General features: G+C 40.9%; 1 protein-coding gene and 2 pseudogenes across 1 annotated transcript; 1 reads left to right on the top strand and 2 right to left on the bottom strand.

Annotated features, from left to right (window-relative positions):
• Positions 1-46,377: 46,377 nt before the first annotated feature.
• LOC130095951 (olfactory receptor 6N1-like) lies at positions 46,378-47,683 on the bottom strand (annotated as a pseudogene).
• A 47,012-nt stretch (positions 47,684-94,695) lies between these two features.
• LOC130095954 (olfactory receptor 51I2-like) lies at positions 94,696-95,625 on the top strand. The gene has a single exon (XM_056262562.1). The coding sequence runs from the start codon at positions 94,696-94,698 to the stop codon at positions 95,611-95,613; it is 918 nt and encodes a 305-aa protein (XP_056118537.1). The 3' UTR covers positions 95,614-95,625.
• A 14,096-nt stretch (positions 95,626-109,721) lies between these two features.
• LOC130095956 (olfactory receptor 142-like) lies at positions 109,722-141,041 on the bottom strand (annotated as a pseudogene).
• Between the last annotated feature and the right edge of the window lie 3,138 nt (positions 141,042-144,179).

The raw sequence follows: 144,179 nt of genomic DNA, 5'->3' as shown, positions 1-144,179 counted from the left end.
CTCCACAACCCTCCTCGGAGGGGGCGAGCGTCCCTCGGGAAATCGCTCGCCGAGTCTCTCTACGCCCTGTGTAGGCAGGGTTAGTAGAACAGACCCCTGAGGGCATCGGGAAAGACAGGGCACCGTGTTCTTGTGCGGTGAACTCAAGTCTCTCCCGATGGGGACCACCCTCAGACTCCTGACGTTCAGCCCGTCAGGACTTTTTCGACGCGGCCTTCCTGGCGACAATGACTGTCCTCAGATCAGTCCTGCCCCGAGACGGCCGCGCCAGAGAGCGCCCCGCCTCGTCCCTCCAGTTTCCCTGCGGGGGGGCACGAGACGCGACACTCCGCTTCTGCTGTGCTCTTTTTGAAGAGGAAGAACTCGACGGCTGGGACTGCCCTTTTCGCTCAGCAGCCCCAGTGACACGTATTTTGAGAGGGATAAATTTAGAAAAAGCAGCCGCCTGTTTTTTCTCTTCCTGGAACCTCTCCGTGACCGAGTGAAGAGCGTCACCGAAGAGGCCCGCAGGCGAAACAGGAGCATTTAAAAGGAGAGACTTATCTTTTTCCTTCATCGATGTCTGACTCAACCATAAGTGCCTTTCTGTGGCCACCATGGCTGCCATAGATCGACCAATAGATTTAGCGGACTCTCTGGTGGCACGCAGAGTGAGATCCGCAGTCTGCCTAAGTTCGCTAATCATATCAGCCGAAATTTCACCCCCCTCAGAAACATCTTTGAGCAGGTCGGCCTGATAAGCCTGCATAATAGCCATCGTATGCAAACACGCAGCCGCCTGCCCAGCCGCCGAGTAAGCCTTCCCCACCAGCACAGAGGTATTCTTTAGTGGTCTAGATGGAAGAGCCGGCGCTTTAAGTGAAACCGAAGAAGCAGGAGAGAGATAGCTCGCGAGCGTCTCCTCCGCCTTCGGCATCGTCACATAACCAGCAGATTTAGCACCAAAAATGTTACCATAAGCATTTGACTGATTCGTGTAAATTCTGCTAGAAACCGGTCTAACCCAGGTCTTTGAAACCTCAGCATGAAGGTCTGGGAAGAAAGGTAAGCACCGGCGAGAAGGTTGAGGTCGTGCAGACAGAAATCTATCATCTAGTTTGCTTTTAATTTTAGAATCCTGTCTATCAGCTGGCCACTCGATACTGAGCCTTTCAACAGCCCGAGATAACACATCCATCAAACCTTCTTCATTTGCAGTATAATGTGTCACACTAGTTCCCTCTGATGCAAAACTTTCGACATCCAGATCCTCAGAACTGGATAATCTTAATTCCACATCATCATATGCCTCCACCTGGGCAGAAGTAACCGCCGCAGCGCGTGCTTCCAAAGCCGGGTGAGAGGCACCGGATCCCGCCGGAGAAAGCTGAGATAGGGCGGGGCCCGTCTCAACATCGCCGGTGAGATCCATCTGCGAACCCCAAGTCAAGCGCCGCCACTCTGCCTCAACAGAAGCGGGACCCGAGCCTTGGGGAGCTCGCAGCAAACCACTCTCCTCAAAGAGCGATCGCCGCGAGCGCAGAGTTCTAAGAGGAAAGCGTTCGCAATGCTGACAGTCGACTCCCTCAAGAGCCGACTGGGCATGCTGAACACCCAAACAAGCCACACATAACTCGTGTGAATCCCCACCCGTGATGTATCGAGTACAGGGGGGAACACACTTCCTATACTGCTCGCTCATATTGTTTTTTATATATATATATATATATATATATATATATATATATATATAGTGATAAACTCCTGACAGAACAGACAAACACAATCGACAGATTCAGACACACGCACAGAGCTGCTGAAGTGACAAAAGCTGGCGTGTTGTGTGCTCAGGGGATATTTATAGCTTCCTGGTCTATGACGTCACTCGCCGTACGCTCATTCTCTCCATTGACTGATTTCATTCATGCTTCAGACGCGTCACGCTGGGGGCGTTCCCACTGCGATTACACGCAGCGGTAGTCCCTGAAGGGGAACTAACTTTTCTGCATCAGAAACAGATAGCATGTTACGTAGCTTAGCAATGTTTCTAAGGTGGGAAAAGACTGTTCTTTTAACATATGAACTATGATTTTCGAAAGACAAGTTGCGGTCTAGTATAACACCCAGGTCTTTTACTGTAGTGGATAAAGTAACAGGACATCCTTCTAAATTAAAGTTGTATTGTAAGGTTTTGTGGGTAGTTTTTTGGACCAATAAGTAATACCTCCGTTTTATCTGAATTTAATAGCAGGAAATTACATGTCATCCAGCATTTTATATCTTTAAGACACTCTGTCAATTTAGATGAGTTAGTGTATTCATCTGGTAGTGATGAAATATATAATTGAGTGTCATCAGCATAACAGTGGAAAATAATTCCATGTTTTCTTATAATATTACCAAGTGGCAGCATATATATTGAGAATAGCAGAGGGCCTAACACCGATCCTTGCGGCACTCCATAGTCTACTGACGTTATCTTCGATTTTTCCCCATTTAAACAGACAGAATGGTAACGGTCTGATAAGTACGATCTGAACCAGCTTAATGCCTGTCCCTGAACACCAGTGTAGTTTTGTAGTCGATCCAAGAGTATTTTATGATCTATAGTGTCGAACGCAGCACTAAGATCGAGTAGAACTAGTATTGAGATACAGCCTTGGTCAGAAGCTAGAAGTAAATCATTTGTAATTTTAACTAGCGCAGTTTCTGTGCTATGATACGGTCTGAATCCTGACTGAAATTTTTCATAGATATCATTTTCTTGCAAGAAAGAGCACAATTGAGTGGACACAACTTTTTCTAGTATTTTAGACATAAATGGAAGGTTTGAAATGGGTCTGTAATTTGCTAGGTTATTTGGATCTAATTGCGGTTTCTTAATGAGAGGTTTTATTACTGCCAGCTTGAATATTATTGGAACATGACCTAAAAATAAAGACGAGTTAATAATATTGAGAAGAGGCTCTTCCACTACAGGTAACACTTCTTTCAGTAGTTTAGTGGGTATTGGATCTAATAAACATGTTGTTGGTTTAGATGCAATGATAAGTTTATTTAGCTCTTCCTGTCCTATAGTTGTAAAGAGGTGTAGTTGTTCTTGAGGGGCGATAATTGAGGCTGAATCATAAGACACCATAAGATTGTACATTTACAATTGTGTTTCGGATGCTTTCTATTTTCTCAGTGAAGAAATTCATAAAATCATTACTACTACACTGTAACGGAATATTTTGCTCTGGTGATGTCTGTTTATTTGTTAGTCTAGCCATGGTGTTAAATAAAAACCTTGGATTATTTTGGTTATTTTCTATTAGTTTGCGGAGATGCTCAGCCCTGGCTGCTATTAGAGCCTTTTTATAACGTGACATACTGTCTTTCCACGCGATTCTAAAGACCTCTAAATTAGTTTGTTTCCATTTACGCTCTTAAGTTACGAGTTTCTCTCTTGATAACATGCGTTGCACTGTTCTACCATGGTGCTTTAGTTTTCTCTCTAACCTTTTTTAATCTAATTGGTGCAACAAATTCTAATGTACTAGAGAAAATGGTGCTCAAACTGGTAGTCATTTCCTCAAGTTCATCTGTTTGTTTGGGTTCACTGAGCAGCTGAGATAGATTCTCAAATAGCTTACCTGATCTATCTATAGTGGCTGGAAGGATTGTTCTGCCTGGTCAATAACGTGGCGCAACATGACAAATTTCAGCAGTACGTAGTATGCATGTTACCATGTAATGATCAGTGACATCATCACTTTGCGGTATAATATCTATATCGGTTGGATTGGTTCCATATGATATAATTAAATCTAGTGTATGATTTAGACGATGAGTGGGACCACTGACGTATTGCTTGACCCCAAAGGAGTTTAATAAATCTATAAATGCAGCCCCTAATGCATCATTTGTGTTATCTACGTGTATATTAAAATCTCCAACAATTATTGCTTTATCGACATTGACCAATAGATCTGTGTCAGGTTGAGTGCAGGTAGCTGAAGACGAGGATGCAGGAACTTCAAAGTAGTTGATTTATTTACAAAATTAACTTCAGGAACATACAAGAACAAAATAAACTCCAGGACTTCAGGGTAAACACAACCATACATTGACGAAGACCAACAAACACTGAGGGAAAACACAGGGCTTAAAAGAACTGGGACTAATGGGATAATTAACTGAACACAGGTGAAGAAACTGAACACAAACGAGGAGCGGGAAAAACTAACAGGACTGAACCAAAATCAAAGACAGGGGGAAAACAAGATCACAGAACATAACTAAACACATAGAAAACGTGACAGAACCTCCCCCTCCCCGAAGGCGCGTGCTCGCGCCGTATAACATCCAAAGGGGTGGGAGGGTGGGCGCCCTGGAGGCTGACGAGGGCATGGTGATGCAGGGACGGGAAGCCTCCAGGGCGGAGCTGGTAGCTTGGGGAACCGGGGTGGAACCGGCTGTGGACGTGGCCATGGCGGAGCAGGCTGTGGAGGTGGCCAGGGCGGAGCAGGCTGTGGGCGTGGCCAGGGCGGTGCAGGCTGTGGGCGTGGCCAGGGCGGTGCAGGCTGTGGGCGTGGCCAGGGCGGTGCAGGCTGTGGGCGTGGCCAGGGCGGTGCAGGCTGTGGGCGTGGCCAGGGTGGAGCTGTCGGACCCTCGGGCGTCCAGGGCGGAGCTGTCGGACCCTCGGGCGTCCAGGGTGGAGCTGTCGGACACTCGGGCGTCCAGGGCGGAGCTGTCGGACCCTCGGGCAGCCATGGCGGTGAGGACCCTTCGGGTGGGCGCCCCCCAAAAATTTTAATGGGGAAATTGACAGGAAAGGGGGGATCCGGCAGCAACGAGGGTCTTGGGCTGGGCAGGACCAGCGGTGAAGGAAACTCTGGGCTGGACAAGACCAGTGGCTAAGAAGGCTTTGAACTGGGCGGAACCAGCGGCGAAGTGGGCTTCGAGCTGGGCGGGACCAGCGGCGAAGGATCAGCGGGCTCTGGCGCAGGATCAGCAGGCTCTGGCGCAGGATCAGCGGGCTCTGGCGCAGGATCAGCGGGCTCTGGCGCAGGATCAGCGGGCTCTGGCGCAGGATCAGCGGGCTCTGGCGCAGGATCAGCGGGCTCTGGCGCAGGATCAGCGGGCTCTGGCGCAGGACTGGACGGGACTAGCACATCATGGGACTCGGAACTGGACTCATGGGCCATCGTTGATGTGTGTGTTGCCCACACACACAGAATAGCCGTAGACACTACTATCAGCGCTGTGTCTTCTTGGGTTGGTTCCCGTGCGGTGTGCTCAGTCTCTGGCAGGCTGGTGACGGGCTCAGGCTCTGGCGAGAAGGCGATGGGCTCTGATTCTGGACTTGGAACGGGCTGGAGTGGGAGATCTTCCACCATGTATCTGGATCCACATGCCCACAGTGTGTGATCCACGAACTCCAGAAATGACAAGTCAAGATCTTTTGTCAGAATCAGCTGGGCAAGCGGGTCCTTTAATCCACCCCAGAAACTTTGTGTTAATTCTTCTTCCTCCAACGACATGTCATCATACAGCTCCAGGTAAAGCCCTGCATACTCCTCAAGAGAGCGCTCGTTTTGAAAGAGGATAGGTGTGTTAATGGGGTTCACCTTTTTCTTCTTTCCTCTTCTTCCCTTGTTCATCTTTGGGTTCTCTTTTTTTTTTTTGTAAGGGTTGGTCGTTCTGTCAGGTTGAGTGCAGGTAGCTGAAGACGAGGATGCAGGAACTTCAAAGTAGTTGATTTATTTACAAAATTAACTTCAGGAACATACAAGAACAAAATAAACTCCAGGACTTCAGGGTAAACACAACCATACATTGACGACGACCAACAAACACTGAGGGAAAACACAGGGCTTAAAATAACTGGGACTAATGGGATAATTAACTGAACACAGGTGAAGAAACTGAACACAAACGAGGAGCGGGAAAAACTAACAGGACTGAACCAAAATCAAAGACAGGGTGAAAACAAGATCACAGAACATAACTAAACACATAGAAAACGTGACAATCTGAGAGAAAGTCTGCAAACTCTTTTAGGAAATCAGCATAGGGCCATGGAGGTCTATATACAGTAGCCAATAGAGATGCGCGGTTGGCGGTCACAGCCACGGACTCCGCGGATAAACCGCGGATCGGGCGGATGACGTGACGAAAAAAAATATTTTAATTAAATTCGGGCGGGTGGCGGGCGGTTGAACCAATCAAATGAAAAATATATGCATACATTGATAAAAATATTGTTATCTGACTATACCTACAACCAAAAAAAAATTCTGGTAAAGGATTCCACCAAGTGGCCCAGACGTTGATTGACATTGGAGCTAAGTTCGGTGCTGTTGACGCTGGACGAGCCTGTTCTGAAGACTCCCGTTAATTTTGAATGCACGGGAAGAGAGTGGAGAGCGCGTCTTTTTAAGGCACAGTGCAATTCATTTTATACCATCAACAGGCCTAACAATCATATAATAAACTATAGAGCCTCGATATTAAAGAAACGCCGAAGTCAGTGCTTGTTTGTTGGTGCGCCATCAGCTATGCCTACAAAAGACAGATGAAATCTAATATTAATAATTGATCCATGTCGGTATACACAGCCTAATATTTTATAATGAAAAATAGGCTACACAATCAAGATAGACTATTTGCTTTTTATTTATTAAATCCAGGAAATTGGTTAATGAAACATGGATTAAAATTAAGAAACAATTAATACAAAACGAAATTCGCTTTAAAGAAAGGCTTTGTGCTTCTGTTTGAGGTCTCTGAAAGCGGCACTAAAAGACTTTCAAACTTTCACAGAGAGGTCGCGTCCGTAATGGAGAACTGTCACGTAACATTGTTGGCACCCCATAATAGCAGCATGTTGAAATTATGTGCCAAAATGCGTTTTCTATTAGGCTACAATGAAAATATTGTACAGTAGCCTATCAGATAAGGTCAGGTTTGCCGAAATGTGTTTAATTTAGGCTATTTATTTATTTGTGTCCCTGCGCGCCGATCGGAGACACTGCTGATATTCTGAGAGCTTTCTAGTCTCGCAGCTGTCATCAGCAGCGCCTTGTATCGCCCAATCAGCGGATGGCGGGCGGGTGCGGTTTTGAAAATTGGTCAAAAACGTTGGTGCGGATGGATGGCGGACGGATGATAAGTTTTGTGATGCGGTTGGAGATGAAATGATAGCCCATCCGCGCATCTCTAGTAGCCAAGGCTAGAGATAATAGGGATTTCTTTCTTACATCTAAGAGCGTAACATTTAGCACAAGTACTTCAAACGAATTAAACCTGTGACCTGTTTTCCGAGTAACATTTAGAATATCTCTATAGATTGTTGCAACACCGCCGCCACGACCGATCAGACGGGGCTCATGCTTATAACAGTATCCTGGTGGAGTAGACTCATTTAGACCGAAATAATCATTTGGTTTAAGACAGGTTTCAGTAAGACAAAGTACATCGAAACTATTATCTGTGACCATTTCATTTACAATAACCACCTTAGGTGTGAGCGATCTACTGTTTAGAAGACCTAGCTTTAGAAATTGTTTTTGTTCACTGATATTGAGATTTTCTGGTTTAATTACAATTAGATTTTTCCTAGATCCTACAGTAGATTTATTGTTTGATAAAATTAACAAACATAGTAATTATTCACAACCATACATTATAACATGCACATGACATAAAGATATATAAAATTAAACCTTTTCAATTATTACCCTGGGTTACACACTGTTATAACATTCACTCTTCGGTACAAAATCTCAATCTGTCTTGTTTTGGAAAAAAGATGCAAGGAGAACTCCACGTGCTGACTTGGCTTAGCAAAATTATTCTGCATCAAGTATTCCACTTCTGTTTTCATTGCTTCTCTCTTATCTGCAGAACAGCGATATGTGTGCTGTTTAATGGGTGAAGTAGTGCCCACATCAAAGTCATGCTGAAGGACTGAAGTACATATAGGGACATCATTAAAGGAACAGGCCGACTTTTTTGGGACTTTAGCTTATTCACCGTATCCCCCAGAGTTAGATAAGTCCATACATACCTTTTTCATCTCCATGCGTGCTGTAACTCTGTCTGACGCACCCACCGCTAGCCTAGCTTAGCACAAAGACTGGATGTAAATGGCTCCAGCTAGCATACTAATCCCAATAAGTGACAAAATAACGCAAACATTTTCCTATTTACATGTTGTGATTTGTATAGTCACAGAGTGTACAAATAACAAGGTCATATGAGACACAGCCATCTTTTAACCGTTTAAATATTGAGAACTATATTCTCAGAAGGCGAAGCACTGCTACTTGGGCGGAGTGATTACTGCAGCACCTGAGACGCACCGTGGCGAGGAGGCTGGAGCAGAGAGTTCGCTCAGAGTAATTGAGTCAGCAATTAATAGATAGTAAAAGCATAGTTTACAATCATGGGTGTTCGCTGTATTGTAAAGAGCTGCGACAATAAACAGGGGAGCCCAGGTAATACCATGATGTTTCATAGAATTCCAACCAAAAACGCAACGATTAATAAATATCACAGAACACGAATAAAAAATTATTATTACAGGAATCGATATATTTTAAATGCAATTTATTACAGCTGAACCAAATGTATTCAACAGCATATAATACAGTAATGTTAGATAATTGCATTAAAATAGGCTAGAATAAGGGGAAAGTAATAGCACAATTTGCACAAGGCAAATGGTTTTTGCACAATGAACCCACAGACAGTATACCCGTACTGGACAAGGTCACTGTTTCTCAAAAAAAAAAAAAAATTCCGATTCATTAGCAAGGTGAAGGCTACAGTCCTGAGTTTACCTCTTGCTCCACTCATTTGTTACTGGGGCGATAGAGCGTGTTTGTGACAAAACAATACTAACATTAGGGCCTGCTCACATGGAAGCGACGCGGTCGCGGTGCGACGCGCTAGTTTTTTCCAAGAGCCGCATCGAGATAAAAACATCTCAACTTTTCAGGGATACGTGGAGACCGGGAACAACTGCAATAGTAGTGACCACCCTATTCATATAATAGTGTCACTAACGTTACATTAGATCTGGCTAATGGCACTGTTACAGTAACGTTAGGCTAGTCATCTAAAAACATAACGGAACACTTACCGCAGCTGCAGGTGATCCACTTTGTCCTGTCTGTGCTATCGATGGGATAGGGCCGTATCCTTCAGCACACGTTTCATGGTCCGTGTGTGGCAAATTCCATTTTTTCAAAATAGTCGTCCTCAGTGAAAGAAATGTACTGAGCAAACACGATGGTCCTTGATGATCTCTTCAGGTGCGTTTGGATCTTATCGTTATATCCAGAGCAAGTAACTTAGCAATTGATTCATCAGGTCAGCGTTTTTGGTTGGAATTCTATGAAACATCATGGTATTACCTGGTCTCCCCTGTTTATTGTCGCAGCTCTTTACAATACAGTGAACACCCATGATTGTAAACTATGCTTTTACTATCTAGTAATTGCTGACTCTATTACTCCAACTCTGAGCGAACTCTCTGCTCCTCACCACGGTGCGTCTCGCAGGTGCTGCGGTAATCACTCCACCCAAGTAGCAGTGCTTCGCCTTCTGAGAATATAGTTCTCAATATTTAAACGGTTAAAAGATGGCTGTGTCTCATATGACCTTGTTATTTGTACACTCTGTGACTATACAAATCACAACATGTAAATAGGAAAATGTTTGCGTTATTTTGTCACTTATTGGGATTAGTATGCTAGCTGGAGCCATTTACGTCCAGTCTTTGTGCTAAGCTAGGCTAGCGGTGGGTGCGTCAAACAGAGTTACAGCATGCACGGAGATGAAAAAGGTATGTATGGACTTATCTAACTCTGGGGGATACGGTGAATAAGCTAAAGTCTGAAAAAGTCGGTGTGTTCCTTTAAACAGAGCAGGGTAACTGTTAATCAGTTTAATGATATCCTGCTTTTGATCAGCCTCCAAATTAGACAACTGATCCTGTAAAGAGTTAATAAACACAGAGTTATTTAAACAACCTCCTGTGAACATCTCTCTATGGACTTCAAAACCATCATTGTTAGTCGACTTCAACCAAGTGTAAACGTGTTTCTGATTGGAATGTTATCCGATCAGTGTGTCCAGGTTCGGAGGTAGTCGAGGACAAATTGTGATCGGATCTCAGTGTAATGTAAACGCAAATCGTGTCTGCTTTCACAAGTGGACGTCACACAAAACCCTGCGGATTTTTTATTTATTTTTTTCGCGGGAATGCGAGATCCAATCTGTTGTCCAGATACAGAAGCCACTTGAAGTGGACAGGTGTAAACCCACCGTGTCCTGATTGGCTCATGATCCAATCTGCTTGAGTACAAAACTCCCAGCATGCAGTGCAACATGAATAAATTATGCAGCTGAATTGTCCTGTTATTTTTTTTTTATTCTAAATATTTGTTTTTATTGTTTGCTGTTGTTTTTGTTGTGACATTTAGTAGCTTTTCAGTGATGTTCTGAATTGATCTGGTCATCTTAATATTTTTGATTGTCACATTGTTGAGATTCATGTGCTGATTGTTGATTTCTGTGTGTGTCATCGTATATTAACTTTTCGTGCTCATGTTTGTAAAAATCTTCTAACTGATTATTATAATGTTGCTGGATCTCATGCTGCAGTAACACAGGGTTGGTGAAGTGAATGTATTAATGGTACCACACAATTGTTAGATTCAAAAGACACAAGTGAATCGGTCTATTTCATGATGATTATAAAACCATCAACCGGTAACCATTCAGTAACCATCATTCACTTTAGCTTTCTTTTCTACTGCAAATGTGTTTGACAACCATACTGTCACAGCATCCAAAAAGACTTAAGATATAATAAGAGTTAAGAGACCAACTAATGGAAACACTAATCACTGTTATGGTGACAATGAAACAGAGTTAAACCTGTTAATTCTCAATAAAAACTTTTGTAGACGTCTGACAGAAATAAAGTCAGTCTGGTTGGTAATAAGTGAAGCTGGTAATGCTGTTTGTGGAGTTGTTTAATCCTCTGCTGAGATCATGAGAGATTTAATGTCTTCTTTTATCTTCAGTTGATTTCATCTAAGACTGTGGCTGGAAGTCAGTTGTAGTTCTTGTGTTTCTGATTGTCTCTTTTTCTGTTCTCTTCTTTTCTTCAGTGATTCTGCTTGTTAACAGGCTTGTTAAGGCTGAAATTACTCCATATTTAATATACACAGATTTTGTGGATCAGATGAGGTCCAGTTCTGGTTTATTACTTTGCTCTTGGCTGACATGTGGCATTGCTATGGCCTGCTTATGGCCCAGATCTGGTAAACAGAAGTGAGCCACCCAAGGGCCGTCATTCCACGCTGCATGTGGGCCAGATCATCTTTCCACATGTGTCAGATGAGGGCCAGATCTGGGTCATCAAAATGTTGCTATCTGGGAACAGATGTATGTATTGCTCATGCTCGCTTGCTTATATGCTTAATTATACACTCAATACACAACTGTTAAACATCGAACATTTTGAATGTTTATGTTTGTTTCATGGATAAATGCAGACCATTATAGGCAGGCAGTACATTTTAATCTTGGGATGCACTTAGGATATCACTTTAACTGTTCAATCTCCAGCACTATATCTACCCTTACCTAAGCTTTTACTACTCTGCCACAAAAAAACAAAAACAAAAAAAAACAACCAAACTCATCAATGCCAAAGATATGGAGAATGGACATACACTCTGATCTCAAGGTTTCGTTGTTATTGTAAAATAAATTGAATTACACAATTTACATTTAGGACCAAAAGTTCTCAATTATCCCTTTTAGTATGTGAATTTAGCTTACCCTCTCAATCATCACATAGTAAATTATTGGTTTATGGACTGTAGTTTTTTTGGTCAGACAATCATAAAATGTAAACTGAGCCTATTGAAAAAGAAAAAAACGTTCTTTTGAAATGCTAATGAAACATTCTTTAAAAAGTACATTTTCAAATAAATTTCAAATCATTATAACAGTCATTTTCAAATGCATTATCATCAGTGTATGATGGTTAAATTACATCAAAGTAAATTAAATCTTGAACATTTGAAATTCACACTCAAGGGTAACTGCATCATTTATTTTCAAATAATAATAAAAAAAACTTTATGGCAAATTATTGTAATATGGCTGAAAAGAAAAACCTATAGCTATCACAATTTGTATGTTGTCCAATTCAATAAAACAATTTCCATAGTGTTAGAAATGTCTAGGATAATAAAATCTTTGTTTGTGACCAAGTAATATTCAATCAGATATTCCCACTTCTTTTTTGAAAAGCAGTCTCATGACTTCCTTCCGTAGTCTTGTCAGATTTAGTCCATAAATGAGGGGATTTAAAATAGGTGGTATGAGGAAGAATTCAAGGGCCATGAAATTACGCAAATCTTGTGGCAAACTCTTTGAACCATAACGAGTGTACAGTACATCAAACAGGGATGCACCAGTCACAGTGAGCAATGCAAGAAGATGTGGTACACATGTACCACACATGTGGAAAACAAATGAATTTTACTATTTCAAAGTGTGCTCGATTTTTTTTTTTGGATGTGGGTATAGTCAAATAACAATATTTAACAATGTAAACATATATTTTTCATTTGATTGGTTCAACCGCCTGCCACCCGCCCGAATTTAATTAAAATATTTTTTTTCGTCACGTCATCCACCCGATCCTCCGCGGCTGTAACCACCAACCACGCATCTCTAGTGGGAAAGCATTATTGGCATTGCCCGCCGGATTTTGGATTGCATGCTGCTTGAGCAGAGGAGGTCTCACCTTACACATGAAGTTCTGACTACACTCATGGCTGAGGTTGCTGCAGTCATGAATGATAGACCGCTCATCCCAGTGTCATCAGATCCAAAATCGCTTCTCATCCTCACCCCAGCAATGCTCCTGACTATTAAGATTGGATCTGCACCTCCTCCTCCGTCAGGAAGCTTTCAGGAATCGCATCTCGTGAGAGAGGAGTGGAAGTGGGTTCAGGGCCTAGCAGACATGTTTTGGAACAGGTCGAAACATGAATACCTCAAAACATTGCAGCTTCGGCACAAGTGGCAAGGAAAAAGACAAGCAGGCCAAGAGAAATCAATGGCCTATGGGCATCATCACAAAAACCCTTCTAGGAGAAGATGGATTGGTTCGGAAGGTTCAAGTCGAAGTCGTCAAGGATGGAACCAGAAAGACTTTTTCTCGGCCCATTACAGAAGTGGTTCTGCTTCTCTCTCCAAAGACTGATTCGGTTAATTAATGTGGGCTCTTTAAAGATCCCAAGCGGGGAGTGTCATGCCGCTTGAAATGCGTTTCTACTTTGTTTCAGTAGTTCAGTGTTGTTTGTTTGTATTTGTAAACATAGTAACGCGGTACCCGTGCATGTAGGGAAACAGGAAGTAAAATTGCCATGCGGTAATCAGCTACAGGAATGTGTGAGCTCTATCATCATCAGTTTCTGAATTGATTGCTTTTCCTTCTCCCTTTTTGCTACGGCAACGTCTGTGAGTATTTATCATTGTTTAACATTAGGTTATTGCTTATTTTAATTTTGTGAGATTATTGAGAAAGCCAAGTTAGCTTTGTTTATTGCTGCTGATTGTTTTTTACTAGCTCGATTGTGTTTATCATATAGGCTACACTGCTATGTTAGTTAAGCTGTGCTATTAACACTGTTACTGTGTATGTGGGTTTGATTAATAATATTTACATCTCATTGTACTGTATTGCAGTTTCACAAAATTCCCAGTAAATTCATGGAAGTGAATCAGCTGTGTCCTGGAGTTTCTTGGGAGATTTTAAGCTGAATGGAACATAGTCCATGACATTATGCATATGTGACCCGTCACGGAAACCAGGGACACAAGTCGGCAGCACAACTTGCGAGCAAAATGAGAAAGAAGCGTTTTTTTCCAAAATTGGTGATTTCCGCTTTTTTGCAGAATCTGTTAGTTGAGATCATGAAGAAGCCTCTACATGTTTGAGATAACAGTATTGGTATATTTAAAAGCGTACATTTTGAGGTTGAAATCGGCTTGTTTTTCGGAGATTCTAGCATGCAGTAGGGGCGTGTCATTGTCTGTGTGTATTTCCATACTGAATAGCCGCCGGCGCTTTTGCCCCCGCCCCCCAACAGCGTGGCTACTTAATATGCAGCGCTCTGGCCGGCTCTATCTGATATCAAAATTCAATGAAGATGGACGCCGCAAAGATTGTCGCAGACGAGCTGAAGCGTGGCAGTTACACCGAAAATGTTTTCGCCGCACTTTGTGGGCTCGGGAAACTGAACCGGAGGTATGGGCGCGGCGCGCGCGCCCTCGGTGCTTGAATACGGCGGCTCGGCTCGCTGACAGCGGTGGCTAACTGTTTCATATGTGATGTCCCGATTGCTTTGAATGGGGAACGTTTTGTGAACAGGGAACAGACTTAATGGACTGGCAACAATCTCCATAGAACATGAACTGGCACAGAGAATCGAAATAGAGGATGCAGTTAAGACCTTTGCTGCGATGAAGGCCTGCCGTGCGCGTTTCTGAAACGTAAGTTAAGCTTCATTTGCTCTCTAGTCGTTATTTAAGATGCTGAACCTGCTGATGATATAATGTGCTTGCGGACATTTCATTTGTGTGTGTATACGCACATAAGAAAGTGGTGTAAAGAGATTTGCAACAGTAATCTGAGGAGGAAATATGATTATTTGGGAAAATTCCTGTCATGACTGCTTAAAGAAAAATGCCAGCAGGCATTTACCTCCTGCATAAACTTTAATATTGTTGACATTTTGGGCACACGCGCGTTGCGCACTATTTGCGTTATATGTAGGCCTATGGCTTATTGGTCTTTGTGTGTTGTTGCTGGTTTTGCGTTATATGTATATGGCATATTGGTCTTTGTGTGTTGTTGCTGGTAAACGTTGCAAATAGAGGGGCAGCACAATTGTTTTTCGCCTAGAGCGGCAGAAGTGCATTCGCCGGTCCTGGGGGTGAGTTTGCATTAAGCATTAAAGTTTGTCGTTTTGTTTTAATTCTAAGAACACGTACATGTTATCTCATGTTTAGTCTGTTTAGACCTTCCCATACCTACCTATTGTTATTAGCTAGCTCAGGAAAGAAAAAAAAGCTGTAAAGCACAGGGGGAGCTTTACAGGGGGTATGGCTTATCTAAATGAGATGTAAATGAGCCCTATTGTCACTCCCAGCAGGAGAGAGAGGTGAGAATGCACAATCTTTTGAGGCCGTTTTCTCCCATTTTACCTTTTTTGAGTTCCTACCTTCAAATGGCCACAACTTCTCCAAATATTATCAGATTTCCACGTGTTACACATCGTTGGAAAGCTTGGAGACTACACTTTCAGAATCTATGAATAACTCAAAATGCCGAAGAACCGACTTGTGTCCCTAGTTTCCGTGATCGGTCACATATTTGAAAACGTATTGGATGCACTTTATTTTGCAATATGTGCACTTACGTGTACTTACAGCGTCCTTACCTGAGAAAGTACTGGGTAATACTACATAGGTTATGGCTATAGTTTAGGGGTAGGTTGAGGGCTGTAATTACAATAATAAGTATATACACAGTAAAATCCCCAGAGTTAAGTGATTAATTAACTGAGGATTGAGCATTAGTGACAAACACCTGCTGTCAACAAGCAGAATCACTGAATGAAAGAGAAAGAACAGAAAAAAGACAAACACAATAATTACAACTGACTTCCAGTCACAGCCTTAGATGAAATCAACCGAAGATAAATAAATAAAAACATTAAATCTGTCAAGATCTCAGCAGAGGACGATTAAACAACTCCGCAAACAACATTACCAGCTTCACTTATTACTAACCAGATTTACTTTATTTCTGTCAGATGTCTACAGAAGCTCTTATTGAGAATTAACAGAGGTAATCTCCTAAAATCCACTGTCATCTACACAGTCTTCTTGGGATTAAACTCCAGGTGATTTTGACTGCACCATTGGACAAGCTGCTCCTGTCTGTAGGCAGACTCATCCCCATCCCGGATCAAACCAATGATAGTTGTGTGAGTGTCATCAGCAAACTTCAAGAGTTTCACAGACGGGTGCTTTGAGGTGCAATCATTGGTATAGAGGGAAAAGAGCAGTGGGGAGAGGACACACCCCTGAGGAGCGCCGGTGCTGATGGACCGGGGTTTGGATGAAATGCTCCCCCATCTGACATACTGCTGCCTATCACCTAAAGAAACTGGTGATCCACTGGCAGGTGGAGGCAGGCACTGAGAACTGGGTGAGCTTCTGATGTAAGAGTTCAGGTATGATGGTGTTGAGCTCTGAGGAGAAGTCAACAAACAGGATCCTAGCATACGTCCCTGGGGAGTCGAGGTGGTGCAGTATGTATTGCAGTCCGATGTTAACAGCATCATCTGCAGACCTGTTTGTCCTGTAGGCAAACTGCAGGGGGTCCAGCTGGGGGCCTGTAATGTCCTTCAGATGGCACAACACCAGTCTCTCAAAAGATTTCATGACCCCGAAGGTCAAGGCGACAGGCCTGCAGTCATTTAGTCCTGTGATGGAGGGCTTTTTGGGGATTGGAATGATGGTTTAAAACAGGAGGGTACTTCACACAACTCCAGAGACCGGTTGAAAATCAGCGTGAATATCGACGCCAGCTGGTCCGCACAGGCACGCAGGCAGGATGGGGAAACACTGTCAGGGCCGGGGGCCTTTTTGGGCTTTTGCTTCTGGAACAGCCGGCACACATCATTCTCACAGATTATCAACACAGGTGGGGGAAGGGGGTAGATTGTTGAGGAAAAACCTTTTGTGCGTGAGGGGTGTGATAATAGGTGCCTTTCAAACCTACAGTAAAAGTCGTTCAGGTCATTAGCCAGTCTGAGATTTTCTGCAGGGTGAGGGGATGGGCTCTTGTAATCTGTGATCTGTTTCAGTCCCTTCCAAACTGATGCAGGGTCGTTGGCTGAGAGGCTATTTTTTAGTCTCTCACTGTAGCTAGTCTTGGCTACCTTGATCTCCTTCGTTAGATTGTTCCTGGCCTGCCTATATAGATCCTGGTCCCCACTACTGTAGGCTTCCTCTTTTGCCTGGCGCAACTTCCTAAGATTAGAATTGAACCAAGGTTTGCTGTTTTTATATGTGCAAAATGTCTTGGTTTTTACACAGATGTCCTCACAAAAGCTAATATAAGATGTTACAGTATCGGTGAGGTCGTTGAGGTCTGTAGCTGCAGCTTCAAAGACACTCCAGTCGGTGCAATCAAAGCAAGCCTGCAACTCCAGCTTTGATTCTCTTGTCCATTTTTTAACAGACCTTGCTACAGGTTAAGAGGTTTTAAGTTTTTGCCTGTAAGTTGGGATGAGATGAAGCAGACAATGATCGGATAGTCCTAGATCTGCCCAGGAGACCGCGTGATAGGCATCCTTTAAGACTGTATAACAGTGGTCCAGAGTGTTTTTGTCCCTGGTGGGAATCTTGTTATGTTGTCTGTATTTAGGGAGTTCTTTATTGAGTTTAGCACTGTTAAAATCACCGACAATAATCAAGAGAGAGTCTGGGTGCTGTTTCTCTGCGTCTGTTATCTGATCGGCAAGCTGTTGTATTGTGTCAGCTACGCAGGCTTGTGGTGGTATGTAAACACCGACTAAAACAAATGAAGAGAACTCACGCGGAGAATAGAAAGACTTGCAGTATATGATGAGAGTTTCTAGGTGGGGACTGCATGTCTTTTTCAACACAGTAACATCAGTACACCAACCTTTGTTTAGATAGAAGCCGATTCCTCCGCCTTTTGTTTTCCCCGAAAATAGTGTTGCGGTCCGCCCGGATGAGTTGAAAACCAGGTAGCTGAAGCGCGCTGTCCGTAATGCGTTCACACAACCATGTTTCAGTAAAACACAGGGCAGCGGACCTGTAAAAATCACGGGTGGTTTGGTTGAGAAGGAGAAGCTCATCCATCTTGTTAGTCAAAGACCGAACGTTTGCCAGGTGAAAGGCTGAAAGCGAGGTGTGAAGTCCCCGCTTTCTTAATCTCACTAGCGCTCCTGCTCGTTTCCCCCGTCTGCGTCTCCGGCAGATTCCATGGAGAGCCGCTGCACCTCCGATCAGTATTTCAGCAAAGTACTCTGGGTTAGTGAAAACCGGAGAAAAAGTTCCTATAGAGTATTGCCTGATGTTGAATAGTTCCTCTCTGGTAAAAGTTACTGGTGAGAAACCGCTGAAAACATAGTAGATGCACAAAAACAAACAAAGTAACAGAGTGCGAAGTACCGAGGCTGCCTTCCACAGCGCCATTTTGGACGCATCCTAATGTGGATGAGTCCTAATGTGAAGATAATGCTGAAATGGAAGCTTTAGCGTTAAGTTCTGCCAGGAAGACTCAATTGCTACGTCACTTATTACCTTCTCATCTATCTAATCGTGTCTAATACTTGCGGTATAAAAGACCAGTACTTACACATGGTTTGAGTTCGCAGATGCTGACGCTTTCATTCACCTCCATCCTCCCCACCACCACCAGGATGGTCCCTTCCCCTCCATCCTCCCCACCACCACCATGATGGTCCCTTCCTATACCTCACAGGGGGTCGGCTGCGTCTGCCTTCGTCTTCAGGCAGGAAATGCAGAGTCCGGACCCTCGGATTGCGAGCTATAGACGGGGCCTACTCCAAAGAACTTTATTGCTGGCTGGGCTATCAATAAATGTATTTATTGTTATAGTATTTATTCTCCCGAGTCTTTCTGGTAGAACTAGAAGTCCCCCAAGGACCCCCAAGCTTGTGCCAGGCTGCGGCCTTGTCTTTCTATTCACCAAAGATCATCTGACTCACACTGGTTCTCTCTCATCAAGACCACATCAGCAAAGATCAACTGAAGCCTCAACAAATTGCATCAGGACAGTTAAATTCAAATGGGCGAGACATGCAAGTATCAAACTTAGTCTCATTATTTGATAAATTAAGGGGCGGTTTCCCGGACAGGGTTTAAATTAAGCCTGGAGTAGGCCTTAATCTAGAATAGTTAATAGTGTCTTAAAAATGGCTTTCTGTAACACAGATTAAGTACAGATTAGTTACACTTGGACTATGGAGTTCTGAACTAAAATAAATCAGATTAAATTAAAACCAACTGTGCTAATCTGAATTAGCATGACAGAGGTTGCCTATAAAACATGGAATGAACCAAGAAAAGCTTAAAATTGCATGGAACTGAGAAGCAAATCCAAGGAAAACAATGGCATCAGAAAAAGACTGCAATCAAAAAACATTTACTAACAAGAGAAAATTATTTGTAAGCAAGCTAAATAATCTGCACATACCAGCTATAGAATAAAAGAAAAGAAATGCCGGGAAATCTGTTTGTATATATATTTATATATATACAGGGGTTAAAATGGGCCGGAACTGTGTTCCGGCACCTCAGATAAATGAATAAATAAATAAATAGATTAATTAATCTCAACGAATCTTGCTGGCCCGAGATGGGCCAACCGACCAACCTCCCTTCCTCCCCGCTGAGCCCGAGCGATTACAAATGCGTGAAATGCACTCACGGTGGCTGAGCGCGTTAAAGTTATTTTTATGGTGTGTTCACACCGAACGCGAATAGAGCGTCAAATACGCGTTTAGTTAGACGCTTGAACATTCGCTCGAGTTAAAATTTTTTAACTTGCGCGGAAGACATTCGCGGCAAACGCGCGCCCAATTCGCGTCATTCGCAACACCCGGTGCGAATGATGCGTCTATTTGCATCTTTGCATTGACTTTGTAGGTAATCTACTCGCGCAAATAATTAAATTCGCATTCAGTGTGAACACACCATAAGGGAACGTCTGCCAATTCCACCAACTGCGTTAAACGTAGCCGATAATTTGTATTATTTAAAATTACCTTTCAAATTCCAAAGCTTGTAGAAGGTTCCTATTGGCAATACTGACCTGTTAGCTGAGTAAATTAACTTGTTTAAGACAATGATTCATAAAACATATAAATATCAAGCCTATGTTTACTTTCTTCACTGAAACGAAAATGAAAAGACTATCAGTCAAAGTTCAGCTTTAGGAGGGGAAGAAATAGGCCAAGATAAGGAGACTGAGAAAAAGAAAGATGTAGATGAGGAGAGAGAAGGTATTGACAAAATAATCTAATGCTCACTCACTGACATGGTTTTAAAGCTATTTATTAACCATTTTTTGGGCCTTCAAACGTCTTAAATTGCACATATATGTAGGTCAGAGAAATCAAAATTTTCTCGGAGAAGCATGCCCCCGAACCCCCCTAAATACCTCACATTTTAATGCACATGTCTGTGGGTGGGGCTGTGGATGATAATTATACCAAAAAGTATTGCTATACCATGATACTCAATATGTTGTCCCACGGTGAGACATTTTCCCCTGTTGCACCTACACAAAATTTGAGGGTTCCCCCACCTGACAAATCCCACTTTAACCACTGTATATATACATATAAAATCAACGATGTGCAACTAGAATCAATTGTGTTCTTTAACAATGAATGGTTTTCATTTAAAATGAATTATGCAAACAACTCTATAATTAATGCTTCTTGTTTATTCCTGAGATTTACATAACAAACTTAATATAACCTTTTTTTTACACATGTGGTGTTCAGCGGTGGCAGTCTAGAAGCAATACTTTCAACTTGAGTACTACCATGGTGGTTGCTTTATTAGTTATACAACTAGAATTCCTGGTAGCAGGTCCTCGGTCCAAGCACAGGCTCAACACTTCACCACAATGGTAACCCCCCAAAATACTAACATAACATAAACGTTTAAATACCAACATAATCATAGAACATTAAACATTAACAAGTCTCTCCGTTTTCTCATCTTACTAAAATAATTGCATAAATGTACTTTATTTCAAAATTTACATTTCAGCCCTGTGCAAAGCATGATAGGAAGTGAATGTCCTGTATGACAGGGTTACTAGATTGAAACATATTTCAAAATGAAAACATCAAGTCAAAGAGTGACAATTTCAAGTGAGTTTAACATGAACTAATCACATTTGAACAAGAAACCTGATACAATGGTGTTAAAACAAAATGAAATGTTTAAATTATATATTAATGTACTGTATGTGTGTGTATGTTTGTCCAAGTAATGCAGGTGTCTTCTTTGAAACACAAAGTTAATCTGAAGTTAAACCTGCCTCCTGGTAGGTTTAATTTAAGACTCAATTTAGTCCTGGAGTAACTGTAGTCTTCCTCCAGGAATTCAGCTTATTAAACTCTGGACTAAACTAAATCTAGGACTATTTAAAGCGAAATACAGAGAAAGCAGATTTCTGTTAATCTGGTTTAAAGGGCCATTTTAATCTAGGACTAGGCTTAATCTCTGTCCGGGAAACCGCCCCTAAGTATCCTTACCCCTTTTAAAGGGCCCCTATTATAGATTTTTGAAAATGACCTTTCATGTAGTGTGTAACATAGCTCTAATTGAATTAAAACATCCTGCAAAGTTTTAAATCTGAAAGTGCACCGTATAGTAAGTTATTGTCTTTCAAAAGAAAGAGTTGACTCTGAGTCAATTAAATGAATCGTTTTTCAAATGAGTCATAAGCCGTTTCGTTGAGATGTCAAGACGAAACATTAGTATATTGCCCGCCCACCCACATATTGCACGCGCAGACACCAGGGAAAACTTGAACCTCAAACCGGTAGCTGATTCCTGTGGATACTGGACAGCATCATGTCGAGAAGACGCCACTGTGCTCCATAATGTGAAGGTAAAAACTGTTAAAAACTTTTTTTTCACTGCCCAAAGACGAGCATGTGAAGAATCAGAGGTTAAAATGAATCTTTATCATGATATCACAGCAGTATAATCCTAAACTTTTGCTACCTTTTATTTTACTGACGACTGCATCTCAAATCTCGGAGTTCAATGTAGGATTCGCAAACCGCTTTCTCTTGAAAGATGGTGTTCAAAAAACGTCTCGGTTACGGATGTAACCCTCGTTCCCTGAGTAGGGAACGGAGACGTTCCGTCGGAGGACGACGAATGGGGTTTCGCTTAGGAAGCCTATCGACTTCGAGTACTACAAAACGAGCCAATGACAAAGAATGCCATGGGTCTGCGAAATTTGCGTGGCGCAACTCCGCCCCACCTCGTGAGTATAAAAGGAGGAAGCCCGGCAGAATGCAGACATGTTTCTTCGCTGAGGAGCCCAGACTGAGCTCAGACGATCCCCGCGGTACAGCGGAAAGTGGCAAGAAGACAGAACGTCTGCGTTCCCTACACAGGGAAAGAGGGTTACATTCGTAACCGAGACATTCCCTTTCGTTGTCACTCCGAGTTCCGTCGGAGGATGACGAATGGGGATACTAGTCTAATCACGCCACCTTCTCAGCTGTCTTCCAGTGCCCTGCGTAAATCTGAGATCCCTGTCGTGAGGCTGGCACGGACGAAGGACTCCAATTTAGCACAGTAATACCGAGGTACACTGGGGAGCATATCCCAAGATTTTAGGGGAATATGCAATTACTGCCAACCCAGAGGGTTGGGGACTTAGAGAATACACATATCAAGTCAAGTCAAATATATTTATATAGCGCCTTTCACAATACAGATTGTATCAAAGCTGCTTCACAGTATCAATCAAAACAACTTAACAGTGTTTGTTTATTACTGGAAAAGACATCCAAGTTTGGTAGAGCTGATCAGTGGTATGATGGGTCATTTAATTTGAATATCCCCAACTGAGCAAGCCAAAACATATGACCCAAGGGATGCATATGGGCAATCACTGGGGTGTCCAGCCGCAGGTGGAATATTTCAACCCCAGGGGTGGCAAGGTGGCTTGCCAAGGGAAAGACACATGCTCAGAGAGGCTTACAGTGGAAATACACATGTGGGGGTCGCTCAGAGGAGGGACCATGCACACGGGAGGCACCTAGCCGACGCGCAGGCAAAGACACTGGCGCCAGCGTTAGGAGTGCTGGAGGAACTCAGGGCTTTCGGGAAGCTCACCTGAGGAATATCGCACGTATCCAGTCCGTGGAGTGGAATGGCGAGCAAGCGAAGACACCTGAGCGGGTCCGGTACTAGCTGGTTGAAGCGAGTACATGAGAGGACACTGGCTCCACTCGGAGATTGTAGAATCTGGCGAATGTGTTGGGCGTCGCCCAGCCTGCAGCTCTGCAGATGTCTGTTAGCGAGGTGCCATGCGCTAGAGCCCAAGAGGATGCCACACTCCGGGTGGAGTGGGCGGTCACACCAAGGGGGCACGGTCGACTTTGCTGCTGGTATGCCAAAGCAATGGTGTCCACTATCCAGTGAGACAACCTTTGCTTGGAGGAGCCTTTCCCTTCAGCTTCCCACCATAACAGACAAGAGCTGGTCTGAGGTCCTGAAATACTGCGTTCTGTCTACATAGATGCGGAGAGCACGTACTGGACAGAGGAGTGCCAAGGCTGGGTCTGCCTCCTCCGGGGGCAGCGCTTGCAGGTTCAGCACCTGGTCCCGGAAGGGAGAGGTAGGAACCTTGGGCACATATCCAGGTCTCAGGATCACGTGAGAGTAAGCCGGCCCGAATTCCAGGCATGCTTCGTCAACGGAGAATGCGTGCAGGTCCCCTACCCTCTTGATGGAGGCCAATGCAGTCAGAAGCGCTGTCTTCATAGACAGGAAGTTAAGCTCGACTGACTGCAAAGGCTCAAAGGGAGCACTCCGCAGGGCAGATAGAACCACTGCGAGGTCCCAAGAGGGTACGAGAGGAGGGCGAGGAGGATTCAGTCTCCTCGCTCCTCTCAGGAACCTGACGATCAGGTCGTGCTTCCCCACCGACTTACCTTCTATAAGATCATGCTGTGCGGCAATAGCGGCGACATAGACCTTGATGGTGGAGGGAGACAGCCTTCGCTCCAACCCATCTTGAAGGAAGGAAAGCACGACGCTGATCGAACATCTCCGGGGGTCTACTCGGTGAGAAGAGCACCAGTTGACGAAGAGGTTCCACTTCAACGCGTAGACGTGTCTCGTGGACGACGCTCTAGCGGAAGTGATGGTAACCACCACCGCTGGTGGTAGGGTACTCAAACCGGCCTCGTCCCGTCCAGGAGCCACACGTGGAGGGTCCAGAGATCGGGACAAGGGTATGAAGGTAAAAGAGTAGCAATACTCGAGAGCACGTAGATGTGAATTTGAGAACTTGTACAATAATATTCGTACTTGTATGTGAACATTTACACTCACAGCTCCATTGTGAAAACCTGTCAAATAAAAATCTGAAGTTGAATGTTGAGATTTGCACTCGCAGACAATAGTCACAAACCTGTATTCTGAATTTGAAGCTGCAGACAAGTAGTCACAAATGTGTAAAATATATTTGCACTTCTAACATTCAAATTCGCAATACAACCTCAAATTGGCACTTGGAACTTCTCAAATCTGTCACTGCAAGTTCAAATTTCGTGCCTTGACTTTTGCTACTCTTTTCGCGATATATGAGGTGCAAAACTGATTTGTGCACTTGCAACTCAGTGGCGGCGAGAGAGAGAGGGGGTCGGGAGCGGGGGTGTTCAAAGGAGCCGTTTTATTGGTTGGCGCCCAGCCAATGAAATAGGACTTCTATTGTACGCGATGATGTCACGAAACCCGCCTCCTCGTGGATGTTCTGAAACGCTAACATGGCTAACATTAGACTGATTTAAAAGACATCAATTATATTATCAAACTTAGTAAACACCATACTAACAATGTATACTGCAGAAAAACAGATGAGCACAGAATATGACGAAAGAAAGCAAATTTGTGTTCAGTGCAAATAAACCAGCTGCCTGTGTTTTATTAATAATGTATAACAAATTGTGTGGCTTTTTTTTATAACTGTTGGTCCATTAAGCCTCATTAAGCATTTTCTTGGTTTTCTATGAGAGGAAAATGCTTAACTACAATTAAACGAGTTGTGTTCATATTCTGCTCAATTGCTTTTCTGTATGCTTTATTTATGGTGTTTCCTGAGTTTGGTCTTTTAAACCACTTTCTTAATTTAACGTGTTGCGTTCATATTCTGTGCTCATCTGCTTTTCTGTAGTATACATTAATAGTATGGTGTTTACTAAGTTTGATAATATCATTAATTTCTTTTAAATCAGTCTAATAATGCATTAAGCCATGTTAGCGTTTCAGAACATCCACGAGGAGGCGGATTTCGTGACATCATCGCGTGAAATAGATGTCCTATTTCATTAGCTAGGCGCCAACCAATAAAACGGCTTCCCCCCGCTCCCGCCCGCCTCTCTTTCTCTCGCCGCCACTGAGTTACAAGTGCACAAATCAGTTTTGCACCTCATATATCGCGAAAAGAGTAGCAAAAGTCAAGGCGCAAAATTTAAACTCGCAGTGACAGATTTGAGAAGTTGCAAGTGCCACTTTGAGGTTGTACTGCAAATTTGAATGTTAGAAGAAGTGCAAATTTGTATTACAAGTTTGTGTTTGTCATTGTATCTTTGTGAATGGCGTTTTACACATTTGTGACCACTTGTCTGCAGCTTCAAATTCAGAATACAGGTTTGTGACTATTGTCTGCGAGTGCAAATCTCAGCGTTCAAGTTCAGATTTTTATTTTACAGGTTTTCACATTGGAGCTGTGAGTGTAAATGTTCGCGTACACGTACGAATATTTATTGTACAAGTTCTCAAATTCACATCTACGTGCTCTCGAGTATTGCTACTCTTTTACCTTCATACGAGGGTGCCACAGGGTGCCCCGTCCCGGAGAAAGTAGGTCCTTCCTCAGAGGTATGGGCCAAGGAGGTGCTGTCGCGAGGAGAATGAGTTCGGAGAACCAGGTTCGGGTGGACCAATACGGCGCGACCAGCAAGACCTGCTCCTCGTCCTCCCTGACCTTGCGCAAACGCATATTTGTGGCCCCGCGGCCAGCTGTGCGCCAGTGCATCCGTGCCGAGTGTGCCCTCGGTCAGGGAATAATACAGGGCGCAATGGGTCGAGTCGTGAGAGGCAAACAGATCTATCTGTGCGTCCCCGAACTGGTCCCAAATCAGCTGAACCGACTGGGGATGGAGTCGCCATTCTCCAGGGAGGGGCTGAAACCGTGAGAGCTCGTCTCCACAGGAGACATGAAAGTAGGTGTCCTTCAGGTAGATCGCTGCAAACCAATCCCGGGGCCTCACACATTCGAAAATGCGTTTGGCAGTGAGCATCTTGAACGGCATCCTGTGAAGGGAGCGGTTCAGCACGCGCAGGTCCAGGATTGGCCGTAACCCACCGGTTTTCTTCGGGACAATGAAGTACGGGCTAAAGAAGCCGGACCTCATTTCGGCTGGAGGGACAGTCTCGATCGCACCCTTCGCCAGCAGGGTAGCAACCTCCGCTCTCATGATAGGGGCATTGCCACCGACCATAGTGGAGCAGACTCCCCTGAAGCGGGGAGGAGACCACGCGAACTGAATCGCGTAGCTGAGCCTGATCATTCGTGCGACCCAGCGGGACAGGTTGGAAAGCTCTAGCCAGGCTCCCAAGAACTGTACCAGCAGGGTCACGCGAACCACAGACTTCCCGTCGGTGGGGCAGCGAGGCGGTATGACTGGCCCGGACGTGGACGGCATAGCGGCCCGGTGTGGGGGCACAGTCATAGACCGCGTCCTGACAGAGGAGACCAGGGAAGGACGAACGTTCCACGGGGGTCTGCTCTGCCAGGGGTCTGGCGACAGAGGAGGATGAGAGCAGCACGGTCCGGGGACGGCGCGCACTGTCATCCGGGAACTTTGTGTGCTCAGAGACGGGAGAGTCAGTTCTTTCTAAAATAAGGATTCTTCCCCGGCCCTCCACCAGGGAAAGGAGTAGCCCTGCTACCAGCTCCTGGAAAGAACTGAGTCCCATCTCTGAGCAGCCCATCTCAAGAGTGCCGCTTAACCCGGCGTATAGCGGGGGGTGGGGCTGGAGAGGGCTCTGGCGTCCCCCTGCGGCTTCCAGAGCCAGCCCGGGTGAACGGGCGGGGTGGGAGCCGCAGGAGAGCGCCTTCGGCGGTGGGCAGACCGAGGGATCTGCTCGGACGGCGGGGCCATCGAGGCAGAATAAGCCTCAGTCTGCTCGTAGGCGGTTGAGAACTCTTCGGCAAAGCCCTCAACCGCACCGCCGAAGAGGCCGACCTGGGATATGGGGGTGTCAAGCAGATGGGTCCGCCCAACATCCTGCACATCAGACAGGTACAGCCACAGAATGGTGGACATCACCTGACCCAGGGAGCGTACGGCCATTTTCGTCGCTCGGAGAGCAAGGTCAGTGGCGGCGCGCAGCTCATTGAAGAGCCCTGGGTCAGTCCCGCCCTCGTGCATGTCCATGAGCATCTGGGTCTGGTAGACCAGCAGAATGGCCATGGCATGCAGTGAGGCGGCTGCCTGTCCCGTAGCGCTATAGGAATTCGCCTCACAAGTGTAGACGAAAAACTACAGGCTTCGGACGGGTGCTTAGGATCGCGCCGAGAGGAAGCACTCGGAGGACACAGTAGCATCGCAACAGAGCGTTCAACCGGGGGGACCCCAGTGTACCCATGGGCAGCGGCCCCGTCGAGGGAAGGAAGGGCGGAGGAGATCAACGAGGGATCGCTGGAAGACATGGGGGTCTTCGAGGATTTCGAGATCTCCTGATGCACATCCGGGAAGAAAGGTATTGGAATAGACACCGACAGGAGTCAGCGGCCACACCCAAAACCAATCGCCCAGCAGCGAGCGCTCGGACAGGCTGAAAGGTTCCACTCTAGTCCGATGCTCGCAGCGGCCCGGGAAAGCATGGCCGTCATCTCAGGATCTGACTCGACAAATGCCATATGCACACCCGAAAGTGGCAACACTGTCGAATCTTCACTTCCTGAAGATTCTAGCCCGCCCTGTGATGCTGCGATGGACAACAGATCCGATTCTGGAGCGTCAAGGGAAACCCGCGGGGCATCCGAAAACAGACCCGGGGAATCCCCTGAACACTCGCGGGTTGCATCACTGAAGAGGGGGGCGTGGTCCACAAACAAACAGTCAGCGGATTTGTTCCACACTCACACCCTCAGGTCACCCTGGCCACCAGCCGAAGTAGCACCTCACGTGGAGAGTGTTAGATCGGGGTGTGGATGAGGGGACTCTCTAACGAGATCATTGAGTCAACATCTAATAACGTCCCTCAAACTGAGTAGTGTATCACTGAGAAACGTCCTGCTCAAGTCGTCCTTGCAATGTAGGTTCAGGTTGAATAACCAGCTCTTCCAGTGTTTCATCATTGGACTCGCGCTCGCATTGATATGGTAAAATCGACGTCATTGTTCGTTAGTCTGTTTAGTTTACGGTGTAGGAAGCCTCAAGACAAGCAGAGCTGACGCTGTTATGGCAATGGGCATTTTTGTTTTCGACGCGCTGTACACGGTAGACCAATCACAACAGACTGAGCTGTCTGGCCAATCAGAACAGAGTAGCTCGCGGAAAGGAGGGATTTAGAGGGATTGATTCATTTGACGAGTCGTTTGAGAATCATTGAAAATGTGATGATGTGCAAATGTATATTATGAGGAAATTAAACTGTTTGTTTACCTTTAATGCATGTAAACATGTTGTAGGAGACTCCACAACAACATTAGGAAACTTTAAAATAGCATAATAGGGGCCCTTTAACCCTCTGAGGTCGCCTATCGCGCCGGCGCGACAAGCTCACTTTTTTTCTTATCAGTGCTAAAGAGACTCAAAATACTCTGTTGATTTTGATCTTTCATATAAGTGTTGTACATCATTAGATCCTGTTAAATGTCTATTTTTTTGTGGATACTCACAATAAAAACAAAGTGTTGTGCTTTTCGCCAATAAAGAAAAAAAAACATGATGCGAGTTCTGCGTTCTTTCTGTCAGTGAAGTCCACTCTGAAACGCGTCCGAAAATAAACTGTAATTCAGCGAATACTCAGTCACAAAAGAAATACAGGCACACAGGCATGAAGCTTGAATTCTCTTCTTTTAAATGAAGTATTTTTTATAAAAAACAAATATTCTCAGTGTGTAATCTGTACGAAAAGAGAGAGATGTCAGTCATTTTCTTTTCAGCTCATTATAGCTCATTGAGTTTAAATGTGACCACGCCCACTGAGAGCGCGCGCTATTCAAACGCAAATAATCTGAGGCAAGCCATGCAGTGTCAACGCCCACAACAGCTGGATAAAACACATCAAGTTTAATAAGAATCATTTTTACGTCGTCTAGCTAAGCTGTGAGGAATAATACTATCTAATAATCCTGGAAAAACTTACCTCAGAAGTGCTGGTAGTTTCATTTCGAGGAGCAACGAATCAAGCTTATGTAATAGTAAGTTAGGCTATTTATTCTTAAGTGCTTTGTTCTAATCGCGATATGGAATAGTGTCTGTAAACCGCAAAAGACTGTTTAAATATGAATCGAGTGTCAGTGTGTGAATGAATGAATGAATGAACGGCATAGGCTCGCGCTGTTGTTTACTACAGCTATACAGCGCGTGCCGTTCATTCACACTCGATCAAGCTTTGACCAAACTATATTGCTATAGCCTACTGAGATGAGTAAAAATATACTGATATATGTTGAAATAAAATGTCTTTGTATAAGAAACAAACTGCAAATTAACATTTATATGCTAATATGTCATACACACGTTACAGAATAAATATGAATGTTCAGACAAGATTTCGTTGATTAGTTTTTGGATAGATTATAAAGTTTTTACTGTAAAAAAAAGACATCAAATGTCACATCAAATAAGCTTTTGTTCGCCAATTTCTGCTCATATGTTAAATATATAGTAGCCTATGGGATGTTTTGTAGGTATATTGAATTATCAACTAAGATGTTATTATAGTGCTTGTTCCAATATTCAAACTAATGAATCCTAACCTTTGAAATATGTATGATAAAATATATACTTTTTACAAAGAAAGATTACACTTGAAATATTAGTAAAATTGCAATGGTTGTAGTAATTGTAACTTTTTTATTAGTGACAATTTTGGGGAGAGGATACATATTCCAAAACTTTCTGAAAATACGGTACGAGAATTAACTACACAATTACTATACATGTTTACCTTGGATATTATACAATTTGCATGCATACAAAATTTGTGGAAAAAGACACATTTTTTCAAGACGGTTCCAACTCTAACTTTGAACCAATTCTATAGAGAATATATATATATATATATATATATATATATGTAATATTTTTTTTTTTTTTTTACATTATTTTATACCCGGTGACACACCTCTGTGAAAGGCTCATTATCATTGTCTTCTCAGGTTTGAATCAGGGCATTATTCATGATCCTCACAATCATTCAGGTTCAGTTTAGTTTTTTCAATAACCATGCAACAATATTCTCTTAAAAATACAAACATGTCCATACATGTTGCTCACATATTATGGTATCCATATTTGTGCTAAATAGAGTGTACTTACACCTTTGCCATTAGCAACTGAAAAAAGCACAAATGTCAGTGCATGTCAAAACATCTCAAGGACCCCAAAAACACCTTAGACCCCAGAGGGTTAAAGAAGGGTGTGTTGGAACTAAACTGATGGTTTGCTCAAGGCTGTTGATCTACTGAATTTCCTGTATTCTGCTTCAGCTCTCTTTCCCTTGGTAAAACCTATTATGGCATTTAAAATGTTCCTAATAATGTTTTGAGAGTCCCCAACAACAGTTTTACATGCATGCAATGACAAAAAAACTATTTTGTTGTCTTATAATATGCATTTATTTTTACCGGATTTGCTCACCGACTCCCAAATGATTCGTTCAACGACTCATTTTTCCAAACCCCTCCTTTGCGTGACGCTAATCTGCGGTGATTGGTCAGATGACCCAATCAGTTATTGCTAACGTTAGCCCAACGCATAAACATATTGATAAAGCACTGCAGTACAAGGTATTGCTCTATTATTATTATGACAACTCCAATAACAACGACATACATTTCACATATAAAAAAAAAAATTGACATTGGAGACCTAGAAGCTGCGCTGAGCGTAACTTACACAACACACACAAATACTTGAGCATGCTACAAAACACATAAAAGCAACAATTATTAATAAAACTTACAGGTTGTGATTCAGAGGAGGAAGCTGATCCAAATAAAATTGGTACTGGACCTTCCTTCAGTATCAACCGGCTCCCGAATCCACACTTGAAAGCATTTATGTTTGTAAAGCAATTGTCATTAAAACGATGCAAACACAGCACAAGGTTCGGCCTATACTTGTGTGGTATAGTTGTAAATATAAACTCTAGCCACTGAATCTTCACATGCTTGTCCCCGGGCAGTGAAAAAAAAGGTCGCTTTTGATTCGCACTTCAGAACACAGCGTCTTGTTGTCGATGTTTTCAAGTTTACCCTGGTGTCTGTGCGCGCAATGAGTGGTCGCGGCCAATTTGATAATTTTTCGCCTTGACGTCACAACGAAAAAGAAAATGACTCATTGGAAAAACGATTCATTAAATTGACTCAGAGTCGACTCATACTTTTGAGAGACAATAACTTTTTTTTACGGTGAACTTTCATATATAAAACTTTGCAGGATGTTTTTGTTCACTTAGATCTATGTTACACACTACATGAAAGGTAATTTTCAAAATTCCATAATAGGTGCCCTTTAAATGTTTAGTCTAGTTAATAAAATCGTGTTCAACTCTACGCACATGTAAAGTTGTCCATGTCTCAAATTCATACTGGAGTCCCTAATCATAGGTTTTGACTACTTGCTCTTAGTAGTACTGTAAAGTAAGAAAGACATTTCCCATGCCCCGGAAATGTACATTTCTACCATAAAGACTCAGAAGGATTCTCGAATAAAATAGAATTTAATTTGTGAAAGGAGTTTACAGACAAAAAATAAAAGTAGATGCTCGACAAGCTCCGTCTCAGAGTTCTTTGGCGTAGGCCCCGGCGTCCTCCGTCCGGGTCTGAAGGTTAGCTTGTAGGTCCTGCCTGATGTTAGAGGCAGGGGCGAAGCCTACTCCCCGACGAGTGGACGGGAGCCATTCTGGTGGTGGTGGGGAGGATGGGGGAAACTTTGCTCACGACACCTGCGGGCAACAACATGGGATGGTAAGATCAGTCTTTTATATTCGATGTCAAGCTGTGATTGGTAGCGTGGAATTATAAATTAATGACGTGGCAGTGAAGTCTTTCTGGTAGAACTTCAGCTTACGCTTTCATTTCTATTAATCAATTAATAATCAATATTTAGGGTTCACAGGATGAACTGTGTAATTGGTTGTAATGTTAATGTAGCTACATCAAGTTAATCCTATTAACAGATTCAAATATTCATAATCAATTATTACAAGTTATGATTGATTATTAATATTTCATAGAGCTAATTTGCTACAGGTTATTTCTGAGATTTGACTGAAATTCGCTTTTGTTATTGCTGGAGAATCCGAAGCTCGTGTAATGGATCGGCCATCTTCTGAACGGAGGCGGGGGAGCAGCAGCTCACTTGCAGTTAAAGGGACACACACAAAAACAGCACGATTTGGTCACACCCAAAAAGGGGCAACTTTGACAAGCTATAATAAATTATCTGGAGGGTATTTTGAGCTGAAATTTCACAGACACATTCTGGGGACACCATAATACATCTTGTGAAAAGGGTCATAATATGTCACCTTTAAGAAAAGCAATTATTCAGTGACCCTATAGAGAGAAATTTGTGTGACAGCGTGAAAGGTTAAATGAAAATGTCCAGAGTTAAGATATTTATTCTTTTACAAGAGATATATGAGTTTAGAGAGGTGTAGAATTACTCAGGCAATCTTAAAATGAGAAAATAGAATGGAATGTATTGATAAGCGAGAATTTTTGTATTAAAGGAGAACTCCGGCGCAAAAGGAACCTTTGGTCTAATAAAACATTGGTACCTAGTCAACCGTTCTCTGAGATTTGTTTTCATGATAATCGAATGTAAAGAGTTTTATCTCTAAAAACTGTTTAGCGTATAACGCTAGTAATGGGGGCATTTAATAAGTAAAAAGAAATCGCTAGTTTATACCACTAACAAGGCTCAACATAGCCCCACACTAACACAGTAACATAATTAGGGTCCCTACATGCAAAACGAAGCATTGAGAACTTTATAAGTGTACAGACCGTTTAATAAGAAGATAAAGATAAAGACAGTCCACTTCGAGTATACAGAAAGAAGCCATCTTTGGAAAACAGTCTCGACTAGTCGAACCACGAACGCCATTCATACAGTTCAGAAGTTTACTGAACTTCATACAGTTCAGCTCACTTAGTACGTCGTTCGTGGTTTGATTAGTCGAGACTGTTTTCCAAAGATGGCTCCTGTCTGTATACACGAAGTGGACTGTCTTTATCTTTATCTTCTTATTAAACGGTCTGTACAAAGTTCTCAATGCTTCGTTTTGCATGTAGGGACCCTCATTATGTTACTGTGTTCGTGTGGGGCTATTTTGAGCCTTGTTAGTGGTATAAACTAGCGATTTCTTTTTACTTATTAAATGCCCCCATTACTAGCGTTATACACTAAACAGTTTTTTGAGATAAAACTCTTTACATTCGATTATCATGAAAACAAATCTCAGAGAACGGTTGACTAGGTACCAATGTTTTATTAGACCAAAGGTTCATTTTGCGCCGGAGTTCTCCTTTAATTTCAACCTGATCTTATGAGAAAACAAAAACATATTTTCCAATTTGTATACAAATTCCTAGTTATACATAGGAAAATAGACAATTGGTAATAACAAAGCAAGCATGAAGCTACCCCTTTTTTTTTTTATGTAATCAGGGGATACTGGTTGGGCTTTACTGTTTGTAAAAACACTATGTCTATGTAACCAATGGTGTGTGTGTGTGTGTGTGTGTGTGTGTCTTGCCCCAGATTTCCACGAACTGCGGAACGGCTGCAGATCCGCTCCGGAACGGCAGCTGAGCCAATAGGTTTCCATTAAAGTCAATGTGTGTATTTTCACGATCCGCAGCCCTCCGGAGCAGATACGCAGAGCTTCTATTTTTGCCGGATACCGGAGAGCTCCGCAGCAATTCAGCACAGGGCAGATTGTTATATTGTACGATCATACATGAATTTGCGAGATCTCTTGGGTCCTCGTGACTTCAGCAGTCAGTCATGGCCGCAGCCGTTCCGCAACGAATCTGGACCTGGTGAGTATTGAAGGACGGCGGAGCCCGGAGCCGACACGCAGCCGTTCCGCAGTTGGTGAAAATACAGGGTTAGCCTTGTGATGTACTGGCCATATGTCCAAGGTGTTTCCCGGCCTACGGCCTGAGACACTGTGATAGGGTTAGCTAATAATTCAGATGTAATATGCAACGTCAGAAATATTCACAAACAATAGTCTAATAATCTCAGTTAATTTTAAATGATGTTGAAAGAATTCTGTTGAAAGGTTTTAAAAATTTCAAGAAGAGACATTTTGAAAGGAGGGGTATGATGGTTCTTGCTTAGCTCATGGCTAACAACTGAAATCATCATGCAATGGACCAAATTATGTAATTCATATGGGTCCCCATGTGCACTGTAAAAAATTATTCAGTGGCTTAGTAAATATCACAGTAATAATTAACTTTATTAACTTAGTAAAATCTCTGAATATCATTTACTTGATAGTTTGAGTTGAACATACCAAAATAATTGACTAAAAATCCAAGAGTTAATTTTGTCTGAACTTTAGTTATATTAAAGTTTTTTTCACTAAAATATTTTAGTATTTTACTAACCAATTATTTATTTAAAATACACTTAATATATTTGTGAAATTTCAATCAAAATATTTGAGAATGGATAATTAAACTGGTCTGTTTCAAGAATATGACTTAATTCAAATCAATATTATTCATATTTAACACACACATACGAAATTGAGTAAGTTTACTGAATTTAGGCCATGTTTACACGGAAACGATCTGAAGAGAAAACGCAAAAGTGGCGTTTCGTTTTCACTTTTTATTCTGCGTTTAGACGAGCGTTATGGGGGGGAAATCTGCGTGCATATGGAGACGCAAAAGTGTTAGAAATGCGATGTAGTGTGCACTCCAGGCGGCTAGGTGGCAATGTGAAGCACTGCCACACAACAACAACAAGTCCGTGCGCCTGCGTACAACCTTCCTTCTACTTCTCTCCCTAGTAGCGCGAAATTGAAAAGACTCTTGGACGTTTATCAGAGCTGCTAGGGCAACTTGAAGGTCCGACGTATGGAAATAATCCGACATATTGGTTGTTATTTTCCTGTACTGGCGCATGCCTGTGACGTAAATGCGTACGCGACGAGAGCCACCATGAGCAGATTTGCGTATTTACCCGTTTAGACGGAAACGCGACGGTGGAGCGTTTTTAAGATTTTCACTTTGGAGGGTGGTTTCACTTTTTTGCGTTTTTAAGCCCAAAAAACGCCGTCGCCGTGTAAACGAAAGGCACATCCAATAAAATATTATTACGGTTTCACCCGGAATCGTTTTCGTGTAAACAGGGCCTAAAGGGGTGGTTGATTATGATTTAACTTTTATTACTTTAGTTAGTGTGTAATGTTGCTGTTTGAGCATATAGATTGCTTTTGATATATTGCTTTTTAAGGACTACAACAAACGGCTAGTAGGGACTACACAACATTTCTTGACTGTGAAATGAATACATTCATACATGCTTTCTTCAAGTGCAAGGTGTCATTCTTATTTTACCAGAAAACAAATGGCTTTCATTATATTACAATTATTGATCGTAATGGAAATAAACTGATTTTTATTTTTAAAACCTGATACTTTAAACTTGATAAATAAACTTTAATACCCATATACAAGTGTTTTTGTAATACTGAGGGTTTTCACTGGAGTAGGGGGGGGGTGTAGAGACGAGTGAGATTTGTTGACGGGGGGGGGGGGGGGGGGGGGTTGTAGAGACGAGTGAGATTTGTTGACGGGGGGGGGGGGTGGTAGAGACGAGTGAGATTTGTTGACGCGGGGGGGGGGGGGCGGTCTCGCTCGCGCAAGGTCTCTCGCTCGCTTTACGCGGTTTGGAGCACAATCTCTGTCTCGCATGCACGCTCGCTCTAGATAACGGGAGATTTTTAACGAATTTGCGGTATAACTAGTCGATCACGAGTGGCTCAACAGGTAGATATATAGATAAACTCATCTTCCAGGCATTTGACCGCCCGGGTTGACACTTCAGCGTGAGAAATCGGGAGTGTGGCGTGTGAGCGTGTGAAACCAATCAAATGCGGGTGTCTCACGGCCAATGCGTGAGAGTTGGCAGCTATGCAGCCAACCCTCCCAAGTCTCATTAAAAAATATACAAAATAACAAATACAGCGAACGTTAAATCAAATTCATTCCAAATCGGTTTAATTAAAATGTCTCTCTGGTCTTCCTTTGATGCGATTGGCCACGCGAGCAGTTCTGCCTGGCAACAAGAGAACTAATGCACTGATTGGTGGATTACAAAATTGCTGATTTTCGCATCGTCTGTTGACTGTTGCTGAAACCAGTGTTGCCAAGTCCGCTTATTATAAGCGACTTTGGGCTTGCTTTTCTGTAAAGTCGCTTACAAATATTGGTAGTCGCGGGTCGCGGTTTTTTTTGGGCTTGTTTCTAAAGTGTAGTTGCTTATTTGGGCTTGTTGCCAGCTCGTTGTCAAGCAGATATTTTCTATATGTTATTTAAACGTACGAGTTTGTCTTGCCTGTTCCCTCTGTCCCTCCCCTTTCCCCATACACACAGGAGACAGTAGAGTTTTTTCCCACCCACATCCTGCTTCTAATTGGCTCTGACCCAGATGGCAACGAGTACTAGCCAATCAGAGGCAGAGCAGGGCTATCGTTTTTTTTTCTGTTTAGGAAAACGTCAGTGAGTGACGTTTAAATGAAAATACCTGCGAGTCGCGACCGTCGCGACTGATGGTGACTGGACTGTAGGAGAGTTTTTATATATTAATTATATTTTAGATATTATAAATATAGATATTATAGTTTAATATTTGTTTAACCCTTTAACTGTCACTCCCCCTTTTTTCGCATAGATGGACATGAAAATCACTATCCAAACTTAAATGGTTGTAATTCAAGAATGCTTTGGAATATAGACCTATGGTTGGTCTTATTGTAAAGAAGACATTTGCCATATTATTGTTGAAGTGAAGTATTATGAAATTATGAAAGTGAAACAGAAAAAAACTTATACAAGTTTGAGTTTATGAAAATGAACAATGTAAAAATATAATTATTTATATTTTCTATAAAATATATATATATTACAAAATATATTTTACTCTAAAACTGCAAGAAAATGTAAGCCAAAAATCTAAAGAAGTTGTGTTCCAAATTTTAGGTTGATATCTCAAAAAATTTGCTTTTTAGTGAGATTTTATTTGGGCGCAGTACCAACATTTTTCACTAGATGGACAGCCAAGCTTCATTACTGAAGAAAAATAAACTGTACTGTGCACAGTTTTACACAACTGCTCTGTTTACAATCTGTCCACATGGATGTAAATTGACAATCTGTACCCACAGTTTAAAACTATCCGTCCCCACGGATTGTAAAACCGTGTACACAGTTTAAATTTATTTTTCTCTTCCCGGAACCTAGGGGGGCTCCGTAGAAAAAGCTCTTTTACTGTCTATGAGAAAAAGTCGCTTGTTTTGGGCTTGTTTTCACGGGCCTGGTTGCTTATTTGTCTCGCGAGATCTGGCAACACTGGCTGAAACCACCTGTGCTAATTTCGAGACGGAAGTTTTTCTTTGTGTAAGTTACCATTCTCGGTAAGTACAATTATTAAGATATAAAGTTATTTTGTGTGACTTTTTAAAACTGAAATATGTTTATTTGAATCCTTGCACGGTTCTATAATAAAAGAGAACGCAGCCATAACGTTAATTACAATATTTCCTGGTCAAACTTTTCCAACATAACGTTAGCCACTAATTAACGTTATTTTATTGATGGTTTTGTGATGATATGATAACTGCGATATCAAACGATTCTTTATTTTATTAGTAATAGTACTAATTAGTAAAATATAAACTTAATCATTGTGTAATCGTGTATTTCTCGCCAAAAGAACATGGCAGCTAACGTTAGTAATGTTTTTTTTTTTTCTGGTCAAACTTTGACAACCTCGACAGTAATTAACGATATTTTCTTCATGATTTTATGATGGTATATTTATTGAAATGTCAACAGCTTATTTCTTATTTTTACCTGTGAGATGCATACATATTTGATCATCTTTTTTTTTCTGTGCAAGAAAGAACATGGCAGCTACTGCTTAGACCATGTGGGTTATTTTTCCCGGGCAAACTTTGTCAGTTTCACCAGTAATTGACTATATTTTCATGATAGATTTCTGATTGATTGAGAAATCTACTTATTATTTCCTAATTATTTAAAGCATGTCTATAAGTGCATGCTGATGTGATTATGTGACCTGCCCTTGTCTCCCCCAGATCTGCTTGGAGTTCAACAGAATTACTGGCAAAAACCTAAAGCAGGGATTCTATGAGAACCTTGATAGATATAGTCCACGGTTCATGGACCTTTTTAAAGCCAAAAGGGGGACTCCTGGTCGGTACTTGGCTAACTTTTTAAATCAAATAAAGGTTAGTAATTTTGTCTTATTTAGGATAACTTAAAGGATAACTTTTATTCACCCTCAAGTTGTTCCAGACCTGTATACATACATTTCTGTTAACGCTGAACACAAAGGAAGATATTTTGAAGATTTTTTGTAATTGAACAATTTTGGCTACAATTGATGTTCTTAGTATTTCTTTTTAGCATGTAGAAGTCAACGGTGGCCCAAAACTGCTTGGTTACAAACATTCTTCCTTTGTATTCAGGTGAGCAAATAAATTGATACAGGTTTGGAATAACTTGAGGGTGACTAAATGATGACAGAAATTTCATTTTGGGGGAACTATCCCTTTAAAAGCATTTAATTTTGTCAGCATTTAATCGTATAGCCTATTCTCATAAAAGTGCTTCAAATATATTGATTAGTTGTTCTGGCAGTAATGGAATTTCGTGTTTTCCTCTAAAGTCAGCCCAGCCAACGGAGGTCCGAACCCTTGTGATTCGAGGACTACCTATCATGTTTGGAGATGATGACGACTCTTTCTTCAAGTCATGTTGAAAAGTAAGTTCATCTGTTCTTAACCTGTTTACATTTATAAGAACCACCTGTGCTCTCATTAGTCTAAGCATTTGTCAAGCATTTGATAATCATGTTGATTTTAAAGCAATAGTTTACCCAAAAATGGAAATTTGCAGGAAATATTCTCACCTTCAAACTATTCAAGGTAAAGATGAGTTTGTTTCTTCGTCTGAAAAGATTTGGAGAACTTTAGCATTACATCACTTGCTCACAAATTGATCCTCTTTAGCGAACAGGTGCTCAAACTCGTTCAAACAGCTGATAAAAACATCACAATAATCCACACGTTCGCTCTTTGGACTCTTACTTACAACACCCGTTCGCTACAGAGGATCAATTTGTGAGCAAGTGATGTGATGCTACAGTTCTCCAACTCTTTTCAGATGAAATAATAAAAAAACTCCTCCTATATATTGAATGGCCTGAGAGTGAGTGCATTTTAATGTTTGGGTGAACTATTCCTTAAAAATACAAATGTGGCCAAGTCTTCAAATTAATTAATTGTCATTTATACTGCATACTTATAAATAAAAAAAGTATTGTCTTTGCTGGAAACATGTACATTTTCATAAAGTCAAATGCATACTTGTCCATATAAATTGGGATTAGGGTTAGTGCTTTGTGTTTTTAATGAATCTAGTGCACGTTCTGATAAACGTGCATTGATAAACATTTGATTCCTGATCGCAATACTCTATTTATGCCTGTTTTTTCACTAGGTGTCTGATCATCGCAACTCCATCCTTGATGTGCCAGTGGGCATCTTATTTGAGGACACTGAACTCCAGCCCCCCAATTCCTTGCATTTAACTTCTATGATTGGTTAACTTCTATGATTGGAATAATACTTGAAGGTCAAGTGGTGATGGAAAAAATGCAGGACCTCCCACAGGCTATGTGTCTCCTCTTCGGTCTGATCTACGCTCTAGAACTGAATTACCCAAAATCACTTGCCAACATGTTTGATTTCATCCATCCAACGTTTGATTTCATCCAAATTTTTAAATTTAAAAAGAATGTATACATTACGTTTACATGTTCAGTACATTAACACAATGTGAGACTTAAGTGTAATGTTTAAGTGATCAGAGTTGTACAATTGATGTAGTGCACTACTTAATGTTGGACATTGTTGCCACCTTTAGAGTTATGTACATGGTGTGACTCATTTCCATTTCACATTTTGGTCAATAAAGACTCAAAGGATCAATATGTTGTTCATTGTTTTATTAAAGTGCAGTGTGCACAAAGCAAAAATAATAACTTTTAAATTTGGAATTAAATTCTAATTTCAGTTAAATTTTCATGTTGAGTTTACTTAAATATACAAGTACACTTGAAATTAACACTAAGGCTGTATTCACACCTGCCTTGTTTGGATCGATTGAATCGAACTCTAGTTCGTTTCCCCCCTTGGTGCGGACCTTTTGGGCAGGTGTGAATACAGCAATCGAACTCGGGTGCGGACCAAACAACCGAACCGAGACCCAGCTGAAGAGGTGGTCTCGGTACGGTTCCAAACGAACTCTGGTATGGTTCGTTTACGGTGTGAACATGAACCGACCCAATTGCAAGAAAGCACTGCGCCTTTTAAGCCCCTTTCACACAGCGCTTTGAACCCGGCAAATTGCCAGAGTGCCTTCTGTGTGAACACAAACACGACCCGGGACTGATGCCGGGATCGATGCCGGGTTGGGGACCTAATAACATTGCCGTGTTCAGACCTGGAACGCGCGCTGTGTGAACAAAAGCCGTAACCAATGCCGTGTCGTAATGATGACGCTGAAGTGAAGTGAAAGCAGGCTAGTGAAACGGTACGTAATGCGCTAGTTTATGATCGAATCAGAGAAAAAAATGCACAAGCGTGGTTTCTCCAGAGAGAAATCGCAGCTCATAAGCAAACTATACACGTTGCTGAGACATTACATGTCACATCGATGTCACGTGTCTTTCCGGAACATACACGGGTTGTGTATGTAACGCGCTCTCTGATTCCGGCAAATCACTGGCAGTGTGAATGAAGCAAAATCAAACGAACCCGGGTCAAATCCCGGGTCGCTTTATCCGTGTATTTTCCGGAATCTCTGTTTTAGTTAAAACGCTTCCGTAGTCGGAGATTTTGGCATAATGGTTTGTGTTATTGTTGTTCAAGTGCGAAAGAGAATTCCATTCCGGCGCGCTGTCTGGCCACACGATACTGTTGCGCGTCTTTCTGCGCGTCGTGTGTGTATCATTGGAATGGAATGAATGAATGAGTGTGTGCATTCAGGACATTCAAATACAGAGCGTTCTCTTCAGTTTAATCGCGCATAGATGCAAAAAAAGCTTTTGCAGCTCATAATGTAACGATAGTTACAATACAAGGATGATGCTGCGTTAAACTGGACAAACTTAATCGCAAGCGTTAACATTGACAGCACTTGATAGCAGTATATACAATAAGAATCTCATTATTTGAATGTGTGAACATAGCCCCTCTCTATGAATGAAAACATTTTATACCTTATCCGTCTTCTGTGCAGTTTCTTCATATTGCGTTTGTACAGAATAACACAAAATTAGTATAATAACAAATATTGCAGTACGAAATATCTCCATGCTGAGCCTTTTTTGCACTTCCTGATTTCCCTACTTGAGAATCCTTGTCCAATGAATGTACGACCTTAGCACACGTGTGGTTTTGTTTACAAATTTTGGTTCACTTGCAAAAAGAGCAGTGTGAAAGCGAACCGTACCAAAAAAAAAAAAATTATTTGGTCCGGACCAAAGCAAGTGAACTATTGGACTTTCCTGGTGTGAATACACCCCATGTTAAATTAACTTTATTGTTTAAGTACATTAAATAATCGTCAAGTTTGGTGAACTAAACAATTTAAGTCAAGTCTACATAAGCACCAGGTTAAGTTAACTTAAATAAGCACGTTTTGGGAAACCCCATTACTCAATTAAATTGAGGGAACGAGTTTACTCAAATCAATTGAGTACAATCAACTTATTAGGGTTTTCAGTGAACAACTTACCTTGAGGTAGGATGATATAAGTGTTGATTTCTAATGAAAGCTACCATGGATCGGATGCTATCACACATTTTCCAACACTAGAGATGTGTACTTCATGAAAATCAAAAAGAAATTTAATCCCTCAAAATGGTACCGGTAGCCCAAATTTGGGGTCCCGTCTCATGGCCTAAATGTTTAATTTTTACTTCTAAAATGTTTGTTATATGAGTTTAAATGTAGGCAATATTGTATACATGTTAAAACAGTATAAAATATGCTGTATTGCTGTACTCATCGTCAATAAAGGCCAATGTCATGTATAACCAGGGGTTAAAGTGGGCTAGATTCATTAATATCAATAATAACGCAATGGTAGGCTAATGTAAAAAAAAAAAAATGTCGCATGCACCGTCAAATTGCTGCCAGCCTATAGTTCCTTCTGAAGTAGTCCTTCCGCGTCAAATCAAAACGTAATATCACCCCCTGGTCCCGCCTTCACAAACACGCTTGCCGACGTTATGTTCGGTTCTCCTGTCTGATTAGAGGACATCTAAGCCGGTTCACGCATGCAGACAAATTCCTTCCTCTCCTCCCGCTGAACGACAGCGATTACAAATGCATGAAATGGATTCACGGTGGTTGAGCGCAGTAAAGTTAGTTTTAGGTTCAATATTCGCCGGACATTTGTTTTCCCTTGCCACTGTTCTAAGGATCGGCAGTCTTACAAAGATATAAATTTTAACATCATTTAACCATTGTATATCGACATGAAATATTAATTCAAAATCACCTCTGTGCGATAATGCTGCATATTTGTACCTGAAAATGCTTTGACGCGTTTCCACAGCGTTTCTAAATAAGGTGCAACAGTGACACTCTTGTCCCAAAAAGTATTGCTATACCTCGATACTCAATATATTGTCTTACGGTGAGTCATTTTTTCCCTGTTGCACCTACACAAAGTTTAAGGGTTCCCACACCTGCCAAATCTCACTATAACCACTGTGTACTGTATACCGTTGGTTGCAATGTTCCCTCTAATTTTTTTTCTTGCTGAGCAAAATTTTTTTCTATTGGGCGGACATTTTTCGCCACCTGAGCAAAAATATTCTTTACCTGACCTGTACAGCATACGTAGAAACACAATGGTTTCAACATTCAGTTGTAACTTTTAACTTGAATGTGCCATTTCTATTTTATTTGACCCTTGATGTAACTTATTGGTATTAAATCATATTTTCGAAAAACAAGCTTCTTAACAAATTAAGAAGTCACTAAATGAAGCACATTTTAGGTTACCTGATTTTTTTTTTTACAGTGCTGTTAACTGTACAGTCTTTTACCAAGAAATCCTATGAAAAATAATTTACAAAATCTTCTACAGGACAGTTCAATTCTTTACAAAAATAGAATATAGTATGGAAGAAAAGTAAGCTGTTACACTGAGATGGTTTGGGAAATCCATAACGTGTTTTTGTACAGTCAATTAATTGTGTACAGGAAGCATTAAACCATCAAAGTTAAATTATTGTTTATTGCTTATGAATTTCCAATATTTTCTTTAGCAGGGGGTTTCAAACTTTTTAATGGCAATGAGCCCTAAACAATACCCTTGTGAGATTCTTTATTTAGGCTTATAATATAATAAAATATAGGTCTAATATAACCTAAACAATACCCTTGTGAGATTCTTTATTTAGGCTTATAATATAATAAAATATAGGCCTAATATAATATAATATTTTAAAAAAAACGAATTGAAGTATTTGAAGTGATATATAATATAGTTTATAACATGAAAACAAACTGAAGCATTTAAATAGATCTAATAGCTAAATATTTTCAAGAAAAGGGAATGTGAACTCTTTTATAATCTAACCATCCCTGAAACTCCCCCACACACAAAAACATCTATTTAAACTAATGATGTATTTTGAATTTGCATGCAGGTGGGTGTGTAATTGTTACCGTTCTGTGTCCATCAACCGTTATTTCCACCACTTTAATCAAACCACTCTTCGTTAAAACATTATGATGTGATTTTATTTCAAATGTCTATGCGTTTCTCGTTTTATTGAGCTATTTGGTCCGCACACACGACTCACTGCCAATCACACGCGCTCACATCGTTCTCTTCATTCACCAGTTTTCACTCTACAGCGGTTGACCAGAGCACTGAAATTATTTCTCACTTAAACTACAATCAAATGGATTTCCCCACACATTTCGCGTCAGTCCTCTGCGTGGCATTTTATTCTTTTCTGCGCGGCCGCCGCTTCAGAAGTGCGCGGCCGCGCACGCGCGCAGCTTAGAGGGAACATTGGTTGGTTGTATGGAATATTTTTACAAAGGTTTAGACGAAATAAAAAAGTTAATATTACTCATAAATTAAAACAGTTAATATTACTCCTTAACATTGTTTTTTAAATGTTTTCCTCCAATTAATTCTACTCAATTTTATTTATTAATGTACCAAATGCAGTTACTCAGATCAACTTTTTTTTTTACTTACATTTACTCCGTTCATACAGTGTATGCAATTACTGCTTTAAAATTGAATCAATATTTTTAAGTGTAAAAATGTTTCACCAAAAAAAATGAGTAAATCATAGTAAAAGTTTTTAGAGTGTGGCCTAATTTGAGTTTAATAAACATGGTTATTAAAGGTCATTATGTATATTTCCACTCTCATATTGCCTCAGTCCTTATACCCAGAAGGCCTCTCTGTCCAGAGCTGCTCTCAGTGGGATAACAGAACAGATAATTATCATGTAATGATAACACTTTAATTAAACCCCACTGACCATGCAATTACACTTACGTCCCTTCGGGCTGATCATAGCTTTTAGTGACCTCTAAATTTGCAAATTTCCAATGTCAAATAGCGTTCAGTGGTATAGTAGCCAATACAAATCTTTTTAGTTCACCGCCAAATGATGTAACTCAAAACATGTAATTAACAACTCGTTTTCACTCCTAATATGGTCCCTCGACCATAGGACAGCATCTTGACCACCACATCTCCCAGTGGGCTGAGATGAATGGGCCTTCGGGTTTAATTAGAGATTACAACAACAATTAAATCCCTTTGGTCAAAAGGTCAAAATACCTGTCCAAGTGAGGCTTATGACTGATGTTTTAGATGAAGAATATTGCGTCATTATAATGGATGATGACACAGAGATAATGTATACTTTTCAGATTTTCTTTTTAAGTTGTTTTCTCTGACAACAATTAAATATATTTATAGATTAAAATTAAATAAGATAAAAACTATGCCTTCCAAACAATACCACCCAGGGACCAGGAAGGGGGTTAAATTTAAATTTGATTCGGACCAAGCAATATGTTTATATATTTATATTTCAATATATTAATATTGCATTTTTATGTCCAAAACACACACATAGCACATGTAAATATTTGTTAACACTTTTTTAAATGTGTCCTAACTGTAATTATACAATTAAGTACAGAGTCACAAAATGTACTTACTACATGTTTTTTTGGAATTAGTGTTTGGTTTAGGGTTAGTTGCATAAAATAAAGCATATGTTATTGGTAGAATAAATACATGTAACATGTTACAAATCCATTGTAAAATAGTGTTACCAAATATTTCAGTTAAATACGTGTTTCAGTGGGGTGTAAATTTACAGGATTGAAATTACAGTGAATGTCAGTCAAGTGCTAGTTTCAGAAGTCCCTGGGAAAGAAATAAGGTGTGAAAGGGCATTGTTCTGAAGTCAGGGGGTAATATGTGTAGATAGAATAAAGAGAAAAGTTGATGGCCATAACGAACATTGACAGACATCAGAGTTTTAAATGGTTTTACATGTTCCCTTGTCCATTTTAACTCCTCTTAAGAAAGATAAAAATGTTGTCTTTAATGAATATGGGACTCTACCTGTCATGGACACAGTTAAGACTTAATTCAAGCACAATCAGTGTCACAAGCAGTCAGTGCCACAAGCACAATTAGTGTATGACAGTTAAATTAAATCAAAGGAACATACAAATCTTGAACATTTGTAATTCACACTCAAGAGTAAGCCTGCATCATTTAATGTTTTCATACAAACACACACACACACACACACACATATATATATATATATATATATATATATATATATATATATATATATATATATATATATATATAGTGTAATATGGCTGAAAAGAAAAACCTAGCTATCACAATTTTTATGTTGTCCATTTCAATAAAACAATTTCCATAGTGTTAGAATGTCTAGGATAATAAAATCTTTGTTTGTGACCAAGTAATATTCAATCAGATATTTCCACTTCTTTTTTGAAAAGCAGTCGCATGACTTCCTTCCGTAGTCTTGTCAGATTTAGTCCATAAATGAGGGGGTTTAAAATGGGTGGTATGATTAAGAATTCCAGGGCCATGAAATTACGCAAATCTTGTGGCAAACTCTTTGAACCATAACGAGTGTACAGTACATCAAACAGCAAAGCAACAGTCACATTGAGCAATGCAAGAAGATGTGGTACACATGTTTGAATGAATTTGTGCCTGCCCTCTATTGACTTTCTGCATTTTTTAACCAAGTAAATGTATGAGCAAAATATCAATATTGCATGTCCAAAATATATAAAAATGATTACATACCCAATCACATTATTTACTGTTGTAGAAAAACAGGAAAGTTTAACAACTGACCAATTTTCACAATATAGCTTTTCAATAGTAGAGCCACATAATGTTAGTCTTGATGTTAATACAATTGCAACACACATGGAAAAAAATGGAGAAAACCAGCAGAAAAGGATACATTCAAGAACCCTCTGATTGGTCATTACTGAATGATACTCCAGTGGTCTACATATTGCCACATATCTGTCATATGCCATCACTGTTAATGTTGAAATGTCACACAGAACAGATGAATAAATGACAAATATCTGAATCAAACATCCAACATAAGAAATCACATGATACTTGGATAATAAATCATACATGAATTTAGGGTAGAATCCAGCCGTGCCAAAAAGTCCATTTACACACAGATTACAAATAAAGACATACATCGGCTCATGAAGCTTCTTGCGAGATTACAGTGTAAATTATGGTTACATTACACAACACAATTAATGGATAATACAATGCAGTCAATGAAAAAAACACAAATCTTTTCCCCATCATTTCATTTAGTCCAGAGAGTGTAAACACTAAGACAATGGATTCATTCTCTAGTGGAGGCTGCATCTGGAATGATATACAGAGTTTTATGACAGTGATATCATTATGCACATCATAATAAAAAATTAGTTGATTAAAAGTTAAAACTTATATAATCATTCGGATAGTCAGCTCTTTAGTCCTGTGATATAAACGGAAATATTCAATACTCTAAAGGTAGCATATGTTGGTTCTTTAAAGACGCAAGCAAAGAAATGAATAAAATCTTACCACAATCTCTTTTTGTTAGTTTGACAGTGTTGTGAAAGGTTGATCTGGTGATATGTATATATATGGAGACTATTCTCATGCTAATTGTCTTGTTTGTGAACACTAGCAAGACTTTTTAAAAGCTCTCTTGAGAATGTTTTTTTTTTTAAATATGTCAGTCTATACTAAACATGTCATTAAAGTAATATGCAAATGAGCACTTCATTATATAAAATTGTATCACATTGTATTTTTAATTATTGTAAATAAATCTTAAAACCCTGGGCCCGGTTCCCCAAAAAGGTTCTTATCGCTAAGTAGTTCTTAACCTATTCCTTAACCTCTCTCTTAACTTTATGGCACGATTCCCGACACGTTCGTACGCTAAGTATATCTTCTGTAAGTCACACTTTCGTAAGGTTGGTCTGGACCAGGGGTTTTCAAATTGGGTGAATGTGAGCCTCCCCTTACAGTAGGTAAGGACAGCCGAGCCCCCCCTTCCCCAAAATCCTGTCCGCCTGCCCTCACCCCCACACGCCTCTGCAGTAAATGCCATCTTTTGTGCGTTCCAGGCAATGAAGAGTTTCAATAAAAACAGATAAAATGTAAATATTTTTTAATATTGTATTTGAAGACATTTTATTTCCACAACTTTTTTTAAAGTGCATTCATAAACGATTCTTTGCAACAGCAAATCATTTCCAACTTCATGCAGGCCTAATTGAGGCTACTTTTAAAATCACTGAACGTCAGTAGGCCTAACCACAAGTCAACAAAACATGCTTAACGTGTAATCGGCGCCAAAGCTGATTAGAGAGAAACTGCACAGACGGACTTATATTCAATGGATTTATTTTCAAGTATTATGGCTGTATGTTAATGGCATCTTTTTATGAATGAAGGTCCAGTATCACTGATATTAATATAGCTGTGATGTCTCCATGAAAATTATTTTTGCTCCGTACATTAAAGGGTAAGTTCGGTATTTTATTATATGCGTTTTATGAATGATGGTAGCATTGTAGAGGTTGGGGGAGCTACCAAATAAACCTAAAATTCTCGGGACAGCAGCATGTGTCCAAACTTTAATCTTAACCGTTCGATTTCTTTAGAAACGATCTTAAAACAGGGCTTTAATTGTAAAATACCGAACTTACCCTTTAAAGGGGTCATATAATGCCATTTTTGTACAAGCTAATATGATTCTTTAGGGTCTAAATTAAAAGTTTGTAATATACTTTAATTAAAAATTCTCATTAGGATTGTAAGAAAACACTTATTTTAACTGGTCAAAAACAGCTCTGTTTTCAGCACGCCGTTTCAGTGCATATGACTTTAAATGATAATGAGCTTTGCTCACTCCGCCTCTCTGTTCTGTGCTACACCGTTTATAACACAATAACACAATAACCATAACGCGTTGTTCAGTATAAACGTGGGATTATGAATTATATTGAGAACGTCATACATAGAAAACATGCCGTAATGTACCCTAAGTGTAAACCTTAGACGCATTCATTGTGAAGCGTGCAGCTAGTGATTTGCAAAGATTAATATATTAATATAAAGTTTAATAAAACGTTACATTCACTTCCGTTCTTCTGGAGATTCAGCAGGAACACGAATATCTGGTACCGATCCTTTTTTCATGAGCAGCTTCTTAGCAAATCCAGCTTTATACTGATCCTCCTTTATAAAGCAGTCTGGTGTGTGAAATGATTCGCGCAAACATGAGAGCATTGACGTTGCTCGTGGGGAATATTCCCTTCGAAAACAAACTCAGCCACTGCGTCTTCAGCGGTTCGGATTTAGGAACATTAAAATGACTGCTGTGTTCATTATTACACCCAAGAACAGAACACCACAATCGCTTAGACGCCATTCTGCTCATAGACAGTGCTCCAGCATATAAACAATGACCGCGCCGGTCCGCGCCGCGCAGACTATGATTGACAGCTCCCTCATGAGCGAGGGCGGGTCTGTGTTGAAACGCTCCTGTCAATCAACAATCGTGGGAGGGGCGTGCGAGCTTGTGATGTCACAGGCTCGAACGGCTCGATTTGAGGCAGGGGAAAACATATAAGGAGATTAAAACAAAACCACTGGATGGATTTTTATCATTATATGATGGTTGTGTACAGACACTGCCTGAACAGAATTTTCTCTGTTCTCTTTGTTCTTTCGTTAACTTTACTGACAGAGAGAATTAGTGGCTACTGTCACTTTAAGACCTGCTGACAGGATCTCACGCATCTCATTGTCTCACTACTCTTTACTTTCATTTAAGATTGTATTTAACTCATTTAAGACTGTTCTTGTGAAGATACTCGACAAAACGGACATTTTGGCATGGCCTAAATGTCTGTGTTATTTTTTGTTCAAGCGCGAAAGATAACTTGATACTGGCGCGTGTCTTTCTGTGCGTCGTGTGTGTGTGTGTGTGTGAAGCACAAAATATACTCCAGTTTGGACGCGTACATGGACAGCCGCGGACAGCACGGGCGCGCACCATAGACATAATTATTATGTCTATGGCGCGCACTACTTGTATATTTACTGTCTGCTGAGGTCCGCTCGGTGAACGCGTACCACGCATGCACAGTAGATCGGCTTGGACAACATATTATTGTCCATTTATCGAACTTGCTCGAACGAACCATGCCTCTTCTCTTATATAGTAATTATATATTACTATGGACCAATTTACTATGCTCGGACACACTTGGTCTCTCTTACGCAGTGTCAACTCTATATAATTATAAAATTTCCATTTATTTGCCTCAAAACGGTCTCTCAGATATTTATTTCTTTCCAAACGACACAAACGGGATTTTGAAAAGTGTAGGGGGACATGTCCCCCTGTCCGCATAGGAAATTACGCCCGTGGGTAGGACATCATCCCCAGGATTCATGAACTTGCGCTCCAATTTTTTTTTTTTTTTTTACTCGCGCTCCATGCTTTCACCGACGACGCTGACGTATGGATCTCAATCATACTGTGTTGCCTGGACCCGCTCTGCTTCTGATAGGCTTGTAACGTGTTAGAGCTGCGTTCCTCTCATATGATTGGTAGGTGAAATTAATTGACTCGAAAATATTAAATATTAATATTAAATATCCCCCCCAAAAATCTTTTTTTTCCTCACAGCCGATATTAATAGAGCTCAAGAGCTGCATACAGTTAATTTTTCTTCGCGTGTCGCGCCTCCCCTGTCGCTCTTTGGCGCCCCCCTGGGGAGGCGCGCCTCACCTATTGAAAACCGCTGGTCTGGACCATTCGTAAACTCTCTCTTAGCGTTGTTTGAGCTCAAGACGCTAGTCGCCGCCACTGTGCAGCAGTCTTTAGAAATCAGCACAGCGCAGTACAAGTCAAACTGTGGTATGTTGACAATGTTGTGGCTCAACAATGATTTTATGTTATGGACATTTTAAGACTACACAGCAAAATCCACAGTGTTAAATTAACACTCCTGGTGTACATAAAGGTCCAACTACAGGGTGTTAAAAATTAACACTGAAGCAGTGTTGAAGTTAATGAGATACTTCAGTGATTAATTAAGTAATGATTTGCCATTAGTGGTGATACCTGATATTCATAAGAAGAATCATTGAAGGAAAGAGAAAAAGCAAGAACAGAAAAAAAGAGAAACACAAGTACTACTCACTTCAAACCATTACACATTATTGCACTTATAGATGGAAATGTTTTATGGATTTTTTTCGTTTCAAGTCACCATTATGATGGTCAGCGTTTGCTTTAGGTGAGCTCTTGACCCTTTTATTTTGTATTGTTAGGTTTTCTCTGTCTATTCAAACATTGTGTTTATTAAGCACATTTGTTACTGCAAGAGAAAACCTGCTCACAATATGTCATGTGATGACATTATCATCATGTAGTGACCTGATTCGTGTTCAGAGTCTAAATATTTGACTATATGCATGATGTCTAAATTTAACATTGGTGATTATAGCCCTGAGATTCAACAGATTGAGATCCAACAGCAATATGAACATTTTTGAAAATACTTGATGTGTGTGTGTGATTAAAAACCTCTAAACTCTAATGAATATGAATAAAACATTTATATAATCAGGTTATAATGCTGGTTCAATGTATCAGGCCACTAGAGGATTGTAGGATTTGATTTGATCTAAACATTACCATCATGACCTGGGCTTCATTTCCCAAAAGCATCTTAAACCTAACTTGATCGTAAAACAATTGCAACAAATGGTCTGTACAATTAACTTAGGTTTACGATGCTTTTGGAAAAAGCAGCAAATGTGTTTTATGAACACAGAGTTGGAGTGGCCAGAAAAAAATAATAATAGTGAAAAGTTATAGGGTTAAGAATAAGAATAAAGGGTCAAGAGCCCAACTAAAGCAAACACTGATCACCATAATGGTGACATGCAATGAAACATTCCATAAAACATCACCATCTAAACTTCTGTAAATCTAAATAAGACTGTGTGTAGATGTATGACAGAAATAAAGTCAAACTGGTAATAATAAGTGCAATAATGTGTAATGGCTCAGAGTTGTTGTGTTTCTCTTTTTTTCTGTTCTTGTTTCTCTTTCCTTTAATGATTCTTCTTATTAACATTAGGTGTCACCACTAATGGCCAATCATCACTTAATTATCTCATTAACCTGTTAACCTTCACCAGTGCGTGGGCGCTCTGAAGCGTTTTTTTTTTAAATAGTTCAAAGTTACTATCATATTTAATGTTATTAACTTGACAAACTATACATCATTAAAACGATATAAGACTCAAGTTTCAGTATTTGACCACTATTGTATTCTGAGAAACTTATAGTGACAGTTATTTCTTAATTTGTGTCAGGAGTTATGAAATTAAAAAATGAGTCGTTACCTTTAATGTGAATTATGAGCGTCAGCCGGTCTCATTCAGAAAAAAACTCCCGTGCGATCGTCATGACAGCGATTCACAAAACAACGTCCCTCAGGGCTTTTAGCTCAAACATATGTAGATTTGGAGAAATATTGATAGATTCTCATAGGTTTACATCAGACTTCTATAGACAGGAATAATATTTATTGAATTTATACCCAAATGCGTCGATGTAATCATTTTGAGCGCTGTATACTCTGATGTACTGTGTTATCAGTTCATACTGAAAGTCTGGGGCGCTGTTTGCACAGTAAAGTCCATATATGGATCACATGAAGAAGAGCCATAATCATGTGACATTCAGGAAGTCCTGACACAACAAAGCTATCCGAGATCGCTGTAAAGTGCAGATAAAGATGTTTTGAAGACAATAAACATGATTGCAATGATATTTGATTTACCTGTGTTCTTCGAGTCATGTCAGGTATTTTCATAATAATAGATTATATGTATAATGTAATGCTAATCGAGATAGACTTTCAAATTGTGCAGAATACAATAAAATAATATATTTTCTATCTGATTTTTTTATCTGAAGCCAAATCAGATTACAGAAAGTTATTTAAAACACTCGACTTGCGCTATAAAGTAAGTTTGGAGCACAAACATAGTTTTATTCTCATAAATTGTCGTGTATTGATGGTGTGCTAAGCTAACATGCTAGCTAGTACTGAGCACCTGCTACCTAACTTCGGTGTAATTTTTATGATTTTTTTCTAAATAAGAATGCTTACTGAAATGTTTCGTTTTTCAAAAAGGGCATTTGATACAGTTTCACTGTGAAGTGAGAACTTTTATAAAATAAATGAGGGATTGAAACAGTGTGAATTGCTAGTCGTTAGTGATTATAATGCAGACAAAAGAAAAGCATATTTAGAGCAATAAACAGGCTGGAGATGTGTGAATATGTGCAGGGGAGACTGAGACTCAGGGCCGGACTGGGACCAAAATTCGGCCCTGGCATTTGTGGTTTTCACCGGCCCAACTAATTGATGACCCAGAATCTTAACATTTTTCCCACTGAGACACACCATACAAGGCAGCAATTTAGGCGCGTTTCCATTACAGATTTGCGCAAAACTTTTGCGATTTTTTCTAAATGTCGATAAAAAACTATTGCGAAATGACGGCGTTTCCATTAACTGATGTTATGCGATACAACGTCCTTTTTTTTCTCGCGCGATAAGTCATTTAAACATCATGGCAACGGGTCTATCAGCCACCACCACACTAGACATTATTATTATTATTAATGGAATGAGACGTGGTGTGTTATCCAAGCATTAATGGCAGGGAAAGACGCATACTGCTAAGGAGTTTCTGGGTGTTTCTCTCTCATTTCTGCCCCGAGGTCTTGATTGTGGCATTTCTTTGAGGTTTAGAGTATTCCTGAAGCCTAATTATTGTTTATTTTATGAATTTAATAAAGAACTCTGTCCAAACGGTCAGTGTACATTTGTGTCCATTCGTTTTTCCCTTTTTAACCCGTATTGCAAAACGAAAAATGAACGGTGATTTTTTTATTTAAAATGCAAAGTTAACCAGCAATTTTTTTTTTTTTTTGAACTGTACACAAATGCTGTGCAAAAATAATAATATATCGACTAAATTTCAGATGTTTCTTTGACTTTTTGCCCCTTTATTAAACATTTAAAATATTCACAACTTAATACGAAAAAAATGTAGATTTTAATGGTTTTCTAAGGGCAAATTAGAACCTGGAAATTATATTTTTCCCGCAGTGCTGAATGAGAAGAGCCATATTTATGTCTCTGGAACCACAAGGTGATTTAGGTGAGTTATAGGCTAATGATAATAAATCTGTCTGAAAAATAACGAGGCATTTTAATTGTTTATTAATGTCAGGGTTGCTGCAGGTAGCTGAGGACGAGGAACCAGGATTTCTATGCAATAGTTTATTTACAAACTCAAATTACAAAAAAAACAACAAGAACGCAGGAAAATGCCAGGAACTCAGTGAAAACACAACCATAGATTGACGACGATCGACCAACACTCAGGGAAAACACAGGGCTTAAATACACATGGAATAATAGAATAATTAACAGAACACAGGTGATAAAACTGAACACAAACGAGGAGCGGGAAAACTTAACAGGACTAAACCAAAAACCACAAAGACAGGGGGAAACAAGATCTCAAAAACATAACTAAACACATTGAAAATATGACAATCGTGACAGTACCCCCCCCTCTCCGAAGGCGCGACCTCGCGCCGTACAACATCCAAAGGGGTGGGAGGGTGGGCGCCCTGGAGGCTGACGAGGGCATGGTGAAGCAGGGACGGGAAGCCTCCAGGGCGGAGCTGGTAGCTTGGGGAACCGGGGTGGAACCGGCTGTGGACGTGGCCATGGCGGAGCTGGATGTGGGCGTGGCCAGGGCGGAGCTGTCGGACCCTTGGGCGTCCAGGGCGGAGCTGTCGGACCCTCGGGCGTCCAGGGCGGAGCTGTGGGACCCTCGGGCGTCCAGGGCGGAGCTGTCGGACCCTCGGGCGTCCAGGGCGGAGCTGTGGGACCCTCGGGCGTCCAGGGCGGAGCTGTGGGACCCTCGGGCGTCCAGGGCGGAGCTGTGGGACCCTCGGGCGTCCAGGGCGGTGCAGGCTCTTCAGGTGACCACGGCGGTGAAGACCCTTCAGGTGGCCACGGCGGTGAAGACCCTTCCGGTGGCCATGGTGGTGAGGACCCTTCGGGCGGCCATGGTGGTGAGGACCCATCAGGTGGCCACGGCGGTGTTATTTTTCCGGACCTCCGTGGATCTTTGGCCGGCCACGGCGAAGGCGTATAGCCCCCCCCCAAAATTTTCTTGGGGAGAAGGACAGGTTCAGGAACGGAAACAGACTTGACATCCACGGGCGCTGGGTCAACGGGCTCTGGGTCTGGGTCAACGGGCTCTGGCGCTGGGTCAACGGGCTCTGGCGCTGGATCAGCGGGCTCTGGCTCTGGATCAGCGGGCTCTGGATCAGCGGGCTCTGGCTCTGGATCAGCGGGCTCTGGCTCTGGATCAGCGGGCTCTGGCTCTGGATCAGCGGGCTCTGGCTCTGGATCAGCGCCCACTAAAACAGAAACGGTTACAAAGACAGACAAGAGCACAGACACAAACATGGACTCAGGAACATCAGACATGGACGGGACCGGTTGGACGGGCTCAGGCTCTGGCGGGCAGGCGACGGGCTCAGGCTCTGGTGGGCAGGCGACGGGCTCGGATTGGCTGGACGGAGCCAGCGGTGCAGGCTTGGCTGGGCTGGACGGAACCAGCGGTGCGGGCTTGACTGGGCTGGACGGAACCAGCGGTGCGGGCTTGACTGGGCTGGATGGAACCAGCGGTGCGGGCTTGACTGGGCTGGACGGAACCAGCGGTGAGGGCTTGGCTGGGCTGGACGGAAACAGTGGCGAAGGCCCAGACCCAGCGGGCGTAACGTGAACCCCAGCCTCGGCAGCCCTCCTCCCGGCCGACCGCACCGACATCAGCGGGGGATCAGTCACACTGGACATCATCCGGAGAAGTCCAGGGACCGATCTGGTGGCAAGGCTGATGCGGAGTGCAGGCTCTGGCAGACAGGCGATAGGCTCGGCAGGCGTGCAGGGAAGCTCAGGCTCTTGCTCGACAGGGCAGGACAGGAGTTCGGGCTGGACGTGGAGATCGGGCTGGACGTGGAGATCGGGCTGGATGTCTCCCACGGTGAGTGAGGAACCACACACCCACAGCGAACGGTCAATGAATTTGACAAAAGGGAGGTGGAGATCTCCCACCAGCAGTATCTGGGCGAGAGTATCGTCCATCCCACTCCAGAACTCATGCGTGAGAGATTCCTCATTCCAATTCGGGTCCTGGAAAAGATGGAGATAAATCTCTGCGTACTCTTCTAGAGACCGGCCGTCTTGTGGAACACAGAGTTCGTAGTTCATTATGTTGATTTTAAGGGGTCGATCGTTCTGTCAGGGTTGCTGCAGGTAGCTGAGGACGAGGAACCAGGATTTCTATGCAATAGTTTATTTACAAACTCAAATTACAAAAAAAACAACAAGAACGCAGGAAAATGCCAGGAACTCAGTGAAAACACAACCATAGATTGACGACGATCGACCAACACTCAGGGAAAACACAGGGCTTAAATACACATGGAATAATAGAATAATTAACAGAACACAGGTGATAAAACTGAACACAAACGAGGAGCGGGAAAACTTAACAGGACTAAACCAAAAACCACAAAGACAGGGGGAAACAAGATCTCAAAAACATAACTAAACACATTGAAAATATGACAATCGTGACAATTAATAAACTATTGTTTTCTAAATCAGTGTCGGCTAAAAACATATCTCCATCTCCGCTGAGGCGCGCCGCGCGAATGCACCTTTAGAGAGAAATACACCTTTCATAAGGATTACATCATCAGAATGTATTAGCTTTCGATTCGAATTTGTTCGTTTTAAAGTGGACACTTCAAGCTTTAGCCTACATAGGCTATACTTTGTTTCAGTTCTCGCACTCCAGTTCAAGGAGATCATGAAAGCGCGCATGATTGTTTTATTTTATTTTACAAAAGCACAACGTTTTCTTGTTATTGTGAGTTTACACAAATAAAATCATAGTGGCGAATAATGTATTATTATTTTCTGTATGACCAGAAATTATAGAGTAGGCCTATTTTAAGTTGTTTCTACTGTTGATCGGAAAAAGCAAGTGTTCGCGGCCGCGCCTCCGTGCCATGCGCGCTCAGCAAACACTTGGATATGCGTCAAAATCTTGTGTTTATTTGTGATAATCTTAGCCCTGTATTATTATTGTCTAACCATTATGAATGACATTTGACGAATTGCTTTGTTCCTTTTTTTGGATAAAAGCGTCTCCTAAATATGTAGCCTAATAACTGTTATAATAATGATGATATTTATTAGCCTATTATTTGCGTATATCACGGACCCCAAACACACCGCGTCTTCAGGTGACTGTAAATGCGCAAAAACTGTTTCCATTGCAGTTTTGCGAAATATTCCTTTTTCGAATTGCCTGAAAAACCTCCTCATGCGAGCGTAAAAAATTTTTTGCGATAAAGGTGCAGCAACGTGGTCAGCTCGGCCCAAAACAATAGAAAATCACACCGGCCCTTCTGGCATGTGCCAGAATTGCCAGATGGCCAATCCGGGCCTGCTGAGACTGAATGGGGCTCGTTTTTGCATCACAAAACAATAGAGGCAATAGACTGAATAGATGCTTATAAGATGACAATAAACACCAGTCTAATCAAAATAAAGTCATATGACATGATCTTGAAAAACATTGAACTAAATACAGAGTTTTAGACTTATCATCTTCAGATTTTAAATATAACATGGTTAGACATGTGGCTTTAGCTGCAGTGCATTTCTAGATTGCTACAATGCCAACTTCAATTTTATTTTCATGAAGATGTTTCATAAAAATAAATGTATAATAACTTTACAAAACTTTGAAGCTATTTATAACTATTTTTTTTTCATTATGACAATAATTAATTCTACATTTACAATAAACTTCCAGGTGTCAGCTTTCAAATGAGATCTTACTTGTGCTTTTAGTACAAAGGGTTCATGAACTGTTCATATCTGTTTCAGTTTGGGAATGCCATATCTGGGGATTTTTCAAAAATGGGCTTGAAGCTTAACAGGTTAACTGCACTTAGTTGCACCTATATGTACACCAGGAGTGTTAATTTTAACACTGGGGATTTTGCTGTGTAACATGATAACTACATTGACTGCATTTAGCCGACATGTGGTGTTATCTAGCATAAGGCATTTCACTAACTATTCGTGTATCTAAAACAAAGCGGAGGTCTCTCCACAATTCAAACTCTACTGATGTTGATCCATGTTTTCGTCCTGAGTCGATCCGATTGACGTTTGGCCTGACGAGCTTCAGCAGATAAAACTTTTTTTTTTTTTTTGGAGTTTGTGTTGGAGTCTGTGTTGTGCTGGAGGTAGGTCATTTTGGGGTGTTATCAGACTCCATGTAGTTAGCTGCAGTGCCGTCGCATAGACTGTATATAAAAAGGAGAGAGGCTCGGGAGCGCGCATGCACGTCACATCCGATGGATTTCGCAGAAAATCCGACCCGGAGACTTCACATAGAAATAGGAATACTGGCCTTCAAAGGTAATAGCAAAACCCGACAAGTGGATCATTGTAATGTGTGATTACAACCCCTTTACACACAGGCAATAAAAATAGGATTAATTTTAGAATAAAAGTTACATATAGCTAGACTTGTAGTCAAGACCGCCTAAACCGAGACCAAGACACTACCAAGACCAGAGGGTATCGAGACCAAGACAAGACCAAGACCAAGACAGACCAAGTCGAGACCAAGACCGAGACCAAGTCGAGACCAAGACCGAGACCAAAAAACAGACTAGTGTTGTTGAAGCTATTCAATAACTTGTAAGATTTTGTTTTGCATTGCCTGCCTATCTCTGCCGATTTCGAAGTCTCCAAATGAATCCATTCTGCAACTTTTAAATACATAATTATATTTTTAAAAACGAAATTATTAGCTTAAGTGCAGGATCCGAAAGTTGGTTGTTTTGTCGCTATGGTTACACACACACACACACACACACCGTTGGCGGTGCACTCAAAGTCATCTGTCAGTTGGGCAGTTACCCAAAATCTCCTGAATGAAGTTAAAACCCATCATGTCACTGATATGTGTTTTACTAAATATTAATACATCAAAAACTGTACATGATATGTGTTTTTTAAATCAAGTGATCAAAGTGCTCGTTGCCGCTGCGATCAGTGGCACGGATACGGTGTTTCTCGTCTGGCTCGCGCACACACCGCACTGTCTTCACTCGGACCTCGGACGCGCGCTTCAATCCGTTGCGAATATTGTAGTATTGAATTGCTAAATCCCCCGACCACTATGTCAGTCTGAGACAGCGAGACCTAGACAAGACCGAGAGGTCCGAGACCAAGACAAGACCAAGACCAAAGACCGTCAAGGCCGTGACAAGACCGAGACCACGTAAAAGTGGTCTCGAGACCTCGAGACATACATCACTACTAGGGGTGGAACGGTACATGTATTCGTATTGAACCGAAACGGTACGGGCGTCACGGTTCGGTGCACGAATTTGCACGGAGAATACACGGTACAAATAAAAAAAAACTCTTAAATAGCAATACATTTCGCTTTATTCGCTTTTGGTGTGACTGTGAACGCAGCAATGAACAGGCTGCGATCAAGATTGCAATGCTGGAGTGTGTGTGTGTGTGTGTGTGTGTGTGTGTGTGTGCGCGCGAGAGAGAGAGAGAGAGAGAGAGAGAGGCGCGATTAACAGTGTTTGTGTGTGTGTGTGCGCGCGAGAGAGAGAGAGAGGCGCGATTAACTGTGTGTGTGTGAGTGTGTGTGTGTGTGTGTGAGAGAGGCACGGGCGATCGAACAGTGGAAACATAAAAACATACTCCGTCATTTTTTTCATACAGGACATCATTAAAACTGCTAATTGTTTACTTATATTTGTGTACACTCGCAATAAAACACAACATTGTGCTTTTGTCACACTCTAAACTCTTGTCAAACTGTAACCTACAACTGTTAACAAAAGTTTTTAATGGTAGTATTATTTTATACGGAAGTCAATTATTTATAATTCAGATGAAAATAAAGTTAGGGTTAATTAAAATGAAGGAAAACAAATATATTGATCTGAAATAGCTAATTAATTTTAAATTCATTCAGGTACAATTACCAAACATATCTCAAGGTCTTTTCGTCTTTTTAATAATTTAATTAATAAACTAATTATATAAAACTACTGTCAGTGCACTACAAATAAACTGGTTCTATGCCTTTATTAATAAAAATACAAGGCTTAAGACATTTATAAAAAAGCCTTCTGCATTTTTGTTTTGCTATTCCATTGTACCGAAATCGTACCGAACCGTGACGTCTGAACCGAGGTATGAACCGAACCGTGACTTCTGTGTACCGTTCCACCCCTAATCACTACATATAGCACCTTTAACAGTATTTTACTGGAAAATTACATGAAATGTCCCGTGAGAGCTATTACAGTTTTTCACTGTACATAGTAAGGGTACATACTGTTAAGCAAATGTAACACGTTGTATCACTCTATTGTAAAGTTATAAATAAACTGATCAGGTTGAATGGGCACAGTATAGTTAACGTCTAAGTTCGGAAAGGAGGATTGAGACAGCAATTTCAACACAACTTGAGAAATTAAAGAAAATGTACTGTATTGGTACCAGTTTGTGAACACACAGTTAACAAAACAAAACAAAAATACAATCAGGCCTGTTGAGTATAACAAATAAAATAAATGGTTCCCCAAACACAGTTTAGAAAGTCTTTTCCTTGTGTTGTTATTTGTTGTTTTCCTTTAAAGTCTGATCCTTCCAGGAAAAGAATATTGAAATAGAAAAAAAATAGAAGCAGAAGTGGTCACGTGACAGGAAAAAGAAAACAAAAAGAATTTACTACCGGATAGTTTTAAACTCAGTTTCACTCAAAGTATCCAAAGTCTATGGTGTGTTGTATTCTCTTATCTGTTTGATGACAGATTAAGGATACTGAGCTTGCTCCAGTGAAGGATGCATTGTCCATCAACTAGGCACTGTTGGCTCGCCGTTCGCTCGTCCACGGTCAACTCAAGAAGTACACATCAACTGGAAACAAGGAGGAAGAAAAATAAAAACACGGAGTTCTTCGAAATAAAAGTATGAAAAGATGTTTCTTCCCCCGGATTTCAGTGGAAAAGAACTTAAACTTTTTTTCCTTCACACTCTATTTCTTTCTTTTTAAAATATTTACACTCTGAATCGTCTTATTCTTTCTCCGCTCTCTCTCGCGTTTTTGTAATATGACTTTTTTTCCAATTATTTCACTCGTCACGGAAAAACGCCACAACAAATTAGCCTACAGTTTCATGGTGACACAGAGACATCAACAATCGGTGTATGAATCTCAACAATGGTGACAATCAAAAGTGCCATGCTGCAATGCATGCTGGGTACCAGCATAGTACAAAACTCCCAGCATGCACTACAGCATGAATAAATTATGCAGCTGAATTGTCCTATTATTTTTTTTATTTAACCCTAAATATTTGCTTTTTTTTGCTGTTGTGTTTGTAGTGACATTTAGTAGCTTTTTTTGTGATGTTGAGAGTTTATCCGATTATCTGAATATTTTGTTGACTGAGATTGATACACTAATTTTTTATATCTGTGTGTGACCGTCAAAATAAAGCTCTGCTGTGGCGTCAAAATAAAAGTCACAATAACAAGTGCAGTTTCAGAGTTTTATTGGCAGTGCGAATGCAACCAGGAAAATGTTCTTAAGGGAATGTTCTTATCAGTTGTCTGGGAAACACCCTGGTGGCTAGTTTCTAGAACCAAGTTCCAAGAACTACCCGGTGAAAGCACCTATTAAGACCGGCAGGGGGTGCTCACTCTGTGGTCTGTGTGGGTCCTAATGCCACAGTAAAGTGACAGGGACACTATACTGTAACAAGCACTATCCTTCGGATGAGGCGTTAAACTAAAGTCCTGACTCTCTGTGGTCATTAAAAATCCCATGGCACTTCTCGTAAAGAGTAGAAGTGTAACCCCGGTGTCCTGGCCACATTTCTTTCATTGGCCCATATCCATCATGGCCTCCTAATAATCCCCATCAACTGATTTGGCTCGATCACTCTCTCTCCTCTCCACCTATAGCTGGTGTGTGGTGAGTGCCGTTGTACTATGGCTGCTGTCGCATACGCATGGCATGTACACATGCACACTAGTGGTGGTTAAGGAGAAACCCCTAACATGATTGTATAGCACTTTAGGTGTACAGTAGTACATAGGAAATGTGCCATATAAATACTTAGTGTCACGGTTGGTAAATCCTACGTTTTCTTCTTGTCTCGTGTTTCTGTTGTTATATGTCAGCGCGCTGATTAGATGGGCGTTCCGCTCGTCAGCGTTCATCATCTATCAGCTCATTATCCCTTCACCAGCTGCAGCTTGTCAGATCATGTGTATTTATACTCACCACTTTCTCATCTTCCCTGTCAGATCGTTGTATGTGGTTTCCCCGGTGTGTCTGTGTTCCTGTCGTGTTCCAGTCTCTTGCCTTCCTTGTTCCGGTTCTCGTTCTGTGGATTTTCTGGACATTATCGCACATTGGACACCTTTCACCGCACCTCTGCTTCACCTTCCATCTGACCATCGGAGTTCCTGCGCCACCTACCTGTTTGCCTGTGTTGGACTCTCACACTGTTACTACCTTTAAATAAAAGAGTTAAACTTCACTTGCTTCCGTCAGTCTGTCGTGACATAACGATCTGACCATCAAACATGGAAGCAGCAGGAGACCCTTCCTCATCACTAGAGGCGTTTCTGAGGAACAGCAGTCAAAGAATGGACATCCAGGAAAAGAATATCAATGATACGGCTCGTGCTGTTCAGGCTTTAGTGGCGCAGGTGTCCGGGCTCACCCAACAGATTCAACAGCTTCGCGTGCCCGCTGCGCCACCCGCACCGCCAATTCCCCCACCACCACCAGCGGACCCATCCCCGTCAGAGCCTCGTCTACCAGTCCCTGAGCCATATGCAGGTGAACCCAATTACTGTCGTGCATTCTTAACCAGATGTGATATGCACTTTTCTCTCCAACCTAGAACCTTTCAGGAGGAGCAGACCAAGGTCGCATTTGTTCTGACGCTTCTGACGGGGAAAGCGGCGCTATGGGGAACGGCGGTGTGGGCTAACCAAGACGACTGCTGTTCCTCGTTCCAGCGGCTCTCCGAAGAGATGCGGCGGGTTTTCGACCGGGCCGCGACGGGGAGAGAAGCTGCCAGGGTGCTGGCCGAACTACGACAAGGAGAAAAATCCGTATCAGAATTCTCGATCGAATTTCGCACCCTGGCAGCTGAGAGCCAATGGAACGAGGAGGCGCAGTGGGACATGTTCCTGCATGGGCTGGCTGACCGCTTCCAAAGAGAGATTTACGCCATGGACCTGCCTACCGGACTTAATGATCTGATCGCGCTGGCACTAAGAGTGGACAATCGTCTATCACGAGGCACCAGACGTTTTCAACCGGACCGTCCCTCTGGAGGTGCCGAGGGAATGCGTTCGGGAGGCGGGGGCGCGGTCAGCCCCGTCTACGATCACGAGCCCATGCAGGTGGGTCGAGCCCGGCTTTCCCGGGAGGAGAAGGAGAGGCGGAGGTCCCTGGGCCTTTGCCTTTACTGCGGTGGAGCTGGACATTTCGCGTACAATTGTCCGTTAAAAGGCCCAGCCCGACAGTAAGTATGAGGCTACTGTCGGGTGGGATCTCTGCCGAGAAGCCCTCATCTACATCTACCTTCCTCCCGGTAAGACTCCGATGGTCAACTCACCTCCACGACTGTCGGGCACTACTGGACTCAGGGGCAGAAGGTAATTTCATGGATCACTCATTTGCACTCAGATATCAAATTCCCCTCAAACCCCTTTCACACCAAATCGACGTCCACGCCCTCAATGGACAAAGACTCCCCACGATTTCACTGATCACCGAAGACCTCACACTCATCACATCCGGCAATCATTCTGAGACTATTTCCTTTTACATTCTGGACACTCCACTAGCACCCATCGTTCTTGGTCACCCATGGCTCATCCGTCACAATCCCAAAATAGACTGGCAGATCAAATCGGTGGCATCATGGAGCAGTTTTTGTCATAAGTCTTGTCTTGTGTCTGCCTGTCCGTCTGTTCCTGTTCATGTGTTACAGGAGGAGACAGTGGATTTATCAAACGTGCCCACGGAGTATCGGGATCTGAAGGAGGTGTTCAGTAAGTCTCGGGCTGATTCTCTTCCTCCGCATCGTCCCTATGACTGCTATAGACTTACTGCCAGGTACGTCTCCGCCTAAGGGCAAGTTATATTCACTCTCTGTCCCAGAGAGAGAGGTCATGGAGAAATACATTTCTGATTCTCTAGCAACGGGATTCATCCGGCCTTCCTCTTCTCCAGCGGGGGCGGGGTTCTTTTTTGTGGGGAAGAAAGATGGATCGTTGCGACCTTGTATTGATTACCGGGGGTTGAACAACATCACGGTAAAGAATACTTATCCTTTGCCGTTGATGTCTTCAGCTTTCGAGAGGTTGCAAGGAGCATCTATCTTCACAAAACTGGATTTAAGGAATGCTTATCATTTGGTCCGCATCAGGGAGGGGGATGAATGGAAGACCGCTTTTAACACCCCTAGGGGGCACTTTGAATATTTGGTTATGCCGTTCGGCCTTTCCAACTCCCCAGCGGTCTTCCAAGCACTTGTCAATGACGTGTTGCGAGACATGATCGACCAGTTCATATATGTCTACCTGGATGACATATTGATTTTTTCTTCGTCTCTCCAGGAACACGTGCAACACGTTCGACAAGTGCTTCAGAGGTTGCTAGAGAATGGGCTTTTTGTCAAGGCGGAGAAATGCGTTTTTCATGCACAGTCTGTTCCTTTTCTAGGTCACATCATCTCGGTTGAGGGAATGCGCATGGATCCTGACAAGGTTAAGGCTGTGGTGAATTGGCCAAGTCCAGATTCCCGTAAGGCCCTACTAAGGTTTCTGGGGTTCGCCAATTTTTACCGGCGTTTTATTCGCAATTTCAGCCGACTAGCCGCGCCTCTGACCGCCTTGACCTCCCCCAGAACGACGTTCAGGTGGTCAGACGCAGCAGAAGCTGTGTTTGCTAAACTCAAGGGTTGCTTCGTTTCAGCCCCCATCCTGATAACCCCTGATCCATCACGTCAGTTCGTGGTGGAGGTCGATGCGTCAGAGGTGGGGGTAGGTGCAGTGTTATCCCAGCGCTCTCCTTCAGACGACAAGATGCACCCTTGCGCGTTTTTTTCGCATCGTTTATCCCCTGCCGAAAGCAATTATGACATTGGCAACAGAGAGTTGTTGGCGGTCAAGTTAGCTTTGGAGGAGTGGCGCCACTGGTTAGAAGGGTCAGGGGTACCTTTTATCGTCTGGACCGACCACAAGAATCTGGAATACATTCGTACTGCTAAAAGACTTAATTCCAGGCAGGCTCGGTGGGCTCTTTTTTTCGGACGTTTTGACTTTACTCTCTCGTACCGCCCGGGTTCCAAAAACATCAAACCCGATTCTTTATCGCGCATTTTTGACCGTTCCGATCGCCCGTCTACTCCCGAGTGCATTTTACCAGAGAATCTATTCATCTCTACACTCACATGGGAGGTCGAATCGAAGGTCAAGAAGGCCTTAGAAGGGGTAACGCCTCCGACTCGTTGCCCACCGAACCGTTTGTTTGTGCCGGAGAATTTACGGTCCAGCGTCATTCAGTGGGGTCATTGTTCCAATGTGGCTTGTCATCCAGGAGTCAATCGTACTATGTTTTTGGTTAAGCAACGATTCTGGTGGCCTCTCATGGCTCGTGACGTTCGCAGTTTTGTATTGGCTTGCTCAGTTTGTGCCACGGGTAAGACTTCCAATCAACCTCCAGATGGGTTACCCCAACCACTGCCGGTGCCTTCGAGACCCTGGTCCCATATCGCACTAGATTTTATCACCGCCCTCCCACCCTCCCAGGGTCACACGGTAGTTTTGACCGTGGTGGACCGGTTCTCGAAGGCGGCCCATTTCATTCCCTTGCCCAAATTACCTTCAGCCAAGGAGACAGCGTTGGTTGTCATTGACCACGTCTTTCGGCTTCATGGCCTCCCGACAGACGTGGTTTCTGACAGAGGACCCCAATTTGTGTCCAAATTTTGGCGAGAGTTTTGTAGACTTCTGGGGGCGACTGTCAGTCTGTCCTCTGGGTTCCATCCCCAGAGCAATGGTCAAACTGAGCGAGCCAACCAAGATTTGGAGAGAACGTTGTGATGTTTAGTGTCCAAGAATCCTTCCTCCTGGAGTCAGCAATTGTCTATGGTGGAGTACGCCCACAACACGTTGCCAGTGTCATCCACGGGCCTATCACCATTTGAGTGTAGCGTAGGTTACCAGCCACCAATTTTTCCTAGTCTGGAATCCGAAGTTGCGGTCCCCTCCGCCCATGCCTTCGTCCAGAGGTGTCACCGCACTTGGACTAGAGCCCGCGAGACTCTACTCCAAGTGGGGGCACGCACCAAGGCCAAAGCCGATCGCCACCGGCGGAGGCCTCCCGTATACGTCGTCGGTTCCAAAGTGTGGCTTTCTACCAAGGACATTCCTCTCCGCTCCGTTTCGAATAAGCTCGCACCAAAATTCATTGGCCCGTTCTCTGTCACTAAAATCATTAGTCCAGTGACAGTCCGTCTCAACCTTCCTCCAGTGTACAGGAGGATTCATCCCGTATTTCATGTTTCCAAAATTAAGCCCGTATTTTTTGCTCGCATTAATCCGCCAGTCCCAGTTCCCCCCCCGCCGCGTCTCGTAGACGGGGAACCTACTTATTCAGTCAATCGTGTTCTGGACTCGAGACGGAGGGGACGCGGATTCCAGTACTTGGTGGACTGGGAAGGTTACGGTCCGTAGGAGAGAAGTTGGGTACCGGCTAGAGACATCCTGGATCACTCCCTTATCGATGATTACAATCGGCAGGTAAGGGAGTCTGTCCTCCTGGCGTTCCTAGGGAAGGGGGTACTGTGGTACTGTTGGTAAATCCTACGTTTTCTTCTTGTCTCGTGTTTCTGTTGTTATATGTCAGCGCGCTGATTAGATGGGCGTTCCGCTCGTCAGCGTTCATCATCTATCAGCTCATTATCCCTTCACCAGCTGCAGCTTGTCAGATCATGTGTATTTATACTCACCACTTTCTCATCTTCCCTGTCAGATCGTTGTATGTGGTTTCCCCGGTGTGTCTGTGTTCCTTTCGCGTTCCAGTCTCTTGCCTTCCTTGTTCCGGTTCTCGTTCTGTGGATTTTCTGGACATTATCGCACATTGGACACCTTTCACCGCACCTCTGCTTCACCTTCCATCTGACCATCGGAGTTCCTGCGCCACCTACCTGTTTGCCTGTGTTGGACTCTCACACTGTTACTACCTTTAAATAAAAGAGTTAAACTGCACTTGCTTCCGTCAGTCTGTCGTGACACTTAGTTTAAAGGAGTGTGAAGGTATAATATTAAGTAAGTGGACAAAGTTGAGTGCAAAATGACCCTTTTTAATAGAATAGTTTTAGTGAATGTAATACCTCCATGATACATTCATTTATAATCACTCAAGTGAAAACAATATAAAGATAGTTCAGGTACATTGATATTCATTGGAATTTCTAAGGGTGCTATTAACTGTGGCACATGTTTTGGAGAAAAAGATTCCTGTAATTTTAATTTAGCAATTTAACATGTGATATTGGATGTTAGATCAATTAAGATTAAGGTTTAAATTAAAGGTTACATTTATTAGAGATAGATTCAGGCTAAAGAGCACACAACATTGATAGGCCATAGTTTATCAGCAAATGATGTAACAAAGAAAAACATGTTATTAACAGGTCATTACTTTTTCAACTCTCAATATTGTCCCTTGGCCATCACAGGAAAACACCCACCACATATTCCAGAGGGCCAAGATAAATTGACCTTCAGGTTTAATTAGACATTGCAACACTTTAATTAAGTCCCTTTGGTCAAAAGGCCAGTCCCAGCGAGGCTTATGACTGATGTTGTAAATAAAGAAGATTGCATCATTTCAATGGAAGGTCAAACATGACACAGGGATGACAATGACAACAGTGGTGACAACAGTGCACATGACAACAGTGGCGGAAAATGAAGAAAATTAATTTCTATTTGAAGAATGTACAAACCAAGGAGACTTAAAAAGTTAAAATTAAACGTTTATTTTGAATCATGTAAATATGCAGATGTTGGTGTGTCGTATTATCTTTTACATTTACATTTGGCAGACGATTTTATCCAAAGCAACTTATATTGCATTTCAAAGTACACATTTACATTCTTATCAGTGCTTGCTTTCCCTGGGAATCAAACCCATGATATTGGCGTTGCAAGTGCCAATGCTCTTCTGTTTGAGCTACAGGAAAGCCTATGGGCCCTATCTTGCACCCGGCGCAAATGACTTTGTACACTGACGCATGTATCATTCCTATTTTGCAGCCGCGCAAAGCGGGCTTTTCCCTCCACAGACGCACATCGGTAAACTAGGAAATGAACTTGCGCTGCAAAAAGGAGGCGTGTTTCGGCGCAAACATTCCCTAGTGCTATTTTGCAGTTCCAGAAAACAATTCCGCCACTGACCAGAAAAAACCTAGTCTAAAGTCAGTGGCTTGTTGCGCGTTGTTCATAATGCTATTTTAAGCGTGCATGCTTGGCCATAATGTAACGGGTGCACAACGCGCATACACTTTTATTCTCTCATCAACACAGATGCAGCAGTTTTTGGTAACACTTTAGAATAATGGTCCGTAGTTAACAAGTAGCTATGCAGGAAGTAATAGGTAGTACTGCATTAACACCGAACTTAATACTATTAACTAATATGGAAGCAATATTAACTAAGCAGTAAGTAATAGGTAATTTAGTACAAAGGTAGTTCCTTGGTAGGTATTTGATTATTACTAAAGAAATATATCCTCATTGAGAACTACTTGTGAACTAAGAAAGAATAACCAATTCATTACTAATCACAAAAGTAACATGTCTAAAAAGTGAACAATTGTGTTTTATTTTTACTCTTAACATGGTCATAACATTTCAGAAGCTTGTGCCTCAAATGGGTTCTTTGTGGAAACCAGTTTATGGATATTATATTCCCTCAAATACATTAGCTACAGGTTGAGATTGTGACTACTACTCTTACCAAAGGATGGACGAATGTTCTCTGTTAAATTCAAACTTAAACATAGAATAATACTAATAATGATAATTTGTATAAAATTTTAAATAATTAGGAAGTGATGCTGACATGATTGGATTAGTTCACTATTATGAGCTCTTTTGAGTGTCAGTTCAATGCCTCAGACTCCAACGACCTACCTTTGTTACAGTAGCCGCCTGAGGAGGACTTCTCTTTAGGATATAAACATTGATGTTCTCTTGTCAAAAACAATTTGCATCCTTAATGAAGAAATTGGCTGCATTTATGTTGCGATAATCACAAAACCACATCTTCCAGATTACAATGTTTGTTTGAATAATACTAGTGCCTCACAGAAATGTATGCCTGTACAGTATGTGTCAAATATAAAATTAAATAACTTGTATTACTTGTGAAAAACATGCTAACTCCTCACTAATTACTCAAGCGTTACCTTGTCATCCCACAGGAACTACTAGTGATGTGGCCCATTATTTTAAAGTGTAAAACATGTTAACTCCTCACTAATTACTCAAGCGTTACCTTGTCATCCCACAGGAACTACTAGTGATGTGGCCCATTATTTTAAAGTGTAAAACATGTTAACTCCTCACTAATTACTCAAGCGTTACCTTGTCATCCCACAGGAACTACTAGTGATGTGGCCCATTATTTTAAAGTGTAAAACATGTTAACTCCTCACTAATTACTCAAGCATTACCTTGTCATCCCACAGGAACTACTAGTGATGTGGCCCATTATTTTAAAGTGAAAAACACTTAATAAAACTTCACTATTATGCTACTAGTGAATCACTTGTAGTTCCTGCGTGATGACAAGTTAACGCTTGAGTAATTAGTGAGGAGTTAACATGTTTCTCACTTTATAATGGGCCACATTACTAGTCAACGTGATCTCATGAGAAAAAGTCTGGTTCTAACCTACGTACATTTATTTATGTTTTATACCATAGACTGTAAAAAAAGATGGACGACGCCCATTCGCTCTTTTCCATTGGAGAGAACTGAAGCCGCCAGTGTCCCGATATGGCGCTGACATCTTGGGACTTGAGTCTGCGCAGTAGCGTTTTCGGGACCAGTCATGCGCAGTCGTGAGCTAGAAGTAAAGCCGCGAAATCAAGGCCCCGCCCTCACTCTCGCTGAATCAATCGCAAGCACACGCCCTGCACTTTTCTTAAGTGGCCTTGTCTGCTCCGTTCCTCTCCAATGATGTCTGCTGATTGCAGTACCTCGTTAAAATAAGGTAAATACAACTACTAAACACATAGTCAACATTATGAGAAAAAGTCCGTTAGTACTTCAGTGACTACTTCGCACAGAGAAGCTGTCAATCACAGCTCTCAATCATGATGTCACAACACCGTTCTTATAGCATCAAATAACTAACTAAAACTAACTTATTTTAAAAACAAACACTTGAAATTACATCAACGTGATAGAAACTACAGTAAATGACAGAAACTATCTTTAGAAAAAAGATATGTGAAGTGTAATTTAATTATTTAGTTGGTCTCACGTCCCGTTGAATAACATGGGGAGGCGGGGCTTATGACCTATACTAGGACCGGTCACCAGGGGGCGATCGAGACGTTTTGGCTTCACTTTTGAGGACTTGTGCGGCACGCTTGTTTTATACACACAGAAACATATAATACTGATGTATTTACAGCACTAAAACGTATAACATTTACGTATTGACAGCACAAACACGTTATTTACGTATGAACAACTTTACCGACGTACAAATTTGTACGTATTGCTATTTAACTTATGCATATTAAAATCGTGGCATTAATATTTTGACTCTATCTATTGCATTCAATTGTCTTATCAATTAAATGTTCAGTCGCATTTATTAATACAGTTTAACGTTACTCATAAATAATAACATTTCGCTCTGTTCGTGACTTCTGCTGCAAACTCGTTTCGGAGGATTAGCCTATAAGCCTATGTAAACAAGAATACACTTTAAACCTTAAAAATACCTTCTTTAATCATTTAACCATTTTGTAATACTTGGTTTATTTACCGTGAGACACAAAAGGCGTTTTCTCCTATAGATCCATAATACACTAAAACACAACATAAATTAAAAAAAGACATCAATTTTATTAGCTTGATGTAATCTAAATCTTTATAATCCATACGTTGTTAGCAAGAAACAAATCCAAATTCAGCCCTTTATCCAGTGATCTTCATCTCCATTTCTCAGCAGAGACCGTAAACGTCAAATCTCGCGCTGGTGGTGAATTCAAATTAAAAAATTGCACCCGAAGCGCTACGACATGTTTTACGGCAGTGATATCAGACGCTCATTGGCTTTAGCATGCATCGTCACAGATTACAACATGCCGTGTTTAAGTTGGTGCACTACATTTGAATAGAGGGTATGCGCATGACGTCACCGTCAGCCGGAGTGAATGCGGTCACGCCCACAAGTGGCAAAAAGACTGAGCGGCAGCATTTGTTTTCAGCGTGAATGCCGTGAAAATCACACAAAACACATCTAAAACGGGAAAGAGCTTTGCGATTGACTGTACAACTAGATTTGACCAGAAATCTGAGGTACTGTATATTTTTACAGACTGCAAAAAGCTACAGAACAGACTATATTCTGCATAATTGGATTTTTTTAAATAAACACTGACAAAAAACTATACAAGTTTTAGGGCTGGACGATATGATGATATACAGTATAACATTAATGTAAGTGATCACTCGGATTTAGACCTATCTATATTGTATTTATATAAAACGTTTACAGGCAAATTGTCTTCATTTATTTCCCCGGCGTCGAAATCAGGCACATATAAATGTCAGGAAACACGATTCCTGCTGCATGTCAATATCCATGGATCACTGGATCTTTGATAAGTTGTAAGGAACACTATATCGAGTCCAACTTTTAGTTTAAACTGATAATAGTTTGTTTTACTCGCGTTAACGCAGTTTCCCCTATTAACTCCAGTCACGCAGCAGCTCTTCTGCCACTCAGTCCCGCTGAGGGGGGCGTGTTCCGGCGGGGAAGTGACGTTAATGCATTCCCTCTATTGGAGAAGCGTGCGCGCCTTCACAGAGCGAACAGTGAACCGAAACTGGATTAACATTTTCATGGATTAATAACTTAAATTCTGCTCTGTAACGTTGCTTCATACAAAACTATACTGCCAGAGAGGACTGCGACACATCGTCATGTGAACGACTTTTGGTACGGTTTTGACACTTTCTCAATAAATACATTTTTGTGATAGCTACGTGTCTGTCTGTTGTTTTTCTTTATAATTATAGCTTACGTAGTTTTAAGAAATTCTTAGGTTTAGGGGTAACTTTGGGGTAGGATTAGTGGTTCAAACTATGTTTTAATGCTATTTTGTTAATACATTAACTGCCATTTCCCCACACATATCTGTCCATTACGTTTTATCCTTTTAATATTGTCTATAAAACGGGTATGTGTTTAGGTGTGGGAGTAGGGTTAGATCTTACATTTATAATCTATAAAATGGTAAAAGAGAAATTATACAGTTATCTTTATAATATGAAATATTCGTAAAAAGTTTACGTTTTTTAGCTTTAAAATCGTAATAATATTACGTTTAAACGTTGCAGATGCGTCCATATTATACGTTTCAACATATATCGAAACGTACAAAAAAGTACGTTTTCTATCTTTGAAAATTACGTATTAATACCTAACGTTACGTATTAACAATGAGACCAGGCTGCACTAGTAGATCCTGGAGATAGGTCCGACTGCAGAACCGCAGAACCATACGTCATAGCAGTGTGAGGATGACAGCGCCAGCCTGACAGTCTGATGCCGGAAGTGGGCGTGGCCAGGCATTGCGCTACTTCTGTGTTTTAGAACGTTTCAAAGTTTAAAACAATGCTATTATAAATATTTGTTTAAACGATTTAATTAAAGATATGTTTAAGATGTGTATATATATATATATATATATATAGTTGTGTGTATATATACAGGTGAAACTCGAAAAATTAGAATATTGTGCAAAAGTTCATGTAATTCAGTAATTCAAATTAAAAGGTGAAACTTATATTTGTAGTATATATAACTATATGCATGATTATACTTTTCAGAGGGCCGACATTTCTGTATTTAAAATCCTTTTTTGTATTGATTTCATGTAAGATTCTAATTTTCTGAGATTTTAAATTTGGGGTTTTCATAATCTGTAAGCCATAATTATCAAAATGATAACTTTTGCACGATATTCGAATTTTTCGAGTTTCACCTGTATGTATATATATATATATATATATATATATATATCAAATATTATAAAATATAATAATTATTTGTCCTATTAACAAAAGACAATATACTACTATTAAAAATGCTTTTCAATTCAATCAAATGTTCAAGCTTTGTTTTAATTGTATTATTATTTTTGTTTAAAGCTTTATTCAATTTATATTGTTAATCATTTGACACAACAAATGGATAAAGTATAATTTTAACTTTTAAAAAACTATTTTGTTAATACTCAACCATTTCACAACTAACAATTTTTTTTCATAGACCAAACAACATAATTCTATGGTGGACTGAAACAAAAATTATTAATTAAATACAATTATTTTTTTCCTCTGAAATGGCAAAAGCATCACACCCAGATGTGCCTGCTCTAAATAGCTAAATAATAGTAATTAAATAAAAATAAAAAATCGAACTAAATAAAATAAATTATAAAAAACAAAATCAAACCAAAGAAAATAAAAGCGAGTGTCATGACGAAAGGCGCCTCATGAAATCATCAGAATTAACTCCATGTGTATGGAGTTTTGATCTATTTAGTTTATTTGTCACTTGAGAATTATTGTTAAATGTGTGCCTGCATAACTTTAATAAGATTTATTTTCTTTGGTTTGATTTTGTTTTATATAATTTATTTATTTTATTTATTTTGATTTTATATTTTGATTTAATTACTATTATTTATTTGGAGCAGGTACAGCTAGTGTGTGATGCTTTTGCTATTTCAGAGGGGGGAAAAACACATTTTATTTAAAAAATGCTTTTCAATTAAATCAAATGTTCAAATGCTCAAGCTTTGTTTTCGTTTTATTATTTTGTTTGTTTTAAGCTTTGTTCAATTTATATTGTTAATCATTTGACACAAAACAGATGCATAAAGTATCATTTTAACTTAAAAAAAACTAATAAATTTTGTTAATAGGCTACATTGCCTGTCTTTTGTTAATAGGACAAAACATAGTTATTATACTTTATAATTTTATAAATATTATATTTTATAATATTTGATATATATATGTATATATATATATATATATATATATATATATATAGGCCTATCTCTTAAATATATATTTTGAATGAAATCGTTAAAAAATATATTCATAATAGCATTGTTTTAAACTTTCTAAAACACAGAAGTAGCGCAATGCCTGGCCACGCCCACTTCCGGCATCAGACTGTCAGGCTGGCGCTGTCATCCTCACACTGCTATGACGTATGGTTCTGCGGTTCTGCAGTCGGTTACTATTGAGATCCCGCGGGATGACAAGGTAATGCTTGAGTAATTAGTGAGGAGTTAACATGTTTTACACTTTAAAATAATGGGCCACATCACTAGTAGTTCCTGTGGGATGACAAGGTAATGCTTGAGTAATTAGTGAGGAGTTAACATGTTTTACACTTTAAAATAATGGGCCACATCACTAGTAGTTCCTGTGGGACGACAAGGTAACGCTTGAGTAATTAGTGAGGAGTTAACATGTTTTACACTTTAAAATAATGGGCCACATCACTAGTAGTTCCTGTGGGATTAAAAGGTAACGCTTGAGTAATTAGTGAGGAGTTAACATGTTTTAGACTTTAAAATAATGGGCCACATCACTAGTAGTTCCTGTGGGATGACAAGGTAATGCTTGAGTAATTAGTGAGGAGTTAGCATGTTTTTCACAAGTAATACAAGTTATTTAATTTTATATTTGACACATACTGTACAGGCATACATTTCTGTGAGGCACTAGTAATATTCAAACAAACATTGTAATCTGGAAGATGTGGTTTTGCGATTATCGCAACATAAATGCAGCCAATTTCTTCATTAAGGATGCAAATTGTTTTTGACAAGAGAACATCAATGTTTATATCCTAAAGAGAAGTCCTCCTCAGGCGGCTACTGTAACAAAGGTAGGTCGTTGGAGTCTGAGGCATTGAACTGACACTCAAAAGAGCTCATAATAGTGAACTAATCCAATCATGTCAGCATCACTTCCTAATTATTTAAAATTTTATACAAATTATCATTATTAGTATTATTCTATGTTTAAGTTTGAATTTAACAGAGAACATTCGTCCATCCTTTGGTAAGAGTAGTAGTCACAATCTCAACCTGTAGCTAATGTATTTAAGGGAATATAATATCCATAAACTGGTTTCCACAAAGAACCCATTTGAGGCACAAGCTTCTGAAATGTTATGACCATGTTAAGAGTAAAAATAAAACACAATTGTTCACTTTTTAGACATGTTACTTTTGTGATTAGTAATTAATTGGTTATTCTTTCTTAGTTCACAAGTAGTTCTCAATGAGGATATATTTCTTTAGTAATAATCAAATACCTACCAAGGAACTACCTTTGTACTAAATTACCTATTACTTACTGCTTAGTTAATATTGCTTCCATATTAGTTAATAGTATTAAGTTCGGTGTTAATGCAGTACTACCTATTACTTCCTGCATAGCTACTTGTTAACTACGGACCATTATTCTAAAGTGTTACCCAGTTTTTATTTTTGCAAATCATACATTATAACAAGGAAAAATATTAACACATGAGGGAAATCATTGTGGTGTCCATGAAGATATAAAAAAATGTAGTTTTTTCCCCTCCCACACCTGTTTAACCAACGCTGATTTGGGTGAGTTTCTCCCATCCCCATACAACGTCACTTCTCTGTCTTTCACTGCCCTGACAAGAACGTCGGTGTCCTCGGCTGTGAAGCGCTCCTGGCGCGCGCCTGGTAAATCCGCCGTTATAATAGCAATACGCCATGCAACATGCGCACCTGCTTTTAAAGGGTATGTTGGATGACGCTCTGATTGGTTTATTTCACGTAACGCCCAAACCACACCTATGAATAATGAAGCTACTTCAGACCAACCCCTTTTAGATTTGCGCCAGGCACAAGAGGCATTTATCCCGCCGGGAAAATAGCAACAGCGCCGGGATCCGCCGACAAAGTTACTTGCGCTTTGCGCTTTGACACTTGCGTTTCAGATCGTTAAAATAGGGCCCTATATCTCATGTTTCGCAATCTAACATTTTTGAACATTATTGCAATCTAAGTGAAGCTTCACATGCTCTCATGTCATTTTGAGTTTCTATTACTTCTATTCCACACTCCAAATAAAATGCTATTGTTTTGTGAGGCTCATAGTCTGCTTTGTAACATTTTTATTCAAATGTATGTTTTTTCTTTATCTTTGAAAGGATGCTGTCTAAAGGGATATACAGGGGAAGCTTGCATAAAATGGAAGATTATTACAGAATAATGGCTTACTGTAAACAAATTTAAATGAATGCTTAACCTCCTTAGATGTTTTCACTTAAGCCCTTATTAACCTGCTATTTTGTTACGTCACTTATTACCTTCTCATCTATCCAATCGTGTTTTAATACTTGGTATAAAAAGAGGTATAAAAGAGGTACTTACACATGTCTGAGTTCGCAGATGCTGATGCTTCCATTCACCTACATCCTCCCCAGCACCACCATGATGGTTCTGTCCCCTTCATCCTCCCCCATGGTGGTGGTGGTGGTGGATGGAGGGGAAGGGACCATCCTGGTGGTGGTGGTGGGGGAGGATGGAGGATGGAGGGGAAGGGACCATCCTGGTGGTGGTGGGGAGGATGGAGGGGAAAGAACCATCATGGTGCACTGTAAAACCCAACAAGTTAAGCTAACTAATTTCATTTGAGGAAACCGATTACATCAATTAATTTAAGTTTATAAAAAACAATAGTTATGAGTACTCTGAACTTATTTTATTCGAGTTCACTAAAACAATAATATTTCTTAAAACACAATTAAACTTTACACTGCATTTAATACTGTATATAGCTGAAACTTCACTTTATTGAGTAAAAATAGTGAAATGACAAACTTTAAATGAACTCAGAGCACTTGCAGTTACTGCTAGCTCACAATATCACACACAAAGTCAAATCGAATGAGTTAACCTAACTCATTACATTTGAGGAAACCGATTACCTCAATTCATTTAAGTTTATAAAAAACAGTTGAGTTCACTAAAAGTAGATATTGCAGTCAAGAAATTAAGTGATTAATTAAGTGAATAATTAAGTGATTGTTGAGCATTAATGATGAACACCTGCTGTTAACATCACTGAAGGAAAGAGAAACACAAGAACTACAACTGACTTCCAACCACAACATTAGATGAAATCAACTGAAGATAAAATATTTTTAAATCTCTCAAGATCTCAGCAGAGGAGGAATAAACAACTCCACAAACAGCATTACCAGCTTCACTTATTACTAACCAGTTTGACTTTTATCATGCGTCTACAGAAGTTGTTATTGTGAATGAACAGAGGTTTAGATGAAGATGATTTATTGAGTTTCATTTAAAGACACCATGATAGTGGTCAGTGTTTGCTTTAGTTGGGCTCTTGACCCTTGACTTTATAACACCAGTTTCCTCTGGCTGCTGTAACTGAGTGTTTATATAACACGTTTGTTATGGCACAAAAGCCAAAAGAAAATTTTGTTTTGATGATGATTTATGGAATGATGAATCAACATTTGGTGGCTTGATTCTCTGATCTTTTCTAGAGAGTATTCTCTGATAAACAGGTGATATATAACTTGTATTATTCATTATCTAAGAACTGTGATTCTGCTGCAAGGCCCTTTCAATCAGATTTTAAAAACCTCTATGGTATCATGCTGACGTATACAGACATCAATAATCAGTATATGAATCTCAACAATGGTGACCATTAAAAAACCATTCATGCTGAAATGCATGCTGGGAGCCATGGATAAGGTTTGTATTATGGTAGTACCCAGCATGCATTGCAGTATGAATAGTTTTTTTAATGGTCACCATTGTTGAGATTCATATGCTGATTCTTGATATCTGTGTTAGTTTTGGTAATGAATCACATTTTCTGTAAAATCCTTCATACTATCTGAAATTCATAACATTGCTAGTTCTTATGTTGTAGAATCTATTTTCAAATACAACTAATAATATAATCAGAGATTAGACTCTGAATGAGATCAGAGAATCAAGTCATTAAGTGATGATTGTCATCATCAAACCTTGACCTTCATCATCTGTTCATACTTTTCCTTGACTATTGTGCCATAACAAATGTTTTATAAACACTCAATTACAGCAGCCAAAGAAAGACTTGTACTCAAACATCAAGGGTCAAGAGCCCAACTAAAGCAAACGCTGATCTCCATCATGGTGACCTTAAACCTTGTATTTCTTGTGTTTATCTTTCCTTCAGTGATTCTGCTTGTTAACAGCAGGTGTTAATCACTAATGAGCAATCATCACTTAATTGATGATTAATTAACTTAACTATACAATAATTGTTCAATTATGATTCTGGGATCTAGAAATGTTCTATAACTCATTCAGTTTGAGTTCTGTTTCAGTCATTCAAGACACTTCAAGTTTCGGTATTATTTGAGTGCAGTGACCTCAATTTAATTGAGTAAATAGTACTGTTAGGTTTTACAGTGCACCACCAGGATGGTCCCTTCCCCTCCATCCACCACCACCACCACCACCAGGATGGTCCCTTCCCCTCCATCCTCCCCCACCACCACCAGGATGGTCCCTTCCCCTCCATCCTCCCCCACCACCACCACCACCACCAGGATGGTCCCTTCCCCTCCATCCTCCCCCACCAGGACCACCAGGATGGTCCCTTCCTATAACTCACAGGGGGTCGGCTGCGCCCCTGCCTTCGTCTTCAGGCAGGAAATGCAGAGTCCGGATCTTTGGATTGCGAGCTGCGGACGGGGCCAACGCCAAAGAACGTTATATCATAATATTGCTTGCTGGGCTGTTAATAAATGGTTAATTGTTACAGTAATATTTTCCCGAGTCTGTCTATCACCACTGTTGATAGCCCACTTAAAGGCACAAAAATAATCCCTTGAATTGCACTAGTATTTAACAAAATAAACTGTCAAATCATGTGTAATTATTGCTATTTATTCCTTTTTGTTATATTGTAATATATTATGCTATATTGCTTATTGTAATTATTGCTATATTTTCACCACTATTTCTTCATTCTTGTTACGCAGGATGCTTGAGCTTCAGCAAGCACATTTGTAAGAAGGGGAGTGCGGGGCAAAACCTCACGTGGGGCTAGTTGTAACACCCTTGTTTTAAATGCTTCCACACATAGCATGACTAAACTTAGTGTATTTGCCACTAGTTGCCACACAGCAAAATCCACAGTGTAAAATTAACACTCCTGGTGTACATATAGGTCCAACTACAGGGTGTTAAAAATGAACACTGAAGCAGTGTTGAAGTTAATGAGATACTTAAGTCATGATTGGCCATTAGTGGTGACACCTAATGTTAATAAGAAGAATCATTGAAGGAAAGAGATACAGCAAGAACAGAAAAAAAGAGAAACACAAGAACTACTGACTTCAAACCATTACACATTATTGCACTTATATGGAAATGTTTTATGGAATTTTTTCGTTTCAAGTCACCATTATGATGGTCAGCGTTTGCTTTAGTTGAGCTCTTGACCCTTTTATTTTGTATTCTTAGATTAGATTTTCTCTGTCTATTCTGGACATTGTGATTATTAAGCACATTTATTACTGCAAGAGAAAACCTGCTCACAATATGTCATGTGATGACATTATCATCATGTAGTGACCTGATTCATGTTGAGGGTCTAAATATTTGACTATATGCATGATGTCTAATTTTAGCATTGGTGATTATAGCCCTGAGATTCTACAGTTTGAGATCCAACAGCAATATGAACATTTTTGAAAATACTTTGAGCATAGAAGTTACCAGGGCTGGACTGGCCATCGGGCATACATTGCGTTTAGTTTTGTTTAATTGGCGGCTCTGGGATCTTTGTGCCGGTGTAATGCATTGGACAAAAAAGTCAGCGTAGGTTTTTCTTTTTCTCACAGACCGGCGCATGATGAAACGCGTAAATCAGCAGCCCATTGGTTATTTTCTTGATTGACACTGGGCTTGTCCAATCACATCTTTAAACTCCTCCCCCTTTGAGCTCTGAGTGAGCGATCAGTGTCAGTGTGTATCTGTCAAAATAGTCAGAGCGATGGAGAAGAAACGCAAGGAATGTGCAGAGAAATAGCGTGAAAAAAGAAACTTCAAAGGCCCTTCAAGTGGCTGATGAGGATAGTGAGGAGGATAAGGAGAGAGATGAGTGAGTGTAGAGAACTGTGGTAAGCAGAACTAGGCTACTGTCACAACACTTATGCTACGTTCACACCGGACGCGAATAGCGTGTCAAATTCGCGCCTACCGCGTCTAGTTATACGCTTGATCACTTTGAATCCATTCGCACGAAATTGACGCGCGTAAGAAACAAAACTTTGAAGCGAAATTTACGCGCGTCTGAATCGAAACCTGTTGGCGGCCATCTTTTTTTATGTTGATCGAGCATTCATCGAGAGAGTCACCGCTCTGTATTTGCTCTGAATAGCATATATTCTGAATACGAGAGCAGAACGGCGGCGTAGGGGTCATCGTCGCCGTATTTGTGTCCACCAGACCCTTCAAAGGCGAACCCAGTGTGGCGAGTTTCACCATTTGCTCGCTCCAGGAGCTGCGCCTGGATGACGGCCGCTGACAGCGGTACTTCCGCCTGTCCCGCGCCCAGCTTGATGACCCGTTGTCCTGCATCGGAGCGAGGATCACCCTCGCCCTCATCCACCTAATCTGTCATTTATTTTTGTTTTGATGATAAATGGAGCCAGCCTCCAAAAGTGATTAATCTGTCCTGTGATTTTTTTCTCTCTCACACACATCACTGTCCAGACACGAATGTTGGTTGTCTTTACATTATAATAATATTTCATATAGGCCTAATCTAGATATGGAATAAATAGCATTCAATACAAAATGAATATGTCTCATAGGCCTATATTGAAATCAAGTTTTATGTGATAAAATATTTGCTTTGTTGTGCATTAGAACTACATTAGAACCACCGTCAAATTACAAAATAATTTATTGAAGCATCCAGATACTTCACCACGTGACAGCAGCAAGCAGCTAGGCTCCTGATTGGTTAACGCGGCGCGAATTGACGCAGAAGTTCAAATTTTTCAACTCGGGCGGCAGACGCGAATTCGTGTCAAACGCGTGAATGCACAGAATGCACCATTCGCGCGTAACGCGCGTAACGCGCCAGACGCTCAATTCGCGCGAACTTGACGCGCGAATGAGGCGTATTCGCGTCTACCGCGCCGCGCTCTACGCTTCATTCGCGCTGCAGGAATTTTTTACGCGCGTAACGCGTCTTTGCATTGACTTAACATTGAAATCACTCGCGCCTGACGTGCTATTGGCGTCCGGTGTGAACGTAGCATTAGGCTATGTAGGAACCCACTACCCAGTTACGCATTATTTATACATCTGCATATTTGACGATTACGCATTTTATTAGAATTGTAATGAGACAATAATGAGTAATGAGTTTGTAAACCATGTTTTTCTTCAAAATAACAGCTCGATGCCATTTCCGTCAAAATAAAAGATCATGTGCTTATCTCTGTATAGAAATTAGTACGAAACTAATTATGAAAGTTGCTTTTATTTTTCAGTGCATTTGTTTTACAACATATGGCTATTACTGCCATGGGATTCATATTATAACTATTATTATGTAGTAGTGTAATGTAGACAGACACTAAATCACAACTAAAAGAGTTTTGAGTTTTTCTTTGTTCAATTTGCACACTGAATATGGGTTGGAGCTCTTTATTTTTAACTCTCAAAGTGCACCAGATTGATGAATTTAACATTAAAAAGCACAAAATTTTCTTACGGGGGAGCATGCCGCCGAACCCCCCTAGAGGGACAGAGGTGCACTCACCACAGATTTCACAAAATCCTGTGGGAAAACCCGGTATTGCTATCCCAGCTTATAGCTTTCTTTAGGATTCATCACTGTGGAGTATAGTTCAACTTAGTAGTTATTTCGTCGGTTAACTCTTACTCACTTATGACATTAGTGGTTTTAATAGGAGTTGGTATACATATTCAAGGGCGTGCAAAGTTCGGTTGTGTTATATAGTGGGCCAGTCTGGGCCAAAATGCCCGGGCCGATTTTTTGTCCCAGTCCAGCCCTGGAAGTTACTGTGTTTGGACACACAGATATCAAGAATCAGCATATGAATCTTAACATTGGTGACAATAAACAAACTAGTGACAAACAGATCAACTCTGAACATCACAAAACAAGCTACTAAAGTCCTAACAAAACAATAGCAAAATAAAAGCAAACAGGAAAAACCAATGAAAATTACAGGACAATTCAGATGCATAATTTATTCATGCTGTAATGCATGATGTGGGCCATGGATGCGTTTTGATTGGTGGCTCTCATCATGCACTGCAACATAAAGCATTTGTGTGATTGTTGTAATGGCAGGTTATGGCCACAGTGGGGCACTTGAGAGGTTGAAGGGGGTGTGATGACAGAGGAAGAGGGAAAAAAAAGTTATCTGTTTACATCCTGAGAGTTGTGTCCTTGAATATGGAGTATAGAGGGACGATACATGGTGTCAGAGACGAATAACACACGACAGAAAGAGTTTAGTGGTACAGACAAGTAGTCGAAGTAGCTTTAATGGTGAGTAGAGTGAAAACGCGGGACCTATAGAGCAAGAGAAAGAGCGAGTCGGCGAGAGCAATAACAGCTACCGGCAAGCTAAAAGCACACAGGGTGGACCACATATTCACTATCACAGCACCGGGACCATTCGACTTTGAGCCAAGCTCGTGGCCCCCGTGGACCAAAAGGCTTGAACGCTTCAGAATGGCGTCGGGACTGAAAGAAAAAGATGGCGCATACCAGGTGAATTCTCTCATCTATACAATGGGCGATAAGGCTGATGATATTCTGAGCTCACTGCAGTTGACAGATGAGAAAGAAAAGGACTTTGATGAGGTAAAAAAAGCCTTTGATGAACATTTTGTAGGAGTACATAATGTCATTTATGAACGAGCCAAGTTCAATAAACGATGTCAAGACGTCGGCGAATCTGCAGACAACTTTATCACCGCAGTGCACAAGTTGGCTGAACATTGTAAATATGGCGTCTTACGTGAGGAAATGATTCAAGATAAAATTGTCTGAAAAACTTCAGCTCATCCCAAAGTTGGATTTAGCTACAGCTATAGTTCAAGTGAGGCAGCACGAGGAAGTGAAAAAGCAACAAGCTGTTCTGCGGTCAGCTGATTCACCTGGACGAATAGATGCACTGTCTCATAACAGTAAAAGACGGGCTCATAGCAAAAAATCTTTTCAACGCGGAAGCTATTCTCAGCCTACCTCATTGTTACATCCTCAGATGGCATAGAGGTATGAGGAGGACGAAAGTTACATAATAAAATTGAAAACAGACTCCTATAGTTTTGGTCTCTGGGGAGTAAGTTACTGTGGGTGAATGACTCCAAGACAACAAATTACTGCAAGCAGGTGGTTCACTTTATTTCCAACACGAACGTAGTTTACATAAATAAAACCAAACAAATAAACTTAATAACAGCTATAGACAAAAAAACATTGAAAAATAAGAATTGAAATAAGCCACAGAGAGAAAGAAAATGAGCGGTGCTAAACAAACAAAATAACAAAACCAAAACACACTAACTTAGCCCCACTCTCTAAACTTACTGAAAACAAAACCAGAAAATAAAGAATTATTCAGCGCTTAACACGCCATAACTAAAACTTCACTAACTACCCAAACAAAAATTACACAGTTGCACACGCTCCTTCCCTAGTGTGTCTAACAATTATAACCCTACGTGCATGTAAGATGTAGGTCACGTGACGTACTTTCCTTTCCTCTGCTCTCCGGGCTGGTGCAGACCAAAAGTCCTCTAGTAAGAAAACACAATCAAATAAGGATGCAAGCGAACCACCACAAAGTCAGTATTTCTCAACAACAGTAGCATGAGCCAACAAACACTCCAAAAACCCCAGATAGCATGTAATCATTGAAACAATGTTGACTCAGTGTTGATGCGTCAACGCTAATTGCATTGAATTAACGTTACAAAGTAATGTTGCTTTAATATCACTCTTGCACCCTCAGTTAATGTTGAAATAATGTTTGGAATTCAACCAAAAATCAATGGTAATAGTATTGATTCAACATTACAAAGTGATATTTTATCAACATCACTTTTGCACCCTCAGTTAATGTTGAAATAATGTTGGCAATTCAACCAAAAATCAACGGTAATAGTATTGATTCAACATTACAAAGTGATATTTTATCAACATCACTTTTGCACCCTCAGTTAATGTTGAAACTATGTTGAACAAAAAATCAATGGTAATGCTATTGAATCAATGTTACACTATGATTGATTATACATCACTGCTGTTGAATCAATATTGAAATTAACAAAAATAATCAATGGTAATATTGTTGAATCAACGTTACACAATGATGTTGAATCTACATCACTGCTGTTGAATCAGCTCTGAAATTAACAAAAATAACCAATGGTAATATTGTTGAATCAACGTTGCACTATGATTGATTCTATATCACTGATGCGGAATCAATATTGAAATTAACAAAAATAACCAATGGTAATATTGTTGAATCAACGTTACACTATGATTGATTCTATATCACTGATGCTGAATCAATATTGAAATTAACAAAAATAATCAATGGTAATATTGTTGAATCAACGCTACACTATGATGTTGAATCTAAATCACTGCTGTTGAATTAACACTGAAATTAACAAAAAATAATTTTTGGTAATATGGTTTGATCAATGTTACAATGTGATGTTGATTCTAAATACATTTTGTTGAAAGACTGAAAAGGAATGTCAAACAATGTTGCCATCTGATGTACCAATTAATGTTGAAACAACATTAATATTTCAATCACACTTCAATGGTGCGTCAACAAATTCCTGACCATTTCAAAATTTGTCGAAAACCTTTTCAAATATAAATGACACCTTTCCAGCAGTTGAGTCAATTTATTTTATTCAATCAATCAATGACAACAAATATATTCAAATATCATTTTTTTTAAAGAAACGGGGAGAAATAGGACAAAAGCATTTCAACCTTTAAAAATAAAATTGGCTTCAGAAGTCTGATGTCATCATAACTACAGGTCCAGCGGTTCAGGTTTTTAAAAATCTGTCTTGCATCAGATACTGCCTCAGATACTGCCTCTTTTCCTTTGGGTTCTCTGAAATCTGAAAAAGAAAGCATGATGTTACTCAAGAACGAATCAATTCAGTTGTCATCAGTGGCGGCTCCAGACAATTTTGATTGGGGGGGCAATGGGGGGTCCTGGTCATTTCAAGGGGGGTCTCATGAAAACCAACAAAAAATACAGTGGACACGGCTAATAACTGCATATTGCTGCTACTTAACAAATGGTAAATGGACTGCATTTATATAGCGCTTTCACAGACCCAATGGCCACCAAAGCGCTTTACATATTGCCTCACATTCACCCATTCACACACCGACGGTTTTTTGTTTTTAATTAATTAATCAATTGCAGTTTGCAAACAATATGCTCGAACTTTAATTGCCATAGCCACACCCATGACAGAAAACATATTTACAAAATAGTATCCTCCTCATCCTCCAATTCCTCGGTGTCCTCTGTTTCCAGTCTTTACTAAGAAATCCTATGAAAAATTATTTACAAAATCTTCTGCAGGACAGTTCAATTCTTTACAATAATATAATATATTATAAAAGAAAGTTAAGCTGTTACACTGAGATGGTTTAGGAAAACCATAAAGTGTTTTTGTACAGTCAATTAATTGTACATGCAGCATTAAACCATCAAAGTTAAATGATTGTTTATAGCTTATGAATTTCATAGCCTATATTTTCTTTAGCAGGGGGTTTCAAACTTTTTAATGGCAATGAGCCCTAAACAATACCCTTGTGAGATTCTTTATTTAGGCTTATAATATAATAAAATATATGCCCAATATAATATAATATAAAAAAATGAATTGAAGTATTTGAAGTGATAGTTTAAATGCTTCAATTTGTTTTCATATTATATTATTATAATATGAAAACAAACTGAAGCATTTACTGTAAATAGCTAGATCTAATAGCTAAATATTTTCAAGAAAAGTCAATATGTGAACTCTTTTATAGTAGCCTAATCTAACCATGCCTGAAACTATTTAAATCTATGTAAACTAATGATGTATTTTGAGTTTGCACGCGGGTGGGTGTGTAAGTGTTACCGTTCTGTGTCCATCATCCGTTATTTCCACCACTTTAATCAAACCACTCTTCTTTAAAACATGATATTGTGATTTTATTTCACATGTCTTTGCGTTTCTCGTCGCCTCTCGTATTGAGATAGGCTATTTGGTCCGCACACACGACTCACTGCCAATCACACGCGCTCACATCATTCTCTTTCTTTGAAACCTGTTAACTGCACTCACCAGTTTGAGCACTGCAATTATTTCTCACATACAATCAAATGGATTTCCCCACACATTTCGCGTCAGTCCTCTGCGTGGCATATTATTCTTTTCTGCGCGGCCGCGGCATCAGAAGTGCACGACCGCGCACGCGCGCAGCTTAGAGGGAACGTGATTCTTATATATTTTGTATGTCGAATAAATTATTAATTATTATTGTTCTGCGTAGTTTGAAGATAAACATTTTTAAATATTTATCCCGGATATATATTTTTTTTAATCAGGAAGGGGGTGGGGGGTCAAATGGGGGGTCAAAGCATTTTTTGGGAGGGTCTTGAGACCCCCCAAGACCCCCCCTGGCGCCGCCTCTGGTTGTCATACATACAGTCACATTCAATAATGTTAATATACTAAACACAATATGATTCACTTTTTTTTTTAAAGCAACTGAAAACAAAATATTCTAACTACGATTATAGTATCGTAAAATTCTGTTTATTTATTTCTATGAATGCTTTAATATCAAAAGAAAACACTAGCAGGGGTGTCGGATTTATCTCCAGCCCTAATTAAACACCTGAGGCAGATAATCGAGGTCATCAGATCAATGAACACTTCCAGGTGCTGGAGCTAAACTCTTCATGAAGAGGAACAAACACCTCTGAGCTATAGCCATTCATTTCATTTTCTGTGAAACTACAGCATTCAAATAACACTTTTATCTTGTAGAATAAAAAAGATCTTAGAAAACTTCTTTAAAGAGATAGTTCAGCCCGAAATGAAAATTCTGTAATCATTTACTCACCCTCAAGTTGTTCCAAGCCTGTATGAGTTTCTTTATTCTTTTGAACACAAAATAAAATATTTTAAAGAATGTCGGTAACCAGAAAGTTGACGGTGGCCATTGATTTCCATAGTAGGAAATAATGGAAGTCAATGGCTAACATCAACTGTCTGGTTACCGGCATTATTCACTCTATCTTCTTTTGTGTGCAGCAGAAGAAAGACATTCATACAGGTTTGGAACAACTTGAGGGTAAATAAATGATGACATAATTTTAATTTCAGGCTGAACTATCTCTTTAAAGCTGCAGATTCACCTTATGTAGACCCCAATCTCTTTAATTATCACAAAATAGCCATGTCAGTCAGTTTCTTAATAAACACTAGATGTTTTTTTTGTTATTGTGTTTCAGTGGAAACAAGCTAAACTGAATGGAAATCAGTTATTTCTCAAATTGAATACAGATTCAGGAATATGAATGATTACCTGATTAAGCAGTGATAAGATACAGGATATCATCAAGTCCCAGGTCAGGTGATTATGCTGTCGACAACAACTCAATGTATGATCAATGTCAGCATTATCAGGAGGGTGCTTTTTTAATTGTCCATCTTCATCTGCCTTCACTCCTACTAAAGGAGCAATGTGTTCTGCATGCAAGCACTGACCGATACAAGACATGGGCTATGTTAACATTCTTGCTCATGTTCATGTCTCTTGCACCTTAAGAAATCTGTTAAATGACATAACTTTATTCAGGGAATTCCTAATAAACTTTACTAAAGCAAGATGCATTTTTTTTAAGAATGTAGAAAAATAGATGCTTTTTTCAAACACTTTAATAACTTTGTAATCTAATTACAGTGAGTAACAACACAAATCAAACGCAAATAAGCATGCAAAACAAAGGAACAGAGAAATAAGGTAGATGCACCATTGTTTGAAACTGTGCTAGAGAAGTCATGTATGTCAGGTAATTCAAAAAACAAGACTTCTGTATAGGATGCACCTGTTTTCTCTCTAATGAGGAAGCATTAGACTATTGAAAAGTGCACATGCAAAGACAAAATGGGCGTTTACCAATCAGTGGCCAATTTCAAACTACAATACAGGTAAATGTTTTTCAACCATTTTTCAACAGACTTGCTAAAATCATGAAGGCCCACCCCTAAACCAAGCACACAGTGGATTACAGCAAATCGGGTAAAGCGGTTGAAAATGCCCATTGTGGTTTGAAACCGCCCCATTGATCGAGAAACACCCACTAGTGTTCTGCAGAGATACGCCTGAATGATCTTCTGCTCATCAACTACAAATCACTGTTAGTTCAATGTCACTGTCTCCACCCATGTGTGTTGTTGGCTTTCATCAAAATTTCAATGCTGATCCAGCACACTTTAAACATTGAAATGTCAATTTCAACCAAAATGATGGTTTAGATCAAAACTCAACATTGTATCAATGTTACCATGCTATCTGGGACTCCTCCTCTTCCGATCTTCAGAGTGCCTTAAATCCTGAACCACAGCCGATGATTGGTGGTCTCCGACCAATAGCAGCACCTACAAACTCAAGGATAGCAGAGAGCGGGAAAACAGAAAGAAACCAACAGCAGAAGGGAGAAAAGCAGCAACCAATAAAGTAAAGGGGAGGGACAAAAATGCTAACACGTAACACTCACCAAAGCCAAAACAGTGTGGGAAGTGTGGTAAACCCCAAAACATTCATGGACTGAATGCCCAGCAAAAGATATTGAGTGTAGAAAATGTCAAAAGAGGCGACACTTTGCGGCAGCGATTCAAAGTAGACACAGGTGCGTCTGTGACTGCTATCCCAGAGACAGAATTCAAACAGGATAGATATGGCAGACATTCAGCGCCGTGCAGACCACTGCTGGGCCCCGCCAACCAACCTCTGGACGTAAAAGGGCAAGTGCATGCGGTCATTCAGAGAGGTGACAGAAAGATTGAGGAGGAGGTGTTCATCGTGAATGACCTGACTATACCCTTATTGGGCCTCCCAGCTATCCGCAGACTACAGATGATCCCTCAGCTCAATAGCATTGACGACGCAGAAAAACACTTTCGCTCCACTTACACCGAGGTATTTAAAGGGCTGGGTAACCTTAAGGGGGAGTATAAAATTAAGTTGAGAGACAACGTGGCACCCTATGCCCTCTCGGCCCCACGACGAGTGGCCATTCCTCTCCGGGCCAAAGTCAAAGAGGAACTAGACCGGATGGAGAAGATGGGGGTCATAGCTTGTGTGGAAGAACTGACTGAATGGTGTGCGGGCATGGTCCATATAGTGAAAACATCCGGGAAAATTCATATTTGCGTGGATTTAACCCATCTGAACGAGAGCGTCATCAGAGAGAGACACATGTTACCAGCAGTGGATGAGACACTGGCCAAGCTGGAAGGAGCCAGAGTCTTCACAAAGCTTGACGCGACATCAGGCTTCTGGCAGGTCCCACTCCACAAAGACTCCATGCTGTTGACTACGTTCATCACACCAGAGGGGCACTATTACTTCAAAAGGTTACCTTTTGGTATATCTTCGGCACCGGAACACTTTCAAAAGAGGATTTCTCAACTGATTGATGGAGTCCTATGTCACGCTGATGATGTCCTGGTCATAGGAAGAGACCGGTCAGAGCACGACGACAGGCTGCACAGGGTGCTACAGAAATTCAGAGAGGCAGGGCTCACTCTAAATGAGAAATGCCAATTTGCCCTGACAGAGATCCGTTTCCTGGGTCATGTCATAAATTATCAGGGCATCAGAACAGATCCAGGAAAAATAAAGGCAATCCTGGATATGCCAGAGCCAAAGGATGTGGCGGATGTTCGCCGTATCATGGGCATGGTGAACTTTGTAGGCAAATTTTCGTCACGCCTGCCAGATCTGATAAAGCTCATTCGTGACCTGTTGAAGACAGAGAACAGCTGGACATGGGGAGCACCCCAACAGAAAACATTCCTGGAGACGAAAAAAGAATGCGGATGCTTCGTCATATGGACTTGGAGGTGTCCTGACACAAAAACAGACAGACGGAGAGTGGAAACCTGTCGTCTTCATTTCTAGAAGTCCGAGCAAAGCCGAATCAAGATATGCCCAGATAGAAAAGGAGGCTTTGGCTGTGACCTGGGCATGTGAGCGCTTGCATGGATATGTGACTGGACTGGACTTTACCATAAGAACTGATCACAAGCCACTCATTACACTCCTGAAATCCAGAGCACTAGATGACCTCCCGCCAAGGATTATCAGATTCAGACTCAGGCTGCTCATATTCAACTTTAACATTATCCATGTTCCAGGTAAAAATCTGATAACAGCTGACGCCCTGTCCAGAGCACCTCTTCCAACTGCAGCCACAGAGGCGGAGCAAGACCTGGAAAGAGAATGCAAAGCTTTCCTGGACAGCGTAGTTGAAAGCCTGCTAGCCGCTCCAACAAAGCTGGAACAGATTAAGAGTGCACAAACGTGAGATAACACCTGCAAACGTCTCAGTCGATACATTGCAAATGGATGGCCGGGACACAGACGAGATGTGCATGAGCAGCTGCTGCCCTACTGGCCCAATAGGTCAGTTTTGCATGAAGGAAGAGGACTGCTCATGAAAGGAGAGAGACTTGTAATCCCTGAGTGCATGAGACCTGACATCCTGCAGAGACTGCACCAGGGACATCAAGGTATCAACAAATGCCTAGCAAGTGGCCAGGTATCACGTCTGATGTAAAGCAAATGGTCGAGAGATGTGAGATTTGCGCACGTGAAGCTCAAACAACAGTCGAGCCTCTGCTTACAACAGAACTACCAAACAGACCGTGGAAGAGGGTTGCTGCTGATCTCTTCCAATGGCAGAATGGGAACTATTTAGTTATAATAGACTACTTCTTTTGCTATATCGAAGTTTGTTCCCTACCTGGCAGCACATCAGCAAAACAGACTATTGCCAGACTTAAAGCTGTGTTTGCCAGATATGGATGCCCAGAAGTGCTTGTCACAGACAATGGTCCACAATTCTCCTGTCACGATTTCGCTCAGTTTGCACAGGAATATGACTTTGCCCATGTGACAAGCAGCCCCCGTTACCCCCGCAGCAATGGGGAGGCTGAACGGGTCGTTAGAACTGTGAAGTCTCTTTTAGTGAAAGAGGGAGATTTTCATAAAGCTCTGCTGGCCTACAGGGCCACTCCATTGGCACACGGGAGCTCCCCAGCACAACTGTTGATGCGGAGGAGAATTAGAACACCAGTCCCCATATCATCGGAGCAGTTACAACCACAGTGGCCCGATCTTGAGAGGTTCAGAGAAAAGGACACGGTGTTGAAATTGCAACAGCAACAAACTTTCCATCGGAGACACCGTACTCAAATCTTACCACCTCTCCAGCCTGGACAGCACGTGTGGATCAAACCCACACACACAAAAGGGACTGTTGTTAGTCAGGCACATACACCACGCTCATACGAGGTGGAGACCCCGGAGGGAGGACGGCTGCGACGCAACCGTTCACACCTCAGGGAAGTTTCAGTGCCTCCAGTATCAAGTGATATGACGGTGACCAGGTCAGGGAGACTGTCTAAGGCTCCTGAGAGACTGGACCTTTGAGCATGAAACATATGCATACACACCATGGAGGATAAGGGAAAAAGTAATAATTTTCTGTTTGAAAAGTGAAATGTTCATTAGAAAAGTTATTTTCTATTGTTAGTTTAGGATAAAGTTTACAAAAAGAGCTACGGTGAAGTAAAATATCTTCTGTTTATTTCTCTTTGAACACTTTTAAGTTTGAAAAAGTATTTGAAGAAACTCGTAAAATCATAAGTTAAGTGAGTGAAATAACTAAGTAGCCATACTGTTGAATGTATTGTGTTATTTAAAGGCTCTGTTAAAACAGTTAAACTTTCATCTAAAAAGGGGAGATGTAATGGCAGGTTATGGCCACAGTGGGGCACTGGAGAGGTTGAAGGGGGTGTGATGACAGAGGAAGAGGAGGAATAAAAGTTATCTGTTTACATCCTGAGAGTTGTGTCCTTGAATACGGAGTATAGAGGGAAAATACAATTGTCACCATTGTTGAGATTCATATGTAGATTCTTGATGTGTGTGTGTGATTTAAAAACCTCTAAACTCTAATGAATATGAATAAAACATTTACATAATCAGGTTATAATGCTGGTTCAATGTATCAGGCCACTACAGGATTGTAGGATTTGATTTGATCTAAACATTATCATCATGACCTGGGCTTCATTTCCCAAAAGCATCTTAAACCTAACTTGATCGTAGAACAATTGCAACAAATGGTCTGTACAATCAACTTAGGCTTACGATGCTTTTGGAAAAAGCAGCCAGGTCATAGTTTATCTTGCCTAACACATGTGCTTTATGAATACAGAGTTGGAGTGGCCAGAAAAAAACTAATAATAAAAAGTAAAGGGTCAAGAGCCCAACTAAAGCAAAAACTGATCACCATAATGGTGACATGAAATGAAACATTCCATAAAACAACACCATCTAAACTTCTGTAAATCTAAATAAGACTGTGTGTAGATGTATGACAGAAATAAAGTCAAACTGGTAATAATAAGTGCAATAATGTGTAATGGTTCAGAGTCAGTAGTTCTTGTGTTTCTCTTTTTTTCTGTTCTTGTTTCTCAATGATTCTTCTTATTAACATTAGGTCTCACCACCAATGGCCAATCATCACTTAATTATCTCATTAACTTCAACACTGCTTCAGTGTTCATTTTTAACACCCTTTAGTTGGACCTATATGTACACCAGGAGTGTTAATTTTAACACTGGGGATTTTGCTGTGCATATCAACACTATATAGAGAAAAAAGTGCGCCAAAATTCAGAAATCTTTGGAAGATATCACTGAACATTTATTTAACCGTAGCAAAAGTACATTTCTTACTTATGTAAATTTTTCATCTCTATTTTTGGTGTTTATTTTAAATTAGACAAATCTGATATTATTTTAATCTCCAATATGTTATTTAACAGTTGATATAGTTATTTAATGCTTCGCTAACTAGCAGAAGACACTAGCAGGGTTTAAATCCCAGTTGTGCATTTCTGAACATTGACTCTTAGTCTTTATTCACCTCTTTCTCATGTTTTCTCAATATAATTCATAAAAGTGTAGAATAGAAAAGCAGTTCTAATAGGGGAACATTGTAATGGAGTGTTACAGCATGCCCCTATTAGAACTGCTTTTCTATTCTATACTTTTATTAATTATATTGAGAAAACATCAGAAAGAGGTGAATAAAGACTAAGAGTCAATGTTCAGAAATTATTAATTATTATTATGTGTTGAAGGGAAGTCAAATCAATAGGGTTTTGTGTCCTTTATGCAAAATAAGCCTATCAGCGGAGGCTCCTGAGACATGTTAGATGTATAAAAAAGGAACGTGTGCTGGTAACCCACAGTCATCCACATTAAATGAGTAAGCATTGGTGGTCGTTCCAAGGTGTATTAAGGTATTCAAATTCTACAATGTCTTTTTAGGAGACTGATTGCATTTTTGTCTGATATTGATTGAAAAAATATTTTAAAGTTGTTGAAACTTTGCATATACTGTTAAACTAATAATATATCACACACTAACTGTGAAGAAGGTAAGGTATCATGAACTAATAAATTGAATCTTACTGAATCTGTAAATGTAGAATAAACAAAAACAAAATTGGTTAACATATTGCTCATGTTTTTAAAATGTGTATAAATCATAGGATCTTTGTCTGTTGTCTTAACTCAGGTAAATGAAGGTTACCTTTGCTTATCAGAAAATGGAAAATGGAACATATTTTTACTTCATGTTATTTGAAAATTTTGGGTACATACGATATGCTTTCTTCAGTTTGGGATTTATTCTATACTGTGCTATCACACTATTTAATGTCATTATTATGCTTGTAATATTTCTGGAAAGGACTTTACACCAGCCCATGTACATTCTGATTTCTTGTTTGTCTATCAACTCTGTGTTTGGAACAGCTGGCTTTTTCCCAAGAGCACTGACAGACTTGCTATCTGATACACACTCAATCTCCCGTGAAGCATGTCTCTTACAGTCTTATGTCATTTTCACGTATGCAGCAAATGAGAATACAATATTAATGTTAATGGCATTTGACAGATTCGTTGCAATCAGTAAACCTTTACAATACCACAACATAATTACACCAAGGTTTCTAACTGTTTTAATAGTTATAAACTTGACTTATCCAATGATTTCTCTTGGTATTACTGCTATTTTGACTTCCAGACTGACATTGTGTGGTAACAAATTGTTTAAGGTGTACTGCCACAACTTTGAAATGGTCAAACTGTCTTGTGCAAACACTGCTGTAAATAATGTCATGGGTCTTTTTATATTGATCACAACTGTAATAATTCCTTTAAGTTTAATATTATATTCTTATGTAAAAATTCTTATTGTTTGTCAAAGAAGCTCATCACAGTTCAAGGGCAAAGCTTATCAAACTTGTATTCCACACATAGTGGTCCTTTTGAATTTCTCAGTTGCTGTTATTTCTGAGGTCACTTTGAGTCGAGTTGTCACCTTAGAACTTCCTATATGGCTGTCAGTTTTACTTTCACTTGCATTTCTTGTTATAGCACCCATCCTGAACCCTCTTGTTTATGCTTTAAACCTGCCTGATATTCGCAAAACAATTATCCGTTTTATAAATAGATCCAGGTAAATGATTTCTCTACACTGTACCCTTGCTGTAAAAAAAGGTTTATTAGCTACCATTTTCCATTATAACAGTAATCTACTGTAGAAAACAATGCATTCTGGGTTATATTTGTCATTTTTAAAAAAATAGCCTACAGAAATATACTGTGAATCACCACCGCTCAAAGTTGACGCTCAGTGTGGCTATTGTTCAAAATCACACCCTATACCCTCATTCACTATTCCCTACATTAGTTCACTAAAACAGTCCACTTGAATGAGAAGTGAGTGAATTGAGACACTGATGAACACCTGATAAGCAGAATCACTGAAGGACAGAAAACAAGAACAGAAAAAAGAGAAATACAATAACTACAACTGACTTCCAGTAACACTGAGTGTGAAAACAGTTTACAAACCAATTTAACATTATTTGTTTCATACATGTACAAAAGTTCTTGTTGAGATTTAACAGAGATTTAGTTAATAATAAAGTTTGTTGTCAGCATAATGGAGATCAGTATTTGCTTTAGTTGGTCTCTTGTCCCTGGACTTCTCACCATTCATCTCTCTCTGACTGCTGTAACAGTGAGTTTAAAAAGCACATTTGTTGTAGCAAGAAAAAGTCAAGAGGAAGTTGATCAGGTGTTTTGGCTTTTGTGATGATGTCATAATCATCCTGCATATGTCTGATGTTCGGATCTTTCCTGTATATATTCTTTGAATTTATGGGTATTTCATATTTAGCATATATCTGTGAATCTACAACATGAAATCAATATTTCTGTAATCAGGTCTTCTGAAGAAAATTATATTCATATAGGCCTACTGCATCAAAATATTTTAACTCCTGCTTAACTCAGACACACACAGACATCAACAATCATCATATGAATCTCAACAATGGTGACAATCAAAGGTTTCATGTCGCAATGCATGCTGGGTTCCAGGATAGTATAAAACTCCCAGCATGCACTGCTACATGAATAAAAAATAAGATATTTCTGTGTTTCTGTTTATTTGGTTTCTGCATGATGTGTTTAAAAAAAAGTAATTGTAATGTATTGCTGTGGTTTCACAGTGGCAGTAATATAACACTTTTGATTGAGGATTGAACTCTGAATGAGTGAGAATGAATCCCTTAGTGAACGGACAAGCAATATGATGACTTTGTCATCGTATTCATAACCGCAATCAGTCATAAACTGTGTGTGTGCACAAGTGTGACTTGTAAAAACACAGCTCAAGCAGCAATAGAAACTCTAATGTTTTAGCATCGGCATCCCAACTAAAGCAAACACTGATCTCTATAATTGTAACTTCAAACCAAACATGTTCAATTAAAAATCTCAATAACAACTTCTGTAGATGTAAGCCATTCTGGTTAATAATAAGTATAATAATGTGTAATGGCTGGAAGTCAGTTGAAGTTCTTGTTCTTCTCTATTTTCTGTTTGTGTGTTCCTCTTTCCTTCATTGATTCTGCTTGTTAACAGCAGGTGTTCATCAGTAATGCTCAACAATCACTTACATAATCACTTAATTATCTCCCTGCAACACTGTCAATGTTACTTTTTACTCTTTGTAATGTGGATTTTCCTGTGGGGTTTAAAGGGTTAACAGTGTTAGATAAAAAGACACACCCACAAAATGTATTTTAACAGCAATAAACTGTAAATTATAAAACAGGTTTATACTGGCAACCGTGTTGTTTACTGTAAAATCTTGTTTTTTGGGTCACCATTGTGCTGAAGAGTAGAGCTTGTGCTTCTGTCCAGGAGAAGATCTAGAAACATTGATGATACGCTGAATGTTGCATTATTTAAAAGGCAGTGACTGTGTAGTTGTTGGTCCAGTGGAAATCTTTTTATTTAGAAAAGTTTTTTTGTGGTTTCAAATGAAATAAGTTCACAGTAATACTTTGCTCACGTTATTAATGCATTATACATTTTAGTTAATACATTTAAATGACAGTTGGTCAATTTAAGGCAGTCCGTTTCTGCAAGTGAAATTAGTTAACTCGAGTTTTAGTGGATTTTTACAGTAACACACATCGCCATCCACACTTCCTCCACCTGATCAGCTCTCAACACTAGATACTAACGGTGCAACTGATACTCTTTTCTCCACTTTAACATCCTGCTTGGCCAACTTCTGCCCCCTTTCCTCCAGGCCAGCCCGCGCCACACCCTCTGCCCCCTGGTTATCTGATGTTCTCCACGAACATCGTTCTAAACTCGGGGGTGCAAAAAGGAAGTGGGGCAAATCGAAAGATCCTATCACTCAATCCCTCTTTGAGGCGGGCCTATGACTGAAGTGGGGTCTGTTTTATTTGTTCAAAGTTTTTTTATTAAATGACAACTTTGCAAAAACAATAACTGTACGATGAAATGCACATTTTCCCTTTTTTTTAAACCGAACATAACCCACCCATAACCCACCCTTCCATTCAATTACAAACAAGTCTGCATTTAAGATATCCTACTAGAGATGATTTAAAACACAAGTCAAGATTATAGTACATAACGGTGAAAAGGGTTAGAAAAAAAATAATAATAATAATATTACAATAAAAATAAAATAAAATATATAAATAAATAAATAAATAAATACAAAGAAGAGTGTAGCTACTCTGATATTGTTGTAGTTGGTTTCTCAAAAAATGTCAAGAAGGGGCGCCATATTTTGTAAAATTTATTCTCAGATCCCTGGGTGGTGTACCGTATTTTCTCTAAATTCATACACGACATAATGTCCCTAATCCAATGTGAGTGGGAAGGAGGAGCAGGATCTTTCCACTTGAGTAAGATAGCCCTACGAGCTAAAAAGGAGGTAAAGGCCAATACTTTCAGCTTCCCTTTAGGCAAGGCCAAATTTGGAGCAATGCCAAAGATGCCAGTAAACGGGTTTGGCTCAATCTGATGCTGAAGTATTTCAGACAACGTTTGAAACACTGATGTCCAGAACTCATTCAAGGTGGGACACGTCCAGTACATGTGAAAAAGTGACGCAGGTGCGCTCTTACAGCTATCACAGGTTGGGTCCACATCAGGGAACATACGAGCTAGTTTGGTTTTAGATATGTGAATACGGTGTACTACTTTAAATTGCACAAGAGCATGTCGGGCACACATGGAGGTAGAATGAATCCGATCCAGGACTGAATCCCACATGTGATCTGTGAAGGCAGAACCTAGGTCCTGCTCCCATATGGTTTTTATAGCTGCTAATGAGGGGCTATGCAACTTTGAAATAAGGTTGTAAAAAACAGAAATTGTGCCTTTTAATGTGGGGTTAACAGAAAGAAATTTATCGACAGGGTTGTCTGGGGGTTTATTGGGGAATTGGGGAATCAACTTCTGTATATAATGCCTGATTTGTAAAAATCTGAAAAAAATTGTCTTTACCAAACCGAAGTTTTTTGTCAATTGAGAAAAACTAGCAAATAGGTCATTAATAAATAAATCGCCAATGCAACGGTTCACAAAATTAATGGTTTGGTTCGATGCGATACAGTAGTATCACGGTTCGGTACGTTTTCGATACAGCAAAAAGAAAGAAATGCCAGAGAAATTTCCTATTTATTAAAAGTAAAAATATTTTTAAATAAGTTTAAGTTCCCTTTCGTCCTGGGAACTCCAACGTGTCGTCGGGGAGTTCCCTGACGAAATGTGATCCCATTTCGTCAGGGAACTCCCCGACGACACGTCTCCGTTCCCTGTACTCAGGGAACGAGGGTTACATACGTAACCGAGACGTTTTCCTACATCTTGAAACTTTCAGGTTTATAAATGGTCTTCACATTAAAAATAACATTTAAATATATATTTATATATATAATATTTATATAATATTTGAGTCTTGAAGTGCTGGAAAAAGATGTGTGAATTAGGCTACTTGAAAGCATTTCACTATTCCAGCCAAACTTCCATGGTTACAGTTAGCAGTGCCGCTGCTAGCCATTTTGGTGCCCTAAGCATAATTCCTTTATGATGCCCCCCCGCCCCCCCCTAAAAAAAAAAAAAAAACATTTTAATTTAGGATTTTCATTTAGGGGGGCTAAGCCCCCAATGAGGGTATGATTTATAAAAAAAATGCAAAAATTAAAAAGTAACACTTTAGTTTAGGGTCTAATGCTTACTATTAACTAGTTTCATTACCATGCAATGGCATGGTTTTATAATCACTGGGGTTCCGAATTTGAGGCAGGTTAGTTAGGGGTGTTCGGGGGAAATTTTGGATTTTTCTGAACTACAGATGTGCATTTTAAGATGTTGTGAAGGCAAAAAAAAAAAAAATATATATATATCGATAACAACAGCTTTAAAACCATGTCAGTGGGCAGCTGATTATTTTTCTCTCCTCATCAGCATCACACTCTTTTTCTCTTTGTTTTTATCTTGCCCTGTCTCTTCCCCTCCTAAAGTTGGCTTTTTTAATTTTCTAAAGGTTACAATTTGTATTTTATTCTCAATATGTACACATTCATTATTAATCCTGTGGCTAACATGATGAAAACGGCTTTGTTCATGTTTCTTGTCCCCTCACAATGACAATAGCCTAAACTATTACACTAGGCTACATGTTACATAGGCCTATTTTCAGTTCAAAATAGCGAAATTAGACAAAACTATATTAGTTTGCCTAATTATTTTTTGTCATTCGTTTAACATTTATGACCTAAAAAAAACTGTCAAATAAAGTTAAGTTTAGCTACTTACATCTTATCTCGCACTTGACCGTACACTGAAGCGTCGAGTTGCACTGTTAAAATTCGCGCTCAGCGTCTGTGAACATAAAGCCCGCCTACTTTGATTTGATTGGTCATCTCAAATATTCTGACATTGACGAGCAGTGACAGACCAATGAGGCTCAGATGAACAAACACATGACACACACACACACACACACCCTGTCCTGTGTTTCTGACGTGCTCTCTGTCTCTGCTCGGCGCCGCTGCGGAATGAAGAGGAAGAACGCGCTGAATCTGATTATAACAAGAAGTTTGATGATTGGTTTTTCATTAGGCTATTTTTGGTGCCCCCTCAGCACTTGGTGCCCTACGCACAGCGCGTGATGCGCGTGGTGGGAGCGGCGGCGCTGACAGTTAGTGTTAGTTTGTTGTTGGCATCCTTCTGTCTTCGAGAGACAACGGTTTAGAATCTGCACCCAGGTCAGTCTGTGGTTTGGTTGCAGACTCTACAATGACTGTAGAGTCCGATACGGGAGCGACAGCACCGCTGGCACTTGCTACAGGTGTAAGCAGTGGTGATGTCAATGGGAACAGGCTGAACGCTTTGCTGCCGGCGAGTCCTCTTCTCCTCCCACTGCATTGCTCTTTTTTCTTCGGCTAAAAGGACACCAGTCTTAACGGTGGATCGCCAATTTTCGCGGTCCGATGTCACTGCTTCCAAATCAGCCGGACAGATGCTGCACGATTTTAAGTCTCGCTTGCAGGCGTCCTTATAGCGCAGGGTTGGCCGTCCAGATGGTCGTATTCCTGTGGCAAGCTCCCCGTACAGAACATCCTTTGGGATACGACCATCATCCATCCTGCACAGGTGACCAAGCCAGTGCAGTCGCCTCTGTGTAAGGATGGTGAACATACTTGGCATACCTGCCTGGGCCAGGATGGCTATGTGACTGCTTCTCACTAGATCTCGCAGCGATGTTATTACTTCAGTGGCGAATTCAAATGTTTTCTTCACTGGGTCTTTTAGCGCTGTCTATAACAAGTGTCGCTTGATCAAGATCGGCTCGCTCTGCACAGATGTTGCCGGTCCGAACAGATAACTGTCCGTGAAGTACAATATAATGAGTAGCGCAGTTTCGTTCCGCTTTCATTACGTTTGTCATTTGATGTTGCGCACCGTTGTGGTGGCCGCGCCCTATGGTCGCGCCAGCGCAGATTTTGTCGGCAGGAAAAATTGTCCTAGGAATTGTTCGGTTTGTATGCGTACCGAACTGGAAGCCTCCTATCGAAACGGTTCAATACGAATACATGTAAGTTACCATTACACCCCTAATATACATCCGAGTCCTGATCGGGAGGTAACGTCCGATTCCGATCGAGTATGAAACCACGTGATCGGGCCCGATTTCCGATCACGTGATCGAATCGGGACATCCCTAGTTTATACCTATATGGATCCAACATGGCAGCAGACGCGAAGTTACCTTTCGATGCAGCCTTACAGCGGTTTCACACCGCAAGCGTGAGCGGCACTTGAGCAGCGCGTCAGCGTAACTATATCGTCACTGCAGCTGCGCGAGAGTATTCACACTGGAAGAGTTTGTACAGTGTCACAGCAGCGGCTCCAAAGCATATTATATAAGCGAGCAATTTTTAAAAAAGACAACTATACATTTGTTTTTAGAAGTTGCTCATTTATAACATTGATAGTCTTGAAAGTTTGTAATGGGGAGGTGTACAACATTCGCATATAAATGTTAACCAACAAAACAACCCAGAAAATAGCTCCAATCTATTAGTTTCAGTCATACTTTCGATATGTTTACAAGACTGCAACTCCGCGGATAAAAAACAAAACACACAAATAAACCACACACTCGAGTTTTATTTGGGTTGTGCTAGTCTATGTAGCTGTCTGTTTGATACATAAACTAAAAGAACGTTTATATATAATATTTTCTGGCTAGTTTACTTTAGTTTTTTTTTTATATAATACACGTATTTTTATATAATATTTTATATAAAACGTAATACACGTTTTTTTATATAATACTCATATACAATTGCCTACTCAAGTTCTTGTTAATACTCACTAGACATGCTTATTCTGTGCATTTTGGGCACTTTTTGTGTGAAATCATATTTATTTTTGTCCATCAAAAGTGTGCTTTCACTTTAATACGCTGATTTCACGCAGCTGCCATTTTGAAATGGCTCCGGTGGGAAGAGAACCGGAAGTGTGGCCTTTAATCATAGGAGAGTCGCGAATGGGATGGCATTTTGTTGTGTTTAATGTAGAAATTAGTTATTCTAAAAATGTACATACATTTCTTTCATATTTTAGACTATAAACAGTGAAATTAATTTATAAATAAAATATTTTTTTATATATAATTCAGAACGTAAAAAAAGAAGCAGGAACGAACTATATACATATCCTATATTGGATATTAACATCCAATAGTGTAAATCGCGGCAGCAGCTTCAGGTTGGTAGTCCAAGGCACTGTTGTCTATCTGTACTTCCGGGGTTCTTCCAGAGAATGTCTAATTGAAGAGAATTGGCACTGTCTGGTTACTTCCGGTTTCTGGACTGGCTGCAGTAACAAGTCTCTGTCCATGCGGGGGCGCTCGCAGGCGAGTGCAGGCAACCCCATCTATGGGGTTTCACCCCCAGAAATCCACTTTTCTCAGGATGTAATTTTTTGTCAAGTTATTTGAAAGTTGCATTCAAAAGGGAGGGCTAAGATAATACACTCAGCTGAAAATTGAATTTTTAAGTTCACTTATCTGTTCTAAAAATCCGTTCAAAAATGTGATGACGTCACATAATAGCAGAATGCTAGCGTGTTCCGGCCAACAACGGCCCAACCTGTAAGAAATCGAAAGGACATAAGTACTCGTTCATTCGACTTTTGGCCTATAATCTATGTTGAACTTGCGGAATCAACAATAAAATCTATGTTGATTCAACGACAAGCAGGAGAAAGAGATACATTTAGCCGTTTAGCTCCATAGACTCACATTCATTCTGCACTTGCCCGCGATCACCTCCAGTGGAATTCTAATGGAACTGCAACCAAGATGATACACAATGGGGCTAATAGGAAGTGCTAAGGCTCTCCATTAGACGGGCTCTGGTTGCACCCCCAAGATGCACCGGCGGATGGATCTAGTAGCGGGGTTTGAGACGGGCCCAGCCCTTTCTCAGCCCTTACCTGCTGGTTCCGGTGTCCCAGCCCAGGAAGGAGCCCGCTCTGCGGTTTCTCCTCCCCAGGTTGAGGCACCAATGTTGCGGCTATCCAGTTCTGAGGAACTGGATGTCGTTGATATGGGGGAATTTGAGTTTTCGCCAGCTCATACCCCTGCTGATGAGGAGCTTATGGAGGTTTTATCTCGTGCTGTTACTAAATTAAATATTGAGTGGCCAGCTGATGATATTGATGTTGAATCAAGAAAGAGTCTTCTAGATGAACGTTATTTACCATCTAGATCACGACCTCCTCGTCGGGAACTCCCGTTTTTTCCTGATCTCCACACTGAGGTGTCCAGATCATGGAATAAACCGGCGTCTTTCAGAGTTCAGAATCCTCAAACTAGCAATTACAGTAAAGTTAGAGGTATTGATAATTATGGTTATTTGACGATGCCTCGTGCGGAAGAGACGCTTGCGAGCTATCTCTCCCCCGAGTCAGCGTCATCACTGAAAGCCCCGACGTTACCCACCAGACCATTAAAAAATACATCAGTGCTGGTGGGTAAAGCGTATTCGGCAGCAGGTCAGGCTGCGGCATGCTTACATACAATGTCGATTTTACAAGCTTACCAGGCTGACCTGCTGAGGGACATGGATGAATGTGAGGAAGTTAGTGCTGATACAATTCGTGAATTACGTCGCACAACAGATTTATCTCTCCGGGCCACCAAGGAGACGGCCAAATCTGTGGGCCGTTATATGGCAGCCCTGGTGGCCACGGAACGTCATTTATGGTTAAATCTTTCTGAAATTAAAGATAAAGATAGATCTGTTCTTCTGGACGGACTGCTTTCTCCTAGAAGTTTGTTCGGCGATGCTATAAATTGTGTTGTCGATAGGTTTCAAGAAAACAAAAAACAAGCGGCTGCGTTTCAGAGGTTTCTTCCTCGCCGGTCCAGTGTCCCCGAGGCTGCACGTAATATAAAGAGTGAGCAGCCTCGTCCGTCTACGAGCTCCGCACATAGATTCCAGCAGAAACAGAGCGTCACTGCTCGGGCTCCTCCACAGTCTGGGGTTCCCGAGTGGCGTTCGCAGTCCAGGCCTGTTGGGGGCAGACAGGATCTGAGGACTGTCATCTCCAAGAGAGCCTGGACTAAGAAGAAGTCCTGACGCCAAGTGTGCCAGGCTTCTGAGGGTGGTCCCCTCCAGGGAGGAACGATTCCGAGGAACCGTTTCTCTTTGGCGCCCTCCGGGGGGCGATTCTCCGAGGGGAATCGCAGCGTTGCCACATCGGTTGTTCCCTGCCGGTTCGCCGTTTCAGGGCACCGATGTGTCAGCTTCCCCGTGCAATCCTCTGAGGAGGGTTGTAGAACGGTCAGTTCGGTTGTTCCCTGCCGGTTCGCCGCTTCAGGGCGCCGAAATGATTGTTCAATCAAATCCAGAGGCCAGTCTCGAGAGACTGGTTCCCTTATCAGAATGTCTGGCAGCTTGGAAACTTTTGCCAAATATTTCTTTATGGGTCCTGCACATAATAGAAAAGGGTTACAGAATTCAGTTCGGTTCTCGTCCGCCCAGATTTCAAGGGGTCCTTCCCACAGTGGTGGACTCACAGCAGGCTCTGGTTATGGAGCAGGAAGTTCTGACACTTCTTCAAAAAGGAGCGATAGAGGGGGTGCCTCCTCCCAGCAGAGAGTCAGGGTTTTACAGCCGTTACTTCATTGTTCCGAAAAAGGATGGAAGGTTGCGTCCTATTCTAGATCTGCGCCAGTTAAACAGCAGAGTTCAGAAACTCAAGTTCAGGATGCTCACACTCAAGCAAATTGTATCACAGATTCAGTCCGAGGACTGGTTTGTCACAATAGACCTGAAAGACGCTTATACTTCCATGTATCTATCCATCCTCATCACAGGAAGTTCCTGAGGTTCGCTTTCAGGGGCGAAGCTTACCAGTATCGGGTTCTACCGTTTGGCCTAGGTTTATCACCCCGCACCTTTACAAAATGCGTGGATGCAGCTCTGGCTCCTTTGAGACTCCAGGGCATTCGCGTATTAAATTATATCGACGATTGGTTGATTTTAGCTCAGTCAGAGCAGTTGGCAGTTCGGCATCGAGATGTCGTTCTGTCTCACATAAAGGAGTTGGGGTTGCGGCTCACAATGCAGGCACGTCTATCTCCTGCTCGGATTTCTGCGATTCTCACAGCCGTAAAAAATGTAAAACTAGGCCAGTCACTCACTGTGAAACAGTTTCAGAGACTGTTGGGGCTCATGGCAGCAGCGTCCAATGTGATTACTTTTGGCCTGCTGTACATGAGACCCCTGCAGTGGTGGCTCAGAACCAAGGGGTTTTCTCCGAAGGGAAATCCGTTCCGCAAGATCAAGGTCACGCGGCTATGCCTTCGTGCCTTGGTCATGTAGAAGAAACCTTTGTTCCTCGCCCAGGGCCCAGTGCTGGGGGCTTCTTGTCGACGCGTCACGCTTTCGACGGATGCTTCCCTCGCGGGATGGGGGGCGGTCATGAGTGGCCGGTCGGCGCAAGGTCTTTGGCAGGACCATCAACTGTCATGGCATATAAATCTTCTGAGGGGGCCAGGCTCATAGAATCCGGTCTCTCGACTGAGGTTGTTGAGACCATTCTCTATTCCAGAGCCCCTTCCACGAGAAGACTGTATGCACTGAAATGGATATTATTCTCCACCTGGTGTGGTGAGCGTCAGTTAGATCCTGTCAACTGCCCTGTTGGTTCAGTTCTCTATTTTCTGCAGGACCGTTTCTCTGCTGGATTATCTCCTTCCACCTTAAAAGTTTATGTGGCGGCTATATCGGCCTACCATACCCCTCTGGGGGGTACTTCTATTGGGAGAGATCCTCTGATTACTCGTTTTCTCCGTGGTACATTGAGGTTGAGACCTGCACTGCACTCTAGAGCACCGGCTTGGGATTTAGCCATTGTACTTGAGGGTCTGGCTCTGGCTCCCTTCGAGCCTATTGAAGAGGTTTCAGAAAAATTCCTCACTTTGAAAGCTTTATTTCTCCTTGCTATTTCATCTATCAAGAGAATTGGATATTTGCATGCCCTGTCGGTTGTTCCTTCATGTCTGGAATTTGCACCTGGTATGGTGAAAGCATTTCTATACCCTAGACCGGGTTAAATTCCTAAGGTCCCAGTTAATGTTGGGGGCCCAATAGTGCTGCAGGCCTTTTATCCTCCACCTTTTAATACCCCAGATCAGGAACAACTGAACCTGTTATGTCCAGTTCGGGCATTAGATGCCTACGTTCATAGAGCTGCCCTGTGGCGTAAGTCAGAGCAATTATTTGTATGTTTTGGGTCACTCAGAAGAGGGTGCCCTGCATCTAAACAGGTTATGAGCAAATGGATAGTCGAGGCTATTTCATTAGCTTATGAAGCGGCCGGTCAGCCTTCACCTATGGCTGTACGGGCCCATTCTACTAGGAGTATGGGGGCCTCTACGGCCTTAATTTCGGGTGTTTCCCTTCCTGATATTTGTAATGCGGCAGGATGGTCCTCTCCGCATACATTTGTCAGATTTTATGACCTTGACCTCTCCACTCCAGGGGCGAGGTTGCTTGCTTCTTAGTGTGCGCAGGACTTTCACACAGAACGGGCATTTGTCACTATGGCGTAGTGGGTATGGGGTTCCCACCGCGTCTCAAACGCAGCTCGAAGTTCCCTTGAAAGGGAACGTCTCAGGTTACGTATGTAACCCTGGTTCCCTGAGAGGGAACGAGACGCTGCGTTTGCCTGCCATACTTCCTGCATACCCTGATCGACTTGCTTCAGACTTTTCAGAAGCTGGCACGGTCTGTTTTCAAGGGTGCTTTATAGTTTCCTGGTCTATGACGTCACCTATGACGTATCGGGCTTCCATTGGACTGATTTTACACGTGCTTCATGACGCAATCACGCAGAGCGTTCCCACCGCGTCTCAAACGCAGCGTCTCGTTCCCTCTCAGGGAACCAGGGTTACATACGTAACCTGAGACGATTCCTGCCATTCCCGGATGTCAAATGTTGAATTTTCTGTCTAATTTGAACCACTGAATTTGTGGAAGCGAATTTGTAAAGTGAAATAAAATGAACCGAAAATTGCTCGTCGAATATTATAGGTTGTATTTTTAAACAGAATGAATATTTTGTAAGTGAAATCTGAAAGGTGAATATGGATTATTGGATTTTTAATAATTAAAAAGTGCGCGAAATGTTTTGAATTGAAATATTCACAGCTTAAATATACAACCATGTTGAATTTCAGCCCATAAAAATACAAGCCCTAAAAATACAATGCATAAAAATACAAGCAGGGTTAATGCAATGCATATTTTTCAAGTAGTGCAATTCAACAAGCTTCTTTGTTTCAAAAACATTTGTCATTATTTTACTTCCATAAACCGGGCCCGTGCGAAAACAAGGATAAATGTCAGAATGTGGCCTTTTTTTACAGCAAGGGTTAACAGTGCACAGACTTACCGAGAAATTGAGGGTGCTGGCATAATTTGACCCAGTGGAGCCACAAAATGTTAATTTAGAAGAGTTACAGACAGGTCATAAGTGGCTTTGTTACTGATGCTGATTAATGGGTGGCAGAGATACTTGCATTGATACTGCATCAATAGCTGACACACAGAAACTGTATATCGCTCCCACCTGGATCAGCCTGTGAAACAGACCCGCTGCCATTTAGATGTCTGCCAAAGACACTCCAGAAACATATGACTGTTGAAGACCTTGATTAGCTTGTTTAAGTGTCTTTGATTAGGGTTGGAGCTAAACGCTGCAGGGCAGTGGGCCTCCAGGGCTGGATTTGAGGAACACTGATGTATAATGACATGCACCTTTACCAAAACAATTGTAGGTGTTTTCATGGATGTGCAATCTATTAATGTAACTAATTAAATACCATTGATATGAAATGTCTGTATAATTTGCTTTTTTTTTTTTGCAGTGTATTTTTAAACAGGGCTTGGCTATTAGCAACAAATAACTGTCACTTATCCTTTTCTAATTATACATGCATGTGAATTAAATTTATTCAATTAATTAAAGCTGAACCTTAAAACTGACCAGAGATCAGTTAAACCATTGTGGTTTTCAATCCTGGTCTGGACCCACCCCTCTGCACATGTCTCCCTTATTTAACACACCTTATTCAGATCATCACAGCATTAGGAGAGAGCTCCATGAACACAGCTGAGTGTGTCAGATAAGAGAGACAAATACAAAGTGTATGGTGGGTCCCATGAAAACCACTCATATAATAGACACTGGTTCATGGGTTCACCAAACCAATGCCCACTAGTGGCAAACCATCAAAAAAGTTTTTAAACTGAATTTGCATATCAATCACTCTAAATAGTAGATTAGGATTGTGTCACAAATCATAGTATGTTGAAGTAAGTATGAAAAAAATCCCCCAATGGTCTAATTTCTGTTGGTGTTTCTGTGCAAATACATTCACATATTAATGGTTAATATTGCCCACAACCCACTGCACACTGGAGGCAGAATTGGGTCGGAACTACAAACATGGTGAGAAAACTAGAACATCACAAATGTTTAATGCTTGAATGTTGTATAAATACACTCAAATATATGTACATTTTATTAAAAAAAAAAGAAGATATGTGTTTAGGGCATAGAATAGGGCATATTATAAAGATTTGTAATGGGTTTCATAAAGCAGAGGATTACTGATAATATACAAGGTCTCAAAAATTAAAGTGGATTTTATTGTTTTATGGACATTTGAAGAAATTTTAATTTCATTACAATAGGCCTATCAACAATAACAGTATAACGACAACCAAGTGTGCTCTTTCCACGAGCCTGAGGCCTATTTTGAAATGAGCTTGTTGGATTTACCCAACACTAGCCCGTGCTATTTAGAGTTGTCTTAACAAGGTGCGTAGATTTAGAATAAGAAGGTTTTATTTTAGAAAAAGTACATGAGTATTCTTATTATAGGCATCTATAAACAACATCAAAGGCATCTTAAACATTGTCTACAACATGTTTCAGAAATTATCAATTGTGCTTAAAACCGTAAAGTTTGTGGTTTAAAAAAACCTGATCATTCAATTGACAAGCAATAAGTGTACTATAGTTTGCAAATGCTTATACTACAAAACAATATAAAGCAGTTACACAACAAAAGCACTCTGTATAGGGCATCTATGTAGACATACGCCACTGGTTCTGATTTGTGTAAAATAAATAAATAAATAAATAAAGGCAGATAAAACTTTTTTTGACAACTGAAGGGCAGTAGGTAATAATACAGTGAGTTATACTGTGTTTGTCAATGCACTTCTGAGCAAATTATGTAAACCTCAAAACTGCTCAGCAACCCTTAGACTGTCAAAATAGCAAAGCCCTTACACTGCATTCACATATAACAGGCTAAAGTTTTATGTACATTACGTTTTAGATAATAGCAGAAAACAGTATGTTATCACTTATTTGTTTTACCATTTACAAATAAGTTCATAGCAAGTTTCCTCCGAGATAGAGAGCACAAAGAACTTGTTCCACAGATTCCAGAGGCTACCTTAAGTGTAACTTAACACAATTCTTTTAATTATGTTCTCCCTTATTTTTTTAGTTTTCACTCCATACATGATTGGATTTATAATAGGGGACAGAATAAGAACATACAATGACAGTATGACACGAACAGTGTAAGGCACATGACGCATGTTGAATCGACTTTGGAACAATTCAAAGCAACTACCAATTACAAAGTTTAGTAATGCTATTAAGTGTGGGACACATGTGCTGAATTTAACTCGACCTCCTTTTGACAACTTCAAGCAGATAAAGATGATCCTCACATAAGTGTAGAAAATTATGACAACCAGCAGGGAGGTAAGAAACATCATAATTACACCATATATATTATTACCTAAAGTGTCAGAACATGCTAGCTTCACCACAGAAAAATTATCACAGTAGACTTTTTCAATAATTGCTCCACAAATGTAAAGATTCGCTGTAATTGAGATGGTGATAGTAGATCGCAAAAATGGCAAAAGCCAAGAAACTGCAACACATATAACCACTTTTTTAGGTGTGATTATTTTTTCATATTCTAAAGGATAGCATATAGATATATATCGATCATAAGCCATAACTGTTAAGTTTGTTAGGTCACAGCCACCATAGGTAAATATACTAAAGATTTGCACAAGGCAATCGAGCCATGTTATTTGATAATTTTCTGTAATAATTTTAGTCAAAATAAAAGGTGTAACAGCAGATCCGCCATATAAATTAATACATGCCAAATTGCAGATAAAGATGTACATGGGCTTATGTAGCCCTCTTTCAACACATATTACATAGATGAGTACACTGTTAGAAATTATCATGACTGGGTATAGTAAAGATAGCACAAACACAAAAATATATCTCTGGTCATATATTCCTCTGTATCCGTCCAGTAAGAAAGAAATATTTTTCATGATCGCTTGATTTCCTTAATTAAGAGAAAAAATAGATGAGAAGGAAGCTTAGAGAAAAGATGAGTTATTGAAAATCTGTTTTAAAAATGTTTTTACATCTCATTCTTTGCACAAAATGTCAACGTGCATGTCAATACAATGCAGTGTATACAATAAATATATACAATAAATAAATAAAAATATAACTTAAAATATATCTTGCTTAAAATATTAAATAAAAAAAACTGGCTTATGATTCAAGTAACACAATATAACATATTGACAATATTTCTTTAAAAATTCATTGAATGTACCTTGTAATTTTTGTGTATTTGTGTATTTTCGCTGTGTATGCAGAATGACTGCCTTCAACCTGAAACAGCTCTATTTATACTATGGCAGCTGGGGAAAAAAATAGTTATGCAAATATGTGATCCCTAGGTCACAAAAAAAAGTGCCTTTCAGTCATGTAAAGCATCATTACATTTGCTCTCCTCATCATCAACTTATTCCAATCATTAAGGGAAATAAGCTTTGTCAAACATGTATGCAGTTTTGCTGAATGTTTGGAATAAAGTGGAAAAACATATACAAAAAGCAACAATACAAAAATAAACCCCATACTGTAACAGAGAATGCAAAAACAAAAATAGTGTCCTGTAAAAACATAACATTAACATTTGATCATTTAGTAGACGTTTTTATCCAAAGCGACTTAGGCCTACATATGAGGAAAGCAATAGAAGCAATCAAACCAACAATAGGGCAACAATAAGTGCCATGACCGGTCACCCACTGTAACAAATCGCTGTAAAATTAACTGATCAACGAAAAACGAAGCCTCACATTCATTCCAGTCACGTGAATGCTTCACTTTGCCTGTCGGAATGTTTGAACCCAGATCACAACTCTACAGGTTTTTGGAAGTTGAAGTCCATTTACTAACTTTTTATTTATTTTATTTTTTTAATAAATAAGCCTATGTCCTATGTTACATGAGCATATATTCTAACACATAAACAGCATAGAAACCATAAAATAAAAAGACAAACATTTATTTGCATCAAGCAACTCTGTTGGTATTTTAATAATTAGTATTAATATAACTGTTACATTTAATTTATTGCCACACTTTAATATGTGAATTATATTATCAGAAAACTGAACATTTAGCGTTGTCAGGCTTTTATTTGTGCTTAATGGATAAAACAACAGCGCTGCGCACTCAGCTGCTCATAAACATGGCTACTATAAATTTGACCTGCCACAAGATGGCGCTGTTTTCAATACTCTTAAAGCTTCAAATCTTTTCCCGAAACATTCAGGGGAAAGCCTCATGCGTCCCAATTCGCCTACTTATACTACGCCCTAAAAGTATGTAGTCTTTTTGTGAAGAAAAAGTACATACTTTTGAGTGTGTAGCAAAAGAGTAGGCAAGCTTTGGGACATACTACTTCGTCATCTTTAACGGACAGAACTGCCCTGTCAATCATCCTGTCACCGTAAACTGCCCTGTCAATCATCTTGTCACAGTTAAAATCCTCCATTCAATCTAATATAACTTCTTACCATTTCGGAGAGAATTGTTGCGGCACGTTCATCTGCCAGTCATGGGTCTTTCATGCCGAGACTCTCCTCATGTGTTTGGAATTTGAATATAATAATGCATTTAAAAGTTAATGGCTAAATGTATCTTTGCAAAAGTTTCGCATGCTGCTGCAGATGCAATATAATGTGGACAACATTGAATAAATACATATATTGAAAAGCTGATAAGTCTTTACAGTTAGTTTTGCATAGGTAAGCATCTTTCTCTTCCGTAAACGAGATTATAATGTTATTCCCCGATGCAGATGTGCAGATAAAACGTTAAATCTTTTTTTATTTTTTTTATTTTTTTATTGCAAGTTAACAAAAACATTGTAGTTTATACAAGATAACAGATCATTGAATTATATACACATACAAAAGAAGGAAAGACGTACATGGAGCACACACAATGTAAACAAAACAAAAACAAAAAAAACAAACAAAAAAACAGCTAAATATAAATATATCGATCTAGTGATGTATGCATTGATAATTTTAAGCAATGGGAAATTTTAGAGATTTAGATAGAAGCAATATTGAGATATTCATAGTAATTGTAATAGAATTGTAGTAGATGTAGAGGCAGTGTTCATACTACTAATAATAATTATAACAAAGATAAAAATAGTGGCGATAGTGGCGGTAGTACTTGCCTTGGCAACAAACAGCATTCATGAAAATAAAAGTAGGAGTGGTAGTAGATAGCACTGTATTTTTTATAATAATAATAGTAACTATAATAATACTTTTAGATCAGTAAATAAAATTATTGTGAATATACACTATTCTCTGGGCCTGGGAGCCATTCTACCATTGCCGGTGAGCACAACCAACAGACCTCCCCGACATAGACCCCTCACCGTCAACGACACCCGGCCCCAACAGTTACACCTCTGTTTCGCTGAGTCTTCCTCCGCAGAGTAAGATGGGGCACCATAACAGGCACCTCCAGACCAAGCTCACCTAGTCTGGTTGTGACCTGACAGGACATAAGTCAAGTTAGGTTGCCCCTTTGTTTTTGTTTTTTTCTGTTCTTTTTTTTTCTCTTTCCCCCTTTTTCCTCCTTTTCTTTGGTAATCTGTGGCTTAGACCCTGGTGTACACTGGTTAGCTCCCTAGCCAGAGACACCACATCCAGCCCAAATATCCGTCCACCATATTTTTTTTACTTGACGGAAGGGATTGGGGGCATGGGCGTGTTACTAATGACCGTGTTGAGAAGATGTGCCAGTCGCACCCACCGACAGCACCTAGAACATCGCCTGACCCAGGTCATTTATATTTACCATGAAGATTTTATAATATCAATACTACTTATCAAAAAAATAGTATTAATATGCGGTTTTTACATGAAAAATTACGAGTATAACTTATCATAATATATACATACACATATATACACACATGAATGATGTAGATTAATTACTTATTTATTATAGGAATAGTTTGTATTTATGCATATTGAATATCCTTATTATTAATTCATTCTATATACCAAAGACTGAAGATTTTAATTGAGGCATTAACTCCCTAGCTAGTTTTATTCAATATTTAAGGATGAGAGCAGTGGACTGAAAATATTATTAAATTTATATAGTTGGTTTTTAATTGCTAACGTTTGTTTCTCTTTAATAATATGAACCCTTAGTAGATGTAACCATTGTGTAATTGATATTTGGTGTTTATTTTTCCAGTTGAGTAATATTGTTTTTTTGGCGATAGCTAGAGATAAGAGCAGAGGTTTTGAGTGTTCAAAGGAGAGGTTCATTTGAAATGTGTCACCTAAAAGACATAATAATGGGAGTGCATTAATTGTAATTTTAAAGAATTCTGATAGTTTATTAACGATATCTATCCAGAACTGATGGACCGGCGGGCATAGCGTGCATGAAGGTAAGTGTCCGGTGTATTTAAACTGCAGTTAGTACATCTGTCTGAAGTTACTAATCCCATTTTAAACATCTTACGCTGTGTTATGTGAGTTCTGTGTATAATTTTATACTGAATTAACTGGATGTTTATGTTTGTACTTAAGATAAAAGTGTTTCTGCAAATTGTTTTCCACAATTCCTCATTTATGTTGATATTGAGATCTTTTTCCCATTGTTTAACTGGTACTACTATTGTTTTAGTGTCTATAGATGATATTAGAGTGTATAATTTACTAAGTGTTTTTAATGAATTACTAATTGTGGTGATATGTTTTAGAATTGGGGGAGGTTGTGCAATATCCTTGTCTCCAATTGTACTTTTAATAGAATTCCTAATTTGCAAGTAATAGTAATACTGTTATTTTCCTAGATTAAATTTCTGAGTTAATTCTGTAAATGTAGCGAAGGTGTTGCCAGTAAACAGGTGATGTAGATGTGTGATACCTTTCTTTTTCCATTTAATGTTGTTGAGCGGAATTTTGTTGATAGTAAAGTCAGGATTATGCCATATAGGTGAGTTGGTGTGTGGTGTCAGCTCATGTTTTGTCAATGTATTAATTTGCCACCAAGCGGTGAGAGTTGTTTTAATTGTTACGTTCTTAAAGAGATTGTTTTGTTTGATTTTTTTTGTGAGGGATGGGAGATCAGATATAGTTATTTCTTTGCATTCTGTTTGTTCTAACTCTAGCCATGGGTTTTGGGGGTTGTCACCTTTGATCCAGTTGCAAAAGTATTGTAGATGGGACGCTAAGTAATAGTAGTGGAAATTTGGTGCTGCTAGGCCGCCTTGAGATTTATTTTTTTGAAGTGTTTGTAAACTAATTTTAGGATTCTTTTTTTTCCAATAAAATTTGCTGATTATTTGATTTAATGATGTAAACCATTTCTTAGTTGGTTGTACCGGAGTCATGGTGAATAGATATAGGAGTTTTGGTAAAATACACATTTTAACTGTTGCAATACGACCTATAATGGAAAGCAGTAGATTCATCCATCGAGTTAAATCATCTTCTATTGTTTTCAGCAGTGGATTAAAATTGAGGCTAAACAAGTCAGAGAGGTTCTGTGATATGTTTATTCCTAAGTATGTAATATTATTAATTTTGAACGGTATGTTTTGTATGCTTCGGTCCTGTGGTTTCATGTTCAGTGGCAAAATTGTTGATTTAGTACAGTTTATGGAGTAGTCTGATATAATAGAATATTCATTGATGAGTTTCATTATTTCTGTAAGAGAAGTTTTAGGATTTTGTACAAATAGAAGTATGTCGTCTGCGTATAATGAAATTTTATGATCAGTGTTGTTTGATAGAACTCCCAAAATTGTATCATTCTGTCTTATTGCAGCAGCAAGCGGTTCTATAAACAAGGCGAATAGTAATGGTAATAAGGCGAGTACCTCGCTGAAGTTGGAATGGTGATGATATTATGCCATTCGTTATAACAGATGCTAGTGGAGTATTATATAGTGTTTTAATCCAGTGAATAAAACAGTCTCCGAACCCTAATTTTTTGAGTGTCATATACAGAAAGTGCCAACTAACTTTATCAAACGCTTTTTCTGCGTCTAGTGATATGATTATAGTCTTTTTTTTGTTTTGATTACATAGGTTCATAATGTTGAATAATCGTCTGGTATTGTTTGATGACTGGCGTCCTTTGATGAAGCCTGTTTGGTCTGGATGGATAAGAGATGAAATTACGGTTTCAAGACGTGTAGCCAAGGCTTTACTTATAATTTTTAAGTCCGTATTTAGAAGAGATAATGGGCGATAACTAGTGCATAACGTTGGGTCTTTGTTTGGTTTAAGCAGGACTGAAATTAGTGCTGTGTTCATGTGAGGTGGAATAGAAGAAGTGTTTTTGATTTCTGCCGTCATTTGCAAAAATAATGGTGATATAGTTGACCAAAAATGTTTGTAATATTCTGGTGGGTATCCATCTAAACCTGGAGCTTTATTGTTTGATAGAGAATCAAGAGCTTGTTTATATTCAGTTTCTGATATAGATTCTTCTAATGATTCTCTTTGTGTTGTGCTCAGACTGGGTAAAAATAAATTGTTAAGAAATGATTTAGTGTCATTCATTTTTGGTTCTTTTGCATTACTGTATAGATGTTTATAAAATGTACGAAAAGTATCATTGATATCTTGTGAGGTGTGGAGTGTCTTTCCTTGCGGATTATTGATTACCGGGATAAGTGTCTTTTCTCTATTACGTTTGAGTAGATTAGCAAGGTATTTACCTGATTTGTCATTATGTTCAAAATGTTTATGTCTAAGGCATTGTCTTTGGAATTCTATCCTTTTATTTATAATGTCTTTGTGTTCATCTTTTGTTTTATTTATTTCCTTCAGAGTCTGTTCATTAGGATTATGAGAGTAAATATTGTGTAATGTATGTATTTTATTTTCTAATTCTTTTTCTCGGCTTTGTTCCTTTTTATATTTGTGTGTAGAGTATGATATGATCTTTCCTCTTAGTACAACTTTAGCTGTTTCCCAGAGAGTTGCGGCAGAGATGTCTGGTGTATTGTTAGTTTCCATGAAAAATGCCCATTCTTTTTTATAGTATTCATTAAACTCGTCTTGAAGTAATGAGGTATTCATCATCCATCTAAATTATTTTTTAGTATCATTTCTGTTATTAATAGTCATAGTAATTGGTGCATGATCCGAGATAATGATAGGGTGTATTGTTGTATTTAAAATGTCAGGGATGAGAGAATTGCTTGTTAAGATATAGTCAATACGTGAATATGATTTATGAACTGCTGAAAAATAACTGTATTCTCTCGAGTTTGGGTTTGTGAGTCTCCAGCTATCGCCAAGACCTAGGTCAGTCATGTATTGTTTAATGGTTTCTGTAGATTGCCATGGTTTAAAGTGTGATGGTGTATTTGATTTGTCTTGAATTGGATCAATAACTGTGTTAAAGTCTCCCCCGATTATGATGGGTGATTGGGAAAGGTTGGCTATTGATGAGAAAAAAATATTGAAAAATTGAGGGTCATCTGTGTTTGGTCCATAGATATTAGCAATGGTCAGTATTTTATTGTTAAAAGTTATATTGATAATAACATATCGTCCTTCTGGATCACATATAGTTGAGTGATTAATAACTGTTATGTTTTTATTGATTAAAATAGCTACACCTCTTTTCTTTGAATTGTAAGATGCAGAGTAATTTGTGTTAATTGTGTATTTGTTAATTTCTTGTGTTCTGGTTCCAAAAGATGCGTTTCTTGCAGTAGACATATATCTGCCTTTAGTTTTTTAATGTGGCTTAAAATTTTGGTTCTTTTAGCTGCTGAGTTAATGCCTCGTACATTCCAGCTTACTAATTTTAGTTGTGACATTTTTGTTCTACTACATAGTTTTGTTCTATATTTATTATCCGTACCCTATTATATGATACATGCAGTACATATTCAATGACAGACAAACACCACATGTAACAATGAGAACGCTTTTTTTCAAATGAATATACAAATAACATGTTTAACAGTCTACGTGAAGTAGGTGATTTTAGCTGATCTTATGTTGCGTTCATTGGCGACATGTTTCTTTTTTCTTTTTTTGGTCCCTCCGATCTTCCTTTCGCGATGTATTATAACCAGTACATAGTATCGTCTCTGTAAAGTTGGCCATCATATAGTCGGTCTACCGTGAGGACGGCTTTCCTTCCGTTTTGGCGAAATTGTTTCATGAATGGGACTAATATTCGCCGTCTGTCCTGAATCTCCCGTGGAAATTGATCGTTAAGTCCGAAGGTAGTACCACGTAGTTTTTTGCCCTTGCTCTTGACCAGTTCTTTCTGTTTGTAATGTTCAAATTTTGCAATGATGGGACACGGTCGTTTAGTGTCGGCGTTTTTATTCTTGTTAGATCCGATGCGGTTTACGCGGTGGAAGGTAATGCTGTTAACAGTCTCTATTGGGAGTTTGAGAGAAGAATGCATGAAGTCTTGGATTGCTTGTTCGGGGTTATCCTGGATTTGTTCTGGTATACCCGAAAATATCAGGTTGTCTCGCATATTGCTGCACTGGATGTCTAATAAAGATTCTTTCAACAGTTTATTTTCGTTTGAGAGACTTTTTATTGTTGTTGTGATTTCTGATATTTTTGTATGCATTTCGTTGTTATCTTTTTGCAATGATTCTATCTGGGATTGACTGAATTCAAGGCTGATTTTAAGATCCTTGATGTCTTGATGGAGTAGTTCCAGAATTGCCAGTTTATTGTTTATGGATTCTAGAAGACCCACCTCTATTGTTGTGGCAACGTTAGTTCCATCCTCGGAGTCTGCTGAGTATTCACGCCGCGGTTGTTTCTTTTGTGGCTGTGGCATAGTGGTCAGATTGTTGAAGTAGTAATCTATGAACTTTTCCAAGGATTCCACGTTGATTCTAAATCCAGGTCTGGTGATGGAAGTTGTAATAGTAGATAACTGTAGATAAGTAGATAGTATATAACTGGGGAGCAGATCGGTTTGTTTTTACTTTAGCTGCATTCAGAGCGCCGCCATGTTAGATCGCACCCGGTGTCTCGCGAGAACGTCACAGGCGAGACATCCCACATCCCACAATAAAACGTTAAATCGGAGTAGTAAATCAAAACATAGTAGACATATTTCTCTCGGTTGTTTAGTTTTCTAAACTTTAAATCATGGTGCTGTGCTGAAGAACTGGGGATTCCCTCAATAGGTAATTCTCCAGGATTCCCCTGTGGACAGGACACTTCATGCTTATTGGACTAATACAGTGATATAAAAGACCAAACGTCACTGGTGATTGTCGTTTGAACCTTTCTGGATCCGCCAACAAATGTAAGTTTAATTATATCAAGTGCTGTGAGAAAAGGCTATAAATCTCCACCTCCAACATCCTCACACGCAGCATAGCCTACTAGCCGAGACTCCTTCTTTATGTGTACAGATGTGACGTAATGACGCAAAGACATGCTTGAATTTCACGCGGGAGGGGGTATTTCCTTCTATGGAGGCTGTTCCTACTGCAGCAGCGGAGTTGGCGGCACCAGCTGCAGGAAGTTCGCCCTTACGTGTGTCGAGTGGTGTTCCAGTGACGCCAGTGATTGAGGTTTGGTGCGGAGGTACGTCCGTCTTTTTCAATGCCTAAATTTGAACCTCTTTCACTGTCCATAGAGTCATCACCGGCTTTGCGTGCAGATTCCTGTTTAAAGTTACGTTTAGCACGGTTACAATTGGAGACTCAGGACAAAGCTCAGGCGAGACAAGATGATTTGAAGCGTCAGATCGAAATGTACCGAATTGATGCTGATACGAAGGTGCGACTGCGGGAGTTGTAGTTGCAGGCGGTTCCAGAGGTACCTAAAAAATCTATTGTTAAAACATCAAGGTTGGAGGTAACTCTGAGACATCGGCTGGTCCATCAACTTCGGGTGTTAAGTCTGTGCCGTCTGATATTGGATCTGAGTCTGTAGTGCAGTTTTCGACACATTTTCATGTGGTTAAAAATATCTCTATCGTCCCACCCTTCCGTGAGAGGGAAGTTGAGGCGTATTTTCAAGCTTTTGAACGAGTTGCTGTTGCCTTAAGATGGCCAAACGAGGTTTGGGCACTAATGTTACAATAGCCGCGTTTCCACTGACGGGCCAGGGCCGGGCCGTGCTAGTGCGTGCCAGGGCCAGTCGCGTTTCCACTGTCACTTCCGGGGCTTGATCGGGGCTTACTCGGGGCCAACGGCCAGGATTTCTGGCCCGTCGAATACCTTGGGCCAAAGCGGGCCAGCTCGGGCTAGAGGAGTGGTTACGAACAGAGGCGGGGTTTACCTGAGTCTGGAGACGACAGCGCTGGATGATTCTGTCAGCATTAAATAGGCTACTTTTAAAATAGTTTAACTCACTTTCATGTTTGAATGCCTTCTGTTTGTGATCCGATGTGGATTCTGATCACCGTATAAGGTAGAAATATTTATACGCGATGCAAAAGACTATGCGCGCATTGCGCGCTAACCATTACCATAGTAAACATAGTAAACGCTTGAAGATACGCATAGTAAAAAAAACATGTTGAACGCTTGAAGAAATCAGACCAATCATAAGGCTATCACAATCATGTTTTTATTCTATCTGTCAGTAGCCTACGTCTCGCTCTTTATATAGCCTACCGGACTATCATAAAAAAGCAACTTTTTTTCGGGAGCTTCCTCTGTTTCTCTGAATGAAAATATAGCCGAGTCGAGAGAGTGCTAAAGCTTCGCAGGTCGTGTTTTTGGTGGCATATATTTGTAGAAGAAAGTATCATTCTTTCTAAATGTGATATATGTCCTTTAACTACCAAATAAACAGAAACAGCCTCGACTGAATAAGTAAGCGTGTCCTCTTTCTTTTGTGAAATAGACCTAACGGTAATTTATTTCTGTGTGACTAATGTGCAATTTTGACATAACTTAATTCATTATGATCAATGTAGGCCTATCACTTTTTATTGTAAACCTGTGGTAAAACATTGATGCTTGGGTTTTAAATATTCAAGTAAACAACAAAAATGCCAGCAAACCGCCGCTTTTATCATGTTTATTTTGCGATGCACGCTCTTTCCAGTGATTTCATTCTGATTAGTTTTCTGATAAAACTTCCATTTGTTGGTTAAATGATGGGTTAGTGTGACGTTGTTCCAGAGAGGCGTGTTACGGGCGTGTTTTAGTGACGCGCTGTGGAGCTTCTGGCCCGGCAGTGGAAACGCAAGCCAGGTGCTACTGGCCCGAGGCTATTAGCCCGGCACGGCCCGTTTAAAGCCCTGGCCTAGCACTGGCCCGCCAGTGGAAACGCGGCTAATGTAAACTGAAGGGGTGAAGGGGTAGTGAAGGGGTGGTGAAGGGGTGGTGAAGGGGTGGTGAAGGGGTGGTGAAGGGGTGGTGAAGGGGTGGTGAAGGGGTGGTGAAGGGGTGAAGGGGTGGTGATGGCGCAGTGGATAAGACACATGCCTTAGGTGTGAGAGACCCGGGTTCGAATCCACTGCGAGACACCAATGTGTCCCTGAGCAAGACATTTAACCCCTAGTTGCTCCAGAGGCGTGCGACCTCTGACATATATAGCAATTGTAAGTCACTTTGGACAAAAGCGTCAGTTAAATGAATAAATGTAAATGTAAACTATCAGGTAAGGCACAAGAGGTGTGTGCATCTCTCTCGTTAGAGGAAAGTGTGCAGTACGATGCCGTGAAAACTGCAATATTACGAGCATATGAATTAGTTCCTGAGCACTATCGACAACAATTTTGTACCACAAAAAAGGCATGTCTCAAACTTATGTCGAGTTTGTTCGCGAAAAGGGAACATTTTATTTGATCGGTGGATCAAGGCGTGCAAGATAACTGACTATAATTCTTTGCGAGAACTTTTGCTGATTGAAGAGTTTAAGAACTGTGTTCCAGAACGTACTGCGTTGTATTTAAACGAACAGAAAGTCAGCAATGTACAACAGGCTGCTGTGTTAGCTGACGAGTATGCATTAATGCATAAAACTGTGTTTCTAAAGCGTCCGTCTGACTCTGGGGGTTCCTCATTAAAAGAAAATGAAAATCTTTCTGATTTGCGAAATAAATGGGTTCCTACCTGTCCGAAGTCTAATCGAGAGTGCGGTTACTGTCATAAGATGGGACATATTATGGCTGAGTATCGTACTTTAAAACGTAAACAGGAGCGACAAGATTCCTCATCTTTTCAGCCTCGAGGTTCGGTTTTAGTGAAAACTGTGTCCCCGCCATCCTTAACCCTCTGGGGTCCAAGGTGTTTTTGGGGTCCTTGAGATGTTTTGACATACTCTGACATTTGTGCTTTTTTCAGTTGCTTATAAACATATTACTGGCAAAGGTGTAATTACACTCTATTTAGCACACACAGGGCTACCATAATGTGTTATCAACATGTATGTACATTTTTGTATTTTTGAGAGAATATTGCTTATGCGTGGTTATTGAAAAAACTAAAACTTAAAGTTTCTGAAATAAGGCCACAAAACACATAGGCCTACCTATTTCCTCGGCTGGATCCGTTGCTCCTCCAAATGAAACTACCTGTAGCCTACTTCTGAGGTAATTTTTTTCCAGGATTATTATTAAGATAGTACTATTATTCCTCACAGCGTCGTAAATCTGAGTCTCTTTCGGTGGTTATCCAGCTGATGTGGGCGTGGATCGCCTCAGAGCATTTGTGTTTGAATAGAGGGGTTTCACCAACGTCACGTTCTGGGCGGTAACCCGGATGCGCGGCCATTATGGAGGCACTCGGATGTAAACAACAGCATGGATTGCACTGTTCATGTACTACTGAACACATTGTTACACTAATAAACCACGGAAAAAACACGTGGTAGGTGCGAAATCATATAGAGAAGGACTTGGGAAGCAGGAGAGAGCGCAACATTTTGACAAACTAAAGTTAATATGTTTTATGTGGTAGCTGCTAAAGATCCGAACGAGTTAGCTTCTCTAGCACGCAACATTACTGCAATTCTTCCATCTATTTATTATCCCGAAATAAGATACGTTCAGATTGTCAGTCCAAAAAAGCACATGAAATTCGTTTCAAATTACATCCATATGTGGTTTGAAATCCTATTCAAATCACATATCAGGACATCAGCCTCAGTCTGAACGATCGGATTTCGCGTGGTATGTTGTGTTGGTATGTGGCTACAGTTCTGCCGTAGTAGTCCAGTGCGGCGGCTACACATTTCCATGTTGTAACATTTAAAAAAGACAACATCTAACATTATATTGCAAATGCAACCCCTCCATCAACGCAAAGTCATTGCCATATTACCAAATAACATGCATGGACACACACGTCGGATCTGAACAGTTGCGATACACAGTGTGGACATCATTTTAGATCAGATTCCAATTTGATACAAAGATAATCGGATTTGGACTGACAGTGTAAATGTAGCCATAGTTAACTACGTCGACATTTTAGCCATAGTCCACGCTTCATTTACACCTGTCTGATGATGTACTACCTCTCTCAACCACAAACGCCTTCTTTCATCAGTTTTTTGCACTCTTCTCTTTAACTTTTGACAGTCTATAGCACTCGACATGTTTTTCTCCGATGTGACCGATTGGTACAGACAAAAACTCGACCATTTTTCAGCAGCAATAATCAGCCAAATTTGCGAGTCCATTCAGTTCAGTGGCATTATTTACGTTCTGTGCCTCCAAAATGGCCGACTTCCGGATTGATGACGCGTCGTGAAACCCCTCTATAGAGCGCGCGCTCAGTGGGCGTGGTCAAATTAACTTTAATGAGCTGAGACGAGAACGACTATCATCTCTCTCTTTTCGTACAGATTACATAAAATGAGAAAACATTTTTTTATATAAATTACTTCATTTAAAAGAAGATAATTCAGGCTTCATGCCTGTGTGCCTGTATACCTGTTTGACTGAGTATTTGCAGAGTTACAGATGATTTTTCGGACGCGTTTCAGAATGGACTTCACTGACAGAGAGAACGCAGAACGCGCATCATGTTTATTTTTCTTTATTAGGCGAAAAGCACAACACTTTGTTTTTATTATGAGGTTCCACAAAAAAAATACAAACTTAACAGGATCGAATGATGTACAACACTTATATGTAAGATCAAAATTAACAGAGTAATTTGAGCCTCTTTTGCACTGATAAGGAAAAAAGTGAGCTGGTATCGCCGGCGAGACCGCCGACCCCAGAGAGTTAACCATCTTCAGCGCATCTTAATCTTAGATGCTGACTATACAATATGTGGATGATGCAATTGGTATATGACACTAAATTCCAAGGAGGCAAACTCTCAGTTGCTAAAAAATAAAACAAAACAAAACATGCCTACTTTTAAACATGTGTAAGAGGTAGGACATTAGGACCCAGTATACGCCACCTCTGATCGCTTCGTTGCTCAGCCGGCTATAGTGTGACGTAGTCACAGAGCGACAAGCCAAGCTAGCGTTTTAGCACAGCGTGTCGGTGCAGCGTGGGGAAGGAAAGCGCCAAGATCATGGGTACAAACCAGTGCTATTGTCATTGCTTGAGACTGGAGGTTGGCCATTGGGAAAATCAGTCCCCACATAGCAACATTTTGAGATCCCAGATCCGGCCCACATCTGGCAAATTTGGAAAGATGATCTGGCCCACCTGCAGCGTGGAATGGCAGCCCTTGGGGGGCTCACTCCTGTTTGACAGATCTGGGCCACAAGCAGGCCATATCAATGCCACATGTCAGCCAAGAGCAAAGAAATAAACCATAACTGGAGCTTATCTGAGCCACAAAATCTGTGTATATTAAATATGGAGTCATCTCAGCCGTAATAATCCTGTTAACAAGCAGAATCACTGAAGGAAAGAAGAGAACAGAAAAAGACGAGCAGAAACAAGAACTACAACTGACTTAAGACACAGCCTTAGGCCCCGTTTTCACGATGGGAAAACGCAGATATTTCTCTGCGTTTTGCCCTCTCATTTACACGAAAACGCCGTTTTTATCACAGAAAACGATTATTTCTAAAAACTCCGGGCAAAGTGGAGATTTCTGAAAACGCCGGTTATGTGTTGCCGTGTAAACTGGGAGAAACGGGGTTTTAGGTTCTCTCTTGTCGATTCTGAGGATTTTGATTGGCTTGCATGGCTTTATCCTTCTCCCTACACTGCCGCCCATAGGTTTGGCATAGTTATGATGGCGCTCGACGGCGTATTTATGCGGGTGTGCGCACGATGTTATTTTTGAAAACGGAGAGGGGGATAATATTCGTTTCTCTAAATACCCGGCTATGTGTAAACGTAGTGTAAGGACTGGGCGAGGGTGAATCTGAAAGGACTAAATACATCCTGCTAAAGACCCAAAAAGCCTGGAATGTAAATTTACACACACACACACACACACACGCACACACACACGCATCCCCCACAAGTGAAGACCACACTCAGGACAGAGCGTGGTGTCCAGTTACGAGACATTTTTATGACGGACTGGAATGTCCCAAAGAAGGTGATTCTAAAGAGAAAGAAACTTCTCTTTTTAAAAGACATTTAACCAGATATATTTGATGTGTTTTTATGTGTGTCCAGGTGCCCATGTCACATTGGAATGACTGTGATTCTATCGTAGCTTAAAGTGAATTATAAATACCTTCATTATGCATTTTAAATATAACTGTCTATTTCCATAACTTATACACATAGTTCTGGACACCTCCCGAATGCTTTCGGTGTGATCAATCAGAATACGTACAGTAATATCCAGTAAAATATAGTTTACTATGTTTTCCATCTTTGGAATGAAAAGAGACCAAAAACTATCATCACTGGTGTTCTTAGTTAACAGCGTTTACGACCCAAAGGAATGTTCACAGAACTGTGGCTCTCTCTGAATTCTAACCAAGGAGGAGAAATGAATCCTGTATTCATATATATATGCTATTATATATCCACTTGAGAATTGTATGAACGATGTATCTAAGTTCCCTATTTCATGAGTTGCCTTTCTGTGGTTTGGTCTATGTTTCTCGACAACTCTAATTGGATAATGTTTCAAACTTTGCCAACTAATGTTTAACCAAATCCATTTGTGGCAAGTTTGGTCTCGATAAACTCCAATCTTCGTTCCCCATTTGTTAATTGACATTACATTTTGCTAAACTTTGTGACACATTAGTATTATAATAATTGTGAAGATTCTTCTCTTAAACACCCAATGAAAATGTAAGCTTTAGCGTTAAGTTCTGTCAGGAAGACTCAATTGCTACGTCACTTATTACCTTCTCATCTATCCAATCGCGTCTAATACTTGCGGTATAAAAGACCAGTACTTACACATGTTTGAGTTCGCAGATGCTGATGCTTTCATTCATGCTCTCGTTCAGTCGCCAGCCAACATGTTTCAGGACACGCATATTGTTCTATTATTGAGTTCCGACGATGGATATGTCCCGCCGTATCTCCTGCTACACGTCGAGGTTCCCGCGTTCAGTGCCGCATCTCCCCGTATGCACAGTGGTCTTCGGAGAGTTTTTGATCAGCCAAGGCCTCTCATGAGAAGTTCTGCTCTCTAGGCCTAAAACACCCTGGGTAACCAATCAGTTTCCATTTTCACGTCATCAAACGCCTCAAACAGCGTCAGCTCAGTCAGGATAATCCGGCAGGAAGAGAACTATGTCATTCTCAACAACTTGTCCAGCAAAAGAACCTCGCTGTCTCCACGGGTGCATTATCCCGCAGATCACCGATCCACCGACATGAATCAACAACACTGCAAATCACGAGAGGCGATCTTCTCTCGCTGGTTCAAGTTCAAGCTCCACCAAGGCTTTCAAGTCGGTTTTTCAAGTTTGGTAGGCGCTTCCACCAGCCACTGTTAATATGTCCCCTCTATCATGATTAAACTTCATCCAGGTAAGTATTTCTCCGTTGCTTCCTACACCAGCGGCAGAGTTCAAATTGGTGTCCACGGTGACACGGAGCAAGTGTAAGCAAGTTTCGCGTCACCGCCACAGTACAGTGATCTAATAATATCAGCGTTGTCAAAACACCCGCAATGTTGGAAACTGCACAATGTATTATTTTTACAATGGAGATGAACGTTCCTGTAAACTGTGCAATTGTTGAAAAAAAAAAAAATATATATATATATATATATATATCAGCGTTGTCGATACCACGCTCTCGTGGGCTGTTTGCAAATACCCACTAACAACTGAGTAACTGATTTAAAAAAAAATAAAAAAAAAACTGAGCTAAAGAGCAAGTTGCAAGCAAGTTGTTCATTTGGCTGTTATGCATTCTGTAGTGGATATCTCTACAATGGCAGTTAATTACATACTTACATAAGTGTTGTAATTTCACAAACAGCCATTTTCAACATATTTAGGCCTACTTTAAAATCATATTATAAGTCCCTTAATGAAAATTAGATCTACAATATTGGAAATGTGTACAATTGCTGTAATATTTAACCTTTCCTGGTGACTACTTAATCCACTGATATGTGTGATAGAAATATTTTATGTGATGGGTATTTTCACATTAATGTACAGAAAAATGCAGACTAAGGATGCTCCTGTCAAAGGCCACATATCCTTAGCAAAAACTGCTAACTCAGTAGAACTAACAGTCATATTAGTTTTATCAAGTCAAACCAATCAACAGAACTAATCAGTGAAGGAGACTCGAGTGGCATTGTCTTTGCTCAACTGTTTGATTTACATGCTCATGTATCTTTCTATTCAAGAGTCTCAACTGTTGTTGTGGCCAGCGATCTCCCAGCCATGAATGGGGCTATGTCTGCAAGAGCAACTTGGGAGCCATGTCAGGCATATGCTGCGCATCTGAGAAAAGGATTCTATGCTAAAAAAAAAAAAAAAAAAAATCAAGTATCATTTAGGTAATGATAGTAGCTTCTTGACAGGACGCGTCACCTTACTTCAGGTAAGTACCGTATTAAGAAGTCAGATTTAGCCGGTTAAAAAAAAAAAAAAAAAACACACACTAGACAAAGGGTGCATGTCCAATCTCAGATTCGGATATCTAGGTCAGTAAAGGCTAGATGAATCTTCTAAGCTCACTCAAGGTTCGTCCGCTCTTCACATCTTCACAAAATCATCCTATAGCGGTCGTTAGCGTCCTTAGGGATTTGACGTGGTCGCAAAATATATTATATCGTTGTGCTACAAAGCATGGTTGTCATCAAGGCAGATCTTATTGTTAGGCGATCATGCCATTCCTGAGACGTTAATTTGGCTATCAATCGATAATTAATTTCAATTTCATAATTAAGGTTGCGATTATTCCTTTCAATGCAAAGCCATAGCTACGCGCTTTCACTCTTCGTTACAGGCTTTCAGACGGCTTTTGGCCTTCAGCAACCCGGATCCATCACCCTGCCCTCCTCTAACAGAGTTTGTTAAATTAGTAATGTTTGCTTTTCTTTCAGATTCCTGTTTTCACATCCTGATCACGGCCGATTGTTCCTTCCTCATCTACAATTACGAATCGTAATTTAATATTTCTTCCATCCATAGTTTGCTCGCAGGCATTCAAATTCACGCAAGTATTTTAATACTAATTATCCAAGTCTGTTCACCGTTCCTTCTCTTTGTTTGCTACTCAAGGCACAGCCAAGACCTGTAGTAAACCTCCGATAAAAGCCTGCCAATCACATTGTATCACAAAAAAAAAAAAAAAAAAAAAAGTGTATAATTGTGCCCTTTTTGCAGGATATGTGGTGGGTCTCCGGTGTGTATGCGGGGTTTGGCTCGGAATGCCCCACAGATAATTTTGAATAGCATGTTGGAATGGTCATTTCGAGGTGATTAAGCATATCATTTTGTCTATCCCTTTGGATGTGGCAGGGCTGCTACTCCCGGCACAGGGGTCGGAGTTTCAACAGCTCATTTTGCAGCTTAGATTACCTCTCACCAACAATTTTAAACTTTTCACTTTGATCAACCGGAATCATTCAAGATGGAGAGACTCAAGAAGTGTCAACATATAGACAACATTCGAATGGTCATTGATTAATTATGTAGCTCATCGTAGCTATCTCTAGTCACTAATTAGCTTATTCTGTCTCGATATTCTTTAAATCATGTCCTGTGGGCGGGATTCATGTAAATTTAGGTTGTGATGCACTAACCCAGGAGGAATTTCGTTAGCTCCTCTCAGCGCTGTTGTAGTCTTTAAAAGCAATTCTTAAATTAATTTCTCCCATTGCTTGAACTTTGAGCATTGTAACCTTGAAGATGTTGGTTATGCTTATACGGCAACATTTCACACTAAGTAAGTTAGAAAAGCAAAATTCATCCAACCCCCTTTTTTATTACTTCCTGTCTGCAATGGTCTCTTTCTATTGGTTTTCAGATTGTAGCTGTCTGTTACAGCGTCATTGCTCATGCATCCAGGGGATTCACTCCAGGAGCTAAATACTCTGATTTCCCCATGGTCTTTTTCTGATTGCGTTTCTCACCTAATTTCTTTACTCTCTTTCTTAAGAACTCTAAGAATGACTCTCAAGGCTCTGTTTCACATTATCATGTATTAATTAGTTATAAATTCTGTCCCTTCTCATCTATGATTAATTTCTTTAAATTCCTCTCCATTTATTCTAACTGGAGCACTTCTCTCTAAGCTAGTTCAGGACTCATCAGTTTCTGTCCTCTAAAGCTGCAGTCTATCTCCCTCCCAGTATACTGGTTATTCCTTCAGGATCGGGGCAGCCACTACAGCAGCTGATCATGGCATTTCTACTTCAGCTATTAAGATCCTGGGCAGATGGTCTTCCTCTGCATTAGAGTCTATATAAGACCCGATTCAAAATCATCCTCGAAGCTCAGCAAGCTCTTCACTAAAACTGTTCAGGTAAATAACCTTTGCAACTACTGGTGGTGGTGCCATGATAATCCATTCTCACAATTGGTCTTAAATTCTGCTTGCATTTACAAATGGTCTATGAGTCATCGTCTATATGTGGCCTAGTGGCCTTGTCTTAATGTGGCCTTGTCTCTATGTGGCAGTAGTAGCCGTTGTGGTCTTGTTCCATGTGGTCTTTATGGTCTTAAACATTTTTAAAAATAAAAATCATGCAAGTGCATGATATACATGTTCAGTGTGGTCTACTGTGACCGTGTAGCCTAATGTGGCCTTGTCCCGTGGTCTTGTGGCCAGTTATGGCATGGTTCTGTGTGGCCTAGTGGCTGTGTCTCGTTGGCCTTGTATCCGTGTGGCATTAGCAGCCTTGTGGCCCAGCGGGCCTTGTCTCTGTGCGGGTCTCAAGGCCCCGTGGCATTATGTTGCCTTGTCCTATGTGTGGCCTTCATGGTCTTGTGGCCCTTATGGCCTCGGTTCTGTGTGGCCTAGTGGCCGTTGTCCCTGTGTAACCTCGTCTCAGTGTGGGCTTACGATATCGCGGCCCTTGCGGCCTCATTCTATGTTCAGTGTGGTCTACTGTGACCGTGTAGCCTAATGTGGCCTTGTCCCGTGGTCTTGTGGCCAGTTATGGCATTGGTTTCATGTGGCCTAAGGCCTTGTCTATGAGTGGTTCTGTCTCTGTATGGCTTTAGCAGCCTTGTGGCCCAGCGGGCCTTGTCTCTGTGTGGGTCCAGAGGCCTTGTGGTACAAAGTTGCCTTGTCCTGTATGTAAAAAATGGCCAGTGGTCTGTGGCCCTTAGTGGCGCGGTTCAATGTGGCCTAGTGGCCGTTGTCTGTGTGGCTTGCTCTGTGTGGTCTATAGTGGCCTTGTGGCACAAGTTGCCTTGTCCTGTATGTAAAAAATGGCCAGTGGTCTGTGGCCTTTAGTGGCGCGGTTCAATGTGGCCAAGCGGCCGTTGTCTGTGTGGCCAAGCGGCCTTGAGGCATTGTTGCCTCGCTAAAAAATGGCCTTGTGGTCCTTGCGGCCTGGTTTTGTGTGGCCTTGCGGCCTTGTCCAGTCTACCTCGTTCTATGTGCGGCATTAGAGGCCGTTGTGGCTCATTGCGGCCTTGTCTCTGTGGTCTAGCAAGGCCATGTGGCCGGGCGGCCTTGTGTCTGTGGTCTATCATGGCCGTGTGGTCCAATGTGGCCAGTTTGCGGTCTAAGGAGGCCTGCTCTGTGTACGGCCCTAGGCGGCCTGCTCTGTGTGGTCCAATGAGGCCCGGCCCAATGTGGCTTTGTCTGTGTGGTCCATCGCGGCCTTGTCTCTGTGTGGTCCAATGAGGCCTGGCCAATGTGTCTGTTTTGTGTGGTCCATCGTGGCCTCGTCTCTGTGTGGTCCAATGAGGCCTGGCCCAATGTGGCTCTGTTCTGTGTGGTCCATCGCGGCCTTGTCTCTGCGTGGCCCAAGGTGGCCTGGCCCAATGTGGCTCTGTTCTGTGTGGTCCATCGAGGCCTTGTCTCCGTGCGGTCTGTTACGGCCTCGTCCCATGTGGCCGGTTCTGTATGGCCAAGGTGGCCTTTTCTCTGTGGTTCTATAACAGCTTGTGTCCCATGACCTGTCCCCATGTCCTAAGTTAGCCTCATCTCAGTTAGTCACTATTCCACAACACTTGCTTCCCTCCAATTCATTCACAGGGAAACTGGTTTCGATCAGACGTAAGTGCGTCTCAAAACATACGTCGCTCTGGATGAAAGCGTCAGTACGGATAAATGCTTATGTACATACAGCAGCAGAACATAAATGCATAATGCATTATTCACGTCTTCTCATAGTACCTTTTAGGCTCACTATGAAGTCGTCTCTTACTAATTAGTTATTGGCTACGAGGCTTTCCACATTTCACGTTCATGCCCATATTAACTCCCTTTTTTTTTTTTTTTTTAGGCTCTACAGGATGCATGTCTGGTGGGTATACTTTTCTTTACCGTTCTTTGGGGGTGGGCTCCGTCCTGGTGGAATTATCTTCCACCTATTTTTGGGGGTCGGCTGCGCCCCTGCCTTCGTCTTCAGGCAGGAAATGCAGAGTCCGGACCCTCGGATTGCGAGCTATGGACGGGGCCTACGCCAAAGAACTTTATTGCTTGCTGGGCTATTAATAAATGTATTTATTGTACAGTATTTATTCTCCCGAGTCTTTCTGGTAGAAATGTAAGCTTTAGCGTTAAGTTCTGTCAGGAAGACTCAATTGCTACGTCACTTATTACCTTCTCATCTATCCAATCGCGTCTAATACTTGCGGTATAAAAGACCAGTACTTACACATGTTTGAGTTCGCAGATGCTGACGCTTTCATTCACCTCCATCCTCCCCACCACCACCAGGATGGTCCCTTCCCCTCCATCCTCCCCACCACCACCAGGATGGTCCCTTCCTATACCTCACAGGGGGTCGGCTGCGCCCCTGCCTTCGTCTTCAGGCAGGAAATGCAGAGTCCGGACCCTCGGATTGCGAGCTATGGACGGGGCCTACGCCAAAGAACTTTATTGCTTGCTGGGCTATTAATAAATGTATTTATTGTACAGTATTTATTCTCCCGAGTCTTTCTGGTAGAACTAGTGATTTAAATGCCTGGTTATAACACAAAGGGTCATAAAACCTCCCTCCAAAGGGACAGCTCCTGATTGGACCCTCTTCCAAAAGAAGGCGGAAACATCAGGTCTTCAAAAGGACAAACCGCAGGCTAAAGCCCTCTCTTACTCCGCTGGTCTCCTCGTCTGCTGAACAATGTAGTCGTTGACTCGATTTCCCCTCGGGAAATCCCTTTTTGCTCTTTTGTTTCGTCTAAAAGTTTCGTCTTTTTCTTAAGTGTCCTACCAAGTTCACCTCCCAGGAAAGGAGGCGAACTTAGCCGATCTATTTTCTTTGGTAATGTTACCTCCAAGATTTTAAACCTCTGTTCAACACGCGCGCCAAGCAGCACCACGTGACGCTTCCACACGAAGGACTCCGTTCACGCATGCGGCCAGACAGGGCCGTACAGGAATGCCTCGACACACAGAGAGACCATAACATTACTTGCGCAAGTATAATCTCTTTATAGAGCTTCTAAGAAGCTTTAAGATGATGTTTCGTGTTGTAATCAGAGAGGTGAATGTCTTCCTGCCAATGAAATTCTGCCAATGTTCTCTGTTCTCTCTCTCCCCATTCTCTGTTCTCTCTCTCTTACTCGCTCACGCGTGTAAGTTATCCATTGTCCAAACTTTACGCATTTCTCGTTCATTGTTGTATTGTTCATTGATGTCTATGTGTTTGTAAATACATATATCCCGTGTAACCGTAGTAAATACATAAGTAGTCATGCCTCTATTAAATTAATTATATATTCATTTGATTGATGTGGTGTCTCTTTGCTCAGTTTCAAGTCCCTTAAGTGCAAAAGATCTTATGCTACAAGCTTACTAAAATTAAAAATACCTTAAAGAGTATGTGTTGTGTTTATAGGGCGGGAAACCCAATTCTTCTGGCCAGAGAATTGCGTTTCCTGAAATCCTATAAAGTAAGATGATATTGTGGATCCCACAAATATTATCCTGACAATTGAGCTAATTCATTTTACCTGTTTTGTGAAACGTGGTCCGTGTAATTAATTGCAATCAACTTGTGGTTAATTTCAAGGATTCACATGCATGCATGCAGGTAAAGTGACAGATCCTCCCTTATCGGGAGATTTATTAACATGTAAGACTGATCTAATCCAAACATGTATGAATAATTATTAATTACCAATTATTAATTATGATATGCAAATTCCCCACGGATTAGATCCGCCCTGAATCCTTACAGTAGCCTTAGATTAAATCAACTGAAGAGAATAGAAGACATTAAATATCTCAAGATCTCAGCAGAGGAGGATTAAACAACTCCACAAACAGCATTACCAGCTTCACTTATTACTAACCAGACTTACTTTATTTCTGTCAGACGTCTACAGAAGGTGTTATTGAGAATTAACACGGGTTTAACTCTAATGTTTCAGTTGAAGTCACCATAATTGTGATTAGTGTTTCCTTTAGTTGCACTCTTAACTCTAATTATTTCTTTTGTTGGTTTTGTCTGCTGTGACAGTGTGTTTGTTAAACACATTTTGCAGTAACAAAAAAAGCCGAAACGAATTAAGGTCAGGTGATGGTGGTTACCTGTTGGTGGATTTATAATCATCATAATGTAGCCTGATTGCACACTTTTGTGCCATTCATATATTTAGATTACAAACCCTACAGCATGAGATTCAGCAGTATTATGCCAATTGGTAAGAAGACTTTAACAAAAATGAGCACAACAAAATATTTACAATGACTTGCAGACACACAGACATCAATAATCAGCGTACGAATCTCAACAATTAAAATCAAAAGTGGTGACAATCAAAAGTGCCTTGCTGCAATGCATGCTGGGTACCAGCATAATACAAAACTCCCAGCATGCATTGCAGCATGAATAAATTATGCAGCTGAATTGTCCTATTATTTTGTTATAAATATATGCTTTTATTTGTCACTGTTTTTTTGTTGAGACATTTAGTAGTCATTTAGTTGCTTTTTTGTGATGGTCAGAGCTTATCTGAATATGTTGTTGATTGTCACCATTGTTGAGATTCATGTGCTGATTGTTGATGTCTGTGTGTGCCATCAAAGATGAATGTTTTGTGCTTTTCAATGTTTATGAAAAGTTTAACTGATTGTTATAATACTGCTGGATCTCATACTGCAGTAACACAGAGTTTGTAATGTAAATGTATTAATGGCACAACGCAGTTGTTAGATTCAAATGACATAAGTGTATTAGGCTGATTTTAAAACCATCAACAGGTAGCTTTTCATTGTAGCTTTCTTTGTTACTGCAAATGTGTTTAACAAGCAGACTGTCACAGCAACCAAAAATAACATGTGGTTGACATGTGGCATTGCTATGGCCTGCTTGTGGCCCAGTTCTGTCAAACAGGAGTGAGCCACCCAAGGGCCGTCATTCCACGCTGCATGTGGGCCAGATCATGTTTCCACGTGTGCCAGATGTGGGCCGGATCTGGGACGTCAAAATGTTGCTATGTGGGAGCTAGCTTCTTTGCACGAAGAACAACATAGTGACGAAACGTGTTTGTCCGTTCAGGGTCACTGTAGAAACATGACGGCGTATTTCAATGTAAGGGGACCCGCGGTGTATGTAGATAGAAATGGCTCATTCTAAGTAAATAAAAGCATAACGGTTCATTTTGTAAGGTCTTTATACTCCACTGAAAACATTGTTATAGGTTAGGTCAACTTTATTATCCCCAAGGGGCAAATTGTTTTACAGCCAGCAGTAATCCATACAATCAACAAGAAATAATAAGAAAAAAAAAACACAACAACAAACACAACAGTATTGTAGTGTTTATACGCACGCATAAATGTAACATTATTATTCATAACGGATTATGATCAACAATTAATAAGTTAATTATTTTCAGAATTTACTGTAGCAGAATCAATAGTATGATCATTTTATCAGTTCATCCAATGAACGGAAAGCATAAACAATTATTAATTCTAGGAAATATCTTCCTGGCCAAGAAAGACTAATTCCCAGCTAACAGCTAAATTAAGAAATAAATCAAGGGTAAAAGCATAGGTAGCTTAGATCGCAGTTCAAGACAATAAATTCGTAAGCACATAACACATAAAGTAATTGTAACGATCACCAGCTGGAGTGCCCTCGAGAGCCACCAGAGGGCACTCCACAATAGACTATGATCACTTCCTCACAAACTACATTTCCCATACTCACTGCCTGGACTCATCATCACTGATCACATTCACCTGTACCTCATTGTCACTGATTGTATTCACCTGTGTCTTGTCATCCTGCTAGTCTCAGTCTATTTATACCATGTTCATTCATTCACTCACTGCGAAGTCTTGTTGTACTGTTACTGCATTTCTGAGCGTTATTTTCCCGTGTTTGATTTCTGGTTTTTCTGATCTTGGATTGTTGCACCGTTTCCTGTTTGTTCTGCTGCCTACCTCGACCCGGATTGTTTATTGGACCTTGCTTTCTGCTGCCTGCCCCGACCCTTGCCTGTAACTCTATTCTGCTCTGTGATTCTCTCCGTTGTACTGCCTGCTGTTGATTTACCCTGCCTGTCGACCCTTCTATAATAAAGCTGCATTTGGATCTGAATGACACCTATGCTTCGTGACAGAAGACTTCGCCGCACCTAGATCCAGCAGCGATGCCCACTATGGATACAGGCACACAAATCCTGCATCTCCGTCAGGGGAATCGGTCGATTGAGAAGTATGTCAAGGAGTTTATTGAACTGGCACATCTCACCTCAATGAGCACAGAATGCCTCATGATCTTTTTTCGGGGAGGACTATCTGAACCGCTCAGTTCATTCATGCCCTTGCATGATCCTCACTGGACTTTGGAGCACTATATTGACCTGGCCCTTCTGTTGAGTGGCTCATCGTTTATTGTGGGCGTGGTAGAGGAAGAGCTCTGTGAACCCACAGTATCCCCTCCTGCCGAGACCGAGTCCCTTCACGTCTTCTCTACCGAGCCTGAGAATCTTCGCGTCATGCCAGCCATCGGATCTGCCACCGGATCGATCTATGGGCGTTCAGGGCTGATGTCCAGCTCGGCCGATCCTCCGCTAAGGTCCGCACGATCTGCAAGGATCACAGTCCAGCCAGAGTCCGTCCAGCCAGAGTCCGTCCAGCCAGAGTCCGTCCAGCCAGAGTCCGTCCAGCCAGAGTCCGTCCAGCCAGAGTCCGTCCAGCCAGAGTCCGTCCAGCCAGAGTCCGTCCAGCCAGAGTCCGTCCAGCCAGAGACCGTCCAGCCAGAGACCGTCCAGCCAGAGACCGTCCAGCCAGAGACCGTCCAGCCAGAGACCGTCCAGCCAGAGACCGTCCAGCCAGAGACCGTCCAGCCAGAAATGGCCGAGCAAGAGGCTGCTGTTCACGTCACGCCTGCCGAGCAAGAGGCTGCTGTTCACGTCACGCCTGCCGAGCAAGAGGCTGCTGTTCACGTCACGCCTGCCGAGCAAGAGGCTGCTGTTCACGTCACGCCTGCCGAGCAAGAGGCTGCTGTTCACGTCACGCCTGCCGAGCAAGAGGCTGCTGTTCACGTCACGCCTGCCGAGCAAGAGGCTGCTGTTCACGTCACGCCTGCCGAGCAAGAGGCTGCTGTTCACGTCACGCCTGCCGAGCAAGAGACTGAGCTTCACGTCACTTCTGCCGATCCAGAGACTGAGCTTCACGTCACTTCTGCCGATCCAGAGACTGAGCTTCACGTCACTTCTGCCGATCCAGAGACTGAGCTTCACGTCACTTCTGCCGATCCAGAGACTGAGCTTCACGTCACTTCTGCCGATCCAGATACTGAGCTTCACGTCACTTCTGCCGATCCAGAGACTGAGCTTCACGTCACTTCTGCCGATCCAGAGACTGAGCTTCACGTCACTTCTGCCGATCCAGAGACTGAGCTTCACGTCACTTCTGCTGAGCCTGATCCTAAGCCTGAGCCTGAGCCTCTTCCTCTTTCTGAGCCTGTGTCTTCGGACAAGATGGCCGACTCCACGCCTGTGTCTACGGACAAGATGGCTGCCTCCGAGCCAGTGTCTACGGACAAGATGGCCGCCTCCGAGCCAGTGTCTACGGACAAGATGGCCGCCTCCGAGCCAGTGTCTACACACAAGATGGCCGCCTCCGAGCCAGTGTCTACGGACAAGATGGCCGATTCAGAGACTGTTCACGTTACTTCTGCCGAGCCAGAGTCTGTTCCTGTTCCTGAGCCAGAGCCAGAGCCAGAGCCAGAGTCTGTCCAGCCAGAGACCGTCCAGCCAGAAATGGCCGAGCAAGAGGCTGCTGTTCACGTCACGCCTGCCGAGCAAAAGGCTGCTGTTCACGTCACGCCTGCCGAGCAAGAGGCTGCTGTTCACGTCACGCCTGCCGAGCAAGAGGCTGCTGTTCACGTCACGCCTGCCGAGCAAGAGGCTGCTGTTCACGTCACGCCTGCCGAGCAAGAGGCTGCTGTTCACGTCACGCCTGCCGAGCAAGAGGCTGCTGTTCACGTCACGCCTGCCGAGCAAGAGGCTGCTGTTCACGTCACGCCTGCCGAGCAAGAGATTGAGCTTCACGTCACTTCTGCCGATCCAGAGACTGAGCTTCACGTCACTTCTGCCGATCCAGAGACTGAGCTTCACGTCACTTCTGCCGATCCAGAGACTGAGCTTCACGTCACTTCTACCGATCCAGAGACTGAGCTTCACGTCACTTCTGCCGATCCAGAGACTGAGCTTCACGTCACTTCTGCCGATCCAGAGACTGAGCTTCACGTCACTTCTGCCGATCCAGAGACTGAGCTTCACGTCACTTCTGCCGATCCAGAGACTGAGCTTCACGTCACTTCTGCCGATCCAGAGACTGAGCTTCACGTCACTTCTGCCGATCCAGAGACTGAGCTTCACGTCACTTCTGCTGAGCCTGATCCTAAGCCTGAGCCTGAGCCTCTTCCTCTTCCTGAGCCTGTGTCTACGGACAAGATGGCCGACTCCACGCCTGTGTCTACGGACAAGATGGCCGCCTCCGAGCCAGTGTCTACGGACAAGATGGCCGCCTCCGAGCCAGTGTCTACGGACAAGATGGCCGCCTCCGAGCCAGTGTCTACGGACAAGATGGCCGATTCAGAGACTGTTCACGTTACTTCTGCCGAGCCAGAGTCTGTTCCTGTTCCTGAGCCAGAGCCAGAGCCAGAGCCAGAGCCAGAGTCTGTTCCTGTTCCTGAGCCAGAGCCTGTTCCTGTTCCTGCTCCGCCCTGGCCGCCCGAAGGACTGTCTGCTCCGCCCTGGCCGCCCGATGGACTGTCTGCTCCGCCCTGGCCGCCCGATGGACTGTCTGCTCCGCCCTGGCCGCCCGATGGACTGTCTGCTCCGCCCTGGCCGCCCGATGGACTGTCTGCTCCGCCCTGGCCGCCCGATGGACTGTCTGCTCCGACCCTGGCCGCCCGATGGACTGTCAGCTCCGCCCTGGCCTTCCGTCCTGTCGCAGTCTCCAGGTCCTCTTCTGCTCCAAGGACCTGGCCCTCCATCCCGCCCCCGGATCCACCTCCATGCCACCACCCACCTGGACAGTTTTGGAGCGTCTGGAAGCCGCTCATTGGGGGGGGCTATGTAACGATCACCAGCTGGAGTGCCCTCGAGAGCCACCAGAGGGCGCTCCACAATAGACTATGATCACTTCCTCACAAACTACATTTCCCATACTCACTGCCTGGACTCATCATCACTGATCACATTCACCTGTACCTCATTGTCACTGATTGTATTCACCTGTGTCTTGTCATCCTGCTAGTCTCAGTCTATTTATACCATGTTCATTCATTCACTCACCGCGAAGTCTTGTTGTACTGTTACTGCATTTCTGAGCGTTATTTTCCCGTGTTTGATTTCTGGTTTTTCTGATCTTGGATTGTTGCACCGTTTCCTGTTTGTTCTGCTGCCTGCCCCGACCCTTGCCTGTAACTCTATTCTGCTCTGTGATTCTCTCCGTTGTACTGCCTGCTGTTGATTTACCCTGCCTGTCGACCCTTCTATAATAAAGCTGCATTTGGATCTGAATGACACCTATGCTTCGTGACAGTAATGCTTCTCTTTTCAAATACAAACAATACTTTATTGATTATAAGCCTATGACTAACACATAAAACTAATATCTAACACATAAACACACACAGACACACACATCCATACGAGTTGCAGAAAGAAAGAGAGTGAGGAAGAATGAGTTTTAGGAGTCAGATGGTGAGATCCCAAGTTTCTATATGCACTTAAAAGACATGACCTGAACGAACCATCAATCATCGATTTAACCCTTCTATCGTTTCTTAGGCAGGTTATTCAATTTTATATTAATGCACCAGTTCAGTTAAGAGTCTGAAGGCTACTTGCTTAAATCATGCGTTATCTTGTGATCTCCTTGCTCTCCAACACTAGCAGAGAGAACAAGAGGCCACAGTTTAGACAGTATTACTATAATAAGAATACAGGAACATTACTACATGAATACAATAATACATTACTATTATAAGAATACAGGAACATTACTACATGAATACAAGAATACATTACTATTATAAGAATACTGACAGGAAGCACGACACACTTTCATTCACACACCTAATATTTATAACAATTATGCATTGTATGGCATCTAAGCATATTAGACACACATATATTGTAGAAACAACATTGAATTATGTAGTTGCATGATGTTTGATTATAAGTCCGTCGAGTATTGTTCTGGGATGAGTTTTATGGATTTTGATATGTAAAGTGTGTTTGTGTGTAAAGTTTATGGGGTTTAAGCCATTCCAGTCTGAGGTCATGGATAGTAATTACTGAAGTCTGTTTTGTTCATCTCTCATGGGACCTTGGTCCTTAAGAAAGACGTAGACTGTTAGTCGCAGGGGTCAGGTGACCTCTTGTTAGGGCCTCTTGTTTCACCATTTCTGAACAGCTCTGTCTTGCCAAATTATAAAACATTGACAACGTTCTTCCTTTAGTTAAACAATAAAAGGTCCTTTTGATTGCAGACCCTCTGGCGCCTGTGGGTGATTTATGGCTCTGGGTTTGGTGATTTGAATCTGGAATATGAAGCCTCTTTTGTGTGATTATGTATGGACAATCACCTAAAAGCTTCAATTGTGTTTGGTTCATTCTCATAGTCGCTACAGTATGTATAGTATGTATATGTATGTATGTAACTGTCCTGGTAGGAGACATTATTCTGTGATATTCAAACGAGTAACAGATGGCTACATACCTGTCATAAGACATGATTGCTAATTTATAGAATTCTACTGATCCATAAGTGTATAAAGCAAATATTTGTGCATGACAAAGGGTGATTGAAACTTCTGGGATCTTTGACAGTAGCATATCTTTTAAAAGGGATGGGAATAAAGCAATGCAGCCATAGAGTTCATTTACAGACAAACTGCTTAAAAAATATACATAGGTTCATGCAAGGACTTCTCCTTGCATATTACTCCAATAATTAATTGATTTCCTACTATGATTGCAACAAACAACAAGATCAAAACAATGAAACATAAATACTTAACATTCCCAATATCAATGTAACCAGCCAATATAATGGTTGTGAAATTAGATAAATTATCCATGGATGACAGATATTAACATTAAATATTTAACAATTGATCAGATAATCAGCATATACTGAGGATGCCATTTGATTTACACATTAGCACCTGTAAATACATAGAAATTACAATCATTACAATCATCAATCACTGATAATGAGAAGATGTGAAGGGAGAGGATTGTCAATAGAATGTTATTTCAAAACATGTAAACCTATATTAAGAATATGTCCAGAACAAAAAACTATAGCTAGTCAAAACCTGCAATAAAACGATCAACCTAGCAAATATAAAATAACTTTTTGGAAATGGACATTCAAGAAACATGCAAGTCGACTTGCGCCACAAGAGTAACTAGTGACGCATGTATGACGTAAGATCTGGGCCGGACTGGGACACAATTTCAGGCCGGGAAATCTTACACCCATCCAGGCCATCCTATGCACCCAAATAAAATTTAGAAACACGGATGCTAGCAACATACTAGAAACATGTTAAAACCTGCTAGCAAACACTTAGCTAAGTGCTAAAGCATGATATTACTGCAATTAAATAGGAATTTGCTGTAACTCAAGCATAGAATATCAAATCTGCCCCAAACTTCACACGTTTGATAAGAGTCATGGCCTGAAAACATCTACATGAGAATATTCAGTTATAGTAAGTGCTAAAGCATGCTAATGCAATGAAAGAGGAAGTTGTTGTTACTCAAGAAGGCAATGTCCAATCTGCCTCAAACTTCTCACGTTTGATAAAGAGTTCTGTCCTGAACACATGTCCATGCTCAAATTCAGTTACAGTCATAGCACCACCTGCTGGCAACAGGGAGTGACATTTTTAACACTGTTGTCGACTCCTAATAATATATAAAAAAGTGCCAGCAAGTGCTAAACATGCTAGCAACATACTAGAAACATGCTAAAACATGCTAGCAAACACTTAGCTAAATGTTAAATTATGTTATTAGTACTGCAATTAAATAGGAATTTGCTGTAACTCAGGCATGGAATGTCAAATCTGCCCCAAACTTCACACATTTGATAAGAGTCATGGCCTGAACACATCTACGTGACAATTTTCAGTTATAGTAATAGCGCCACCTACTAGCAACAGGAAGTGTCATGTTTAACACTGTGATGCAATACTAGCAACATATTAAATATGCCATTGAGTTATAAAAATGTTATAAACATGGTAAAACATGCTAGCAATTCTTAGCTAAGTGCTAAAGCATGCTAATGCAATAAAACAAGAAGTTGTTGTTACTCAAGAAGGCAATGTCCAATCTGTCCCAAACTTCACATGTTTGTTAAGAGTCCTGCCCTGAAAAAATCTACATGACAATTTTCAGTTAAAGTAATAGCGCCACCTACTGGCAACAGGAAGGGACATATTTAACAGTGTGATGCAGTACTAGCAACATAGTGAATATGGCATTGAGTTATACACATGTTAGAAACATGTTAAAACATGCTAGCAATTCTTAGCTAAGTGCTAAAGCATGCTAATGCAATGAAAGAGGAAGTTGTTGTTACTCAAGAAGGCAATGTCCAATCTGCCCCAAACTTCACATGTTTGATAAGAGTCATGGCCTGAACACATCTACATGACAATTTTCAGTTATAGTAATAGCGCCACCTACTGGCAACAGGAAGTGACATGTTTAACAGTGTGATGCAGTACTAGCAACATAGTGAATATGGCATTGAGTTATACACATGTTAGAAACATGTTAAAACATGCTAGCAATTCTTAGCTAAGTGCTAAAGCATGCTAATGCAATGAAAGAGGAAGTTGTTGTTACTCAAGAAGGCAATGTCCAATCTGCCCCAAACTTCACATGTTTGATAAGAGTCATGGCCTGAACACATCTACATGAGAATTTTCAGTTATAGTAATAGCGCCACCTACTGTCAACAGGAAGTGACATGTTTTACACTGTGACGCAGTACATTTTTGAGGGCCTAAACATGCACGAAAACTCACGAAAATTTGCACACGCGTCAGAATTGGCGGAAATTTACATCTGATAAGCATTTCAGAATTGGGCAGGGCAAAATGGCTCGATAGCGCCACCTATAAAGGTTCAATGGAGTGCGCCTCCCGCTACGTTTCACGTACGTGTACGAAATTCGGTACATACATGTAATGGCCCAATGCCTACAAAAAGGTCTCTTGGAGCATAGCCCTAAACACAACAGGAAGTCAGCTATTTTGAACTTCCTCTCAGATTTTTGTGCAGTTTTTGCCATATTCAGGCCTCGTACTTTAACGAACTTGTCCTACAGTTTTAATCTGATCATCTTCAAATTTGGTGAGTCTAAACTTAAGGCCTTTGCAACATTAAATTGCGAAGATCTTGAGTTTTCGTCGAAGGGCGTGTCCTCGGCAGCCTGACAAATTTCAATGGTTCGCCATAAAAAAGGAAGTTGCTGTAACTCAGGCAAACAATGTCCAATCTGCCCCAACCTTCACACGTTTGATAAGAGTTCTGTCCTGAACACATGTCCATGCTCAAATTCAGTTACAGTCATAGTGCCACCTACTGGCAACAGGAAGTGACATGTTTAACACGTTGATGCCGTTCTAGTAACATGTTAAAAATGTCACTGAGTTCTAAACATGCAAGAAACATGTTAAAACATGCTAGCAATACTTAGCTAAGTGCTAAAGTCGACCAATTCAATGAAACAAGACGTTGTTGTTACTCAAAAAGGCAATGTCCCATCTGCGCCAAACTTCACACGTTTGAAAAGAGTTATCTCCTAAACACATGACAGTTTTTACTTAAAGTAATAGCGCTACCTACTGTCAACAGGAAGTGACATGTTTTACAATGTGATGCAGTACTAGCAACAAATTTAGATATACCATTGAGTTCCAAGCATGCTAGAAACATGCTAAAACATGCTAGCAACACTTATCTGAGTGAAAACACATTGTATAATCCCCATAATAAAGGACATTTTTGTAACTGACATTGACATACTCCTCCTATATTTACCTACATAAATGCACATTTCCCACCGTGCTCTGTCTTCCTAAAGCCACCAGATGGCGGTGGAACGGGTGCGAGGGCCCTTTCATCGTTGCTTGTTTTAATTTGAATTTGAATTCATCTCCAGCGCGCCTGAGCGCGGGATTTGACGTTGGCGGTCGCTG

Source organism: Rhinichthys klamathensis, unplaced genomic scaffold (genome assembly GCF_029890125.1).
Source record: "Rhinichthys klamathensis goyatoka isolate OS25496 unplaced genomic scaffold, OSU_Roscu_1.1 h1tg000194l_1, whole genome shotgun sequence".
In the NCBI taxonomy this organism is placed as follows: domain Eukaryota; kingdom Metazoa; phylum Chordata; class Actinopteri; order Cypriniformes; family Leuciscidae; genus Rhinichthys; species Rhinichthys klamathensis.
This window is presented reverse-complemented; position numbering and strand designations above follow the sequence as displayed.

What these genes read in the sequence shown, in the direction of transcription:
- LOC130095954 (XM_056262562.1), top strand. Translation starts at nt 94,696, where the DNA reads ATGGAAAATGGAACATATTTTTACTTCATGTTATTTGAAAATTTTGGG.